Source organism: Oncorhynchus mykiss, chromosome 9 (genome assembly GCF_057628025.1).
Source record: "Oncorhynchus mykiss isolate SJ-2025 chromosome 9, ASM5762802v1, whole genome shotgun sequence".
NCBI lineage: Eukaryota > Metazoa > Chordata > Actinopteri > Salmoniformes > Salmonidae > Oncorhynchus > Oncorhynchus mykiss.
The window spans coordinates 73775670-73919848 of NC_143030.1; the positions used below are offsets into that span (position 1 = coordinate 73775670).

Here is a 144179-nt window from a genome sequence, read left to right on the forward strand (position 1 = left end):
CAACTAGACATTACAGGCAACAAACATCTAAAAACACTCTACAAAATGTTTTCAGTGAAGTGCATAAAGTGTAAATGTCCGACTGTCTTAGGCAACTTGAAAAAGAGTTTGCATAGGAGAAAATGTGCTCTAGAGTCACAGTGCGCGACAAGGTGTTGAATGGACATCTTCGGTAGTTTGTGTTTTTGTGGTTGAGGTGGAGGACAGCTAGCTGGGAAGATGAGTGGGTTTCTCAGGCCTGTTGACAGTGTTCGGAGCCTTCAGGGTTCCCAGGCAGTAGTTAAAGATAATGTTATTGTTTGACGTTGCCCTTCAGCCAAGGGACATAGACAGAATTTTAAGTTGAGGAACAATCTTTTTAGCTCCACACAGAGTTGTTCAGTTGTTTGAGAGTTCATCATATCATCTTGTTGCATTCTGTTACTAAGGGTGGATTTTCTTTAGGCTAAATATTATTGTTCTACTGTAAATACAATGAACCTCTGATGCAGTCTTTATAAAGACCAGCTACCACAGTTTTGGCCTTCATTTATGGCCATCAGTGGCCCGTATGAGTGAGTTACGGGTTAATCTTGGCACAGAATACAGCTGTTAAGCCTCAGTCAGTCATTAGCTGACTGCTGTTCCAATGTGTGGTAACACGAGGAGCAGCCCCACAGGACTCAGCTGCCTATGTTGACTGAGACCCGAGCGTGATGCGGAGTGTTTGAAAACTGGGTCAGAAGCATATCAAATATAGGTTGGATGTCATGGTATCACATAAATCTCTTTACTAGCCATGTTAAAAGATACAAATAAACAGAGATAAATGTGAACCCTGCAAACAATAATGAATCATTAAGACGTTCCCTGGGACATCCCGAAATGTTTGCCTCCTAGTAGATACCCCTAGTATTCTAGTAGATACCCATGGACTTCCAGTCATTGCGCTAGCGCTAGTTAGCATTGGCTGGCAAAATGACCTCTAACTTCCTTCATACTGCCAAAATCCCAAAGTATCGCTTTAAAACCCTTTACCATTTCATTGCTTTACCTATAATGGTATGGGACACCTGGATCCATCACGTGACAAACTTCCAGGGGACCATGATGCAATCTCCCAAGAACATTCAGGGTCCTTCAGGGGACCATGACACAACATTCCAAAAATGTCCTAAAAACTTCCTCGGGACAAACTGGGATCTAGACAAAACCTCCATGGGACCATGACACAACATCTGAAGAAAAGTCCTAAACATTTCCTTGGGATGTCCCCGGAACTCATCGGGAACTAGACAAAACCTCCTTGTCAAAGAATGTCCTAAAAACATCCTAGGGGACGACCATGGGACATCTGAGGGACCTTTGTCCCCCAGAGAACGTTCCCTTGGGACCACGTCCTAGGGGCTAGTAAAATGAAAGTGCTGAGAACATCCTAAAAAGGTCCTGACATGGTCCTCAGTGACATCCTGGGAACATACAGGGAACAAGACAATGTTCCGACAGAGGACGATCCCTTGGGACCATCAAGCAACGTTCTTAGAGCATTCTCAGAACGCCAATGGGATAACCTGGAGTCGAAAACCTTAAGGTACTTAATGGGAACATCACCGAATGTCCTCAAGACATCCCCTGTTTGCTGGGAATCTCCCATGAAGATAGGAGAGGGATCCTCAATACTTAGCAGGAACCAAAATGTTCCCTGTAGACATTTAGATAGGCAGGCTACATACTGTAACTACAACTTAAAACTTACTTAAGGTGCATATCTGGTAAAAACGTTTCATATTTCAACTAATTTCTGCCTTTCTGCCTTTCTGTATGCCAATTGCAAAAGCAAAAACGAACACAGCTACTGTACTGTAACTGCATTATAAATGCTAACTGTACTAAATCCAAAAACGAACACAGTTACTGTACTGTAACTGCATTATAAATGCTAACTGAACTAAATCCAAAAACGCTACGGCAACCATAAAGAAAACAGAACGTCAAGGTTACTTGTCATACACCTCAGCAGGGAGTTGAACACTCAGCAACAACAGGACAGGACCCCTTGACTTTTACTTATCCGACCCAGACCCACCAACCTTCCCCTCTATAACCCAGAATCTTCATTAGCACAACCTCACTTACTTGCATTCATTTGATGTGACCTTTCCACTTTTGAACACATTGAACCTGCTGGCCCTTGTTAGAGGGGAGTGAAGCACATGCCACTGAGGACATGCTGCCAAGGCTATCTGGTTTTCATGAGCTCCGCTTAGACCACCTCATTACAGCAGTCAGCAGACAGGCATACTGAAAGGCCATCTGGTATGGAATATGTCACAATACCTTGGCTTCAACAGCTGATTGATTGGCTGGAAGTACAGCATGACAAATAGAGCAATCAGAAAACAGAGAGCTATTGAAAAAACACATGAAGCCACAAACTTCACATTTTGAGAGAACGGCAGAAGGAGTGTGCTGCCATTCCCTGTGGTTCCCTTCATCAAATATATCCACTCCGGGAAACAACTTTCCAAAACTTAGGTTAAGCCAGTTCCTGGACTAATTAGCAGGCCCAATGGAAAATCTGTCAGAGAAATTGGCCCTTAATGATGTGATGATGCTTCTTATGAACATTAGAGCCACTCTCATGACCGATTGAGTGAGTGACAGGTGGCCTTTGAAAATGGCGGAGGAGATGGCCCCTGTTTTACGGTCTCCTAACCAATTGTGCTATTATGTGTTTTTTTCGTGATAGTTGTAAATGATTTTGTACATAATGTTTCTGTAACCGAATCTTACGGCAGAAAAGAGCTTCTAGATATCAGGACAGTGATCACTCACCTCGGACTAGACAAAGAGATTCTGGATATCAGGACAGCGATCACTCACCTCGGACTAGACAAAGAGATTCTGGATATCAGGACAGCGATCACTCACCTCGGACTAGACAAAGAGATTCTGGATATCAGGACAGCGATCACTCACCTTGGACTAGACAAAGAGATTCTGGATATCAGGACAGCGATCACTCCCCTCGGACTAGACAAAGAGATTCTGGATATCAGGACAGTGATCACTCACCTCGGACTAGACAAAGAGATTCTGGATATCAGGACAGCGATCACTCACCTCGGACTAGACAAAGAGATTCTGGATATCAGGACAGCGATCACTCACCTCGGACTAGACAAAGAGATTCTGGATATCAGGACTGCGATCACTCACCTCGGAGTAGACAAAGAGATTCTGGATATCAGGACAGCGATCACTCACCTCGGACTAGACAAAGAGCTTCTAGATATCAGGACAGCGATCACTCACCTCGGATTAGACAAATATTTTTTCAACAACAACAACAGCAGCAAGCAGGACTCACACGATATTCTCCAAACAACCCACAGGGCAGACATCCCAATTATTCGCAAAAGGAAGCGACACAGAGGAAGAAGAGCCGGATGCCTCGGAAAGCTGTCAACTAGGAAAGCTGCCGTTACCGTCAATAGTACTCGACGAGGTACAGTCATTGGACAATAAACTAGGCGAGGTACGATCCCGAATATCCTACCAGCGGCACATCAAAAACTGTAATATCCTATGTTTCACGGAATCGTGGCTGAATGACGACATGGATATTCAGCTAGCGGGATACACGCTGCACCTGCAGGATAGAACAGCACACTCCGTAAGACGAGGGGGGGCGGTCTGTGCATATTTGTAAACAACAGCTGGTGCACGAAATCTAAGGAAGTCTTGATTTTGCTAGCCTGAAGTAGAGTATATTATGATAAATTGCAGGCCACACTACTTGCCTAGAGAGTTTTCAGCTATACTTTTTGTGGCTGCTTATTTACCACCACAGACAGATGCCAGCACTAAGACCGAACTCAGCCAGCTGTATAAGGAAATAAGCAAACAGGAAACCACTCACCCAGAGGTGGCGCTCCTAGTGGCCGAAGACTTTAATGCAGGGAAACTTAAATCAGTTCTACCAAATCTCTATCAACATGTTAAATGTGCAACCACAGGGAAAACAATTCTAGATCACCTGTACTCGACACACAGAGATGCGTACAGAACTCTCCCTCGCCCTCCATTTGGTAAATCCGACCACAACTCGATCCTCCTGATTCCTGCTTACATGCAAAAATTAAAGCAGGAAGCACCAGTGACTCGGGTCTATAAAAAAATGGTCAGATGAAGCAGATGCTAAACTACAGGACTGTTTTGCTATCACAGACTGGAACATGTTCCAGGATTCTTCCGATGACATTGAGGAATACACCACATCCGTCACTGGCTTTATCAATAAGTGCATTGAGGACGTCGTCCCCACAGTGACTGTACGTATATACCCCAACCAGAAGCCATGGATTACAGGTAAAGTGTCAATACAGGGCTAAGATTGAATCATACTACACCGGCTCCGACGCTCGTTGGATGTGGCAGGGCTTGCAAACTGTTACAGACTACAAAGGGAAGCACAGCCGCGAGCTGCCCAGTGACACGAGCCTACCAGACGAGCTAAATCACTTCTATGCTCGCTTCGAGGCAAGCAACACTGAGGCATGCATGTTCCGGACATGTTCAGCTGTTCCGGACGACTGTGGGATCACGCTCTCCGTAGCCGACGTGAGTAAAACCTTTAAACAGGTCAACATTCACAAGGCTGCGGGGCCAGGTGGATTACCAGGACATCATTAAGTTTGCTGACGACATAACAGTGGTAGGCCTGATCACCGACAACGACGAGACAGCCTATAGGAGGAGGTCAGAGACCTGGCCGGGTGGTGCCAGAATAACAACCTATCCCTCAACATGATCAAGGCTAAGGAGATGATTGTGGACTACAGGAAAAGGAGCACCGAGCACGTCCCCATTCTCATCGACGGGGCTGTAGTGGAGCAGGTTGAGAGCTTCAAATTCCTTGGTGTCCACATCTACCAAGAATGGTCCAAGCACACCAAGACAGTCGTGAAGAGGGCACGACAAAGCCTATTCCCCCTCAGGAAACAAAAGATTTGGCATGGGTCCTGAGATCCTCAAAAGGTTCTACAGCTGCAACATCGAGAGCATCCTGACCGGTTGCATCACTGCCTGGTACGGCAATTGCTCGGCCTACGACCGCAAGGCACTTCAGAGGGTAGTGCGAACGACCCAATACATCACTGGGGCAAAGCTGCATGCCATCCAGGACCTCTACACCAGGCGGTGTCAGAGGAAGGCCCTGAAAATTGTCAAAGACCCCAGCCACCCCAGTCATAAACTGTTCTCTCTACAACAGCATGGCAAGCGGTACTGGAGTGCCAAGTCTAGGACAAAAAGGCTTCTCAACAGTTTTTACCCCCAAGCCATAAGACTCCTGAACAGGTAACTAAATGGTTACCCGGACTATTTGCATTGTGTGCCCCCCCAACCCCTCTTTTACGCTGCTGCTACTCTCTGTTTATCTTATATGCATAGTCAATTTAACTATACATTCATGTACATAGTACCTCAATTGGCCCGACCAACCAGTGCTCCCGCACATTGGCTAACCAGGCTGTCTGCATTGTGTCCCACCACCCGCCAACACCTATTTTACGCTACTGCTACTCTCTATTCATCATATATGCATAGTCACTTTAACCATACCCACATGTACATACTACCTCAATAAGCCTGACTAACCGGTGTCTGTATATAGCCTTGCTACTCTTATTTTCAAATGTGACAGCTAGTATCAGTGGGGTCTGACAAATAACGAAAAGACATTACAGACAAAAGACTTGATAATTGACATACATTTAAAAACATTAACATGTCTTGTGTGTGTGCATCTATCAGTTACACATACATGTCAGTACATACACACAAGTAGGTCACACGGGGGAGAGACGTTGTGGCGTGAGGTTTGCACACTCTTGTCATTCGCTCAACCAGCTTCATGAGGAACGCTTTTCCAACAGTCTTGAAGGAGTTCCCACATATGCTGAGCACTTGTTGCCTGCTTTTCCTTCACTATGCGGTCCTACTCATCTCAAACCATCTCAACTGGGTTGAGGCTGGGTGATTGTGTAGGCCAGGTCATCTGATGCAGTACTCCATCACTCTCCTTCTTGATCAAATAGCCCTTAAACAGCCTGGAGGTTTTGGGACATTGTCCTGTTGAAAAACAAATGATAGTCCCACTAAGTGCAAACCAGATGGGAGGACGTATCGCTGCTGTGGTAGCCATGCTGGTTAAGTGGGCCGTGAATTCTAAATAAATCACTGACACTGTCACCAGCAAAGCAGCCCCACACCATCACACCTCCTCTTCAATGCTTCACGGTGGGAACCACACATGCGGAGATCATTGGTTCACCTACTCTGCGTCTCACAAAGACACGGCGGTTGGAACCAAATATCTCAAATTTGGACCCATCAGATCAAAGAACAGATATTCACCAGTCTAATGTCCATTGCTCATGTTTCTTGGCCCAAGCAAGTATTTTCTTATTATTGTTGTCCTTTAGTAGTGGTTTCTTTGCAGCAATTTGAGTTGGTGCCCCCCCCTTGGGTTGTGCCGTGGCGGAGATCTTTGTGGGCTATACTCTGCCTTGTCTCAGGATGGTAAGTTGGTGGTTGAAGATATCCCTCCAGTGGTGTGGGGGCTGTGCTTAGGCAAAGTGTGAGGGGTTATATCCTTCCTGTTTGGCCCTGTCCGGGGGTGTCATCGGATGGGGCCACAGTGTCTCCTGACCCCTCCTGTCTCAGCCTCCAGTATTTATGCTGCAATAGTTTATGTGTCGGGGGGCTATGGTCAGTTTGTTATATCTGGAGTACTTCTCCTGTCTTATCCGGTGTCCTGTGTGAATTTAAGTATGCTCTCTCTAATTTTCTCTTTCTCTCTTTCTTTCTCTCTCTCGGAGGACCTGAGCCCTCTGCAAGGTTTTGGTTCCTCTCTAGGTTCCTTCCTAGGTTTTGGCCTTTCTCTGGAGTTTTTCCTTAGCCACCGTGCTTCTACACCTGCATTGCTTGCTGTTTGGGGTTTTAGGCTGGGTTTCTGTACAGCACTTTGAGATATCAGCTGATATACAAATGTCTATATAAATACATTTGATTTGAGGACGGCCTGATTCACGCAGTCTCCCCTGAACAGTTTATGTTGAGATGTGTCTGTTACTTGAAATCTGTGAAGCATTTATTTGGCTGCAATCTGAGGTGCAGTCAAACGTTAATTAACTTATCCTCTGCAGCAGATGTAACTCTGGATCTTCCTTTCCTGTGCCGGTTCTCATGAGAGCCAGTTTCATCCTAGCGCTAGGTGGTTTTTGTGACTGCACTTGAAGAAACTTTCAAAGTTCTTGAAATGTTCCGCATTGACTGACCTTCATGTCTTAAAGAAAGGATGGACTGTCATTTCTCTTTGCTAATTTGAGATGTTCTTGACATAATATGGACTCGGTCTTTTACCAAATAGGGCTATCTTCTGTATACCACCACTACCTTGTTACAACACAACTGACTGACTCAAACGCATTAAGAATGATAGAAATTCCACAATTTAACTTTTAACAAGGCACATCTGTTTATTTAAATGTTTACCAGGTGACTACCTCATGAAGCTGGTTGAGAGAATGCCAAGAGTGTACAAAGCTGTTATCAAGGCAAAGGGTGGCTCCTTTGAAGAATCTCAAATATAAAATACATTTTAATTTGTTTAATACGTTTTGGTTACTACATTATTCCATATGTGTTATTTCATAGTTTTGACGTCTTTTCTATTATTCTACAATGTCGAAAATAGTAAAAATAAACATCAACCCTTGAATGAGTATGTGTGTCCAAACTTTTGACTGGTACTGTAACTATTTACACATGCTTTGTAGAAGCACCGTTGGAAGTGATTACAGCTGTGAGTATGTTTGGGTAAGTCTCTAAGAGCTTTATACACCGGGAAACTTCTTCAAGTTCTGGCAAACTGTATGTAGATCATTGCTAGATAAGCATTTTCAGGTCTTTCAAGCAGATAAGTCAAAACTGTAACTCACACACTCAGGAACATTCACTGTCTTCAGTGTAGATTTGGACTTGTGTTTTAGGTTATTTTCCTGCTGAACGATGAATTAATCTCCCAGTGTCTGGTGGAAAGCAGACCGAACCAGGTTTTCCTCTAGGACTGTGTCTGTGCTTAGCTCCATTCTGTTTCTTTTTTATCCTGAAAAACTCCCAAGTCGTTAACCATTACACGCATACCCATAATATGATGCAGCCACCACCATGCTTTAAAATACAGAGAGTGGTACTCAGGAATGTATTGTTTTGGATTTGCCTCAAACATACCACTTTGTATTAAGGACAAAAAGTTCATTGCTTTGCCACATTCTTTACAGTATTACTTTAGTACCTTGTTGAATATTTTTATTCTGTACAGGCTTCCATCTTTTCACTCTGTCAATTAGGTTAGTATTGTGGAGTAACTAAAATGTTGTTGAACCATCCTCAGTTTTCTCCAATCATAGCCATTATTTCAACTCTGTAACTATTTGCCTCATCGTAAAACCCTTGAGCAGTTTCCTTCCTCTCTGGCAACTGAGTAAGGAAGGACACTTGTATCTTTGTAGTGACTGGATGTATTGAAAGAACATCCAAAGTGTAATTAATAACTTCACCATGCTCAAAGGGATATTCAATGTCTATTTTTTTTACCCATCTACCAATAGGGGCCCTTCTTTGTGAAAACCTCCCTGGTCTTTGTGGTTGAATCGGTGTTTGAAATTCACTGCTTGATTGAGGGACCTTACAGATAATTGTATGTGTGGGGTACAGAGATGAGATAGTCATACAAAAAAACACTATAGTTGCACACAGAGTGACTTTTATAAGTAAATGTTTACTTCTGAACTTTCTTCTGAAAATGTAGGCTTGCCATAACAAAGGGGTTCAATAATTATCGACTCAAGACATTTCAGCTTTCGAAAAACTTAATTCCACTTTGACATTATGGGGTATTGTGTGTAGGCCAGTGACAAAAAGATTCAGGGTGTAACACAACAAAATGTGGAAAAAGTAACAACAAAACCTGGAAAAAAATTAAGGGTTGTAAATACTTTCATAAAGTACTGTATGAGAAAAGATACTTGAACAAGGAGAGGATGCAGGGCGGTAGCTCCACCCCACTCACTCTGCAAGTTTCGCGTCAAATCTATGGGCCAAATGTCCCCTGCCTTTTCAAATTTCAAAAGATGCTTACACCCTGCTAAATCGTGATTTGTTCCAAATAACCAGTGAGGAAAAACCTGCGAGCCGGAACAACTACAGATAGCTGAATAATCAAAATGTCAGAATGAACTAAATCTAAACTTTTGCATGATAACCAGGCATTTTCTGAACTCCACCACATTTAGTTCTATGAATGGTTGTGTTTGATTACCACCTCCTGCTACTCACGAAATCTGTGAGAGCACCTTCTGGTCTGCCATTGAAAGATAATGTGTAGTGTGGTCTGGCACAGTGCTGGGGATAAAACATTAAGCAGCTGAGATGTGTCTCTGGAGGTTTTGGATAGAGATGTCTATCATAATCTAAGCATTAGGTCAGACACAATCAGTTTGGCTACTGTAGTTATAGGGAAACATAGAACTGCCTTTAGAAATGCACAACAATTGCTTGTAGCCTAGATTATACATGATATTGGCAAGGAACATTCAAATCATACAGAATTTCAATGCTGGGTGACAGGTAGGGACAAAGTTACTACATGAAGCAGAAACACTTACATTTGTGTATAGCCAAAAAACACTGATGGGAGTGAAGACAATACTATCTCTCATTGAGCTTGTCAGAAACATCACACAATGTCTGTAAATGTTAGCTATTTAATAAAAAGTAAGACTTAGAAAATGTGATTCAAAGAATCAGGAGGCATTCGATGACAATAGCGTCAATGCACTAACTGCTATTCAGTTCTCTCCAGTGCTGTAAGCTTCATAAATCAATTTCCTCCCAGTAAGACTGACTTCCTGTTGCAGAGACTCTGCAGCCATGCAGAGAGTTCAACAGCACTTTGCTTACTTACTCAGAATAATGTCTATGTATCTACACACTGAGCATTAGCGGGAAAATGTAGTCAGGTTGCCATGGAAATGTCCTGTGCAGCTCATCAGGAGAATCTATGATCAGGAACTCCACAAGGACGTGGCTACTGAGTGCCCCTCAACCATCTTCCTTCTTTCAGTCTGCCAAAAGGAGAGGAAAGTCTCACCCTGTATGAAATCACACCCTGTATGTTCATTTCACTGTGTCTTCCTCCTTTTCACACATTTCTTTCATTTGGGACTACTCATCTCAGCTGTTGTCTTCTTCTAAGTGTTGTAGCCTGTCCCCTGTCTCAGGGCCACTCTGTCATCTCAGTGTTGTGGCCTGTCCTCTGTCTCATGGCCACTCTGTCATCTCAGTGTCACGGCCTGTCCCCTGTCTCAGGGCCACTCTGTCATCATAGGTCAGTGACTTTATTCTCCACGGCAGCCGAGATCTGCTGGAGCCTGTATCCCAGCTGCATCTTCTGAGCTGTAGAGTCCTCCTCTAGAGCAGTGATGATCTGGGAGGAGGGAGTACCAATAACAGGTTCAAGTAACTGTCCAGTGAAAATCTCACTTTTTTAAATGTTTTATTTTTCCCCTTCATTTTTTTACACTCCAAAAACAAACTCATACGAACGACAACTTACAGACACATACAAACAATGACTACATCTCATCTGTCCAGACCAGCCTGCTCACACCCCCATCTCTTGTGCATTATTGTTTGCGACTTTTTGTCTCAGTCGTCCATGCTATTACAATATTTAAATAATACATAAGTAGATGTTTCCATTGTGTCAATGATTGGGATTGATTGACTTCCACGTTTTTAGTATACATTTTTTTCAAAATGAGTGATGAGAAGAGAATCGTCCAGATCATTGTGTATCTCACTACACCCTATATGTCATGTCTTGAAATATGCAGACTGATGGATTAAAAGTAAGTTTATATTGTAATACTTCCAACAGCAAACGTTCTAGCTTCTGGCATTCCCAGAAAGAATGGATTATTCAGTCATTATTAGTCTTAGACTTTTCCAGCCTTTGTGCTGTATAATTTGTGAATTTTGTCTTATGCATAATTCATTCTGTACATTCGTTCATACTGGAGCGTACATTGCGTTAACTGTAATTTCATTAGTTATGCTCCAACTTTCCCTCCATTTTATGCCAACATCAGTTCTTTTTAAATCTTGTTTCCAACAGTTTATATATATTTTTTCTAATAGATGGTCAGGTGGATATGGTCTCTGCAAGGTTTTGTAGATCTTTCATATGAACATCCTTTTCTGACTCAAATAAGCTTCCCTCAAGGTTGCTCTGATGTCCAAAAGATTTCAAATCGAAATTTCGTGATATGTAACTTTTACGTTGCATGTATTTGAAACTATCTACATTGGTCAGTCAAAAATGACTTTTAATCCTGTCATGGAAAAAAATGTATTTTCGGTTACCAAGTAAATTCCGGTTTCTATGCCTTTTGATTTCCATGTGGGCCTATTTCTGGATTCATTCTGTAAAGCTATCCAAGGATTATTCCGTAAGGTTGTGTTTCTAGGGATTGATATTGGTTCTCGTATTTTTCATTTTCTTCCATATCGTTATAGTGTTCTTAACTATGAAGTTGTTAATGTTCTTAGCTCTGTCCTCCGAAAATAGACACGTAAAAAGATTCTGAGGATGAGCATGCACATCTTAAACATGTACCCGTTGTTCCTCTTTAGTGCATTTAACTATATGTCACATGTCAAAGCCTTGGGTAGCGAGTTGATACAATTCCAAGTTTGGAAGGTTAAAACCACCCTCAGATTTAAGAAGATGTAAAACTTGTATTTTTATTCTAAGAATTTTATGTGCCCATATAAAGTCTATAATGATCGAGTATACTTTTTTACAGAATGTCTTCGGTGGGATAATTGCTATTACCAAAAAGAATACAGAAAATGTATACAAAAACTTTGGCAGCCATTCTAAAGAGGTTTATTCTACCTATAAGATTTTGGGGAATATTATTCAATTGAATTAAATCTCAACTTTATTCCATTACTCAACAATATGAATTATCTTTATATATGTGTTGTTTATGGCCATTTATTAAGCATCCTAAATATTCCATATTTTTTGTGGTCCATTTAAAGGCTTTAATTCATTAGTTATTCTTTTCCTTTTTTCCTATTGCCATTATTTTGATTATTCCACGTTAATTGTATAACTTGAGATTTTTGAGTATTCTGAAAAAATCCAATAATGTATTTTTTTGTGTATATTTTTGCTTTAGGATATTTATACAATATTATTTATTAAATGTATTATTTCCGCTGGAAAGTTAAAAGCTTCCAAAGTTTTGAATAGAAAAGGCCATTCAAGACGATCAAAAGCCATTATTGATTAGAAGTTAATATTCTGTTAACTCATACCCAAATAATGTTGCTGACTCATCCTATACTCTTATTTGTGGCCAATGCATAAATTGAAAAACATGTATATCTGAAACAGACCGATTTAAAAAATGCTTGCTATTTCCTCATAGAACATGATGTCATTCTCAACGGTCTACTCGCTTCTTTTTTAACATACTTAATCAAAACTATTTGGAAGAAAAACTATTTCACTCATATTGTAATTAATTATAGGTCATATTAGAGAAATATGGAAACACTGGACAGTTACATTAAGACAGACAATTGCTTTTGTTTATCTCAGTTAGCTTAACATCTAATGGAAATTACAAGGAAGGGGCTGAAAAGCCTCGATGGATAGAAATGGAGGACTCACCTGATCATAGTACTTGTTGATGTACTTATACAGTTCATGCAGGGCCACAAGGTAGTTCACCTCGCCAGCATAATTCTGTAAAGAAAGAAGGTGGAAATACTCAGTAAAACTTTGTTGGTACAGAACTTCTACGTGATCTATAGAAAAACAACCTAAGACCTACAGCACAATATTAACCTCAAAACATGCACCAAGTAAATGTAACATACTCGAGACAGTTCTGCAAGTGCAGAATTCATTTCCTGGTCACTGGCAGAAATGGTCTGCCTGATGTCAGCATAGTATCTGAAAGGAGGGGGGGGGGGGTAGTGAAGGAATGGGAATCTGAGATTATTGCACCCTCCATAATATCCATATGCTATCCATGTCTCATACAACACTAATTCATCAATTTCATGCAAATGAATACATTACAATTCTTCTGACATGAGTTCCCTATATAGCTACGGCAGTGGTGTGTGCTGCCAAGCCGACAGACTCTCCCCAGAAGAATCCCTGCATGCTCAGTGAGCCCGCTCCATGGCACTGACAGATTGGCTGTGCCCTCTCTGCCTTGCCCAGGGTCATATTCTCACCTCTCTACCATCTGCTTGTACCGTGGGATATCTCTGGCATACAGCAACTTGTTGATAGGAGAGTCCTAGAAGGAAAAAATAAAATGTTCTACTCAAAACACAGTACGGTTCCATGAGTGTTTAGAACCTGCATGCTCTCGTATTCTCTCTTTATTCTTCTTTATTTCATTCAATCCCCCCTGGCATCTCTACTCTCCCTTCATTTCTGCTAGACCTTCCATTCCCCCAGGCCCTTAACCTTCTCAGTAATGTCTCCTCTCCGTGTTTGTCTCACCCTGCCCAGCTTGTGCTCTGCAATGGTACAGGAATCCATGAAGGTCTGTGCTATGACAGACAACACAGCGTCCACGTGGTCTGATGCCTGAACGTCAAAGATGAACTGAGGGTTCTTCAGGATGTTAATCCAGAACCTCAGGGGTAAACTGGTGGGAAAACAAACAAGTAGCTCAATCAATTTAGGAGTCTACAATCTCACCATGTTCAACCCGTAGACCAATGTGCCTCACAGAGTGTAGTCTAACATTCGCAATCGCAGATGTACTTTCGAGAAGATGGGTAATGTTGCCCATGCTACGTCAATGGGCCACCCGGTGCATTCTGGGCTATTGTGGGAGTGAATGGGATTCTATTGAGTGCAAGCTTAAAAATCTAACATTAGCACAAATTTCCTCAACAAGAACTTCAACATTACAAATCTTTTCTGAGATGTGAGATAATTGTAATAATAATGTAAGTAAGATGGAGCAGAAGGCAGACGTTTTATGTGCCCAAACCGATTGTGTTATTTTGGTAGGTTATTTGCGTTGTTTGTAACATATTTTTTTACTTGTTTTGTACATAATGTTGCCGCTACCGTCTCTTATGACCGAAAATAACTTCTGGACATCAGGACTGCGATTATTCACCACGGACTGGCAGAATCATTTTCTTTAACGAGTCTGGCGAGGCTGACGCGAACGATATACTGCTTTCTCGGGAACAGACCCAGATCCACATGATTTGTGTGAAGAGGAGGCGGAGAAAAAGGGTCCGGAGGGCGGGCTGCCTTCTGAGAATTCGTAGGCAATCGAATAAACCCCCACTTCCTTTCATTCTACTAGCAAACGTGCAATCTTTGGACAACAAAACAGATGATCTACGCGGAAGATTAAACTACCAACAGGATATTAAAAACTGTGATATCTTATGCTTCACGGAGTCGTGGCTGAATGATGACACTATCAACATACAGCTGGCTGGCTATGTGCTGCACCGACAGGATAGAACAGCGGCATATGGTAAGACAAGGGGCGGCGGACTATGTATTTTGTAAATAACAGCTGGTGCACGATATCTAAGGAAGTCTCGAGCTATTGCTCGCCTGAGGTAGAGTATCTCATGATAAGCTGTAGACCACACTATCTACCTAGAGAGTTTTCATCTGTATTTTTCGTAGCTGTTTACATACCACCACAGTCAGAGGCTGGCACTAAGACAGCATTGAATGAGCTGTATTCCGCCATAAGCAAACAAGAAAATGCTCACCCAGAGGCGGCACTCCTAGTAGCCGGGGACTTTAATGCAGGGAAACTTAAATCTGTTTAACCAAATTTCTATCAGTATGTTAAATGTGCAACCAGAGGAAAAAAAACTATGGACCACCTTTACTCCACACACAGAGAAACATACAAAGCTCTCCGTTGCCCTTCATTTGGCAAATCTGACCATAATTATATCCTCCTGATTCCATAAAAAATTAAAGCAGGGAGCACCAGTGACTAGATCAATGAAAAAGTCTGATTAAGCAGATGCTAAGCATGACTGTTTGGGATTCCTCCAATGGCATTGACAAGTACACCACATCAGTCATTGGCTTCATCAATAAGTGCATCGATGACGTCGTCCCCTATGTGACCGTACGTACATACCCCAACCAGAAGCCATGGATTACAGGCAACATCTGCACTGAGCTAAAGGCTAGAGCTGCCACTTTCAAGGAGCGGGACTCTAACCCAGAAGCTTATAAGAAATCCCGCTACGCCCATCGACGAACCATCCAACAGACAAAGTGTCAATACAGGACTAAGATTGTATCGTACTACACCGGCTCTGATGCTCGTCGGATGTGGCAGGGCTTGCAAACCATTACATTCTACAAAGGGAAGCACAGCCGAGAGCTGCCCAGTGACACGAACCTACCATGCTCGCTTCAAGGCAAATAACACAGAAACATGCATGAGAACACCAGCTGTTCTGGAAGACTGTAATCACACTCTTCGCAGTCGATGTGAGTAAGACCTTTAAACAGGTCAACATTCACAAGGCCACAGGGCCAGACGGATTACCAGGACGTGTACTGTCCGGGTCTGTAATACCAATATGCTTTAAGCAGACCACCATAGCGTCTGTTCCCAAAAACACTAAGATAACCTTCCTGAATGACTACCGACCCGTAGCACTCACGCCTGTAGCCATGAAGTGCTTTGAAAGGCTGGTCATGGCTCACATCAACACCATTATCCCAGAAACCCTAGACCCACTCCAATGTGCATACTGCCCAAACAGATCCACAGAAGATCCTTTCCCACCTTGAAAAAAGAAACACCTGTGAGAATGCTATTCAATGACTCAGCATTCAACACCATAGTGCCCTCAAAGTTCATCAATAAGCTAAGGACCCTGGGACTAAACACCTCCCTCTGCAACTGGATCCTGGACTTCCTGACGGGCCATTCCCAGGTGGAATGGGTAAGTAAAAACACATCCGTCACGCTGATCCTCAACACAGGGGCCCCTCAGGGGTGCGTGCTCAGTCCCCTCCTGTACTCCATGTTCACTCATGACTGCACAGCCAGGCACGACTTCAACACCATCATTAAGTTTTCCGACGACACAACAGTGGTAGGCCTGATCACGGACAACGATGAGACAGCCTATAGGGAGGAGGTCAGAGACCTGGCCGTGTGGTGCCAGTACAACCACCTCTCCCTCAACGTGATCAGGACAAAGAAGATGATTGTGGACTACAGGAAAAGAGGACTGAGCACGTCCCCATTCTCATCGACGGGGCTGCAGTGGAGCAGGTTGAGAGCGTCAAGATCCTTGGTGTCCACATCACCAACGAACTAACATGGTCCAAGCACACCAAGACAGTCGTGAAGAGGGCCCGACAAAACCTATTCCCCCTTAGGAGACTAAAATGATTTGGCATGGGCCTTCAGATCCTCAAAAGTTCCTACAGCTGCACCATCGAGAGCATCCTGACTAGTTGCATCACTGCCTGGTATGGCAACTGCTCGGCCTTCGACCGCATGGCACTACAGAGGGTTGTGCGAACGGCCCAGTACATCACTGGGGCCAAGCTTCCTGCCATCCAGGACCTCTATACCAGGCGGTGTCAGAGGAAGGCCCTAAAAATTGTCAAAGACTCCAGCCACCCTAGTCATACCGGAGCGCCAAGTCTAGGTCCAAGAGGCTTCTAAACAGCTTCTCCCCCAAGCACTAAGACTCATGAACACCTAATCAAATGCCTACCCAGACTATTTGCATCCCCCTTCTTTTACACCACTGCTACTCTCTGTTGTTATCATCTATGCATAGTCACTTTAATAACTCTACCTACATGTTTTGGCCTTTCTAGGGAGTTTTTCCTAGCCACCGTGCTTCTACACCTGCATTGCTTGCTGTTTGGGGTTTTAGGCTGGGTTTCTGTACAGCACTTTGAGATATCAGCTGATGTACGAAGGGCTTTATAAATAAATTTAATTTGATTTGATGTGCATATTACCTCAATTAACCTGTTCCCCTGCACATTGACTCTGTACCGGTAACCCCTTGTATATAGTCTCGCTATTGTTATTTTACTGCTGCTCTTTAATTACTTGTTACTTTTGATTTCTTATTCTTATCCATATTTTTTAAAACTGCATTGTTGGTTTGGGGCTCGTAAGTAAGCATTTTACTGTAAGTTTAACACCTGTTTTTTTCGGCGCATGTGACTCATAACATTTGATTTGATTTGAATTAACTTGCTATCTGTAGTATCGTATAGCTTTGGAATCGTAACATTACGTACTTTAGAGAAAAATAGAAGTTTCTCCACATATACACTGACTTTGAGAACATTGGGCAGTCTTGAAATCTGACATGTATGATAGATGTTTTCACTATCTAAAAGTCATATTCCTATTAACTTCCAGTGTAGTGAGAGAGACTTTATCTCGGTGCTTCGTGGTACCGGCCGGATTTATGCCTGCTTGAACGTCAATAACTCAGATACACATGAAAACGTGAAATGACCCAGAGAATAGATAGAACATCACTCGGAGATGCACAAAAACAATATAACATTCAAAATGGGTGAACCTTTCCTTCAATGACGAGGCCCTGATCTGTATTGGTTGCTGTTATTATAAAATATATGAAACACTTCAGTGTTTGCAAGCAAATGAACCAGTAGTAGTGCTGAGTTGTTACCTGTTAGTCTTCCAGATGTGGATGGTCTCAGAGTCTGTGATGTTGTGTTGCAGAGCCTGCTCATCCAGTAGGTCAAAGAAGTACTTGACAGCCATGGGAACTGGCTGGTTAGTGCTCAGGATCACTGTGAACAAGTCATCCACAAACTTCTGCAGTGTGCCCTGGGAGGGTGAGCAGGAAGTTATGGGAATAAATATGTGCAAATGTTGAGTGTAAATTGTTACAAATACTGTTTGTGGGTGAGCCTGTGTGTGTGGGATTGTGTTGCATGTGCATTATGGCACCTTCATGGAGAGTAGGCGAGTGAGGTAGATCTCAGGGATGGCTTTGGCCCTCTCTCTCTCCCTCAGGCTGCCACGCCTGTGTTTGGGAAGGTCTGGCTCCTCGTTGGCTTTCACCAGGTGCCAGAGCTTCACGCCTCCCTCGTCCCCATCGTCCAACATAGGTGTCTCTGTAAGACAGAGGAACACGCATGGTCATGGTCAGAGGAACACGCATGGCCTGCAGGCCATCTCTGACCTAGTCTTGGTAGATAAGGTAAGGTCCCCCATAATACAGTTGAAGGGCTGTTTCTTCAGAAAAACACCATTGCTAGTTATACAGTATCACACCCTAACAAAATAATCTTGTGTGAATTGTCTGAATGTGGTTGTTGTGTTCTATTGATGCTAAACACTATCCTATGACCATGCTGCCCTAGATTATAGATTAGTTGAGACTGAATCTCTCCAGGAGTGTAATCATGGCTGTCATTGTGCAGACTCACTCTCTCCAGGAATGTAATCATGGCTGTCATTGTGGATGTGTTTGGTGTTCCGGGGTACCAGTGCAACAGTGGCTCCATCCGGAACCTGCAGACCATTTGTGAAATCATGAAATCAAGTTAACCTCTTATGGCTGGGGGCAGTATTGAGTAGCTTGGATGAATAAGGTGCCCAGAGTAAACTGCCTGCTATTCAGGCCCAGAAGCTAAGATATGCATATTATTAGTACATTTGGATAGAAAACACTCTGAAGTTTCTAAAACTGTTTGAGTGATGTCTGTGAGTATAACAGAACTCATATGCCAGGCAAAAACCTGAGAAAAAAATACAACCAGGAAGTGGAAAATCTGAGGTTTGTAGGTTTTCAAGTCTTTGCCTATCCAAGATACAGTGTAAATTTGGTCAGATTGCGGCCGTGAGAGCGACCTGCGTTCCTTTTCATTTCTAAAGACAAATAAATTGTCCGGTTGAAACATTATTGAAGATTTATGTTAAAAACATCCTAAAGATTGATTCTATACATCGTTTGACATGTTTCTACGAACTGTAATATAACTTTTTTGACTTTTCGTCTGGACTAAGTGACTGCGCCTCGTGAATTTGAATTTGTGAACTAAACACGTGAATAAAAAGGAGGTATTTGGACATGAATTATGGACTTTATTGAACAAAACAAACATTTATTGTGGAACTGAGATTCCTGGGAGTGCATTCTGATGAAGATCATCAAAGGTAAGTGAATATTTATAATGCTATTTCTGACTTCTGTTGACTCCACAACATGGTGGGTATCTGTATGGCTTGTTTTGGTGCCTGAGAGCATGGTGTGCTTTTTCCATAAAGCTTTTTTGAAATCTGACACAGCGTTTGCATTATGGAGAAGTATATCTTTAACAAAGTAACAAAAAGGAGACTTTACAGTGATGTAGTTAGTCATTCTGTTTAAAGGGATTGTTACACATTTTATCTACTTCCCCAGAGTCAGATAAATTCATGGATACCATTTGTATGTCTCTGTGTGCAATTTCAAGGTAGTTTCTGGAGGCATTGCTAACTGATGTTTGCGCAATGACAAAGTCTGCAGGAGCAGCTAGCATGTTAGTAGAAAAAATGGCTTTATAGCCAAAATATTGAACTTTCCCTTTAAGGGGGATAGGGAGGGATATAATGTGATGGGATGTTTGATCTGCTGTGTCTGACCTTGTAATGCTGCAGGGTGTTGAGGCGTTTCCAGGAGCCCTGCACCACCGACGTCAGGTCCTCGTCAGACAGAATCAGGTGACCTGCTGTGCCCGCACGCCACTCTGATCAAGGACACAATACAGAAAATGAAACAGTTCATTATAAATGACACGACCAAGGAGGGATTCTGAGTATGTCCATTAACTTGGATACATGTTATTTGGCGTGACGTCAACCTGGCATGCCAGGGTGGACGAGGATGTCACCTTTTCATATTGAACAGTGAATGATAGAGAGCTGTAGCGGAGGCTCACCCAGGTGGAGAGAGTCTGTGTGGGGCCTCTGGGAGAAGGACATGCTCTTCCATGCTTGCTCCAGGAGCTTCTCCTTCACCTGGGTTATGGTGTCACAGTCCAGCACCTTGGCAGGAGCCGTCTGGGGCATGCCACCGTTGCCTGTCGCTGGCATGAGGACATTCAGTGTCTGAAAGGTTATTGGTGGATCATTATACCACTATCCTGAAACTAGGACTACTTCACCATGCTGCACAACTCCTTCCTTTCCAGCCTCTGCTTTGTAATGCAACAGAAAGCCTTGCATGTAGATGTGTATTAATGGTAAAGGGACATCAGGGATTGTGTGTGCTGTGCTCTCACCAGGGTTTTGTAATCTACATCCTCGCGGAGCAGCCTGTTGTCGTTGAGTGTATACTTGGCCTTTCCTGTCACAACGTCCACCGGTCCCTTGTCCACCTGGTGTTTAATGGCTCTGAACAGCATGTAGAAGGATTCCCCTGCAGTGTCCTAATAACACAACACAGAGACATGGTTCTCTGTCTCTTTAGTAAGGAGACAAGGGGTGAATGGGGACATGGTTGTCTGTCTCTTTAGTAAGGAGACACAGGGGGTGAATGGGGACATGGTTCTCTGTCTCTTTAGTAAGGAGACAGGGGGTAAATGGGGACATGGTTCTCTGTCTCTTTAGTAAGGAGACAGGGGGTGAATGGGGACATGGTTCTCTGTCTCTTTAGTAAGGAGACAGGGGGTAAATGGGGACATGGTTCTCTGTCTCTTTAGTAAGGAGACAGGGGGTGAATGGGGACATGGTTCTCTGTCTCTTTAGTGAGGAGACACAGGAGGTGAATGGGGACATGGTTCTCTGTCTCTTTAGTGAGGAGACACAGGAGGTGAATGGGGACATGGTTCTCTGTCTCTTTAGTAAGGAGACAGGGGGTGAATGGGGACATGGTTCTCTGTCTCTTTAGTAAGGAGACAGGGGGTGAATGGGGACATGGTTCTCTGTCTCTTTAGTGAGGAGACACAGGAGGTGAATGGGGACATGGTTCTCTGTCTCTTTAGTGAGGAGACACAGGGGGTGAATGCGGACATGGTCCTCTGTCTCTTTAGTGAGGAGACACAGGGGGTGAATGGGGACATGGTCCTCTGTCTCTTTAATAAGGAGACGGGGGTGAATGGGGACATGGTTCTCTGTCTCTTTAGTGAGGAGACACAGGGGGTGAATGGGGACATGGTTCTCTGTCTCTTTAGTGAGGAGACACAGGAAGTGAATGGGGACATGGTTCTCTGTCTCTTTAGTGAGGAGACACAGGAGGTGAATGGGGACATGGTTCTCTGTCTCTTTAGTGAGGAGACACGAGAGGTGAATGGGGACATGGCAGGCTGAGAGACTCACCCTCAGGAAGGTAAACAGACACATTGACATCCAGTTGGTCAGCAGCTTCTCCACCACTGACTCAGTTCTGAAACAGGACATCATATTCGATATGAATGTGTCTGCTATTGATAAGAACACCCATCCACAACAGACTTTAGAAGACCTCGCAAGAAGCCTGTCATTACCAAGACTGAGGAGAACATCCTACAGATCATCCACCTCACCTTCGGAGCATCAGTCTGGGGTTCTTGGCCATGTACTGCACCACCAGGTCATTGAGCAGAGTCTTCAGGATGTCAGTGAAGTACTCCAGCTTCCCATGCAGGGCCACGGTGAGCAGGGAGGCCACGTAGGCCCGGTCCCGAGGGGAGAAGGTCCGCTGCACCTCCAGGGTGTGGATGAACTGGGGTCAAAACAGTGACACAGTGAAAGAGAAGCATTAAATATATGCATTATGATATTACTATGATATTACTATAGATGTTTTAGAGTCTGAATGCCATTGAGGTAGTTTGAGTTCAGTCAACAACAAAAGAGACTGGACATCATACTTATTCAGAGTCAGTTGAGGTTACCGTGGTGAGGAATAGTTTGCTGTTGAGGAGGTTGGACAACTGAACCAGCCCCTGCTCCACCGTCTGTCTACGGCACTCCGGCACGTCCAAATCCCGCCTCAGTGGCGACTCCCGGTGGCCAGGGAAGAAAATGCGCTCTGCATATGCCCTGTAGTCCAGGAAGGGGATACCAGAACCCACCAGGTCACTGGAACAGTCCATCATTTCAGTCATCAGGTCTGCACAAAGGAAGAGGGAGGGAAACAAATCACATTGAGATAGAATGAGAATCTTTTTAGCAACAACATATGCAACCCACACCCGAAAAAAACACCTTATTAATGTCCACTTTAGGTTTTTGAGATATAAGATGCTGTTATGTCCAGGTCTCGCTTGAAAAATATATGTTTATCTCAACAAGAAAAACCTGGTTAAATATAAATTAAATAAAGAAATAAAACATTTATATGTGAATTCATTGCTTATGGTGCTTTCTCATACCTGTGAACTCCTTCTTGCAGCGGTCCCTCACACTGGTCTCCAGATTCTCCAGCTGAATCTGGACCTTCTTGTAGTCCCTCACGGCCTGTTTGCTCTTCCTCCTGACAGAGAGACATATGGACAGACAGAAGAGCTCACATCCAGTATACCGAGCATTACTTTGAACAGATGAAATGGTTTATACTTGGTAGACTAGTGACTGTGTCGGCACCCACCTGTATATGAGCACTATGACGAGGATGATGAGGGCTACGATGGAGGCCCCACACCTACCTGTATATGAGCACTATGATGAGGACAATGAGGAGGCCCCACCCCCACCTGTATATGAGCATTATGACGAGGACGATGAGGGCTACGATGGAGGCCCCACACCTACCTGTATATGAGCACTATGACGAGGATGATGAGGGCTACGATGGAGGCCCCACACCTACCTGTATATGAGCACTATGACGAGGATGATGAGGGCTATGATGGAGGCCCCACACCCACCTGTATATGAGCATTATGACGAGGACGATGAAGGCTATGATGGAGGCCCCACACCCACCTGTATATGAGCACTATGACGAGGACGATGAGGGCTATGATGGAGGCCCCACACCCACCTGTATATGAGCATTATGACGAGGACGATGAGGGCTATGATGGAGGCCCCACACCCACCTGTATATGAGCACTATGACGAGGATGATGAGGGCTACGATGGAGGCCCCACACCTACCTGTATATGAGCACTATGATGAGGACAATGAGGAGGCCCCACCCCCACCTGTATGTGAGCATTATGACGAGGACGATGAAGGCTATGATGGAGGCCCCACACCCACCTGTATATGAGCACTATGACGAGGACGATGAAGGCTATGATGGAGGCCCCACCCCCACCTGTATGTGAGCATTATGACGAGGACGATGAAGGCTATGATGGAGGCCCCACACCCACACCCACCTGTATATGAGCACTATGATGAGGACAATGAGGAGGCCCCACCCCCACCTGTATGTGAGCATTATGACGAGGACGATGAGGGCTATGATGGAGGCCCCACACCCACCTGTATATGAGCACTATGACGAGGATGATGAGGGCTACGATGGAGGCCCCACACCTACCTGTATATGAGCACTATGATGAGGACAATGAGGAGGCCCCACCCCCACCTGTATGTGAGCATTATGACGAGGACGATGAGGGCTATGATGGAGGCCCCACACCCACCTGTATATGAGCATTATGACGAGGACGATGAGGGCTATGATGGAGGCCCCACCCCCACACCCACCTGTATCTGAGCATTATGATGAGGACAATGAGGAGGCCCCACACCCACCTGTATATCAGCATTATGACGAGGACGATGAGGGCTATGATGGAGGCCCCACCCCCACACCCACCTGTATATGAGCATTATGATGAGGACAATGAGGAGGCCCCACCCCCACACCCACCTGTATATGAGCATTATGACGAGGACGATGAGGGCTACGATGCAGGCCCCACACCCACCTGTATAGGACCATAATGATGAGGACAATGATGAGGCCCCACTCCCACACCCACCTGTATATGAGCACTATGATGAGGACGATGAGGGCTACGATGGAGGCCCCCACCCCCAAGCCCACCTGGGCCTCCAGTGGGAAGGTGGACTGGACCTGGGTGTCATACTGCACTCTGCCCAGGGAGAAGTTCAGGTTGCCCATCTGGACCTGGGACAAGACAGCGATGGATTTTAGAGTGGGAGGATTGATGTGTTTTATACTGTACATCTCAACCGCACATCTCAACCCTACTATCACCACAACTATAGTCACTAGATCATCCATCAACAGCATTACTCATCACATTCAGAGTTACAGGTGTGACTATCCTCCAGAATGTAAGACGTGCCCTCTCTGATTTCCAATTTCAACAGTGGTCACCCAAGGAGTGAGGACGTACAGTGAACTCGGGGAGAGAATCCATGCCCTCCTGCTTCTTGCTGGCCATCACTGAGGGCTGCTTGGATGGAGGCTCACAGTAGAGGTGGTTATGGGTCAAGGTCTTCACCGAGCACACCCCATCCCCGATCAGAGCCACCACCTCCTCCTTAAAGATGGCCAGGTCCAGGTTCTCCCCCTGATTCAGAACCATACTGATATTAGACAAAAACAGACAACACTCATAGGCTCTGAAAAACTGTTGCAGAAGCTGTTATGGTAGTTGAGATGGGATGTAGCAGACACCTCCACAGAGATGATGCTGCCAGGTTTGTGCTGGTAGGGTTTGCTGGGGTCATTCTGGTTCAGTGGGATTAGGATGGGGTTGAGCTCGTAACTGAAAGCACCACTGCCCACAGCGCTGAAGTCAAAGTGCAGGTTATCCAGTAGGAAGTCCACCTTGACCTGGGCACTGTGGGCCTCCGTCCCCACGGCAGGCGTAGGGCACAGCATCAGAGAGGAGCTGCTCACGGCACAGCGCGTCTCAAACTGGAGAGGGGGAGATGAGACAGAGGAGTTGATTTATAAACTGGAGAGGGAGATGAGACAGAGGAGTTTATTTATAAACTGGAGAGGGAGATGAGACAGAGGAGTTGATTTATAAACTGGAGAGGGAGAGATGAGACAGAGGAGTTTATTTATAAACTGGAGAGGGAGATGAGACAGAGGAGTTTATTTATAAACTGGAGAGGGAGATGAGACAGAGGAGTTGATTTATAAACTGGAGAGGGAGAGATGAGACAGAGGAGTTTATTTATAAACTGGAGAGGGAGATGAGACAGAGGAGTTGATTTATAAACTGGAGAGGGAGAGATGAGACAGAGGAGTTTATTTATAAACTGGAGAGGGAGATGAGACAGAGGAGTTGATTTATAAACTGGAGAGGGAGATGAGACAGAGGAGTTGATTTATAAACTGGAGAGGGAGATGAGACAGAGGAGTTGATTTATAAACTGGAGAGGGAGAGATGAGACAGAGGAGTTGATTTATAAACTGGAGAGGGAGATGAGACAGAGGAGTTGATTTATAAACTGGAGAGGGAGATGAGACAGAGGAGTTGATTTATAAACTGGAGAGGGAGATGAGACAGAGGAGTTGATTTATAAACTGGAGAGGGAGATGAGACAGAGGAGTTGATTTATAAACTGGAGAGGGAGATGAGACAGAGGAGTTGATTTATAAACTGGAGAGGGAGAGATGAGACAGAGGAGTTGATTTATAAACTGGAGAGGGAGATGAGACAGAGGAGTTGATTTATAAACTGGAGAGGGAGAGATGAGACAGAGGAGTTTATTTATAGATCAAGCACATAGAAACGTGATATTTTTTGCAGCAAAAAGAGTAAGGATGTTTTGCCATTTGCTATTTAGGGAAAGCAGTGAATAATTCTCAACTTTACGGTGATACATCACAGGACATTATCAAAGAAAAGAGTGTCTATACCTAAATGGAAGCAAGGAGACAACTGAACATCATATTAGAGGACTCAACACGCATTTCCAGTTGACCTGTTTGACAACACAGAGCATGTCTTCAGGACAGTCTGGCTCAGGAACTATCCGTCTTTGCCTCTTGAGTGGGATTTCTCTACGTCTCACTCTACTCTCTCCATCTCTGCTGCTCCTCCTCGTCCTCCTGTTCTTCCTCGGAGAGAGGGACTCCAGAGGACTAACTGTCACCCGGATTCTGGGCTCCTGGACTACATCTCTGCTGCTCCTCCTCGTCCTCCTGTTCTTCCTCGGAGAGAGGGACTCCAGAGGACTAACTGTCACCCGGATTCTGGGCTCCTGGACTACATCCAGGTTTTGTCCGGACACACGTATCAGTCTTCCACCACTGGACACAGAGAGAGAAGACTTTAATAACAAAATGGTATATATTTCTGACACAATGTGTTGTGAGTGACAGTGTTCCACCCACCTGAGAAAGCTTTTGGAGGGTGTAGCCATGGTTACGTTAGGGTCTGAGGTGTAATAGTAAATGTCTCCCTCTAGATGGCGCTCTGCTCTACCAAATCGGAGAGTGATTCCATGTGCTCCAGTTCTGTTGCTGCCTCCAGTCATACATGTAATCTGGTCATCCTTGACCTCCGAGGAGCTAAAGAATGAGTTGAACCAGATATCACAACTACCGCTACAGAATGTTACAGGGCTATTATTGAGGAAACTGAACAAATGAATTATGAATTCTCTCACATAACGCAGACACCACTGTAAACCACTGTTTGATCTGGTGACGGAATGTTACAGATACGTGAGAGGCTCACATGAGGCATGGGACTCCTCCAATCAGCACGCTGACCTCACTGAGGTGTCCAGTCTTCAGGCTCTGGCCCATTACGGTCAACGCAGAGCCCCCAGCCTTGGGCCCCTTACGAGGGGCTATCTCCAACAGAACTGGGTCCTGAGAAGAAGAGAAAGGGCATTAGAAAAGAAAACTTTATCAGACTTCATTTGAGGGCCAGTATTGTCCACTCGGCTAGATCAGCATTTTAATAGAAGATAACAAAGTCTGTTATATATACCTGGAAGCTGAACCTTTGACTGGAGAGTCCAAGCCCTCCTCCTCTCACCTCGACTGAGGCCTGGCCACTCTTCTGTCCCCCACTGGCTGTGGTCTCACACACAATCCTACAGAACAATGGAGGATTAAAGCAGGTTACTACTCTGAATGCAGATACAACTAGAGATGCAGAATATAGAAAAAAAAAACGTATTTGCATGAGAAGAACATTACCTAGAGGAGATCTCATATCTGCTGTTGATGACCGTGCAGGGGACACCAGCTAAAGTGACAGAGTTCTGGATGTCTTCAGCTTTCTGTCCCAGATTGGAGCCTGAGATGGTCACCACAGTACCACCATCTACTGGTCCAGAGATGGGCTCCATCTGCAACACAGTCGTGGAGAAGTCAACAAACGAGTCTATTTCACTGTCTGAAGACGAAAACACATGAAAGGACAATGATCCAAATCAAGCCTCACAAAGTGGATGACGGGTGCTGGGCAGGACTGCTTGATCTCGCCAGCGCAGGAATCCCGGTAACTGCATCTGGAAAGAGCTCCCCCGCACCACACACAGCCGTACTTCTGATCAGCCATACGACACCGGCTGCAGTCTGACCGGCCCACAGAGCAGTTAAACAACGTCACTGGAACAGAGAGGATACCACAAGTCAACGACCCAACAACAGCACAGATCTACATCAATAGGTCTTCTCCTTTGTAACCTACCATGAAGGTCGTCAGCACTATCAATCTGAAAGGTGTCTCTCCTCCTCACATTGATCACGGCATCGTACTCCTCCACAAAGGCAGTATAGGCATACTGCAACAACATGACAAAATCAGTCTTAGCCGTGAACGTAATCATAGCTTTCCTGCATAGCTCGGGGCGGCAGGGTAGCCTAGTGGTTAGAGCGTTGGAATAGTAACCAAAAGGTTGCAAGTTCTTATCCCCGAGCTGACAAGGTACAAAATCTGTCATTCTGCCCCTGAACAGGCAGTTAACCCACTAGGCTGTCATTGAAAATAAGAATTTGTTCTTAACTGACTTGCCTAGTTAAATAAAGGTAAAAATAAAATAGTTGAAATATCACCCTTCAAAAAACATGAAACAACCTACAGACAAACACTGTTCAAATTAACAGCATTTTTGCAATACCACATCATCTGATATTGAATAGAGAGTGACCTGGTGTAGCTGGCAGGTGATGAAGTAGAGAGAGGGCTGGGTGTCCTCTGTCTCCACGTACGCGTCCACCACCACTGACCGCCCCTCGATGGTCAGGACACACTCATAGTCCAGACCCTCGTCCTGATCACACACAGGCACACACCAGTAGATGACATACAGACCGCATTTCACCCACCACGCACCTGAAGACAAGTAAACCCTCAGTCAGCATTCCTCACCCACCTGGAAGAGGTGAAGGTGGCGTCCCACCAGAGTGATCTTCCGCTCCACATTAACAGGAAGTAGAGAGGAGCCCTGGACCTTCTCCACACACGGGCAGTCCTACTCACATTATAGAACATATGTTAAAGGACACACACACAGGGGACATCAAACTTATCAGCATCCTACATCCCCAGGTGATATCTCGTCAGTTTCAGTCATTAAAAGGGCTGTTCTGCAGTTGCTACATACATTTCGTTGACTTATAAATTAATGATATGTACCCTTTTATTCTTGAAAAATATAACTTATAAATAAATGCCTCATGAACTTAATTCAACTGTCGTATCCCATCAGAACCCAAACATAAGCTTGTTTTACCCCAATGTTTTTAAACGAAGTAAATAAATAAAAAAACACTCTATAACATCAAAACATGGCTAAAACTATATTTTTTTACGTCACGGATGGTCAGTCCATGCATTCATAGCTGTCTATGAATTTGAGAGTGGCTACATTTCTCTCAGCCCCATCCCTCATCTGTTGACCAAACCAGGGACACTTTGTTATTGTTTAAAACTAGAATTGCTGCTTTAAACCAGATTTACTGTTAGAACAATTAATCCCACTCCAAAATGTTGCTCTATAGTCTAAAGGTCTATGACATGAGATCGAGGAAAATAACAAAGAAACACTGACAAACATGGTGTTAAACAAAAAACAGCAGGTTTAGTGTGAACTGAAGACAGCCATGTTTTGATGGCTTGAGCTCCAAAGCAAAGCAACTTCAATGACACTCAAAACACACAACATAATGGTGATGCTGTTTACAAACATCACCCATATCATGACATAAATAAGAGGGTAGGAATTTGGGATCAATCTATTTAACACAATGCAAATGCACTTATCTGATTAAACGCATGTCTTGTACTGGGTGCATCAGCTAGACAGCCACTGGCAGTGGAAGCCCTGGCCCACTCACCAGCAGAGCAAAGGAGTCAGACTGGTAGTCTGGTGAAGACTCAGACTCAGGGTCAGGTGTGAGGGTAAATGATTGAGAGGAATGGTTTGGTTCATCAACTCCAGAGGGCACTGTGGCAGAGGATGTTGCAGGGTCCATCTTTGTCTTGGTCTCTCCCTCCCCCTTGTCCCATTCCCCGGTCCAGGGGGGTGAGGCTGTACTTTGGAAGGGGGCAAGGGGGATCTCATCCCTGTCAGAGCCAGTGGGCAGGTCTACTAACAGGGGGACAACACTGGAGATGGTTGAGGTGGTGTCAGGGGACGAGGGCTCCATCCCAGTGAGGCCAGTCAGTCCAGCAGTACTACTAGGAAACATCTCTAGAGCCTCGGGCCAGTCTAGCAGCTCAACCCTGGTGACTGTTGTCTGCTCTGTTCCACCAGTAGTCCTGGGGAGACTCCTGTCTCCATCTCCCTCCACTTTGGTCTCTTCTGCGATGGCCCCTGCCTGCAGACTGGTTGTCACTTCCAGTGCAGTTGTAGCCTGGGTGGCCAGTGTGGTTGAAAATGTGGTGGTGGCGATGGTTTGTGAGAGGGTGGTGGGGACTGCAGTGGGCTCGGCGGTGGTGGGGGGAGTGGCTAAGGGCACATTCGTGCTGGCTGGGACTGGGGGAGTGGTCCTAACAGATACCTCTGTGTATGGGAGTGTTGGAGTAGCCAGAACAGTTGGAGTTACAGTATCAGATTGTTTGGTTGCTGGGGGAGTGGCTGTTGGTGGTTTCAACTTGAGATGGTAACAACATGACCAGAGAGAAGGAGAGAGGAGGGAACGACAGTAAAACGACAGGATAGGCAAGAAATATATGCAAATAAGACTGACATCACAAAAAAAAAAAAATAAACGTTTACAAAAAAAAAACTAAAAACAGAGACAATGGAATACAACAAGACATGAATGAACTAACAGTTACCCTAGGGCAGTTACCAGTTTCTCTACAAAGCAAACCTGAATAGGCTGGTTAGTAGATATAGTACGTTCCAGCTAGCAGTCCTGTAACTGCACTGACTGATAACCGTAGGTGAACTTACGTGTTTGTTGTAAATTGTGACTCCATCATCGCAGGAAGTGTTGGGGGTGCAGAAGTGCTGGTGAATACACCAGTTACAGCCCCAGCGACTGCTCACACACCCTCTGCACCTGAAAACAGAGAGAAGACGGAGACAGTGAGAGGTTAACAGGGAGAGAAATACAATTGTATTGAGGTAAAATGTCAGCATTTTAACTTACGGCATGCCTCCAGAGAGCTGTTGGACCACGCCACAGTCAAAGAAGGTGAACTCCCATGCAGCCACTGTCACATTGAGGAAGCGAAGGGACAGAGGGACGGTGACGGAGTCTGAGTAGGAGACGACATTAGTAGGATAGTTAACTATGGTGATAATTGAGAATGAGAGTGGAATCATTTCGCATTGTGTATTGGTCTCCCACCAATGTCACTCACCTTCTCCTTGGCCAATAAGAGGCAGCCTTCTGGAGTCGGGGGTAGAGCAGGTCATACCAGTGTCTGTTACGTTGGCAGGACTTTCCACATCCTGGTAGAAACATTTGTATTCTTCGCCTTCCACTAGACTGGGCAACCCCTTCACTGAAACAGCAATCTGAGAGATCGACAGACCGAGACAGAGACAGAGACAGAGACAGAGACAGAGACAGAGAGAGAGAGAGAGAGAGAGAGAGAGAGAGAGAGAGAGAGAGAGAGAGAGAGAGAGAGAGAGACAGAGAGAGAGAGAGACAGAGAGAGAGAGAGAGAGAGAGAGAGAGAGAGAGAGAGACAGAGAGAGAGAGAGAGAGAGAGAGAGAGAGAGACAGAGAGAGAGAGAGAGAGAGAGAGAGAGAGAGACAGAGAGAGACAGAGAGAGAGAGAGAGAGAGAGAGAGAGAGGTCAAAGGGTATTCATCTTTTTTTTTTAAAGCTCAAAACAATCACTGTATCTTGCTCTTCTCATGTCTTACGTCTGTCTTCACTCCAAGGCTGATGTTATACAGGCTCAGGGATTGGATACTGAGACACTGCTGCTGCTGGTCAAAGCTCCAGAGCCACTGGCCCTGCAGAGCCCCCCGACTGCACTGGGAACGCTGGCCACACCTGACATCACAGGGGGATGTGGGGGTGAGGGGTGGAACACAGGTCCAAAGAGAGGAACAAGTGAGAAGTTAACTTCTATTAACTTGACTCTCTGTGGTATAGAATTAGAATAGTCAGTTGGTGCTTCATCACCTGCCCTCCAGAACACACCAGCCACAGTACGGCTCTCGGGCTGAGAGACAGGACTGACAGTCCAGGTGATCTCCACACTCTGCCACCGGCCGCTTCTCCACCTGAAATGTTACCCACACATCCCTTTCTTAAGAACATCTGTACTGTATGTACTGTATATACATGGACAGCCATAGAGGTGCTATAATTGTGTTTCCTAGCCAGGTTTTCTAATCTAAAAGGGAGAGTGCCAACAGACAAAAGGCAACAACACACCTGTACCTGCCCTTGATCTACTTCACTGCATTCCGCCCACCCAATCAAGGAAAAAAACAACACGTGGCTAAATCTAGTTGATGATTCCTTTTATTTATCTTTATCTAACCAGGCAAGTCAGTTAAGAACAAGTTCCTATTTTCAATGACGGCCTAGTGGGTTAACTGCCTGTTCAGGGGCAGAACGACAGATTTGTACCTTGTCAGCTCGGGGGTTTGAACTTGCAACCTTCCGGTTACTAGTCCAACACTCTAACCACTAGGCTACCCTCCTGCCTGATATTAGGAGAGTCAATTAGCTAGAGATGATGTGTTTGAGCTGTGTCTTGCTGCGTGGCGTCCACTCAGACTAACCATTGTGCTGGTCATGATGTAGATGTGCGTCTCCATCTGGTCCAGGAGGAGGTCACTGCTGATGGGTGAGTTGGGCTGAATGAGTATGGAGGAGTACTTCTCCACCCTACCTCCAGAGCCTAGAAACACCTGGAAGGAAGCAAATGGTTATTGTCATAAACTAACAATAATTGCCAAGTAGGGCTGTGGCCGTCACAAAATTTCGTCACACGGTGATTGTCAAGCAAATAACTGTTGGTCTCAGGGTAATTGGCCGTTAATTAACGTAAACACATCTAGCATCTCCTGGCTTCCACACATAGCCTACAAGCCACTGATGCAGACCTTTGGAACATCTACATTTTAAAAAGTCTATAAAATCCATGTAATATAGCCTACACCTTAACAATAAATCCATTATTTATTTTAGACAGTACTAAAGAAGCATGATTCATATTTCAGAAGAACAGCATACTCGGAGTTGTCCTTATGTTAGGTCCTGATCTGGCTATGCCAAATGGCTGTGGGCTACACTAGTTCATTTAGCAGACAAGATTTGCTTAGAAGTCTGTGGCATTATTTTATAGTATGAAGAATACAATTGAACAAAGCTGAATAAAATAGAAAGGATATGTTCTCCAAACGATTTGAGGGAGTGCGCACATGCGGCTATTTTGTGGCATTATAACCAGAGAGGCCCGGCTTCCGAGGACGAGCTCGGCATCAATTGGCCCGTTGAGCGTAATTTCAGTTTGCTTCAGGTGAATAGGATTGGTTGTTGGACTCCCAATAGTATGTTATACCTCATCCCCTCCTTCAGGGAACAGTAGTTATATTCATAACTGTACGTTTTATATGTTCTGTATGTGCTGAGTGTGTACTGTACTGTACTGTAGGTTTTATATGTTCTGTATGTGCTCATTGTGTACTGTACTGTACGTTTTATATGTACTGTATGTGCTGAGTGTGTACTGTACTGTACTGTACGTTTTATATGTTCTGTATGTGCTGAGTGTGTACTGTACTGTACTGTACGTTTTATATGTACTGTATGTGCTGAGTGTGTACTGTACTGTACGTTTTATATGTTCTGTATGTGCTGAGTGTGTACTGTACTGTACGTTTTATATGTTCTGTATGTGCTGAGTGTGTACTGTACTGTACGTTTTATATGTTCTGTATGTGCTGAGTGTGTACTGTACTGTACGTTTTATATGTTCTGTATGTGCTGAGTGTGTACTGTACTGTACTGTACGTTTTATATGTTCTGTATGTGCTGAGTGTGTACTGTACTGTACGTTTTATATGTTCTGTATGTGCTGAGTGTGTACTGTACTGTACGTTTTATATGTTCTGTATGTGCTGAGTGTGTACTGTACTGTACGTTTTATATGTTCTGTATGTGCTGAGTGTGTACTGTACTGTACTGTACGTTTTATATGTTCTGTATGTGCTGAGTGTGTACTGTACTGTACGTTTTATATGTTCTGTATGTGCTGAGTGTGTACTGTACTGTACGTTTTATATGTACTGTATGTGCTGAGTGTGTACTGTACTGTACGTTTTATATGTACTGTATGTGCTGAGTGTGTACTGTACTGTACGTTTTATATGTTCTGTATGTGCTCATTGTGTACTGTACTGTACGTTTTATATGTACTGTATGTGCTGAGTGTGTACTGTACTGTACGTTTTATATGTTCTGTATGTGCTGAGTGTGTACTGTACTGTACTGTACGTTTTATATGTTCTGTATGTGCTGAGTGTGTACTGTACTGTACTGTACGTTTTATATGTTCTGTATGTGCTGAGTGTGTACTGTACTGTACGTTTTATATGTACTGTATGTGCTGAGTGTGTACTGTACTGTACTGTACGTTTTATATGTACTGTATGTGCTGAGTGTGTACTGTACTGTACTGTACGTTTTATATGTTCTGTATGTGCTGAGTGTGTACTGTACTGTACGTTTTATATGTACTGTATGTGCTGAGTGTGTACTGTACTGTAGGTTTTATATGTACTGTATGTGCTGAGTGTGTACTGTACTGTACTGTACGTTTTATATGTTCTGTATGTGCTGAGTGTGTACTGTACTGTACGTTTTATATGTTCTGTATGTGCTCATTGTGTACTGTACTGTACGTTTTATATGTACTGTATGTGCTGAGTGTGTACTGTACTGTACTGTACGTTTTATATGTACTGTATGTGCTGAGTGTGTACTGTACTGTACTGTACGTTTTATATGTACTGTATGTGCTGAGTGTGTACTGTACTGTACGTTTTATATGTACTGTATGTGCTGAGTGTGTACTGTACTGTACGTTTTATATGTACTGTATGTGCTCATTGTGTACTGTACTGTAGGTTTTATATGTTCTGTATGTGCTGAGTGTGTACTGTACTGTACGTTTTATATGTTCTGTATGTGCTCATTGTGTACTGTACTGTACGTTTTATATGTACTGTATGTGCTGAGTGTGTACTGTACTGTACTGTACGTTTTATATGTTCTGTATGTGCTCATTGTGTACTGTACTGTACGTTTTATATGTACTGTATGTGCTGAGTGTGTACTGTACTGTACTGTACGTTTTATATGTACTGTATGTGCTGAGTGTGTACTGTACTGTACTGTACGTTTTATATGTACTGTATGTGCTGAGTGTGTACTGTACTGTACTGTACGTTTTATATGTACTGTATGTGCTGAGTGTGTACTGTACTGTACTGTACGTTTTATATGTACTGTATGTGCTGAGTGTGTACTGTACTGTACTGTACGTTTTATATGTACTGTATGTGCTGAGTGTGTACTGTACTGTACTGTACGTTTTATATGTACTGTATGTGCTGAGTGTGTACTGTACTGTACTGTACGTTTTATATGTACTGTATGTGCTGAGTGTGTACTGTACTGTACTGTACGTTTTATATGTACTGTATGTGCTGAGTGTGTACTGTACTGTACTGTACGTTTTATATGTACTGTATGTGCTGAGTGTGTACTGTACTGTACGTTTTATATGTTCTGTGTGTGCTGAGTGTGTACTGTACTGTACTGTACGTTTTATATGTACTGTATGTGCTCATTGTGTACTGTACTGTACGTTTTATATGTTCTGTATGTGCTGAGTGTGTACTGTACTGTACTGTACGTTTTATATGTTCTGTATGTGCTGAGTGTGTACTGTACTGTACGTTTTATATGTACTGTATGTGCTCATTGTGTACTGTACTGTAGGTTTTATATGTTCTGTATGTGCTCATTGTGTACTGTACTGTACGTTTTATATGTACTGTATGTGCTGAGTGTGTACTGTACTGTACTGTACGTTTTATATGTACTGTATGTGCTGAGTGTGTACTGTACTGTACTGTACGTTTTATATGTACTGTATGTGCTGAGTGTGTACTGTACTGTACTGTACGTTTTATATGTACTGTATGTGCTGAGTGTGTACTGTACTGTACTGTACGTTTTATATGTACTGTATGTGCTGAGTGTGTACTGTACTGTACGTTTTATATGTTCTGTGTGTGCTGAGTGTGTACTGTACTGTACTGTACGTTTTATATGTTCTGTATGTGCTGAGTGTGTACTGTACTGTACGTTTTATATGTTCTGTATGTGCTGAGTGTGTACTGTACTGTACGTTTTATATGTACTGTATGTGCTGAGTGTGTACTGTACTGTACTGTACGTTTTATATGTTCTGTATGTGCTCATTGTGTACTGTACTGTATGTTTTATATGTTCTGTATGTGCTGAGTGTGTACTGTACTGTATTTTATATATGTTCTGTATGTGCTGAGTGTGTACTGTACTGTACGCTTTATATGTACTGTATGTACTGCAAACTCAAAACAGGAAGGGTGTTTTGAGTGTGGAAATTCCAAATGCGATTGACCGACGCCAAGACCATGAGCAGGGCAGTCTTGTAGGAAGAACCTTCAGGTCCACAGAGGTTCATTCATTGTGGAACCGCACCACCAGAGGATGAGACCATGAGGTAGAGCCATCAATCCCTACATGACATACCGAGATGGCTGCCATATAAACCTTCAATGTGGAAAAAGGCACTGCTCAAAAATCTCTTGCAAGAATTTCAAAATGTCCACCAAAAGATCTCTGAAAAAGGATAAACTCCTTTACCCTGACACCAACTCTCAAACGCAGTCATAATCACATTTAAGGGTAAACCCCAAGCTGACAAATTCAACCATTCAGGGTCCAAACCCACAGACCCGTGCGCCTGGGACAATAGATCCAATAATGCAGCCCAACAGGCGGATTATCTCTGGGAACCAGGGTTGTCTGGGGCAACGGGGAGTCACCAAAATCGACAACAGATCCTCCTGATGGACCCTATCTTCAATGGCCTGAATCAGGTTCACTGGAGAAACACATAGAACCTTATCCGAGGCCAGTGATGTGCCAAAGCGTCCGTTCCCAATGGAGTGCCTGGATCCCTTATTGAGAAGAACAGACGACAATGTGTGTTCTCGCGATGCATGAGATCTAGGTCGACTCGGACGAACCGGTCTCATATCTGGGCCACCACTAAGTGGTGCACTCTCCACTCCGTAGAGGTAGGACCACCCCCCTGGAATGTAGATCCTCACCCACGTTGAGAAATCTGTGAAGATACGTCACCCGGAGCAACAGGAAATGCACACTGGTCCATATGAGCAGATAACAGGCCAGAGAGAGTGACCGCGTCCCTCCCGGCATGTTGATGTAGCCACCACCATCCTGTTATCACCCAGCGCTGAAACAGACACATCAACACATCAAGTCCCAGAGCCACCATATAGAGGCCATCAGATCCAATAACCGCAGGCACAGAGAAAAGGCACTGAGTGCCCAAGCTGAAACCGTGTCAGACAGATCCAGAATGTGACCCTCCTCTGTTGGGACAAAAAAACGGTTCAGAACCGAGTCCGGAGCGAGACTCAGAAACAATGCGCTGAGCCAGAGTCTTTTGATTCACTATGAACCCCAGAGACTGAATATGGGAAACCAGCGTGGCAGTGTAGAGCTCCACAAGTTCCCTCAACTCCGCTACGACCAGCCAATTGTCCAGATAAGCCAATACCCTGATCCCCTGGCACCACACCAGTGCCAAAGACGCCTCCACCACTATAGAAATGATGGCGGAGATGGAGAGGACAGGAAATATAGTACAGCACATGAAAATATCCATCCTTTATATCTATGGACATGAACCAATTGCTACAATAGCCGGAGAAGTGTGAGCATTTTAAACTTGCAACCTTGAGGTGCTTGTTTAAAACACGGACCATTGACACCAAGAAAAGGAGGAGGAAACACAGCAAACTGTTGAACTGGAAGAACTCCACTGGGGGGGGAGAAAACACCATCAAAGCCACATTCAACACCAACACTCTCCCCTGTCAAATCCAAAGCCAGGGCTTCAGGCTGGCCCGGACTGATGTCATCCGATTCACACTCTGAAAACACTCCAGAGCCATTCAGGGATAGTATATCATCCCAGGAATCCTAACTCGGAACACTGCCAGAGAAACCAGAATGAGCCTCACTTGGCTGGGCTCTACTCTATCCACCAATCTTCTACACAAAGTCAGCCAGACTCCCAATGGAAGTTGACCCCAGCTGGAGACAATGGTCACACAACTGGTCTGAGCCAAGGCCTCTTGAGTGTGTTTCCACCCAAGGAAATAGGACAGCACTCGTGAGTATCTTTTCATTTTCATTGTGAAAACCACATGAGATTTTAGTTAATTTTTTTAGAGTTTCTCTCGCGATGTCAGATGTGTACGTACTGGTAGCGAAATCAGGTGCAAGAGAGCAGAGATTTGTGAACAGGCGCACACTTTATTTAGGCAAAAGTGCAAAACGCGCAAAACAGTCACACGCGACCCCAGGAGGGGCTTTCGAGGGCGGGCTCAGCATCCATTGGCCCATTGGCCATGATTTCCGTTTGCTTCAGGTGAATAGGATTGGTCGTTGACTCCCCATAGTATGTTATACAGAGTGACCGACTGAAAGGCAACTGAAAAAGAGAAGTGACATTTGTGGCTAGCATATGTGGCTAAAAGCAAATTAAAGGTGCATTTGCACTATCTACAGGATTGTATTGGGAAGAGAACAGTTAATTTGATTGTCAGTCAGTAAATCTAATCTGGAGGATACCAAGACACCTTTTCCTAAGTGAATCATAAGCCCTCAAACTCTCAAGTTACCTGAGTTTAATGAGATTAGCATAGATTTGATGTTGGCCTCTATAAGCCTCCAGTGAATGCAGTGCTGCAGGAATCTCTTTGGTTTGTCAAGTGGACTCTCAGAACATCTTAGCGAGCCGACACAATGGTTTAGAAACCTGCAGGTGGTACCCACATTGTGTGTGTGTGTGTGTGTTCACGCATGCATTTGCACGTGTGTGTGTCTGAATGCTGTTTGTGGAATTTGGTGTACACAGATGAGATAATCCTTTTAAAACGGGTAACTTCAGTGGGCTGCATGCTGAGGGACTCAAATCCCTCTCTTCTGTTCTGTCTGGGGCTGAGGAGAGAAGGGCTGAACGAGGAGGGCTGAGGGTGGAGAGATGAGGAAGGCCGAAGGGTGGAGGGCTGAGGAAGGAGGGCTGAGGAGAGGAGGGCTCCCCCACCTCCCCTGGCAACGGCTTTAACACTACTACTAAACGATGTCTAGCTCCATTTGAGTAGAAGTATGTCTGAAACAATGCTATCTTGATCTAAATCTCATGTATTAACTCAAACATGCTTCATAACCTACTGTAACTTGGCATACCTTGTGCAAATTTCCTTTAGAGTCTCCTAAAAAGGCAATTGTGTGCCCCGCCCTCACACTGACAGCCACAGCAGTGAGACGGGCGGACGGGCTATCCAATACTGCCTCAGCTTCTATGGGCACCCTGCTGGCCATTGGACTGGGGGTGTGGTCAGAGCCACAGGGATAAGCCTTCAGGGTGTTCTGGAACACAGAGAACAAACAATAGATTTCTCTCAAGAGAATGTTCCGTTCACATTATCACCGGAACCTGGTTAGTCATTTCAACAGTATTACTTCCATTCAGTAATAATTATTCACATCATTGACTCACAGTCTAACCAATCCTCTTAGTTCTAATAAGAGGATTAATATTAGATTAGAAGCATACCAAAACTGCAATCTTGCTCCTTTGATTTTGCTTAACACCCTTAAATCCATACCAATAAGTCTTCAGCAAACTCCAGTAAATTGGGATGTCTTTTGTTCCAGGACTTGTTTACTTTAAGATGCATTGTTTACCAAACTAACTTTCTGTTACAATCCATCTGTCCGTCTCGTTGGACTTCAAAGGGCTCCTCCCCATCCTTGTCAGCCTTCATTTAACAGTCCGATAACTGAGTTGGGACAGTTTGTTTTATTAAAATGCTCCAGGCAAGCAGGCCTGATGAGCTCTGGGCTCCGCGCCCAGACTGGAGGTCATCCCCGGGTCGTAAGCCTGCATGGCTACTTCACTCACAGGCCTCAGGGATCTCTTGGCTGTTTGACACAGGGTTCGTTAAGGCCCTTTATGTTCCATTTGCCTTCCTCTCTCTATGGCTGTTCTGCTTTAAGCATGGATCTAGTCCACTTCCTGACTGCGGAAGCCAATAAGCATTACAGCGGCGAAGGTAGAGAACAAGTAGGATTTCACTAGATTATAAGGCATTCCATTGCTAGTACCCTGACGTTAGGAAAAGAAGGTACATGCTTGACATTGAGCAGTGGAAACCTACACTTTCATTCTGATGAACCAGAGGAATCATGTGAACGGTTACATCTGCTTCTCTGAATAACTTACCGTGGGTAAATTGGCACAGCTGGACTTGACCTCGTACTCGATGTAGGCCACCTCCCCTCCTCCCTCCACCCGGCCATCCTGCGTGTAGCACAGGTCTCGTGTGGAGTCGATGTGTCTGTCCAGCTCGTCCAGGGCGTACACACACAGAGCCGAGTCGTCTGAGGGCCCGTTGGAGGAGCTGGCCCTGGTGGAGAAGAGCCCAAGCAGTTTCTCCCCCTCTCTGCCGCCCCCCTGACCCACCTGGGCTGCCTGCAGAAGGTTGTAGTTCCTCTCTGGGGAGGAGGTAGAGGAGTGACACACCAGGGGTACCTCTACATAGGAGTAGTAGGAGGAGTCATCCAGACACACGCGGGCAGCATAAGTACGGTATTCCCGCGTCACAGCCTTAATGTCACGGCGATAGAACAAGAAGTACACATGCCCACGCCGAGCGAAGGCAGCTACAAAATGGTGGTCGTACTCCGAAAGCCTTCCCGCCACGGCCAGCTTGGCGGTTTCGTCGTATGAGAACACAGGCTCGTGGGCCAGATGGCGTGTGGAGATGGGCGGATGGCTGCTTGTGTAACCACGGCCCACATAGAGCACAGCCCGCTCCCCGCCTCGGGGCCCCACCACCAGCCCCACGGTGGACACCCCCGGGTCGTTGGCCGCCACGTACTGGGTATCCACCGGCCTCTCTGTGGAGAACAGCACCTCCTTCACAGAGGTTAGGCTGCGCTTCTGGCAGGTGCCTTGATGGACGTTACCACAGGTGATGAGCTCCATGGCTGAGGGGTCCACCAGGAGCAGTTTGTTGTGGTTGGAGGTGTGCCGGGCCTGGGGGCAGTTGGCCTCTGTGACAGGGGGAAGACACTCCTTACTATCAGTCACTGGGCCGGTCCTCTCCTCCTGCTCCAGACGCAGGCCGTCCAACCCGTCCAGTTGGAAGAGATGGTCCCTGGCCCCCACGTAGACTGTGCCTACAGAGGGGTCTGGGTGCAGGACCAGGTGCTCAAATGAAGTATCATTTCTGGAGAAGCGGGGATAAGTGCAGACAGCGAGGGAGCATGTGGTGGTGACCAGGAGGAAGATGAGCGGGGCTGAGATCAGAGACATCCCAAGTGGCATGGCAAATATTCTGCAAAGACAAATACAGTTAAAGGATGCTCAACATCAAGTTTGCTACACAAATATATTTCTATACAGTTATACAATGTCTAACCATTTGTGTCCGACGTTAAGCTCAAGTCTCCTCCTCATCCACAAACATAAACCATTCTTGTTCACTCCACCTGTAGAGAAAAGAAAATTACATTACAATTGAATATCACCCAATAATCCATCAGGAGTTACATTGGTTGGATCATGTTCAAGGACCTGCCATGTAGACACTTTAATGAAGTGATGCAGCCCGTGCTCCATTTAGACACTTGTCACTCGTCACCTCACTACTCCAGTGAATCAATGGGCCAGTGGGACACCGGGAACCCTCTAGTACAGCTGAAACCCTTCAATAATTAAACATCTCTCCCCAGTCCTCCCCCTAACAAAGAACTTAGTGCCACAGGGGGTGGTCACGTCTTGGACAGTAACCTCCACACACACTGTCACAGGGGGTGGTCACGCGTTGGACAGTATCCGCTAAGCCCACTGCCACAGGGGGTGGTCACTTCTTGGACAGTATCCGCCAGGCCCACTGACACAGGGGGTGGTCACGTCTTGGACGGTAACTCCACACCCACAGGGGGTGGTAACATCGTGGACAGTATCCGCCTAGCCCACTGCCACAGGGGGTGGTAACATCGTGGACAGTATCCGCCAGGCCCACTGACACAGGGGGTGGTCACGTCTTGGACGGTAACTCCACACCCACAGGGGGTGGTAACATCGTGGACAGTATCCGCCTAGCCCACTGCCACAGGGGGTGGTAACATCGTGGACAGTATCCGCCAGGCCCACTGACACAGGGGGTGGTCACGTCTTGGACGGTAACTCCACACCCACAGGGGGTGGTAACATCGTGGACAGTATCCGCCTAGCCCACTGCCACAGGGGGTGGTAACATCGTGGACAGTATCCGCCAGGCCCACTGACACAGGGGGTGGTCACGTCTTGGACGGTAACTCCACACCCACAGGGGGTGGTAACATCGTGGACAGTATCCGCCTAGCCCACTGCCACAGGGGGTGGTAACATCGTGGACAGTATCCGCCAGGCCCACTGACACAGGGGGGGGTCACGTCTTGGACGGTAACTCCACACCCACAGGGGGTGGTAACATCGTGGACAGTATCCGCCTAGCCCACTGCCACAGGGGGTGGTAACATCGTGGACAGTATCCGCCAGGCCCACTGACACAGGGGGGGGTCACGTCTTGGACGGTAACTCCACACCCACAGGGGGTGGTAACATCGTGGACAGTATCCGCCTAGCCCACTGCCACAGGGGGTGGTAACATCGTGGACAGTATCCGCCAGGCCCACTGCCACAGGGGGGGGTCACGTCTTAGACAGTATTCGCCAAGCCCACGGCCACAGGGGGTGGTCAAGTCTTGGACAGTATCCGCCAGGCCCACTGCCACAGGGGGTGGTCACGTCTTGGACAGTATCCGCCACACACACTGCCACAGGAGTGGAACGAAACATACAATTCCATGTGCATCACATTTTATTGAGAAAAACTTACAGGTTACTGCCAAAATAAAGGAAAGACCAACATAACGTTCCTTAATAGGGTGTTGGGCCACCATGAGTCAGAACAGATTCAATGCACCGTGCCATGTCTGGAACTGGAGAAAGCTCTGTCCCAGGGGCCGCTCCAGAATCTCCCATAAGTAATCAATTGGGTTGAGATCTGGTGACTGAGACGACCATGACACATGATTTACATCATTTTCATGCTCATCAAACCATTCAGTGATGGGGACATTGTCATCCCATGGAGGCATAGCCATGGTAGCCAAAATAATGGCCTGCCCAGTATTTTATACATGACCCTGAGCATGATGGGATGTTAACTGCTTAATTCACTTAGGAACCACACCTGTGCGGAAGCACCTGATTTCAATATACTGTATCCCTCATTTATTCAAGTGTTCCCATTATTTTGGCAGTTACCTGTATGTCCAGAATAGTATGGGGGGGTGTCACTTTATAATTGCTTTATAGAGCCGTTATCCCTATCAAGATTACTCTTTCCACATCTATATGTGGGCCTCTAAATCCCTGCCACTGTTGTCCTTGATGCTCAGTTTCTGTCTATACCAGCGGTTCCCAAACTAGGGGTCGAGAACCCATGTGGGGTCGCCTGATATGAAAAGGGGGTCGCAGGAGAATTTCCAAAATCCTTAAATATATATATATATATATTCTACAAAATATATTATAATATCGTCTTTGTACTGTATCGTATTGTAATATATTTAACCTTAAAAATCTAAATTATTCAAATCTAAAAGATAAAATTCAACGAGATAGAGCCCTTAGATCATGAGAAAGGCAGCACTTGATCATCACACTTGAATAATTCTCAGGGTGAATGGCTAGGCCTGCTACGCTATGAAACCACACTATTACAGAGACTGATATTACTGGCAGCAATTGATATGAGGAAAACAATGTGTGGGGGGACAGAGGCACAGATTCTCACATCAATAACATTGTCAGATAACACTGTTAAACAAATCATTTATGCTCGGACTGAAAGACTCACAAACTTCCCAGCTAGCACAGTGGATCTGGGCCGATTCCAGTGAGAGTTATCTGGCCCAAATGTATTACATGGGGCTCGGACCGATTGGGGCTACTCTCTGGCAGATGATCACATAGGCTGCTTTATATATTTAACATTTGTTTATTTTTCCAGATTTTCCTCATTGTTTCTGTGATCAAAAAATACAATTAACATTTAAATGAAATTCTTTAAGAGTCCTGTGTAGTATTTTAGTATTTTGCTACTTTGTGGAAGGCAATTGATAAGCATTAAAAACATTGTGGATGGAACTTCCCGAGTGGCGCAGCGGTCTAAGACACTGCATCTCAGTACAAACTGCGTTTCAACAGAAGCTGGTTTGAGACCCGTGCCGGCCGTGACCGGGAGACCCATGAGGAGACGCACAATTGGCCCAGCGTCGTCCGAGTTAGGGGAGGGTTTGGCCGGCTGGGATGTCCTTGTCCCATCGAGACAATTTTTTGAATGTATAATAGTAATATAGTAATATTTAAAATGACTCAAATCTGGTAATTTTGTATACATTTATTTAAATTTGCATCGGGCCGCTTCTGGGGGGATTCTGGTAAGATGCCGGCAAAGTTGGCTGGATTCTGGTAGACGGAAACAGGCCAATGTACTTGGGTTGATTCTGGGCAGTCATTCATTTTGATTCCGGGCCGAGTCCGACACCCGATTCCGGGGAGATTCAATTAGTTCCGGGCCAAGATTCCGTGCCAAGAGGGTCACTTCTGGGCTAATTCCTCATTGCTAGCTGGGTCCCCAACTTATGCTCTCCAAATGGACGTTAGCTGTGAGGGCAGAGATGCATTGGCTTGAGCATGAAAAAGCATAGGCGATGTTCAGTGTGCTGTGTGACTATGTTGACGATAAACAAATTCCATGGGATCGAATGCTGGGCTTTTGCAAAGATGGGGCTCCGTCTATGGCGGAACTGCGGGCAGGCCTCTGCACTGTACTTATGAAAGTGTCTCCCTCTGCAATATGAACGTATTGTATGATACACAAAGAGCAACTGGCGGAAAAAAAGAGCAGAGCACAGAACCCGTGAGATATAATGCAGCAGGTAACTTCGATTGTAAACTACATCAAACCACACCCACTGTGCACATGTCTGTTCACAAAACTATGTGGAGTTATGGGATCAGAGCATGACAATGTTCTATTTCATAGTGAGGCTTGGTGGTTATCGAGGGAGAGTGCTGCAAAGATTTCTAGCATTGCGAGAGGAACTGTTGTCATTTGCAATGGATGTAAAAAAAAGAGACTTGCTTAACCTTCTGTGTAAATAAATAAAATAAATTAACAGATAACAGCATCAGTAAATGACCCACACGAATGATGACTGCTCACCTCTAACGCTTGGAAGAGCACTTTGGGACTTACTTCCCAATCCGTTTGACTGTGATCCTGGCTCAGTTGACATGCCGGTAAGTCAAATCGAAACAGCTGATCAAGATGTCATGTGACCGAATGCTGCAGACAAGGCACTCACGGGTCACTACAGAGGAGTTTTGGTTCCTGACTCAAAGGGAATACCCTGCCATCTCCCTCTGAGCATTAATGCCGCATTCAAAACAACTGGGAACTCAGAAATCTCCAACTTCCGAGCGTTCAAGACAACTGGGAACCCTGAAAGAAACGAGCTCCGACTGCGAAAAGTCATCCAACTTGGAATTCTAACTCGGGATCTCTGGCCTCTTTCTAGAACGCCAACTTTCAGATCTAAAGATCATTGAAGCCATGATTTGACATTGCATTTTTTCGAGTTCCCAGTTGTCTTGAAAGGACCATAAAACTCAGGGTAGGCTACCCTTCCACAGCTTCTGTTTGAAGCTGGATTCATTGCTCTTGTCTGGATTAAAACCAAATATCGATCCAGGTTGGATGTGACAGCAGAGATGAGGTGCGCACTGTCGACCACGCCCCCTGACTTTTAGACATACATCAAGCCACACCAATCGCATTAGTGGTTGTGAGATAAGATAAATTATATCAGACTAATTTGCAGTTGACTGTCACACCATCACATACTTCTAATGTGGGGCTGAGTTGAGAAAACAATCATAAATAATGTTAGAATGTTTTTCAATTGACTGCCATAGCCCATAATAAAGAAGTAAACATTGGTTGTTAATTACATAATTGTTTTCACATGGTTGGGGTCATGAGAATCTTCAAATATCAATATGGGGTCGTGGGCCAAAGAAGACCTAGTGGCCCGTGGTACACAAATCAAATTTCAAATAACATTTATTTATATAGCCCTTCTTACATCAGCTGATATCTCAAAGTGCTGTACAGAAATCCAGCCTAAAACCCCAAACAGCAAGCAATGCAGGTGTAGAAGCACGGTGTCTAGGAAAAACTCCCTAGGAAGGCCAAAACCTAGGAAGAAACCTAGAGAGGAACCAGGCTATGAGGGGTGGCCAGTCCTCTTCTGGCTGTGCCGGGTGGAGATTATAACAGAACATGGCCAAGATGTTAAAATGTTCATAAATGACCAGCATGGTCATATAATAATAATCACAGTAGTTGTCGAGGGTGCAACAAGTCAGCACCTCAGGAGTAAATGTCAGTTGGCTTTTCATAGCCGATCATTAAGAGTATCTCTACCGCTCCTGCTGTCTCTAGAGAGTTGAAAACAGCAGGTCTGGGACAGGTAGCACATCCGGTGAACAGGTCAGGGTTCCATAGCTGCAGGCAGAACAGTTGAAACTGGAGCAGCAGCACAGCCAGTTGGACTGGGGACAGCAAGGAGTCATCATGCCAGGTAGTCCTGAGGCATGGTCCAAGGGCTCAGGTCCTCCGAGAGAGAGAAAGAAAGAAATAGAGAATTAGAGAGCATACTTAAATTCACACAGGACACCGGATTAGACAGGAGAAGTACTCCAGATATAACAGACTGACCCTAGCCCCCCGACACATAAACTACCACAGCATAAATACTGGAGGCTGAGACAGAAGGGGTCAGGAGACACTGTGGCCCCGTCCGATGACACCCCCGGACAGGACCAAAGCTGCACTGTGAGGCCTGGGAAGAATAGAGAACACAGCCATGCTACTGGTCTGGTGTCCTCACTTGCTCTTTGACTGGTTGATGTCCCACTGTAGATATTTTTAGTGAAACAGGAACAATAGTCATGGGAACTTCCTCTTAGTAACAGGAGTAGCAGTATAGGACAGGACTGGGAAAACAATCATTCCTTTTTACCAACATAAAAAGGAGCCTAATTTCCAATGTTTTCTTTACATCCTATGTCTACTAGATCATAACTGGAGAAGATTATTCAGCTGAATAGCCACTATAGTACTTCTACTAATACCATCAATCAGAATCTAAGTACTTCTGGAAACGTGGAGTGTCTGCCAAATGCCCAAATTGTAATAAGAATGTAACACTTAACTGTTACTACTACTACTGCTACTGTACAGTTTGTAATGATTAAACACAATGGGAGGAGAGGGGCTCTGGGACAGGGCACGCAGAGCCAACAACCTCCAGAGTTCATGGGCCATGTCTGGAATGCATGGCTCTGCCCTGGTGCAGTCCAAGAAACCTATAAATAACTACTGCTAGACTATTAGGCTGCCAACAGCACTGGTGGTCTGACCAGGGTTTTACAATCCCACTACACGACAGCCAGGTCCACAGAGCTCCACTGCTCTACGCATAGAGACACCTCAGAAACAGAGAGATCGGGAGACTCTCCTCTATGTTGATCAATCATTGAAAGTGGCTGCAGTGCACGTTTGAACCTTCAACTCCTAATGACTTGTAACAGGGTTCTAAAGGCTAAGACCCCATAAAAATGAGAGGTCAGCAGCGAATGCCTCCAAAAAGACAGCGGTGCGATTATTTTCAGGCGCCGTCTGAATGAGATGGGCCTCAGGCTCGGAGACCTGACATTCTTCTGTTGCTCCTGGCATCTCCTCCTTTGGTACACGGCCAAACGGTGCTGTACCGTCTGCTTGATTTATGACAGGCTCCGATGAGCACACACAGCCATCATAGTTCATAGTTTCATGACTACGAGGGAAAGGTAGTATCCAACTACAGTACAGTTAATCTAACACAGATTTTCTGTTTTACAGAAAGCATAAATGTCACAGCATAGGGTGTAGTTGTCAGACTTTGAGGGTAGGGAATAACACTGACCAGTCACAGCCACAGATGTCTTCTATTGTAGTATATAATACAAAATGTTGGTATAGACAAAGATCAATGTAAACGAGATGATATCAAAGGCGGACGTACACACACTTGGCCCTCTGCCATTTCCGTCCACTTCTATAGGTCTATAGCAAGCAGCCCTCACATAAACACACAGAGGGTCTTTCTCTATGTCCCCAGTGTTGAAAGGGGGTCTGTGAAGCCCTTTGGTGGGAATAGTGTCCCTTTCAGTCCTCTCTGGCCAAGTGGCTTCTCTGACCGGTTGGAGAATAAAGCAACTTCCTTGTGAAGAGCTTCACACAGTCGGTCTTATAACGGGACCCTTCATGTAGGCCTAGACATTTCTGATGGTGGTTTGTCATAGGGAATCAACGCAGACTTATTCCAGTTGGCTCTAGAGTCTGAGATCAAGCCAAACACTACACTGGTCTGCCTTATGCACAGTAAAGAGAGAGAGGAGAAAGAGAGAGCAGGGGAGAGAGAGAGCAGGAGAGGGCAGGGGATAGAGCAGTTCGGCCACAAGTGTTCTGCAGAGCAGAAGTAGCTACAATGGAAGTGAGATTAAAGAAGAGTGTATGTTGTGTGATTGTGTCAATATGTTTTATTCAGATAATATGGCATTATTAGCATCCTGTGAATAGGATATTGATAATGTATGTCTTTGTGTTGCCATCACAGGAGGCTGAAGAGGGGGAGAAACAGGCGTATTCATGCATTTGTGCCCTGGCTGCATACCTTACCACCTACTGCATGTGTTATTACGTCTCTGTAAGTGGAGGCTGATGAGGTGAGGACGGCTCATAATAATGGCTGGAATGGAGTCAATGGAATGTTATCAAACACACGGAAACCACATGTTTGATACCATTCCATTGACTCCATTCCAGCCATTATTATGAGCCGTCCTCCCCTCAGCAGCCTCCACTGATCTCCGTCACACAAAACAGCCTCTCTTTCATATCGCTGAATAGACTGAGAAAGCCCTTTGTCATTTGTGGTTGTCTTGACGACGTCCCGTGGTTGGATGAAAAGAAAGCCTAGCGTCAACTCATAGGCAATTAAATTAGTAGCAACTGTACAACCATTCCCTGACAAAATAATTCATGGTTAGGTTGATGGGATTATAATTTAAGAATAGAGGTCATGGTAAGAAACGCTCTATGTGCTGCATTGAATTATTCCCCTCACTTCACAAGACATTAGTATATTTAAACAAAAAGTACACCAATAAAAATGATTTTCGACGCACCATGCAAGCAAAAGCTATTTGTTTCCGTAATCTGGGAATCTACAGAGATGGACTGAAAATAACAAGACACATTTTTCATAGAGGAGTGAGGAAACTAAATAAACAAGTGGTCAGCAATTCATAAGTAAACAAAGGCAACAGCAGAGGGGCCCCATAAGCCTATAAGAACAGAGACCCATTGCACTCCTCCCTCTCCTCTTCCTCAGTGACTGGTGTCACAGGCTCCTATCAGAATGCCAACTATTTGTTTAAGGCTTGGCAGTGAGGACTTCTCCCAAGCTCTGGCCTAGAGCAGTGTGGATGAATGTATATTCTAACAAAACACTCCACTACTGGGGAATGTAAAATGGGGAAGCGTTAGTTTACTGGCAATAGAGGCCTCAACGACTAGGATGGCAGGTAGCCATCTGCTAAATTACTCAAATGTAAAATGGAAGCACTTACACTAAGTGCACAAAACATTAGAGACACCTTCCTAATATTTAGTTCCACTACCTTTCGCCCTCAGAACAGCCTCAATTCGTCGGGGCATGGACTCTGTGCTGCTCCAATGCTTTCCAGAGTTGTGTCAAGTTGCCTGGAAGTCCTTTGGGTAGTTTACCATTCCTGATACACATGGGAAACTGTTGAGCGTGAAAAACCTGCAGCGTCGCAGTTCTTGACCCAGTCAAACCGGTGCACCTGGCATCTACTACCATACCCTGTTCAAAGGCACTTAAATATTTTGTCTTGCTCATTCACCCTCTGAATAACACACATACACAATCCATGTCTCAATTGTCTCAAGGCTTAAAAATCCTTCTTTAACCTGACTCCTCCCCTTCATCTACACTGATTGAAGTGGATAAAGGATCATAACTTTCACCTGGATTCACCTGGTCAGTCTGTCATGTAAAGACCAGATGTCCCCAATATCTTGTACACTCAGTGTATACTTGGCCCTTAAGTACTCCGAGTAAACACAGGCCAGTCAGCCAAAAAGCCTATTCAGTTTAGCATATGTTTTATTTTCAAGAAGAAACAAGCACATCTCTGCTTAGTATCATGGTACTCCCTGTATATAGCCATGTTATTTTCTACTCCCTATAAATGGAGATAGCCATGTTAGTTTCTACTCACTATATACAGTTGAAGTCGGAAGTTTACATACACTTAGGTTGGAGTCATTAAAACTAGTTTTTCAACCACTCCACAAATTTCTTGTTAACAAACTATAGTTTTGGCAAGTCGGTTAGGACATCTACTTTGTGCATGACACAAGTCATTTTTCCAACAATTGTTTGCAGACAGATTATTTCACTTATAATTCACTGTATCACAATTCCAGTGGGTCAGAAGTTTACATACACTAAGTTGACTGCCTTTAAACAGCTTGGAAAATTCCACAAAATGACGTCATGGCTTTAGAAGCTTCTGATAGGCTAATTGACATAATTTGAGTCAATTGGGGGTGTACCTGTGGATGTATTTCAAGGCCTACCTTCAAACTCAGTGCCTCTTTGCTTGACATCATGGGTAAATCAAAATAAATCAGCCAAGACCTCAGAAAACAAATTGTAGACCCCCACAAGTCTGGTTCATCCTTGGGAGCAATTTCAAAACGCCTGAAGATACCACGTTCATCTGTACAAACAATTGTACGCAAGTATAAACACCATGAGACCAAGCAGCCGTCATACCGCTCAGGAAGGAGACGAGTTCTGTCTCCTAGAGAGGAATGTACTTTGGTGCGAAAAGTGCAAATCAATCCCAGTACAAGAGCAAAGGACCTTGTGAAGATGAATTGTGAATTGTGAAAAACTGACAAAACTCACATGTATTTGGCTAAGGTGTATGTATGTAAACTTCCGACTTCAACTGTATGTATATAGCCATGTTATTTTCTACTCCCTATATATGTCACACCCTGATGTTTCTCCTGTCCTTGTTATGGTCTCCACCCCATCCAGGTGTCGCTTGTTTTCCCCAGTGTATTTATCCCTGTGTTTCCTGTCTCTCTGTGCCAGTTCGTCTTGTATGTCCAAGTCAACCAGCATTTTTTTTCGCGTTCTCCTGCTTTGATATCCCTGAAAGACCCCAACCTCCCGGTGCATTTTATCCTTTTAGTGGCGAGTTGGTACAGCCTACCCCGGTTCCATGAGAACCCCGCTTACCTCCTCCAGAGCGAAATTCTGGAGATCCTGGTACCTGTCGGGGCTTTCTTTCTCAGTGCTCGCTTATTTTTGCGCTACAGCCATCTTCGTTCCCTTCGGACCGATCGAAGATAGCGTATATTATTACGCTATTGTCGGGAAGGGTGCTCTCTTGGGCCACGGCTGTTTGGGAGCAATAATCCACCCTTTGTTGTCATCTGGAGGAATTCATGGTGGAGGTGAGGAAGGTATTCGAGTCTCCGGTGTCCGGGAGAGAGGCGGACAGTAAACTTCTTGATTTACATCAAAACTCCGGTAGTCAGACTATGCGGTTGATTTTCACACGTTGTCCGCCGAGAGTGCCTGGAATCCAGAGTCTCTCTTCGATACCTTTCTTCACGGATTATCTGAGGTGGTAAAAGATGAGCTTGCTGCTCGGGAATTGCCGGTGGATCTCGACTCCCTTATCGCCCTAACCATTACATTTGAGGGAACGCAAGAGTGAGAGGAGATCTTAACTTCTTCGGGCTTGGGGGCAGTATTCGGAGGCTTGGATGAATGAGGTGCCGAAAGTAAACTGCCTGTTACTCAGGCCCAGAAGCTAGGAAATGCATATAATTGGTAGTATTGGATATAAAACACTCTAAAATTGTTCAAATAATGTCTGTGTGTATAACAGAACTGAAATGGCAGGCGAAACAAATTCTGGATGGATTGTCCTCGGGTTTATTTTCAGCACATCTCTGATTACAATCCCTGGGAATGGGAATATAAAAGGAAGTTCTCCCAGATTGCAGTTTAGGGCTTCCACTAGATGTCACCAGTCTTTAGAAAGAGTTTCAGGCTTCTTTTTTGAAAAATGAGCTAGAATTCGTAGTTTTTCTAAGTGGCTCCCATTTTGGCTGTAGTGTTTGTGTCGCATTCCTGTGAGTGCACGTACTTCGTTATTTATCTCCGGTAATGGTCTCCGGTATTCTCCGTCTTAAATTGTATAATTTATTTACATAATAGGGTACCTGAGGATTGATTAGGAACGTTGTTTGACTTGTTTCGAAGAAGTTTATTGATAACTTACGGGATTCATTTTGTATGCATTTTGAAAGAGGGAAACCGGTGGATTACTGAGTCAAGCGTGCCACTGAAACATACTTTTTTGGGATATAAACAAGGACTTTATTGAACAAAAGGACCATTTGTTATGTAGCTGGGACCCTTGTGATTGCAACCAGATGAAGATCTTCAAAGGTAAGTGATTTATTTTATCGCTATTTCTGACTTTCGTGACGCATCTGCTTAGTTGGAAAATGTATGTAATGCTTTTGTGTGCGGGGCGCTGTAAAGCCTTTTTGAAATCTCACAAAGCGGCTGGATTAACAAGAAGTTAAGCTTTTAAATGATGTATGACACTTGTATTTTCATGAATGTTTAATATTACGATTTCTGTAACTTGAATTTGGAGCTTTGCAATTTCACCGGATGTTGGCCACGTGGGAAGGTAACATCCCAATGATCCGCAAGAAGTTAAGGGAACGCAGGAGTGAGAGGAGGTCTGGCCTCGGGCACATTTGTTCACCCGCTATGGCTCGCTCATCTTCGAAGGAATCCGGAAGTTCCCGAAGGCCGTTTTCCCGAAAGGATCCGAAGCCACCCGAGCTCCCTCGTGAAGTATCAACAACAGGTGAGTTGGATTCTCCTGAGCCTATGCAATTGGGAAGAGCTAGGTTATCGGTTGGGGAAAGCTCACGTAGGCTGAATTACAACTGTCTGTACTGTGGAGGGGCAGGACATTACATAGCTGCCCTGTTAGGAAACCCTTGTCTCTGGTGGGTACAAGTACTTTGGTGAGTCAGACTGGGAGTTCCCTAATTCCCATCACCCGCACACTTCTTTTTGTGGTTTTGCTGTGGGGAGACCAATCTAAGTCTCTACGAGTGCTTATTGACGGAGGGGCGGATGAAAGTTTTATGGGTGCCACTGTTGTTACTGAGCTCGGTATTCCCATTCAACATTTCTCGGTTCCCATGGATGCTCAATAGATGGAGTCACCCATGGTACTGTGCCCATTCAAATACGGATTTCCGGTAACCACAGTGAGACCATACAGTTCCTCTTCATTGCATCTCCCCATGTTCCTGTTGTCTTGGGGTTTTCCTGGCTCCAACCCTGGTATTGACTGGACCATAAGCTCATGGGTTTGCCATTCCCACTGTCTTCAAGCAGCACAGCCTTCCCCCAGACGTCTTCCTCAGGACGTCAGCAAGGCTTTGGATATTTCTGTCATTCCCACTGAATACCATGATCTTCTTGAAGTTTTCAGCAAGGCACGTGCTACTTCCCCACCCCCGCACCGTCCTTATGATTGTGCCATTGATCTTCTCCCAGGCACCACACCACCTCGGGGTCGGCTATATTCTCTATCTGGGCCGGAGACCAAGGCAATGGAGGAGTGCATAGAGGAGTCTCTGGCTACTGGGGCCATCCATCCGTCTGCATCTTCTGCCGGCACAGGGTTTTTCTTTGTGGAGAAGAAGGACAAGACCCTGCGTCTGTTCATTGACTACCGGGGACTAAATGACATTACTGTCAAAAGTGTTTGCCCCCTAACACTCCTCTCCTCGGCTTTTGAACTTCTCCAGGGGGCCACCATTTGTCCCAAGTTGGACCTTCGGAATGCCTACCACCTGGTTCGGATACGCGAAGGGGATGAGTGGAAGACAGCCTTCAACACAGTCAGCGGACATTATGAGTATCAGGTCATGCCGTTTTGACTCACCAACGCCCCCGCTGTCTTTCAGGCTTTGGTAAACAATGTGCTCCGGGACACGTTCAACCATTTTGTGTTTGTCTACCTTGACGACATCCTGTTTTTTTCTCGGTCTGTCCAAGAACATGTTCTTTACGTCAGGCAGGTCCTTCAGCGCCTCCTGGAGAACCAACTGTTTGTGAAAGCCGAGAAGTGTGAGTTCCACCGCTCTACAATCACTTTTCTGGGATAGGTCATTGCTGAGGGTAATGTCCAGATGGATCCTGGAAAGGTGAAAGTAGTGGTGGTTTGGCCTCAACCTACGTCCAGGGTGCAGTTGCAACGTTTCCTGTGATTTGCAAACTTCTACCGCAGGTTCATTCGGGGTTACAGCACCCTGGCGGTCCCCCTCTCGGCCCTCACTTCTCCCAAAGTACCGTTCAAATGGTCTCTGCTGTCATCAAAGCCTTTGTGGACCTGAAGTATTGGTTCACAACAGCACCCATCCGGACCCGTCGTGTCAATTTGTGGTTGAGGTGGATGCTTCTGATGTTGGAGTGGGGGCCATCCTGTCCCAGCGATCTGCCCAGTACCAAAAGCTTCATCCCTGTGCCTTCCTGTCCCATCGTCTCAATTCAGAGAGGAACTACGACATAGGCAACCGAGAACTCCTGGTGGTCAAGATGGCGTTAGAAGAGTGGCGGCACTAGCTGGAAGGAGCAGAACAGCCATTCTTGGTCTGGACCGACCATAAAAATCTGGAATATCTCCGTACAGCCAAGCGCCTTAACCCCAGGCAGGCCAGGTGGGCTCTGTTGTTTACCAGATTCAACTTTAACATCTCCTACCGCCCAGGGTCCAAAAATGTGAAGCCTGACGCTCTCTTTCGCCTATACAGATCCTCTGCCACACCCTCGGTCACCGAAACCATTCTCCCTTCCTCATGCCTAGAAGCCACAGTGGATTGGGGTATTGCGACCCTGGACATGAAGGGGACCCGGATAACCGGCTGTTTGTCCCCAACTCAGTCCGGTCCCAGTAACCTGGAATGGGCTCAATCCTCCAGGCTAACCTGTCGTCCTGGTTCCCGCCATACCATAGGCCTTCCTTCGACAATGTTTCTGGTGGCCCACAATGGTTCCCGACGTCTCTGCCTTCCTGCCCGCATACACAGTTTGCGCCCAGAACAAGACTTCACGGCAAGCTCCTTCTGGCATTCTTCAGTTACTACCGGTCCCTCATCGTCCCTGGTCCCATATCTCTCCGTACTTTGTCATGGGGCTTTCCCCGTCTGATGGCAACACCGTCATTCTGACAGTGATGGATCGGTTTTCTAAGGCCGCTCATTTCATCCCTCTCCCTACACTACTCTCTGCCAAGGAAACAGCCCAGCTCATGGTGCAGCACATCTTCCGGATCCATGGATATGGTTGCCGACCGGGGTCCTCAATTTTCATCTCAATTTTGGAAGGCGTTCTGCACCCTTATTGGGGTATCGGCCAGTCTATCCTCCGGATTCCATCCCCAATAGAAGGCCAGTCAGAGCGAGCTAATCAGGACCTGGAGAACACCTTAAGATACCTGGTCTCAACCAACCCGTCTACCTGGAGCAGTCAACTGGTCTGGGTGGAGTATGCCCGGGAACACCCTTCCCTGTTTTGCCACGGTACTCTCCCTTTTCGAGTGCTCCATGGGGTATCGGCATACCCTCGGCCCAGATGTTTGTCCACCGCTGTCGACGTACCTGGAGAAGAGCCAGGGTGGCTATTCTTAAGACCAACTCTAGGTATTGTTGACAAGCGGGCCGTCGCCGGGCCCCAGCTCCCCGCTACCGCACTGGCCAGAGGGTATGGCTTTCCACTCAGGATCTGCACCTTCGGGTGGAGTCCTGCAAGCTGTCTCCCCGTTTCATTCGTCCTTTTCCCATCTCCAGAGTCCTGAGTTCCACTGCTGTCCGTCTTCTGTTCCACTGCTGTCCGTGTTCTGTTTCCAGGCCCATCCCTCCCCCCGGGTCATCGATGGCCAAGTTATTTTGTACTCCCTGTATATAGCCATGTAATTTTCTACTCCCTATATATAGCCATGTTATTACTCCCTATATATGGTTATAGTCATGTTATTTTCTACTCATTATATCAAATCAAATTTTATATACAACAAGTATATAAGTGAAATGCTTACTTACAAGCTCTTAACTCTTCTTCAACTGCACTGTTGGTTAAGAAAATATTTACCAAATAAACTAAAGTATAAAATAAAAATAAAAAGTTACAAAATAACAACCATAATGGGGATATATACAGGGGGTACCGGTACCGAGTCAGTGTGTGGGGGTAGAGGTTAGTTGAGATAATTCGTACATGTAAGTAGGGGTGAAGTGACAATGCATAGATAATAAAGAGCGAGTAGCAGCAGTGTACAAAACAAATGGAGGTGGGGGTCAATGTAATAGTCCGGTGGCCATTTGATTAATTGTTCAGCAGTCTTATGGCTTGGGGGTAGAAACTGTTAATAAGCCCTTTGGTCCTAGACTTGGCGCTCCGGTACTGCATGTCATGAGGTAGCAGACAAAACAGTCTATGACTTGGGTGACTGGAGTCTCTGACAATTTTATGGGCTTTCCGCTGACACCACCTGACACCACCACCTTATAAAGGTTCAGGATGGCAGGAAGCTCGGCCCCAGTGATGTACTGGGCCGTTCGCACTACCCTGTGCAGCGTCTTACAGTCAAATGCCCGAGAAGTTGCCATACCAGGCGGTGATGCAACCGGTCAGGATGCTCTCGATGGGGCAGCTGTAGAACTTTTTGAGGATCTGCCAAATCTTTTCAGTCTCGTGAGGGGGAAAAGGTTTTGTCGTGCCCTCTTCACAACTGTCTTGGTGTGTTTGGACCATGATAGTTTGTTGGTGGACACCAAGGAACTTGAAACTCTTGACCCGCTCCAATACAGCCCTGTTGATGTTAATGGGGCCCTGTTCAGCCCGCCTTTTCCTGTAGTCCACATTCATCTCCTTTGTCTTGCTCACATTAAGGGAGATGTTGTTGTCCTGGTACCACACTGCCAGTTCACTGACCTCCTCCCTATAGGCTGTCTCATCGTTGTCGGTGGTCAGGCCTACCGCTGTTATGTTGTCAGCAAACTTAATGATGACGTTAGAGTTGTTTTTGGTCATGCAGTCGTGGGTGAACAGGGAGTAATGGAGGGGACTCAGTACACACCCCTGAGGGGCCCCAGTGTTGAGGATCAGCGTGGCAGACATGTTTTTTGCCTACCCTTACTTTGTGAATGTTGACCGGTTTAAAGGTCTTTCTCACATCAGCTACCGAGAGCGTTATCACACAGTCGTCCAGAACAGCTGGTGCTCTCGTGCATGCTTCAGAGTTCCTTGTCTCAAAGCAAGCATAAAAGGCATTTAGCTCGTCTGGTAGGCTCTCGGCACTGGGCAGCTTGCGTCTGGGTTTCCCTTTGTAGTCCATAAAAGTTTTCTAGCCCTGCCACATCCAACGATGCGTCAGAGCCGGTGTAGAAGGATTCAATCTTAATCCTATATTGACACTTTGCTTGTTTGATGGTTAGTCTGAGGGCATAGCAGGATTTCTTATAAGCGTCCGGATTAGTGTCCCGCTCCTTGAAAGTGGCATCTGTAGCCTTTAACTCGATGCGGATGTTGCCTGTAATCCATGGCCAATTGGAAGAAGAGGTATTGAAGCCCAGGAGTTATCTGATGGATTACTTTGGCTAGCAGGGAGCAGGGCCTAGCTCCAGGCTAGCTCCAGGCTAACTGGTGCTTGCTTCGGGACAGAAACCCCCTCGGACGGTTACGTCGGTAGACCAGTCGTGTGGGGCTCCGTGTCGGCAGCAAAGGGTCCATGCCAATTGGCAAAAGAGTTAATTGAAGCCCAGGAATTGCTTGATGGACCTCTTCGGGCCTAGTTCGATCCTAGCTCCAGGCTAACTGGTGCTTGCTCCGGGACAGAGACGTTAGACAAGAGTAGCCACTCGGATAGCAGCTAGCTAGCTGCGATGATCCGGAGTAAAGGTTCAGAGCTTGCGGTAGGAATCTGGAGATGTGGTAGAGAAAAGCAGTATGATATGCTCTGGGTAGATATCGCGCTGTGCAGGCTGGCAGGAGTTGCCTAGGCTGAGGGTGGCAGATATCCGAGTTAACGGTGATGACCGCTAGCAGTGGCTAATTGACTACTAGCTAGTAGCTAGTTAGCTGGCTAGCTCCTGAAGGGGTTCAAAAGTGTAAAAATAGCACATCCATACTACATTGGGTGAGGCGGGTTGCAGGAGAGTATGTTCAGTCCATAGATGGACAATGAGATTAAAAAGAATAAAAATATATACGAAGAAAAACAATATATTCAAGGGACGGGACAAGACAATCAAAACAGACATCCCACTGCTAAGCCATCTTGAATCTAAGTTTGAGGAGTTCGGATCACAAAGAATAACATTCGTGAGACGCAGAAAAAATAAAAAGATACTGCAGGCGAACCGGAGACACCGAGCGCAAGGCTGGTGCCATGTAAGCCGGCCCAAGGAGACGCACTGGGGACCTGTCAAGGATGGTCTGGGGTGCTTTGGTGGTGGTGAAGTGAGAGATTTGTACAGGGTAAAAGGGATCTTGAAGAAGGAAGGCTATCACTCCATTTTGCAACGCCATGCCATACCCTGTGGACGGGACTTAATTGGAGCTAATTTCCTCCTACAACAGGATAATGACCCAAAGCACAGCTCCAAACTATGAAATAACTATTTAGGGAAGAAGCAGCCAGCTGGTATTCTGTCTATAATGGAGTAGCCAGCACAGTCACTGGATCTCAACCCTATTGACTGTTGTGGGAGCAGCTTGGCCGTATGGTACGTAAGAAGTGCCCATCAAGCCAATCAAACTTGTGGGAGGTGCTTCAGGAAGCATGGGGTGAAATCTCTTCAGATTATCTCAACAAATTGACAACTAGAATGCCAAAAGGTCTGCAAGGCTCTAATTGCTGCAAATGAAGGATTCTTTGACAAAATAAAAGTTTGAAGGAAACAATTATTATTTCAATTAAAAATCATTATTTATAACCTTGTCACCGTCTTGACTATATTTCCTATTAATTTTGCAACTAATTTCATGTAGGTTTTCATGGAAAACAAGGATATTTCTAAGTGACCCCAAACTTTTGAACGTTAGTGTATGTGCAGTGCATGTGTCTGCACTAATTTCAGATGTTCACATCAGTCATCTCTGTCAAACCTCACTGTTTATACATTTCAATTAATGATTTAATAATTCATTCTCTTAAATCAGCCACAGTTACCTTCAGTATGCGTTTCAATACTTGATTTTCTGGTCTGATATTTCAACCTGAAAGACATTCTACTTCGCCAAGGATAACCAGCCAGTGTAATTAAAGATACACTATGCAGAAATCACTCCACCATTTCCTGGATGCTAAAATTCTAATATACCAAACACAAATATAAATGCAACACGCAACAATTTCAAAGATTTTACTGAGTTACAGTTCATGTAAGGAAATCAGTCAATTGATATAAATTCATTAGGCCGTAATATATGGATTTTAAGAAACCTTAAAAAAAAGGTAGGGGCGTGGATCAGTAAAAACAATCAGTATCTGGTGTGACAACCATTTGCCTCATGCATATCTCCTTCGCATAGAGTTGATCAGGCTGTTGATTGTGGCCTGTGGAATGTTGTCCCACTCCTCTTCAATGGCTCTGCGAAGTTGGTGGATATTGGCTCGGAACTGGAACACACTGTCGTACACATTGACCCAGAGCATCCCAAACTTGCTCAATGGGTGACATGTCTGGTGAGTATGTAGGCCATGGAAGAACTGGGACATTCACAGATCCTTGCGGCATGGTGCATTATCATGCTGAAACATGAGGTGATGGTGGCAGATGAATGGCATGACAATGGGACTCTATCTCATCACGGTTTCTCTTTGTATTCAAATTGCCATCGATAAGATGCAATTGTGTTTGACGTCCGTAGCTTATGCCTGCCCATGCCATAACCCTACCGCCACCACAGGGCACTCTGTTTACAACATTGACATCAGCAAACTGCTCGCCCACACAATGCCATACACGTGGTCTTCGATTGTGAGGCCGGTTGGATGTACTGCCAAATTCTCTAAAACTACGTTGGAGGCGACATGGTAGAGAAATTAACATTAAATTATCTGGTAACAGCTCTGGTGGACATTCCTGCAGTCAGCATGCTAAATGCACATTCCCTCAAAACTTTTGAGGCATTGTGGCATTGTGTTGTGTAGCCTTCTATTGCCCACAGCACAAGGTGCAACTGTGTACTGATCTTACTGTTTAATCAGATTCCTGATATGCCACACTTTGACAAAGGAGAAATGCTCACTAACAGGGATGTAAACAAATTTGTGCACAAAAATTGAGAGAAATACACTTTTTTTTCAGCTCATGAAACATGGGACCAACACTTTACATGTTGTGTTTATAATTTTAGTAGTTCACCTAATTTCAGTTGGTGACAAAACAAGCAATTATCGTGTATCGAATCATTGTACCATCTAAACTGCTGTGAAATATGTTTTCCATAACCACAAATATTATATTTTCAGGTGTTTGAAGCTGGTGTACAAAACCGAAACTTAAGAAAGGGAAGCATAGAAATAGCGCACATAGAACAGATCTACTGCTTCTTAGACTTGCTCTCTATGAGAATGACAGATCTATAACACACATTTCTTTGTGAATTCGGTTGGGTCACCTAAAAGTTACATATTGCAGCTTTAAACCTGTTTGAATCCGAAACGGTACAGAAGCAAGACCAACTACAGTGATCTTGCTTTAAGCCCCATAGCAACTGACGCTTCTGGATCTACAGTCCAATCTCTTTAGTGGTCTGTAGCTAAACTAAAAGAGAAAAAAAAAACTTGGCCAGATTACCTCATTGGCATGATTGTGTATGCAAAGACTTACTTTCATCACACGTGTTTCATCGGTTGCCAGAGTCATCATGCAGAAATAATCTCTAATGGTTAAAGATCCCTTGAGAAGCGTTCCAAATTCACTTTTCACTTTGGACTAGAGAACCGCAAAATAGGACTACTCATGGAGGATTGCTTTCCTTTCCCACAGTGGCAATCAAATGTACCAAGTACATTGGTCAAACTATAAAAACATGTTTCTAAACTGATGATCATGTAGCTATGCAATTGTAATTGTGTTGTAATCCTTTTTTCCCCAGGAGAAAATACACTAAGCTACATACTCTCATTACACACATGATGGAACTTTGACACCTCCACAACGTGGCAATAATTCAGTAACACTGTTGACAAACATACCACACTGAGGAGTGACTGAAGGTGGAGGGGTTGTTTCAATATGGAAAAGATGCCATAGAAGGTCAGCTTTTATGAATGAAATACATATTTTGACGTTGTTTTCATTGTCTATGATCTCATACAAATCATAGCATAAAAGGATCCCCTTCCAATTTGTTTTATTTTAGGCAGAGACAGGCAGGTGAGAGCTGTCGTGGCCTTCTGTTCGTGTGCGAGGTGACTGACAGCTTCAATTAAAAGATAACGGCCGCCCTCAAGACACCCCTTCCTTTTCCCTGGCACATTGTAATTGGGTGAGAATCAGAGCAGGCCTCTATGAGTGGGAGGTCTTCAACTGTCAAATGGTTAATAGAGTGCACTCTCTCTCTCTTAAGTAGAAGCCACAGACACACAGAGGCAACACACACACAACCCCTTTCTCTTATTCCTGACAGAAAATCATTAATGATTAATGTGCAGAGCCTGCTGTGTTTAACGCAAACGTGCTTGATTGTGACCCAAGGACAATTAGGTGATGAAATCTAGGATCAAACCTGCAGAAGACAGTGAAAAGATCTTCACTGAAATCCATGACATACACATCTTTCAATAAAAAAAAATCAACTGCTTTCTGTAGATGTATGATACAAAGTCTTATGATCAGTCTTGAAAAACATAGCATGGAGATGGGAGTGGTCAGACCAAGCTGGGCGCTCACCCCCCTGAGGTGCTGAGACAGTCTGCTAACAGGACTGACACCTGGGGACTGCATTAATCATTAATCAGACTAGTGTGAGGGAGTGGATGGGCTTTAATGGGATTTGCAGAGGGTTTAACTCCGCGTTGGTGTATTAATCATAAAGGCAGTGAGTCAAGTCTACGCACACAAAAAGGCCAAGCAAAACTCACATGGTCCGAGAAAAAAAATCCCTGCATACTGTAGATACTAACATCAAAGCGTAGCCCTAAATACCGGTATGCTGCCAACGCCAGATCAGTGAAAGATAAACAGTGCACCACGGGGACTGAAATGCCATGGTTAGTTAGGTACACTCCTCTTCCCCGCCACTCCTCCCTCTTCACTCCCCCCCCCCCTCTCCAAAACAACACCCAGGGTAAGCAAACTTTAGCTCAGCAAGATATAGTACTACTCTTTCTTTACGCCTTCACTGCTATAGCGTACTGTATGACATACTGTAAAAATATTGTAGAGGAAGACCAAAATAAAATGTCAGCCTGCTTTATTCTTCTAGGGCGGCTAGTCATGGGAAAGCCCAGGCGCCATACCAGTGTCTGGACTTTAGCAGAGCTGACGAAGAGTTTTATAACAAAACAACAGAGGGAGGTCACTTCTAGGGCTGTGGCGGTCATTACATTTTGTCAGCCGGTTCTTGTCATGGAAATAACTGCTGGTCTCACGGTAATTGACCGTTAATCATAGTTTTTTTTTCTGAATGCTTAAACACTAACAGTGATTCTCGAAGCACTATCTCTGAAACCATTAACACTTGTAGCCAATGCAATTACCAAGTGTGCCAAACTGAATGCATGTTCTCTGCTTTACACTCAGTTTGTAATTTTATAACAGACTTTTTGCAAAACTGTAAAACATAACTCACTGCTGTACACTCAGTTTGCAATTTAATAACACACTTCTAGCAAAACTGTAAACATTGGTCTCTACATTGCTACATTATTTCGCCAATTGCCTTTCCACATTGACACATGAAAACACTTTTAGATAACGAGTTAACTTACAAATCAGAGCTTAAGCACTATAAATAGGCCACAGGTAAACATTTGGATTGGACAACGATGGAGGCCAATATTGGACGGAGAGTAAGAGGGGTGAGAACTAGAGGAGGACGAGGAGGAGGAAGAAGAGGACGAGGAGGTGAAGAAGTAAGAGGAGGAGGAGGAGAGGGAAGAGGTGAAGTAAGACAGGGAGAAGAAGAGGAGGGGAAGAGGAAGGGGAGTCAGGTACGCAATAACTGATGAAATAGAGCGACTGTGGTTGACCATGTTGTCAACCATGGGATGAGCATGAGGGAGGCTGGGCAACAGGTTCAACCAAATCTGAGCCGCTATACTGTTGCAGGTATCATCCGGATATTTCGAAATGAGAACCGGTAAGTAACTGTAAGTGCTGTAGTCTTATGTGTTCATAATAATATGTGTTTATAATGTGTTCATATGTTCATAATGTGAAGGATCTATCACTAAAACCATTCAAATGTTTTTACAGAACTGCAAGAAAACCAGTATCTGGTGGAAGAGGTCAACTGTTCACCCCAGAGCAGGAGACCCACATTGTAAATATAGCCACTGCAAATAACTGCATCAGAATCAGAGAACTGCAGGACCACAATGGTAGATAACACCATAATCCTAAACATCAACAGAGTGAGTCTCTGCACCGTCTCGTCTACTGAAACGCAATATAATTAGGATGAAGCAGTTGTACAGAGTCCCTTTCGAAAGAAACTCAGACCGTGTAAAACAACTGAGATATGAACATGTGCAGGTAAGCTATACTATCCTATCATTGGTACTGGATCTGGAAGTGTATGGTACTACATCATATTGACTGTTCCCTGTCTTTTCGTACTGTGCTACATTGTTTTGTCTTGTCTCTTTCAGAGAGTCATGGAGCTAGAAGCAGATGCTACCGTCTCTTACGACCGTTAAGACCTTCTGGACATCAGAACTGGGATTATTCACCTCAAATTGAACGAGGAGTTCTTCTTCAATGAGTCGGACGTGAGGGAAATACTACAGACACCCGACCAGGCCCAGATCCCCGTGATTCGCTGGAGAAGGAAACTGAGATTTTGAGGCAAAAGATCAGGGTGCCTTGCGAGGATCAGGCGACGAGTTGCTAATCTACCCTTGCCTTCCGTTCTGCTAGCTAACGTTCAATCGCTGGAAAATAAATGTGAGGAACTGAAAGAATATACAGTTTTTCTGTTCTTTTTTTTCTAGAACAAATGTTTTTGTTTTCTTCTACTGCGCTTTTGTTGTTTGAGTGTTAGAACATTTTGAGATTTTTTTTGTATTGATAGTGTGTTATGTTGGGAATACACATCCATACTTTACACATTTGGATACCTGTGTGTATGTGTGTTTACTACATGTATGACAACATTTTATTGCAAACTGCTATGCTCTGCACACAGAAAAAGCTAAAGCCACAAGTGTTTTTCCTTTATACTATCAGTGCATAGTTGGTGCTTCGTGTGCTTATTCAAATGATGGTTTGTGTGTAGTGTATTGACGCAAAAACATTTTTTTTTAAAGAGTTTTGCAAGAATTGTTTTCTTTTGCAAGAGATGTATAATGTTTTGCTGGTTTGGTGTAAGGTTTTGTGATTAGTGTGTAGAGTTTTAAAGATAATGCCCAAGCAATCAGAAAAAACTGTAGCATAAACATATTTAGCATCTCCTGGCTTCCATGCATAGCATAAAAGCCACTGATGCAGACCTTTGGAACATCTACATTTAAAAAAAAAAAATCTAATAAATCCATGTAATATAGCCGACACCAGCACAATAAATCCATTATTTATTTTAGACAGGTCTAACGAAACATGATATGAAAAATGTATATATTTCAGAAGAACAGAATAGCATACTGAGTTGTCCTTATGTTAGGTCCGGATCTGGCTATGCCACATGGCTGTGTGCTACACTAGTTCATTCAGCACAACATATTTTCTTAGAATTCTGTGAAATTATTTTATACAAATACAATTGAACACAGCTGAATAAAATAGAAAGGATATTTTCTTCAAAAAGATGATGGGAGCTGCACATGCAGCTATTCTGTGTTGAGCGGTTAACAAAGAAATAGGTCCTCCTATATACATAATTTAGAGTTATTTATGCTACTTTAGTTGTGATACAAATGTTGGGCTATAGGTTTTGATTGTTAATACAACAGTTGCATGAAAGGCATGAGATCTGCAGTGTTTTTTGCACAGGCTGTACACACTTCATCAGTCTCTCATTCACAATTTGACAATTTATCCATTATTTTACCACATAAGTTGACTGAGAACACATTCTCATTTTACAGCAATGACCTGGGGAATAGTTACAGGGGAGAGGGGGATGAATGAGCCAATTGTAAACTGTGGATTATTAGGTGACCATGATGGTTTGAGGGACAGATTGGGAAATTAGCCAGGACACTGGGGTTAACACCACTACTCTTACGATAAGTGCCATGGAACCTTTAATGACCTCAGAGACAGGACACCCGTTTAACATCCCATCTGAAAGGCAGCACCCTATACAGATCACTGCCATGGGGCATTGGGATTTTTTTTTTTGACCTAAGGAAAGAGTGCCTCCTACTGGCCCTCCACCACCACTTCCAGCAGCATATGGTCTCCCATCCAGGGACTGACCAGGACCAACCCTGCTTAGCTTCAGAAGCAAGCCAGCAGTGGTATGCAGGGTGGTATGCTGCTGGCCTTTCCCAGCAGCATCCTCCATAATGCCCCCTAAAAAAATCCATGCCTTTTGTGGCCAGTGGCCGTTGTTCCCTTGAGCTGAATATAATATTCATAATAACTTCTCCCGTCTGCGTGCTCCTAAGCACCTCTTACTCACATGGCTCTCTCGGATATTTCAATTCTTATTAGCTAATGCCTGTTACGTGATCGGGCCCTTCTCACATCTCAGCTTTGAAGTATGCTACAAGAGAGGACAGACACATCGGGGAACCAATTGTGTGCATCCTTGTTATCGAATTCCAAGGTGCATATTGAAGGTGTTGGAAGAACTGTCCACATTTACTTTTCAGTCAGCCAACAAGATAAAAGGCCTAATGGACAGCAAAAGCACTAGCCTATGTCAATCTACTATCCTCTAAGTACTAAAGTTAACCTATCATTATCTAAACATATTCTAAACATAGTCTGGGACAGTTGTGGGATGCAATAGATCCACAAATTAATACATCTCCCAAAAATTTAAAGCAATCAGGCTGATGCAACAGATCAGAACATTTAGCTTAAAATGATGATAAACCATTAGGCTATTTCTTCACATTATAAGCGCAGCAATGCACACATTGCTATAGGCTATAGGCTATAAGCGCGAATGCAGTGGTGGAAAAAGTACCCAACTGTCATACTTACTTACTTTTACTTTACGTAAAAGTAAAAGTAAAGATACCTTAATTGAAAATGACTCAAGTAAAAGTCACCCAGTAAAATTTTACTTGAGTTAAAAGTCTAAAAGTATTTGGTTTAAAATATACTTAAGTATTAAAAGTAAAAGTATAAATCATGTCAAATTCCTTATATTATGCAGATGCCACCATTATTATTATTTTTTTAATTTACGGAAAGCCAGGTGCACACTCCAACACTCAGACATCATTTACAAACAAAGCATTTGTGTTTAGTGAATCCACCAGATCAAATGCATTAGGGATGACCAGGGATGTTCTCTGTTTAGTGAGTCCACCAGATCAAATGCATTAGGGATGACCAGGGATGTTCTCTGTTTAGTGAGTCCACCAGATCAAATGCATTAGGGATGACCAGGGATGTTCTCTGTTTAGTGAGTCCACCAGATCAGATGCATTAGGGATGACCAGGGATGTTCTCTGTTTAGTGAGTCCTCCAGATCAGAGGCATTAGGGATGACCAGGGATGTTCTCTGTTTAGTGAGTCCACCAGATCAGAGGCATTAGGGATGACCAGGGATGTTCTCTGTTTAGTGAGTCCTCCAGATCAGAGGCATTAGCGATGACCAGGGATGTTCTCTGTTTAGTGAGTCCACCAGATCAGAGGCATTAGGGATGACCAGGGATGTTCTCTGTTTAGTGAGTTCACCAGATCAGAGGCATTTGGGATGACCAGGGATGTTCTCTGTTTAGTGAGTCCTCCAGTTCAGAGGCATTAGGGATGACCAGGGATGTTCTCTGTTTAGTGAGTCCACCAGATCAGAGGCATTAGGGATGACCAGGGATGTTCTCTGTTTAGTGAGTCCACCAGATCAGAGGCAGTAGGGACGACCAGGGATGTTCTCTGTTTAGTGAGTCCACCAGATCAGAGGCATTTGGGATGACCAGGGATGTTCTCTATTTAGTGAGTCCTCCAGATCAGAGGCATTAGGGATGACCAGGGATGTTCTCTGTTTAGTGAGTCCACCAGATCAGAGGCAGTAGGGATGACCAGGGATGTTCTCTATTTAGTGAGTCCTCCAGATCAGAGGCATTAGGGACGACCAGGGATGTTCTCTGTTTAGTGAGTCCTCCAGATCAGAGACAGTAGGGACGACCAGGGATGTTCTCTGTTTAGTGAGTCCCCCAGATCAGAGGCATTAGGGATGACCAGGGATGTTCGGTTGAATTTGACTATTTTCCTGTCCTGCTAAGCATTCAAAATGTAACAAGTACTTTTGGGTGTCAAGGAAAATGTAAGGAGTAAAAAGTACAATCTTTTCTTAAGGAATGTAGCGAAGTAAAAGTAGTCAAAAATATAAATAGTAAAGTAATGTTCAGATGCCCCCAAAAATGACTTAAGTAGTACTTTAAAGTATTTTTTACTTAAGTACTTTACACCACTGCGCTATTGTTCCAAGATGCAATCAATTAACAGGAAAACACCATTCTCAAAAGTAAACACAAATGTGATTGTGCATGTAATGCTTTATTATAAAGGTGCATTTATATGGTGAAAATTATTTTTCCCAAACTTGACACTCACGCGCTGCCTATGTATGCCAGTTAGGCTCTACACCGGTTGTAAAGCGGATTTATGTCCTTCATTTTACGAAATTATTTGGCCACTTAAGTTGTGATACAAACCTTAGTCAGAATCAAAACATATATGCCTATGGGCTAGGCTACATGGAGGTGTGTGACTATGATTTGAAAAAGTCACCAAAAAAAGTTTCTTGCCTTACTGCACACAAGCTGGGCATCATTCACAAGTGATAGTATATCATTCACAAGTGACAGGCTAATATTGTCACCCATCAGACTATTCTTGATTTAATCTTTTCTTTACATATACAAAATAATATATAAGTGAAATTAGTTTTGATTTAGAATGGACCATTATCATGCACCTGTCTCGGAACAGACAAGGCGGCAGGGTAGCCTAGTGGTTAGAGCATTGGACTAGTAACCAAAAGGTTGCAAGTTCATATCCCCGAGCTGACAAGGTAAATAGCAAATGGAGGACTCTCTTCACAAGGTTAATTTTCATGCAAGTCAGGTAGGCTATACTCTTGTTGTAAAGAGAAGCAATGTGCTTAATATTAAGAAAGTTGCGAAATATAATACAGTAGGCCTAGCCTATAGAAAGCTGATGGGATCCTTCTCTTTTTAATAGAAACCATCAAAACTCACGCATTTTCTCACGCAATTGCATAGAAATTCTGCGCAGCATGAGCTCATGTGCTCTCATGAAGTGTTTGATTTGATTTTCAGCTACATTTGCATTGATGTCAGAGTGATTAGAATGGCAATACAGTGCTGAGTACCGGGCAGTTAGCAAGTTTGGTAGGTTACTATTGACCATCAGCAGCATCAGGGCTTGGAGAAGCCTAGGTACTGTGACTAAACGGTCATGACTCAACGGTCATGACTGCCGGTGTGGTGGTAATACGGTCACCGTATCAGCCCTAGCCACCGCTGAATCTCTGAATAACGATCCAAATCCCCAAACCGTGTCGTGACCCAGTCCGAATGCTTAATTAATGAGGATGCTCAGACTGCTGACTGAGATTAATTAGTTTAGTTAGCAGACTCTTTCTGAGCCACAATCCCTCCTCGCCAGGACTCTCAGAGCTAATTCACACAGATCTTTACTGGCAATTCATAAGCATTTTTCCTGAATAGAACAGCCTTCTGGGATTGCTTTTCCCTTGATGTACTCAAATAACGTTTTGATGAGGGACCATTTGGTTAACATAATGAGTATTTACAGAAAAAGTGCATACAGAACTTAACAGGAATACAATATCTGTGCAGGTTGGAAAGGTAGTAAATGTTTCAATTTGGATGAAAATATAACTATATTAGCTATGAGCTATATATATATATATTTAAAAAACTGAATACATTCAATGAATGACAGAATAACTTAGATCTTCTGAACCTCCAAATTCCCAGTTGTTACTGTACATTCTTCAAAGTGTAGCTGACTACTGTAATGCCATACAATAGCTATGAATGATAGGGCCAACATGTAATTCCTCTTGGTGAGGGGATAGCCTCTTGAGCCCAGGGATCTCTGCTGGGGCCTTTGAGGCAGAAGACAGGCTGAGTGCTCCGACTAGTTCTCACAGTTATTAAGCCAGCTAGCTACCCTTCACCCCCCCCCCCCCTACCCTTCACCCTCATACCACCAACCCCCTACCTCCTACCCACCAATTCCTCAGTCCTATGAGAAGCAGGGTTGATTCTGTTCTGGGCTTGGGCTCTCTGAGTTCTCCTCTCTGAATTTAAATTAACATATTCCCTCTGTTCACAGGGTAGCAAGATTCAGGATCCAAAACAAATTATTCGATCCACTTTTCATGATAAAGTTGGAGAAATTCTACTAATAGAAATTCTTCTAATGTCCCAAATCAAAACAACAATGCTGCATATTTGCGTAATGTGCCTATAGCCTCTCCATTCATGCATAAGCTGAGTTGTTGGATTCAATTAGTGAGCTGAGACATCTGACATTGGACCCCGAGAGCCATATTGATTGGTTCAGGGTAACCAGGGTCAAACTGTGCACCCTGGAAAAGAAAAAGACACAAGGAGAGAGGAGGAGAGAAGAGGGGCCGAGGGAGACGTGGCCTTTGGACATGCCACTCTAAGTGAAGGTGAAAAACAGAACCTATTTTTGTTGTGACAAAGGAATATTGGAAAACTCTCAGTGAGTGTGTGAGTTGTGTGGGTTGTTAACTGGATTCCTCCTGACATTCATGATTTCTTGTAAATGATTTGTTATTCTTATTTGTTCTTATTTGTTCTTATTTGTGTACTTGTTGGACATTTTTACTGCACTGTTAGGAGCTAGTAACAAAAGCATTTCGCTGCTCCCGCTATATCATCTGCTAAACTGTGTAGGCAACCATAAACTTTGATTTGATCTTGAGTGAGTGTGTGCACGTGAATGCGTGTGTGTGATTGCATGTGAATTCAAAAGGACTGAGAGGGAAGAGAGAAATGTGGAGGGGGTGAGAAGGGCGTGGGGGGTAAACCAGCAGCTGGACAAACAGACCTGAGGCACGTCTCAGAACAGGAGAGAGAGGCCACTGAATGCCCTGGAGCGACCAATTAAAACACAGCCACCGTGGGGGCTGCGCTCCTTCTGAAATTGCCATTACACACGCAGAGCTGAAAGCGAGATATTAAAACAATATGCTGCTTGTAGGGAGCGCAACACGGGGAGGCTCATCTGTATAAACACTGAGAGAACACTCCTCCTGGTTAGCAGACTGTTGCCACAATGGATGGATTGTATGGCGCTACTGTGTGGTCACAATGCATGATGGGGCTACAGCATCGGCATGTACAGTACATGTACTACAGCAAATCAGATTTTATCTTGGCTTCTGGCAACATATCCTCTTGCTTGAGGTGGGATTCCATGTCACCAGCTAATGCTCATCCAAGACTCCACTTTTGCCATATTTGCAAATGTCTGACATCTCTGAAATGTCCTCCAATGTCTAGAAAGGCAACAAGCTGTGTGAAAGTTCAAAGTTACATTTATGACAATGTGTGAAATTAATGCTGTATCAAAAGTGATATGGAAACATTTACAAGCTTAAATTGGCTCTTATTTGGTCAGCAACAATGGCCACCCAACCAACCCTCCCTCCCCAGGTAATCTCTAGCATGTCACGTCCTTCTGTGTAATGTTTAACAAGGACATCTGCTGCTTGGTACAGTGTGTTCCTCTTTTTCCACATCAGTCTCCTCCACTGTGGCAGAATGAAACAGAGCCATGTGCTGAGCTACTTTCTGATTAGCCAAGTATAAAGCTGCTGCTTTCAAGGAGCGGGACACAAATCCGGACGCTTATATAATAAATCCCGCTACGCCCTCTGACGAACCAACAAACAGGCAAAGTGTCAATACGGGACTAAGATAGAATCCTACTACACTGGCTCTGACGCTCGTCAGATGTGGTAGGGCTTGTAAACTATCACGGATTACAAAGGGAAACCCAGACACAAGCAGCCCAGTGATGCAAACCTACCAGATGAGCTACAGTGGGGCAAAAAAGTATTTAGTCAGCCACCAATTGTGCAAGTTCTCCCACTTAAAAAGATGAGAGGCCTGTAATTTTCATCATAGGTACACTTCAAACTCTCCGTAGCCAATGTGAGTAGAACCTTTAAACAGTTCAACATTCACAGGGCCGTAGTGCCATTACCAGGATGTGTACTCAGAGCATGCCCATACCAGCTGGCAAGTGTCTTCACTGACATTTTCAACCTCCCCTGACCCAGTTTGTAATACCCATATGTTTCAAGAAGACCACCATTGTCCCCATGCCCAAGAACACCAAGGTAACCTGTCTAAATGACTATCACTCACAGCTGTAGCCATGAAATGCTTTGAAAGGCTGGTCATGGCTCACATCAACACCATCATCCAAGACACCCTGGACCCACTCCAATTCGCATATCGCCCCAACAGATCCACAGATGACGTAATCTCTAGTGCAGTGCCAGGACAACAACCTCTCCCGCAACGTGAGCAAGACAAAGGAGATGATCGTGGACTACAGGAAAAGGAGGGCCGAAAACACGCCCATTCACATCGACGGGGCTGCAGTGGAGCGGGTCGAAACTTTCAAGTTCCTTGGTGTCCACATCATCAACAAACTATCATGGTCCAAACACACCAAGAAAGTTGTGAAGAGGGCACGACAACGCCATTTCCCCCTCAGGAGACTTGGTATTGGTCCCCTGATCCTCAAAAAGTTCTCCAGCTGCACCATCGAGAGCATCCTGACCGGTTGCATCACCGCCTAGTATGGCAACTGCTCGGCATCGGTAAGGCGCTACAGAGGGTAGTGCTTATAATGGGCTATTATAATACTGAACACGGTGTCCAGGTCAGGATAACCAAAACATGTCTTTATTAAAGACTATAAGAAAATGTTGGTACTGATTTATTTTTGATCCAAAGCCATGAATGACTGAGTCACACAGCTTTATGTAGGTGCCGGCTATATGACTGAGTCACACAGCTTTATGTAGGTGCCGGCTATATGACTGAGTCACACAGCTTTATGTAGGTGCCGGCTATATGACTGAGTCACACAGCTTTATGTAGGTGCCGGCTATATGACTGAGTCACACAGCTTTATGTAGGTGCCGGCTATATGACTGAGTCACACAGCTTTATGTAGGTGCCGGCTATATGACTGAGTCACACAGCTTTATGTAGGTGCCGGCTATATGACTGAGTCACACAGCTTTATGTAGGTGCCGGCTATATGACTGAGTCACACAGCTTTATGTAGGTGCCGGCTATATGACTGTGTCACACAGCTTTATGTAGGTGCCGGCTATATGACTGTGTCACACAGCTTTATGTAGGTGCCGGCTATATGACTGAGTCACACAGCTTTATGTAGGTGCCGGCTATATGACTGTGTCACACAGCTTTATGTAGGTGCCGGCTATATGACTGTGCCATCAACTTGATAATATAGAACGATATTTTGGAGGTTATTTCGTAAAAATAAAATAAAAACTAAAGTGAGCAATTGTAATCTGAATGAAGGCCAAAATAATATTTCTAAAGGCTAAAACATTTATTTCTGTTTTTAGAGGGAGAAAAACGCTGGGCCAAATGTGCGCCGCCCTATGAGACTCCCATAATAGTAATAATACTTTGTGTTGTATTATTTGTTTAGTCATTTCTGGTGGATTAAACTGAAATTAAAACCAATCACGGCCGTTTGTGATACAGCCAACCTAAGAAAAACATTTGACGATAGAATTCTCCCCCTACCCTCCTTCTTGGCAAGTCTATTGTCCAGCTAACTGCTAATAGCCATAAGTGTACAACGTGACCGTGTGTGTTTGAAAGAGTATTTTCCAGTAAGCAACATTTTTTTTCCTTTCATTAGACAACTTTGTTCCAATATTTCTGTAATTCAGTGATATTTATTCCCATTGTAATTCGTTATGGATCCATAACTAAATAAACATCGGCATTTTGAAAGAGTATTTTGTCATTATTTTATTAACGAAAACAAAGATGCTGATGAATAAATACCGTACTGTACAGTATATGCTTTTACATTTGGATAATAAAGCATTGAAAGCATTTTGAAGATACAAGCCACCTGCATTTGTTTATTAGCCTATAGTAGAACAACATAGCGATCCGGACGGCCCTTGCTGTGCCCGGTGAGCAGTTGGTCAAGTTCTGTTGTCAGAAGAGGAATGGAAATGTCAGGGTGAACCGACAACCTGATGAACCCGTCAGTTATGTTGACTCTGCCTGTCGGAGGTGAAGTTCCAGAGCTCACAGGTGTGCCTGGCATGGATTGTGACTCCATCTCGTTCTTCGCCCTCTTCAACGTGTCATTCTCCGCCTGACTCTCCGCCAATGCGGCCTGGCTCTGGACCAATGCATCAGCTGTCGCCCGTATCTCTGCCCTCAGATAATGTTTATCTTTCTGCTGGTCTGCCTTCAATGACTCGATCTCAGTCTTCAAAGTTTGAATCTGATCTATGTGCTCCTTCATCAGATGAGCAGAATGGTACCACCCTGAGCCCCCATCGATTACATTATCGCCTATGATAGAAACGGTAGATCAATGAATTAAAAGTCACTCCAGCACACAAATGCTGTGTACAGATTTTAAGAATCTAGAAAAACTATCCGCTTTCTTGGCAACCATGCGTTTTTTCATTGCGGCCTGTTGACCAGCCCTTTGTCCACTGATCTCCTCCTTTAATTATCAATTTATTACAAAGTATGCCTAAACATTGATAGGATATATACATTTGTTTTTAAAGAAAATGCACTGAAACCAAAATACCTTTAGTTTTGGTGATCCTCTCAGCTCTGGCTCATTTTCAAGTCCTCTCATGGTTATGGTCCTAACCCTGGAACGGGTAGCAGCATAGAAAGAAGCTGGCTTCATGAAAACAATGTCCATTTCGTCTGTTCTCTTTGGTCACAATGTCATTTTCTTTAGATAATTAGCTAGTTTTTGATTGGTAATTGTGTTGAGGGTGGAGTTTGGGGCGGGGGTGAGGAGTACTGGAAAGGTGTGAATTTTTACTATGATTAAATGTCAGGAATTGTGAAAAACTGAGTTTAAATGTATTTGTAAACTTCTGACTTCAACTGTATATATGAACGTAATATGTTTTTCAAGAAAAGCCTGTGTTTATTTTTTTTACCTGTAGCCTAATCTGTCTGTCTGTTATCGTCAATCTATTGCTTTCTAACATCTGATCGGCAATTCCAATAGAGCTTTGATAACTTCCAATTTAAATGTCTAAACATGGCCATTAATAATCGCACAATAACACAAGGCTACAACAACAACACAGGCTATTTATTCAATCTGTTTGCCAGCTCCAGGTAGGCTACACATTGATTTACAATGACTCCAATGATATAGTTCTTTCAACATATTTATTGTATCAAATGGTAGCCTACTGTAGCCTACAATGACATATAAATTAACAGGCTACTTGATGTTCAACAGATGCAAATGTATCCTATCATTCTCCACATTTAATGTCAGATTAATTTCCCCCATAACAGAGAGGGAGAACCATAAATTCCATTTCAAATTTCTACTCGCGCAGCCCCCAAGAACACTTAGCTTGATACCGTTTTCCATAAGCAAAGTCGACATTAGAGTAGAATGGAGTTTAAAACACCACCGAGCAAATGTATCTAATGCTCTCTTGTGCGCCTAGTCTTTTCCCTGTGTTTTTTCGCCATTATTTCCTGATGCGCATCAGTTTTAGCATGTTAATGTTTTATGGAAAAAGGGTTTGAAAAAACTGGTGTCACCATAATGACAATCTAAATAGCCTACCTAAATAGCCTACCTACAACTCTCACTCACGTGACTCAGCCAATAGTGGACAAAGCTGCCTGCTGCAGTGTTCTCAACACACACTCCCCTCCGACCCATCTTCCGGCCCACCCTCCGGCCCACCCTCCGGCCCACCCTCCGGCCCATCCCCCGGCCCACCCTCCGGCCCATCCCCCAGCCCACCCTCCGACCCATCCTCCGGCCCACCCCCCGGCCCATCCCACCACTCACTCAGCAACAGCCTCCCTGCCTGAGAGTCAGCAGCAACAGGTCACAGTGCATTCAGAAAGTTTTCAGACCAATTGACTTTTTCCACGTGTTTTTACGTTACAGCCTTAATCTAAAATTGATGAAATTGTTTTTTTTGTCATCTACACACAATAGCCCATAATGACAAAGCAAAAACTGTTTAGTCAAGCACCTTCGGCAACGATTACAGCATCGAGTCTTCTTGTGCATGAAGTTACAAGCTTGGGAAACCTTTATTTGGGGAGTCTCTCCCATTCTTCGTTGCAGATCCTCTCAAGCTCTGTCAGGTTGGATGGGGAGCGTCAAGTCTGGGCTCTGGCTGGGCTCTGGCTGGGCCACTCAATGATATTCAGAGATTTGTCCTGAAGCCACCCCTGCGTTGTCTTGGCTGTGTGCTTAGGGCTGTTGTCCTGTTGGAAGGTGAACCTTCGCTGAGTGCTCTGGAGCAGGTTTTCATCAAGGATCTCTCCGTTCACCTTTACCTCGATCCTAACTAGTCTCCCAGTCTCTGCCGCTGAAAAACATCCCCACAGCATGGTGCTGCCCCCACCATCCTTCACCAGGTTTCCTCCAGACGTGACGCATGGCATTCAGGCCAAAGAGTTTAATCTTGGTTTCATCATGTGCCTTTTACTGAGGAGTGGCTTCCGTCTGGATACTCTCCCCTAAAGGCCTGATTGGTGGAATGCTGCAGAGATAGTTGTCCTTCTGGAAGTTTCTCCCATCTCCACAGAGGAACTCTGGAGCTCTGTCAGAGTGACCATCGGGTTCTTGGTCACCTCCCTGACCAAGGCCCTTCTCCCCCGATTGCTCGATTTGGCAGGGAAGCTCGAAGAAGACTCTTGGTGGTTCCAAACCTCTTCCATTTAAGAATGATGGAGGCCACTGTGTTCTTGGGGACCTTCAATGTTGCAGACATTTTTTGGTTTGTGGCTAGTCTCTTTCTAAACAGTAGCAATTAGAAAGGTCAATTAAACACAATTGCCTAGGTTAACATTCAAGTCTAAAAAAGCACTGTCTTTCCATGGGAGTTTTCCAACTATTCACTTAAGTTGTGGAAAATAACTCAAATCTTAACCCATAACACATCCTCATGGACAACACAACGTTGCAGATAGTGAGAGCTGACAGAGCTATGGCTCCCTGGAGCATGTAGCTGGATCACCAGAGAGTTGTATCTTTGCCAAGCTTTACAGGGAGAAGCAAGTGGCAGAGCTGTGACTGAACAGAGAGAGGAGAGGTTTAAAGTATTAGACTGAGCTGGAGGATCTGTTAGCTTTGTGTGGCTCACTTCCCTATGACAAAGACTGTGTGGTCTAATGTAATACTGTACCTTCCCCCTTGACAAAGACTGTGTGGTCTAATGTAATACTGTACCTTCCCCCTATGACAAAGACTGTGTGGTCTAATGTAATACTGTACCTTCCCCCTTGACAAAGACTGTGTGGTCTAATGTAATACTGTACCTTCCCCCTTGACAAAGACTGTGTGGTCTAATGTTATACTGTACCTTCCCCCTTGATAAAGACTATGTGGTCTAATGTAATACTGTGCCTTCCCCGTTGATAAAGACTATGTGGTCTAATGTAATACTGTACTGTTTTATGAAAAACACATTTTATTCTATACCTAGCTACCTAATTAGAAACACATAATAATCTCCTTCCTGTTTCCATACCCCCCTGCTGTCCCTCTCCCTCAACTTTGACTTCCGCTCAAGGGTCCCCAAGAAGTATTTTCAATAGACGGTAGACTGATGAAGGAAGGTGCTGTGACTGCGAGTTAGGTCTTAGATTTATAAAGGTGTTAACTGTTCATTTAAGTACAAGCCGCTTGTGAGATCCCCTACTCTGCTCCTACCATAATGGCTCTAGTTTTGGTCTCTGAATGTGGGTTCTGAATAAACACCATTATTGCACATCCATGTGCATTATAAGGATAAACAAACCAGGGGACTATAATGCTGATATCTACGTGGACATTTCAGAACAACCATGTCATTTCCTGTGAGATCAAAAGGGAATGTTTGTGAAGTCAATTACTTGCCTTTGACTCTGAGCCCTAAGGTCAAAATCGTTCAAAAACATGCAAAGACAAAAACATATAAATATTTTTGGTTATCTTGCTTTCCTTGTTGCTGAGTTTTCCCCCTCTAAATATCTAAACAAACTGGTCAATCAGTTATTGGGTGACCCAAATGTTGTAGAGACATAGCCAGTTTGGGCCAAATTGGGCTGAGCATCAAGACTGGGTGCCTGTGGCATTATAATCTCATCTTTAAACCAAGCCAGAGTTCAATTTAAAATGAATTACTCTTGAACTTTTTCCTTAATCAAGGGACAAGGGATATAACTAATATCTAAACATGAAACTCTCTGTGGAGCATCTCAAAGCAATTCCTATGACGATACTGAAGCAACCCTCCAAAACAAGGCAGGGAGTTAATTTAAATATTAGCACTCTATTCCAATATCACGCCACAGAGTAGCTAGTTACATCATTAATGAGGAGTTATAACAACCTGTCAATGTGCTTCAGGCAGTTAGATATGGGGAGTAGAGAGGATGAGTAAAGCAGCTTGACAATGGTACAAGACTCAGCCTTTGTTTCCAGTGCAGAGTTCCTCTTCTTCAATCTCATTGTCTGAGGTAAAGGGGATGAAAGCGATCTCCTATCTACCCACACTCTCTCCAAATCTCATTCCCTACTAATTAAGATGAGAAACAAAAAAATGGTGAGAAGCCAAGCTGACTTTGCAATACACCACTCTGTACAAGTGCAGTAATCCCATATCCATTAACTTGATTGACAGATGGATAAGATGAAGACGCTTGGAGGTTTATGTTTGATCAATCAATTCCCCCCCCCAAAAAACACACCTGACAAATATTCAGAAGGTATTGATCATAGACTGGTTTTAGTCATTACTTGTGTGAATATAACTTGATGCCTTATTGCATAAACACCAATTGTCAGTGATGTCATTTAAAGTCGAGACCACAAGATTCTACTACAGGGATGTCTTTTAGCAAGGGAACGCTAACAACTGGGATTGACAACATGCATAGCTCAGCTGGGCTCACAGGCAAGTGTCCAGAGGGAGGGAGGCTGCTCCACTAGGGCACAATAACCACCCCTACATTTCTGGGGCTTCCCATGTGACTGAAGAGAGGCGTGATAGAGGGGGCATTTTCAGCTGACTACAACACGCATTAAAGCTTAAATTACCGTTTTGAATAAATGTCAACAGTGTCAACGTGGATCATAGGGACATTATTAATTGACATTCACTGTAGAACTTTAACTGCCTTCATATAAAGCCTTGACGGAATACAGCACAGAATGTGATGACACCAGAATACAGTGTAAAAACAGCGAATAAGAATATTCTATTCCATAATAATTATTTCTTAACCTATCATACCACCTGAAAGCTCTTGGTGTTTTCCAGGGGAGCAACTTTGGTTTTAGAAGGGGGGAAGGGGGGAGGGGCATAACTTTTTTAATAATAAAAAAGAAAATGTATCCAGTCGGATAAACACTCCAAACAGCCTAACAGCCTAGTTTCATATCACATTCCAATGATACAACTGTGGGAAGGACAACAATGCAATTTCAGAATATGGGGGGAAGTGTGGGGGGGACAACAATGCAATTTCAGAATATGGGGGGAAGTGTGGGGGGGTCAACAATGCAATTTCAGAATATGGGGGGAAGTGTGGGGGGGACAACAATGCAATTTCAATTTCAGTTTCCTCATTCTCTAAAATCACCTGTTTCCAAAGGCCAGAGGAAGAACAACAAAAAGCCAGTAACTTCCCACTGAGGACACACTGGTTGAATCAATGTGGTTTCCAAGTCATTTCAATGAAATGATGCTGAACGAATGTGGAATAGACGTTGAATTGACGTCTGTGCTTAAAAGGTTGGTCTCCAGACAGTGCTCCTCATCAACCTGCTCACTACCAGACCAGACCCCAGGGAGGGTTCTCTTCAACCTGTATATCACCAGACCAGACCCCAGGGAGGGTTCTCTTCAACCCGTCCATCACCAGACCAGACCCCAGGGAGGGTTCTCTTCAACCCGTCCATCACCAGACCAGACCCCAGGGAGGGTTCTCTTCAACCCGTCCATCACCAGACCAGACGCCAGGGAGGTTATAGAACGTAAGCACTGTCCCTAGATTAACCAGGAGACGATAAAGCTCATCATGGTTAAGCAAAACACAGAAGATGCTTACAACTATTTATTAGGAAGCCAAATCAAATGGGCACAGCCTCAGAGGAGGATCAGCAGCCGGCGTGTGTTCCAACTTCCACACAGTGACTTGCAAGAAGGAAATGGGAGCCATGAAGGAGAGGGGAGCCATGAAGGAGAGGGGAGCCATGAAGGAGAGGGGAGCCATGAAGAAAAGGGGAGCCATGAAGGAGAGGGGAGCCATGAAGGAGAGGGGAGCCATGAAGGAGAGGGGAGCCATGAAGGAGAGGGGAGCCATGAAGAAAAGGGGAGCCATGAAGGAGAAGGGAGACATGAAGGAGAGGGGAGCCATGAAGGAGAGGGGAGCCATGAAGGAGAGGGGAGCCATGAAGGAGAGGGGAGCCATGAAGGAGAGGGGAGCCATGAAGGAGAGGGGAGCCATGAAGGAGAGGGAAGCCATGAAGGAGAGGGGAGCCATGAAGGAGAGGGGAGCCATGAAGAAGAGGGGAGCCATGAAGGAGAGGGGAGCCATGAAGGAGAGGGGAACCATGAAGGAGAGGGGAACCATGAAGGAGAGGGGAGCCATGAAGGAGAGGGGAGCCATGAAGGAGAGGGGAGCCATGAAGGAGAGGGGAGCCATGAAGGAGAGGGGAGCCATGAAGGAGAGGGGAGCCATGAAGGAGAGGGGAGCCATGAAGGAGAGGGGAGCCATGAAGGAGAGGGGAGCCATGAAGGAGAAGGGAACCATGAAGGAGAGGGGAACCATGAAGGAGAGGGGAGCCATGAAGGAGAGGGGAACCATGAAGGAGAGGGGAGCCATGAAGGAGAGGGGAGCCATGAAGGAGAGGGGAGCCATGAAGGAGAGGGGAGCCATGAAGGAGAGGGGAGCCATGAAGGAGAGGGGAGCCATGAAGGAGAGGGGAGCCATGAAGGAGAGGGGAGCCATGAAGGAGAGGGGAGGCATGAAGGAGAGGGGAGCCATGAAGGAGAGGGGAGCCATGAAGGAGAGGGGAGGCATAAAGGAGAGGGGAGCCATGAAAGAGAGGGGAACCATGAAGGAGAGGGGAGCTATGAAAGCAGAGGGGCGCCATGAAAGAGAGGGGAACCATGAAAGCAGAGGGGTGCCATGAAAGAGAGTGGAGACATGAAAGCAGAGGGCATGAAGAGACCCTTTTGCCTAACAAGAAGGAAACTATGCAGGGCTTTCACATGTGCTAGCGTTAGATAATGAATACCCCATCCTGGGTGGGCTTAGTGATGCGATGAAGAGCAGACAGGGAGTCGGCTGCTTCTGAGATCTACATAGTAACCGTAATGTACACTCCCCTGTGCAGTGCAAGTAGCAACAGGTCTGACTGACAGATGTAATTACCAAAACAGCAGGATGTATGTTCGTCATAATCAGTGACATCACATTGTGGTGGACATAATATTATGTCACTGTATCAAATCAGATCAAAACCTTTTGACTGTTAAAACACCACAAGTGCTACAAACAATAAGCAGACATTGTATTTCAATACTTATAATATTCCTTAAATATTTCTCACAGTGATGTTCTGAGCAGTATGTCCAAAGTAGTGCTCCCTGGTTAGAGCTCCCTGGTTAGATACCCCTGGCTAGAGCTCCCTGGTTAGTGCTCCCTGGTTAGAGCCCCCTGGTTAGAGCCCCCTGGTTAGAGCCCCCTGGTTAATGCTCCCTGGTTAGATACCCCTGGTTAGATACCCCTGGTTAGAGCCCCCGGGTTAGAGCCCCCGGGTTAGAGCCCCCCGGTAAGAGCCCCCTGGTTAGAGCCCCCTGGTTAGAGCCCACTGGTTAATGTCCCCTGGTTAGTGCCCCCTGGTCAACCTTCCATACCATCAAAAAGCACACCCTCAGTGCAAGAATGCACCATGAGACCAGAGCAGCTGCTGCTGCTAGAGTGACTGATGGGGTGGAAGCCCCAAATACCTCCTTCCAATCACCAACCTCTCAGATCTGCCATCCATCCCCCAAATATCAAGTTGCCCATCTTCTCCCCAACTAATCTTTCTTGAAGTAGAAGATGTGCTATTCTGTCTAGATATGCTTGGAGTTCTTTGACCCTCTCTCTTTCTATTGCCACGTCTCCGTCATCTAGGGCTGCGCTAGTGTTTGTTCCACTGTGAGAATAATTACTTTAGATACATCTACTGCTGATACAGAGGAAGACAAGTGTCAATCCCCTGTGCAATGCTACACTTGTACTGTGGCTTGGATCTCCACCAATCCAAGATGTCAATCCCCTGTGTCTCTGGGGCCTAGCATACAAGTCTACACAACGAGTCTGAAGAGGATGAGGAGGAATGGCTAGACCAGTTGGGCAGGGCCAAAAAAAAATGTCAAAAGCACCATTAATGGTCATGTTACATGTGAACAGCTACTTTTTATGATCTCAGGACATACTTGTTTGCAACAGTCACTCTGGGTAACCCCCTACTCCTATTTCAAAAGGGCCGACAAAAATCTCTCCTCTGTCTGCTTGTTCTCATGTTGATAAAATCAAAGGGGTTAGCCTACATCCGTAACATGTGACTGTTATCAATCAAAACACCCTCTCTGTGTAGCCTGTAGATCACAGCCACCCTTCTATTGCTTGTAAAAATAGCTTTTTACAGAAGCATCAGTCACAAAGCAAGAATGATATAGGAACTGTTGTTGAAGTGTTTAATTTCATCTGCCTGAAAGGTCCCAGTGCATGCAGTGTGCCTGAAAGGTCCCAGTGCATGCAGTGTGCCTGAAAGGTCCCAGAGCATGCAGTGTGCCTGAAAGGTCCCAGAGCCTGCAGTCTGCCTGAAAGGTCCCAGAGCCTGCAGTCTGTTTGAGAGGTCCCAGAGCCTGCAGTCTGTTTGAGAGGTCCCAGTGCCTGCAGTCTGCTTGGGAGGTCCAAGTGCATACAGCATTAGATGTTTTCATCCCTGTTACCTGCAAACTTGACGTAGGCCTATGGACTAAATAGGCAGACAGTTTCGAAGACATGATCAAAAGCACACAGCAATCCAAATCGGAGACTTATCCCAGGTGGTGCCCATTGCCAGCCAAGGAAAGTGAGCCCGCAATTCTCAACCAATCAGATGGCAGGGTTTTTAGAGGAAGCAAAGATGGCCTGAGTGGAAGCCACCCACACAAATGATAAAGCCTTTTACCAGGGCCTCCTGAGTGGTGTAGTGGACTAAGGCACTGCATCGCAGTGCTAGCTGCGTTACTACAGATCCTGGTTCGATACTGGGTTGTGTCGCAGCCAGCCGTGACTGGGAGAACCATGAGGCGACACACAATTGGCCCAGCATTGTCTGAGTTATTGAGGGTTTGGCCGGCCGGAATGTCCTTGTCCCATCGCACTCTAGCGGCGGCTGGGCGCATACAAGCTACCACGGTTGCCTGGTGTACAGTGTTTCCTCTGACACATTGGTGCGACTGGCTTCTGAGTTAAGCGTGCATTGTGTCAAGAAGCAGTCGGTTGGGTTGTGTTTCGGAGGACGCACGGCACTCGACCTTCACCTCTCCCAAGTCCGTATGGGAGTTGCAGCGATGGGACAAGACTGTAACCATCACTTGGATATGATGAAAAAGGGGGTAAAAAAAACAGAGGCAAATGAGACTCTGTTCCCCCTTGCCAACCAATCACATCAATCCACACTTTTACACAGTGATCTGAGGGTAATGAGATATCGTGCACTTGGACTAGCAGATGGCCTGCTATTCAAGAATGTCTGTCTGGGTTTTGAACAGTAAAACAAGTGAAAGAGTGTGTAAGAGGTCGAAGGTCATGCTCATGGCCATTTTACTATAGTCTTCTGCTAGTGATGTCACTGGGCTAGGTTAAAAAATGATGGTTAATTATATATATATATATATATATATATATATACACATACATACATACATACATACATACATATACATATATATATATATACACACACACATCTTTTTTAAACACTTTATTTGGATGGTCCCATATAGATGATCGACAGATGGCCATACTATCAGCAAACTATCTGTTGATAAAAAACTGCCTGTTAAGGTTAGGGTTGGGTTCATAATATGGGTTAGGATAGGAGTTAAGTATGGGTTAGGGCTAGGTTTAATTTAACACCGCTTGTGTCAAATAAGCTTTTAGTTTGAATGTCGTGTGCTCTGAAATTGTATGAGTAAGCCAAGCGCCACCACTAAGGTCAGTAGCAAAAAAATCTGTAAACAAGCACACACCGGCCACGATGTGTTTACAGTACCGCGTTGGTAATAAACCATTATTTGTTCGACCGAATGACAAAACGTCTGTGTGAGCATTTGAAATAAGATCAGGATCAAACGAGCAAAATCAAAAATGTTAGCTTGGTAGTCCAACATTCTCCATGACATACAACCAGACTACAGGCTGGGGAGAAAGGATGGTGATCCTGTTTCTTCTGCCAGCCAGCCATATCCCAAGCAGTTGCACCTGATTAATCCTAGCTAGTCAAAGTACAGAATAGTAGTCAAGCATTTTGTCAACATTGATAACAGTTTTGAAACAGGAGGTTGGTTTTCTCCTTACTAAGTTGACTTCGGTTTGCAGTATGACAAAGTCACTCACAAATGTTTTTAGCAACTTCTGGGGTAGCTAGATAGCTAGCTTTAGCTTGGTACCTAACTAGTACAAATTCAACCAGCCTGAGAACAATGACCAGAAACTGCAATAATTGTAAATATTCTTAGCAATAATTTAGGAATATGACAAGGCACCAACTTGTTGTTCTCCTATTGAAATAGAACTTCAGTTCATGAAAATAACTAGATAGCTAGCTACATTCAACAAAAATATGAACGCAACATGTTTGTCCCATGTTTCATGAGCTGAAATAAATGACCCCAGATATATTCCATATGAACAAAAAGCTTATTTCTCTAAAATTTTGTGCAATGAACCATCCATCTGACAGGTGTGGCATATCAAAAAGCTGATTAAACAGCATGAACATTACACAGGGGCACCTTGTGCTGGGGGCAATAAAAGGCCACTAAAATCTGAAGTTTTGTAACATAGATTACAGTCTAATGAATTTATTTAAATTGACTGATGTCCCCATATGAACTGTAACTCAGTAAAATCTTTGAAATTGTTGCATGTTGCATTTCTATTTTTGTTCAGTATAGATAACTAAAAAAGCTAGCCAGCTACCTAGCCCTGTTGTCACTAGTGTGGGTTGACTGGCCCGGGTCCAACCATCATCACCCAAATACAAAAACTGTCTTATAAATTAGGGTTATTTTAGATTATGACACCTAGCTAGATACTGTGCCTTCAGAAATGATTCAGACCCCTTGACTTTCTCCAGATTTTGTTGTGTTACAAAGTGGAATTCAAATTGATTTAATTGTAATTTGTTCTTACCCATCTACACCATAATGACGAAGTGAAAACATGTTTTTAGACATTTTAGCAAATGTACTGAAAATGAAATACGGACTCATTTACATACACTGCCGGGGTAACTAAGAAATGTTTTGTCCATTAAAATAACATTAAATTGATCAGAAATACAGTGTAGACATTGTTAATGTTGTAAATGACTATAATAGTTGGAAACCGCATATTTGATGGAATATCAACATAGGCGTACAGAGGCCCATTATCAGCAACCATCACTCCTGTTTTCCAATGGCATGTTGTGTTAGCTAATTTGGGGTCACTTAGAATTCACACCCCTCAGTCAATACTTTGTAGAATCACCTTTGGCAGTGATTACATGTCTCTAAGAGCTTTCCTGTCACGATTTCCGCCGGAGTCGGTCCCTCGGCGGTCGACGTCACCGGCCTTCTAGCCATCACCGACCTTCTAGCCATCACCGATCCACTTTTCATTTTCCATTTGTTTTGTCTTTGATTTTTACACTCCTGGTTTCAATTCCCCCATTACATGTTCATGATGGTTTCCCCCATGTTTGTTTTATTGTAAGGCTGTATCTGACGGCTGGTATATTTTGTTACCGGGTTTTGTTATTAAACCCGTTTATTTCATGCTACGGGTATTTTTCCAGCACCATAGTATTGTGTTTATACTGGTGTTTTTCTTGTATTAAATACCTTGTCCACGCAACTCAGCTCTCCTGCGCCTGACTCCTTTCATCAGTTACCCACGGGCTTGACATTTCCACAACTGGATTGTGCAACAAATGCTCATTGTTCTTTGCTAAATTCTTCAAGCTTTGTCAAATTGGTTGTTGATCATTGCTAAGCAACTATTTTCAGGTCTTACCAAAGATTATCAAGCAGATTTAAGTAAAAACTGTTTTAGATTATTGTCCTGCTGAAAAGTGAAATAATCTCCCAGTGTCTGTTGAAAAGCAGACTGAACCAAGTTTTAACCTAGGTTTCTTTTTTATCCTGAAAAACTCCTCAGTAACAATTACAAGCATACCCATAACATACTGCAGCCACCACTATTCTTGAGAATATGGAGAGTGGTACTCAGTAATGTGTTGTATTGGATTTACACCAAACATAACATTTGGTACTCAGGCCAAAAAGTTAATTGTTTTGTCACATTTTCTGCAGTATTATTTTAGTGTCTTGTTGCAAACAGGATGCATGTTTTGGAATATTTGTATTCTGTACAGGCTTCCTTCTTTTCACTCTGTCTAGTAGGTTAGTATTGTGGAGTAATTCCAATGTTGTTGATCCATTCTCAGTTTTCTCCTATCACAGCCATTAAACCCGGTAACTGTTTTAAAGTCACAATTGGCTTCATGGTGAAATCCCTGAGTGGTTTCCTTCCTCTCCGGCAACTGAGTTAGGAAGGACGCCTGTCTCTTTGTAGTGACTGGGGGAATTGATACACCATCCGAAGTGTAATTAATCACTTCACCATGCTGAACGGGATATTCAATGTCTGCTTTTTTTAACCCATTTACCAACAGGTGCCCTTCTTTGTGAGGCATTGGAAAACATCCCTGGTCTTTGTGGTTGAATCTGTGTTTGAAATTCACTGCTCGACTAAGGGACCTTACAGATAATTGTATGTGTGGGTACAGAGATGAGGAAGTCCTTCAAAAATCATATTAAACATTATTATTGCTCACAGAGTGAGTTCATGCAACTTATTATGTGATTTGTTAAGCAAATTATCACTCCTGAACTTATATACACTTGCCACAACAAAGGGTTTGAATACTTTACAGTTTTCATATTTTATTAATTTGTAAAAATTTCGAAAAACATTATTCCACTTTGACATTATGGGGTATTGGGTAGGGATGCACGACATACCGGTGAACAAATCGGGATGTCTAGTTTAACGCCAATGTCAAAGCTGACGTGCATACTTATATAACGTAGGTACTATACATGCAACACATCATTCCTAAACTAGCCCACAATGTCTGCTGTGTGGATCAAGCAGTCAACACGTCGAGCAGTCATTTGAAAGAGTAACAACATTTCAGTAAGACAACTCAAAGTTGAAACCATTAAAGCCAAGATAATGATATTCATTGCCCATAACAATCAGCCATTCTCTGTCGTGGGTGGTGTTGGCTTTCGCCGACTGGTTGAGCACCAGTACACACTACCAAGTGTGCTATTTATCAGATGTTGCCCTACAGGAGTTACAAAGTAATGTGTCAATGCTATTAGCTTCACGACATTTGGAAATATGGAATGCCGTTTGGGTCTTTGCGTGTCAAAAAGAATACAGTAGCACTGTCAAAGCTGTACAAAAAAGTCTGCAAACAAGCAAACACCGGCCACGAACGATGTGTTTACAATACCACCATTACCATTGGTAATAAAGCATCATTTGTTCGATTGCAACTTCTGGGGTAGCTAGCTTTAGCTTGGTACCTAGCTAGCACCAATACAACCAGACTGAAAACAATGACCAGTAGAAACTGCAGTCCTTTTCATTATTCTTAGCAATGATTTAGGAATCCTTGTGAGTAAGTATTAGCTAGGTTGCCACTTCTTTTTGTTTGCCTATTGAAATTGAACTTCAGTTCATGAAAATAAATAGCTAGCCACCTACTTAACCAAGGCTAATGTTGACCAAGGCTAATGCTATAAGTAGCCAGCCTTCAAAATAAAACTGTCATTGACAGTGATGCAAATTAATACAAATAGTAGAATTATGCCACACTTTTATTTTGAAGGCTAACCACAAAGTCCATTATTGTGGCTAATCCTTATTGTGGCTAGCTTCACATAGATGGGTCTGACCATTAATAAAATAAGAACTGTCTTATAAATTAGGGTAATTTTAGATAACTATAGCTACTGAAACAGATAAAGTTGTTTTGCTCTGTTTTTAGGGAAGAACATTTGTTTGCATCCGTGAGCTAGCTAGCTTTTTTTTATGACCAGCACTGTAGGTGCGCGAGACAACTTTACCAGCATCATAGCATACTTATCGATTAATCGTTGTGACGTGAAAAACGAGTGATAGTGTGTGTAACCGTTATTTAACTAGGCAAGTCACTTAATAACAAATTCTGATTTACAATGACGGCCTACCCAGGCCAAACCCGGACGACCCTGGGCCAATTGTGCACCGCCCTATGGGACTCCAAATCACAGCCGGATGTGATAGAGCCTGGATTTGAAACAGGGACTGTACTGACGCCTCTTGCACTGAAATGCAGTGCCTTAGACCACTGCGTCCATGTGTGTGTGTGTTTACTATTTAACTGTATAGAATGCTTAAAAGGCTGCTAAAATTTTAAATATCGGTTTTCGGTATCAGGTTTTTTTGGGAAACGAAAATATCGGATATCGGTATCGGCCAAAAATGTAATATCGGTGCATCACTACTATTGGGTGTAGGCAAGTCACAAAAAAAAACATATCGCCATTTAATCAATTTTAAATTCAGGCTGTAACACAACAAAATGTGGAAAAAGTTAAGAGGTGTGAATACTTTCTGAAGGCACTGTAGTTAGCAAAATCAGTGGTGTAAAGTACTTAAGTAAAAATACTTTAAAGTACTACTGAAATCATTTTTGGGGTATCTGTTCTTTACTTTAATATTCATATTTTTTTACAACTTTTACTACACTACATTCCTAAAGAAAATGATGTACTTTGTACTCCATACATTTACCCTGACACCCTAAAGTACTCGTTACATTTTGAATGCCTAGCAGGGCAGGACAATTGTCCAATTTATGCACTTACCAAGAGAAGATCCCTGGCCATCCAGTCTGATCTGGCGAGCTCACTAAACACACATTTTTCATTTTTAAATTATGTCTGAGTGTTGGAGTACACCCTTGGCTATCTGTAAATAAAAATAAAATTGTGCCGTCTTGTCACGCCCTGGCAATAGAGAGGCTTTTATTCTCTATTTTGGTTAGGCCAGGGTGTGACTAGGGTGGACATTCTATGTTCTTTTTTCTATGTTTTTGTATTTCTTTGTTTTTGGCCAGGTATGGTTCTCAGTCAGGGGCAACTGTCTATTGTTGTCTCTGATTGGGAACCATACTTAGGTAGCAGCGGGCCCCGGACAGGAGGGCGACTCTGGCAGCTCCGGACAGGAGGGCGACTCTGGCAGCTCCGGACAGGAGGCGACTCCGGCAGCTCCGGACAGGAGGGCGACTCCGGCAGCTCCGGACAGGAGGGTGACTCTTTCCCACATGGGTTTTTTGGGTAGTTGTTTTCTGTATTGTTAGTTTCCTTACATAACTGTTTGTTTTCCTCTTTGTTGTTTTTTGTTCTAGTGTTCTGATTTAAATAAATATCATGAACACGTCTCACGCTGCGCCTTGGTCCAGTCATTCACAGGAAGAGGATCGTTACATGTCTGGTTTGCTTAATATAAAACATTTGAAATGATTTATACTTTTACTTTGATACTTAAGGATATTTTAGCAATTACATATACTTTTTTAAAACCAAATACTTCTGGACTTTTACTCAAGTAGTGTTTTACTGGGTGACTTTCACTTTTACTTGAGTAATTTTCTATGAAGGTATCTTTACCTTAGTATGACAATTGTGTACTTTTTCCACCTCTGAAACAGACGATGTCGTTTTGCTATGTTTAGGGGGATTTTTTTTTGCATCCATCAGCTAGCTAGCTTTTTTCTGACCAGCACTGTCCACTGCTTGCCTTATGCAGCAGCGGCAGGTACACAAGGCAACTTTTCCAGCATCATAGCATATGTATCAGTGAATCTCTGTGACATAAGAAATATGAGTGATAGTGTAATCAATGTGTATTTACTATGTATTTGTATATATTATGGATTTCCATTATTGGGAACTGACTTCCTGGGGTCCAGCAAAATTAAGGCAGTTTATACAATTTAAAAAAACATTACAATACATTCACAGACCGTGTGTCCTCGTACAAAATGTATGAACATGTTAAATTATTCTGAGACGTGCAGTCATATGCAGATCCTGATCGGTCAACAAGCTTATTTGACGTGTCAAATAGTGTTATTTGACTTGTATCTTTTTTAACAAGCAAAGACCCAAATGGTGTTCCACATGGTTTAGGGTAAGGGCTAAGTTTAGCATTAGGATAAGGCTTAAGTGTAAGGGTTTGGGCTAGAGTATACACTATATGCAAAAGTATGTGGACACCCCGTCAAATTAGTGGATTCGGTTATTTCAGCCACACCCTTTGCTGACAGGTGTATAAAATCGAGCACAAGGCCATGAAATCTCCATAGACAAACATTGGCAGTAGAATGGCCTTACTGAAGAACTCAGTGACTTTCAATGTGGCACCGTCTTAGGATGCCACCTTTCCAACAAGTCAGGAACAACAACAGCTCAAATGTGAAGTGGTAGGCCACACAAGCTCACAGAACGGCATCGCGGATTGCTGAATGGCATAAAAATCATCTGTCCTAGGTTGCAATACTCACCACTGATTTCCAAACTGACAGCTTTAGACAGTAGGAAAAGGTTGACTGTTTGTCCCCAAGAGATTGTGACAGCAGGTGAAAATGGCATTTGAAACACACAACACATCCGGTACTGTATAACAGGTGACAGTGGAGCCCAAATGTGTGGGTTTCGATCAATCCCTGCATCAAGAAAGTTCATAGCAAGCAGTGAATTGGAATGGCATTGATTCTCATGGGAAGGGTGGCCAAAATAACTAAGAAAGTCACACCCCCAATAAGCCACCAATATGACCACATTGAGGCATATGTCACTGTGCTTCTATTGCTGTATACACCATGGCACTGCCTACTTCAGATGTTCATTTAGCAAACAAGACAGCTCATGATCCAGTGTCTTTATCACAGTCAACACACCTATATTGTAGCTTAAATTCATCATTTCTCTAAGCCTCATGGCAAAATGTGTAGAATAGTATGAGATAAACTATTGAACTGCACATTTTTCTCTTTGCACCATGGCAAAATCATGTTTCTTTACCCAAATTTCTGCAGTCCCACCCACCAACGAATTTCTGGCAACGCTACTGCTATAACAAATCATGCTACCTTCCTATCTGAATGTGGAAATCGGTTAGATATGTAACCACCAGCTAGCTGCACAACCATTCTAGTGCAGTTTCATTCAAATGTGTTAAGTAGTCTGAATTGTCAAGTTTGTTTCTTCACTATTAAATTTATTAGGCACTTCAGACAACTTTTCTAGGAATGTTTTTTTTTTAAATACACTCTTATCAAACTGTATTCTTACCTTAAATAGCGAAAAAAACGTGTCTGTTCGGTCCAAAAGGAGGACCGCTACCTCCACTTAATCCAAGAGCGTGCGTTTGTTTTACTCAGGTGCCCCTTCCTATTCTTTACCTGGCAGTACTTTGTCCGTTGTTATGTGGGTACATTCGTTGTGTCTTTAAGCATCCCCACAGCTGACCATCTGCCGGGCTGTGCGCACGAGGAGTTCAGAGGAACAGTTACCACAACGAACAAGCTCTAGCTGAGTGGCAGAATTATTTTTAGGCATAACAAGTGGGCATCTTCTGTTTTTATGGTTTGATAACGCAGTAAATGTATGACATAGGCCTACGTTTTGTCAATTTTTTTACAAATAGCTTCCATGCTAAATCATAATAAATAAATAAAAATGATTCATATTTTTTTCCATACTTTTAATTATTTAGTGGTTATCAGATTCCCAATAGGCTATATACCCTGCCCAGAATATTAGTAATTGTCACCACCACAGACATATTTAATTATCAACAACAAAGAACGGTATGAATTCACAGTTCCAGGTGGTAACACGAGGCAATTAATGGATGACATCACATCATTCTCTCTCAGCATTTCTGTGATGTTGGCCTATGTTAGATGAGCCTCCTCTGGTGGTTGCCAATGGGACTGTAAGCACATTTATACAAACAACAGATTGGATTACCACTAATAATTGTATAGCATGACTTTCATTCTGTATTGTGTATGAGCCATTTTCGTCTACCTATGTGTCTACCTTTGGGGTGCAGGTAGCCTAGTGGTTATGGCGTTGGGCCAGTAACCACAAGGTTGCTGGATTTAATCCTCAAGCTGACAAAGTAAAACATCTGTCATTCTGCCGCTGTTCCCCGGTAGGCTGTCATTGTAAATATGAAATTGTTCTTAACTAACTTACCTAGTTAAATTAAATGTGGATTGTGTTCTGTTGTTGTTGTATGTCCAAATATGGATGTTTGGAAAGGGATTATTTTGCCCGTATGAACACGTTGCAATCCCACCTTTGCTAGAACGGCTACCAGGAACTTTTTGAATAGGTTAGCTTCTGCAACTTGTTAAACTACTTTTCAGATAATCATATTACAGGGACTAATAATGCAACGGTCTCAGAAATGCCGGCACTTGTAGTCCGTCCATCTACAGTAGGCTTTACGCTAATAAGGTCTATTTAACAGTGTCCAGCAGTATGCTTTATGACCAATAAGGTCTATTTAACTGTGTCCAGCACTATTCTTTATGACCAATAAGGTCTATTTGACAGTTTTCAGCAGTATTCTTTATGACCAATAAGGTCTATTTGACAGTGTCCAGCAGTATTCTTTATGACCAATAAGGTCTATTTGACAGTGTCCAGCAGTATTCTTTATGACCAATAAGGTCTATTTGACAGTACCAGCAGTATTCTTTATGACCAGTAAGTGTCTCCCTCACTCCGGCTGCTGGTCAATTCAGTCTGAACATTCAGATGAGAAAATCTGGGCTGGCTTTGAATAAATAACTTGTTATATTTGTTTTGCTGCCAGGAGTGTCCATGGGATGCCCATATTCCACAAATGTTCATGTTAGAAGTCCCATAGTAAATCATTTAATGAGCTCAGACAAATGTCTTACAATAGCAATAAAGGCCTGAAGGGGTGTGGTATATGGCCAATATACCACGGCTAAGGGCTGTTATTTAAGCACGACACACCACAGCGTGCCTGAACACAGCCCTTAGTCGTGGTATATTGGTGATATACCACAAATCCTGTGAAGCCTTATTGCTATTATAAACTGGTTACCAACATAATTAGAGCAGTAAAAATAACTGTTTTGCCATACCCATGGTATACTGTCTGATATGGAGCAGCAGGTAGCCTAGTGGTTAGGGCGTTTGACTAGTAACTGAAAGGTTACAAGATCAAATCCCCGAGCTGACAAGGTAAGAATCTGTTGTTCTGAACAAGGCAGTTAACCCACTGTTCCTAAGCTGTCAATGAAAATAAGAATTTGTTCTTAACTGACTTGCCTATTTAAAGAAAGGAAGAAAAAAAGATGGCTTTCGGCCAATCAGTATTCAGGGCTTGAACTGTACAGTATGGATTTTACAGTAGCCTTTGAGTTGCATTACTCAATACATACTTGTAATGTCATTAGCTTTCTGTACAACCAACCACGGACCAATCAAAAAGCTGTAACTGTCATCTGTGTGACCTTAATAAGTGTGCAATCTGTGCATGACAGAGCTTTTACCAGATACAAGAAGCCTTCATACCTGATCTCACACACAAACACAAACCTTTTTCTTACACATCTGATTGAACAGAAGAGCAAGAGGAATTTGGCAGCCTTTGGTAGCATTTAGACTGGTGCTACAAAAAGAGAGGAACATGAATAACTTCTTATGGCTGGGGGCAGTATTGAGTAGCTTGGCTGAATAAGGTGCCCAGAGGTGCCCAGAGTAAACTGCCTGCTACTCAGTCCCAGTTGCTAATATATGCATATTATTACATTATATTTGGATATTATATTATATTTGGATAGAAAACACTCAGAAGTTTCTAAAACTGTTTGAATGATGTCTGTGAGTATAACAGAACTCATATGGCAGGCAAAAACCTGAGAAAAAATCCACCAGGAAGTGGAAAATTTGAGGTTGGTCATTTTTCAACTCATTCCCTATTGACGATACAGTGGGATACTGGTCATGTTGCACTTCCTAAGGCTTCCACTAGATGTCAACAGTCTTTAGAACCTTGTTTGATGCTTCTACTGTAAAGGAGGGGCTCATAAGGGCTCTTTGAGTCAGTGGTCTGGCAGATTGCCACAAGCTCGTGACGCTCGTTCGCGTGAGAGGTAACTCGAGTTCCATTGCATTTCTGAAGACAAAGGAATTCTCCGGTTGGAACATTACTGAAGATTTATGTTAAAAACATCCTAAAGATTGATTCTATACATCGTTTTTACAGACTGTAACGGAACTTTTTGACATTTCGTCTGCTCCTAGTGAACGTGCTTCGTGAGTTTGGATTTGTTTACAAAACGCGCTAACAAAAGTATCTATTTGGACATAAATGATGGACATTATTGAACAAAACAAACATTTATTGTAGAACGGGGATTCCTGGGAGTGCATTCTGATGAAGATCATCAAAGGTAAGTTAATATTTATAATGTTATTTCTGACTGCACAATATGGTGGATATCTTTTTGGCTTGTTTGGTCTTGTTTGGTCTCTGAGCGCCGTACTCAGATTATTGCATGGTGTGCTTTTTCCGTAAAGCTTTTTTGAAATCTGACACAGCGGTTGCATTAATTGGAAGTGTATCTAAATTCCATGCATAACACTTGTATTTTCATCAACATTTATCATGAGTATTTCTGTAAATTGATGTGGCTCTCTGCAAAATCACCGGATGTTTTTGGAACTACTGAACATAACGCTCCAATGTATACTGAGATTTTTTTATATAAATATGAACTTTATCGAACAAATCATACATGTATTGTGTAACATGAAGTCCTATCAGTGTCATCTGATGACGATCATCAAAGGTTAGTGATTAATTTTATCTCTATTTCTGACTCCTCTCTTTGGCTATTAAAATGTGTTTTTCTGTGACTTGGCTCTGACCGAACATAATCGTTTGTGGTGCTTTCGCTGTAAAGCCTATTTGAAATCGGACACTGTGTTGGGATTAACAAGAAGTATATCTTTAAAATGGTGTGAAATACTTCTATGTTTGAGGAATCTTAATTATGAGATTTCTGTTGTTTTGAATTTGGCGCCCTGCACTTTCACTGGCTGCTGTCATATCGATCCCAGCCATAAGAAGTTTTAAAGCCTATAGATGTGATGTTTGTGAGTATCACGAATGAGCACTGTTGAAATGCTTAAAAGAGATTCCTCCATTGTTTTACCCCCCCAAATTGTTTTACTTAGTGTTGCTTTAAAAGTATGGGTAATCAGAGATTAGTTAATGTTGATGATTCAAGGCAGATTACTGCACCTGTACATAGCCCACCTATAATTTAGCCCTATCAACTACCTCTTTCCCAACTGTATTTAATTTATTTATTTATTTTGCTCCTTTGCACCCCATTATTTTTATTTCTACTTTGCACATTCTTCCATTGCAAAACTACCATTCCAGTGTTTTACTTGCTATATTGTATTTACCTTGCCACCAAGGCCTTTTTTGCCTTTACCTCCCTTCTCACCTCATTTGCTCACATTGTATATAGACTTGTTTATACTTTATTATTGACTGTATGTTTGTTTTACTCCATGTGTAACTCTGTGTTGTTGTATCTGTCGAACTGCTTTGCTTTATCTTGGCCAGGTCGCAATTGTAAATGAGAACTTGTTCTCAACTTGCCTACCTGGTTAAATAAAGGTAAAATAAAAATAAAATAAATAAATAAAAAGGCAGGAGGAGGTATACAGAGCCTCTGACAGGTGACTGTTTACACAAGGACAAGATGTGGTGTGTTTATAAATTCAATCTGGAGTGCCAGAGTGTGCTCAGATTGCGCTCTGGGCATTCATAAATTCAGAGCATTGTCAGATTGTCTGTTCCTAAATTCAGAGCATTGCGTTCTCGAAGTGTTCAGAGCGCACATTGGACGCTCTGGCCTAGAGTAGGGTTGATCAGAGCGTTCTGACCTTACAACGGCAGTCAAGCAACCAAGCTAAAAGGCTAACTTGGCTAGCATGCTAACTACTTCCAGACACAAATAAGAAAACACCTCACTCTGACCATTTTACTCCCCCTAGCAGAGATGATTAGGCTGTTTTCATGTTATCCGGCCTGTTGGTGACTGTAACTGTGCTGCTGGCAATAATTGAATTACGCTTTTTTTGCCTACATTTACTGACACCGGCCATATTCATAAACTCAGAAGTTATTCTGCACTCTGGCACACTCAAACTAGAGCTCTGAAATCGTAGTAGATAACCAGAGTGAAATTACGAACGCACCCTCAGGGTGGGCGTCTCCCAGCTACCTTTGCTTACCTGTCATTTCCAAATCTTAAAGCGATTACAGATTTCCAATAGGTACCGCACTGGTTTGAACTAAAGGGACATTTTGTATTGACAAAATGGAATCGCCCGTGAAGAAAGGTTTCCTTAGACTGGAAATACAGAAAACAACATGGGAGGTTCCGGAGCAATATACCACACTGAAAGCTGTTGGCTCAGGTGCTTACGGGACAGTATGGTGAGTTGACTTTGTGAACGGTCAGTGCATTCTGGGATTCTTGGGACATCACTACCCTAAACCCTAAACCCTAACCGTAACCTTTACCCTTACCCTAACCTTTACCCCTACCCTAACCTTAACCATATCCCTTACCAAACCATATTCTTAACCCTTACCTTCTCCATGTAAAATGTAAACTTCAATGGGGGTAGGGATATCCCAAGGATAGCACAAACCCTTTGGGTGAACGGGTAATTATTGGGAGGCCTTGCAGGAATAACTTCACGCCAAACCAGCATGTGTTTGTATTCTTTAGAATATACCTCTGTATAAATACAGTTGTTCTCAATCTCAGTCATTGCAAAATATGTAGAAAATAAAAAATAATGGAAGGAACAACTTTCCCTTAGCCTATAATTGTTTATTTAATTGAAATAAAATCCAAAACTCTACATTATTGTATTTTGACAGTTTTTTTGTTGCATTTGTTCAATACTGAATAGACTGGTCATTGCTAACAGAGGCACTATTGTATTTCCTCAAGCAAATAAGCAAGTTGAAGCAGGTTTCGAGATAAGACAAGAATTTTGCTCTCCCAACCTGGAGCAAGCCCCGTAATCTTGAAACCCAGTTTTACCTCTGCCAGATATAGGTCATATGGAATGTCTGAAATCAAATGTTATTTGTAGGACTTCAGATAGTAATTTGTCAAACTCTGACATAAAAGTCAATCCAAGATTTTGCAGTCTTTGATGACCTGGTATTGAAAGTAAACCACAGGAGGTTGGTGACACCTCAATTGGGGAGGATGGGCTCGTGGTAAAGGCTGGAGCGGAATTAGTGGCATGGTATCAAATACATCAAACACATGCCATTCCATTTTCTCCGTTCCAGCCATTATTATTAGCCGTCCTCCCCTCAGCAGCCTTCACTGGAGTGAACCATTCTATCTATATCCCCCACAGTCTGTTGCTATTGAGAGTGAACCATTCTATCTATATCCCCCACAGTCTGTTGCTATTGAGAGTAAACCATTCTATCTCTATCCCCCACAGTCTGTTGCTATTGAGAGTAAACCATTCTATCTATATCCCCCACAGTCTGTTGTTATTGAGAGTAAACCATTCTATCTATATCCCCCACAGTCTGTTGCTATTGAGAGTGAACCATTCTATCTATATCCCCCACAGTCTGTTGCTATTGAGAGTAAACCATTCTATCTCTATCCCCCACAGTCTGTTGCTATTGAGAGTAAACCATTCTATCTATATCCCCCACAGTCTGTTGCTATTGAGAGTGAACCATTCTACCTATATCCCCCACTGTCTGTTGCTATTGAGAGTGAACCATTCTATCTATATCCCCCACAGTCTGTTGCTATTGAGAGTAAACCATTCTATCTCTATCCCCCACAGTATGTTGCTATTGAGAGTAAACCATTCTATCTCTATCCCCCACAGTCTGTTGTTATTGAGAGTGAACTATTCTATCTATATCCCCCACAGTCTGTTGCTATTGAGAGTAAACCATTCTATCTATATCCCCCACAGTCTGTTGCTATTGAGAGTAAACCATTCTATCTATATCCCCCACAGTCTGTTGCTATTGAGAGTGAACCATTCTATCTATATCCCCCACAGTCTGTTGCTATTGAGAGTAAACCATTCTATCTCTATCCCCCACAGTATGTTGCTATTGAGAGTAAACCATTCTATCTATATCCCCCACAGTCTGTTGTTATTGAGAGTAAAACATTCTATCTATATCCCCCACAGTCTGTTGCTATTGAGAGTAAACCATTCTATCTATATCCCCCACAGTCTGTTGTTATTGAGAGTAAACCATTCTATCTATATCCCCCACAGTCTGTTGCTATTGAGAGTGAACCATTCTATCTATATCCCCCACAGTCTGTTGCTATTGAGAGTAAACCATTCTATCTATATCCCCCACAGTCTGTTGCTATTGAGAGTAAACCATTCTATCTATATCCCCCACAGTCTGTTGCTATTGAGAGTAAACCATTCTATCTATATCCCCCACAGTCTGTTGCTATTGAGAGTGAACCATTCTATCTATATCCCCCACAGTCTGTTCGCTATTGAGAGTAAACCATTCTATCTCTATCCACCCCTGGTCTGTTGCTATTGAGAGTAAACCATTCTATCTCTATCCCCCACAGTCTGTTGCTATTGAGAGTAAACCATTCTATCTATATCCCCCACAGTCTGTTCGCTATTGAGAGTAAACCATTCTATCTCTATCCCCCACAGTCTGTTGTTATTGAGAGTAAACCATTCTATCTATATCCCCCACAGTCTGTTCGCTATTGAGAGTATACCATTCTATCTCTATCCCCCACAGTCTGTTGCTATTGAGAGTAAACCATTCTATCTATATCCCCCACAGTCTGTTGCTATTGAGAGTAAACCATTCTATCTCTATCCCCCACAGTCTGTTGCTATTGAGAGTAAACCATTCTATCTATATCCCCCACAGTCTGTTCGCTATTGAGAGTAAACCATTCTATCTCTATCCCCCACAGTCTGTTGCTATTGAGAGTAAACCATTCTATCTATATCCCCCACAGTCTGTTCGCTATTGAGAGTAAACCATTCTATCTCTATCCACCCCTGGTCTGTTGCTATTGAGAGTATACCATTCTATCTCTATCCCCACAGTCTGTTGCTATTGAGAGTAAACCATTCTATCTATATCCCCCACAGTCTGTTGCTATTGAGAGTAAACCATTCTATCTATATCCCCCACAGTCTGTTGCTATTGAGAGTAAACCATTCTATCTATATCCCCCACAGTCTGTTGCTATTGAGAGTGAACCATTCTATCTCTATCCCCCACAGTCTGTTGCTATTGAGAGTAAACCATTCTATCTATATCCCCCACAGTCTGTTCGCTATTGAGAGTAAACCATTCTATCTCTATCCCCCACTGTCTGTTGCTATTGAGAGTAAACCATTCTATCTCTATCCCCCACAGTCTGTTGCTATTGAGAGTGAACCATTCTATCTATATCCCCCACAGTCTGTTCGCTATTGAGAGTAAACCATTCTATCTATATCCCCCACAGTCTGTTGTTATTGAGAGTAAACCAGTCTATCTAGTCTGAGACATAATTGTTATATCCAGCACTAATGTACTTTGACTTCTGACCTTGTCTCATTTATTAGTTCTGCTATTGACCAGCAGACCAAGGAGAAGGTGGCCATTAAGAAGCTCTATCGTCCATTTCAGTCGTTGATCCATGCTAAACGGGCCTACCGGGAACTACGACTGTTGCGGCACATCCAGCATGACAATGTAAGTACTTGTTAGCTTCTATTATAGTGGGATATCTGAGATGCGCTCCCCTAGACAGAGATTCCAGTCACTCAAAAATGTAGAGGCTTTTCATTACAATGCAGCAATTGTCATTCTACAGTACTTCACATCTGAATAATTTACAGTCCAATGGACACTATTCAGCATCCAGTTGTATTGCTTTGCCTCTTTCCTATGTGTTTATTTATGTTTAGGGGAAAGGAGTAGCGGCCGTTATGGGCCCGTGTTTTCACTCAACACTTCACAGTGCACATATTCCTAGAGAACTGTTCATCGGGCCCACTTGTTCTGTTACGGGCGATGAATAAGTCTCACTGCAACGTATAATGTGCGTGTGCTCACTTGTCGTGGGAATAAAACCTTCCATTCCTCTCCTACTCCCTGTTGTTTCCTAAAGGTGATCTGCCTCCTTAATGTCTTCACACCTGATTTCTCCCTGGAGAAATTCCAGACATTGTGAGTAGTGAGCTGTGAATAGCATTCCTCTGCCAGTTGTCTCAGCTTGTTGAGACAGGCTGCTCAGAGTGTATCTTGGACTTTTAGTTTCATAGTGTGTGTTTTCTGTTTCTGTTTGTGTGTGTCTGTATCTGTGTGTATGTGTGTGTGTGTGCTTGCAGGCGTGCAGGTTTGTTCATGTTTGTTTGTGCTTGGGTATGTGATATCTTCTCATATCTGAGAAAAAACATAGATTTGATGTCTGGTTTAGGATTCTTACCACGAGACACAGTATATGATGTACCCTGCATTATTTTGTCATGTTATTATACACCTGCAGCACTTTTAGTTGTAGGTGGTAGAATTAGTACGTTGTGTTTTATATCATTCCATTTCCCTGCTTGTATTCTCTGCCAGAGTTACATGATGATACTGTTTGTATCTGGCTACTGCCCCCCCCCCCCCCCTCTCTCTCTCTCCTTCATGTCACAGTTACATGGTGATATTGTTTGTATCTGGCTACTGCCCCCCCCCCCCCCCCCCCTCTCTCTCTCTCCTTCATGACACAGTTACATGGTGATACTGTTTGTATCTGGCTACTGCCCCCTCTCTCCTTCATGTCACAGTTACATGGTGATACTGTTTGTATCTGGCTACTGCCCCCCCCCGCCCCTCTCTCCTTCATGTCACAGTTACATGGTGATATTGTTTGTATCTGGCTACTGCCCCCCCCCCCCCTCTCTCCTTCATGTCACAGTTACATGGTGATACTGTTTGTATCTGGCTACTGCCCCCCCCCCCCCCCTCTCTCTCCTTCATGTCACAGTTACATGGTGATACTGTTTGTATCTGGCTACTGCCCCCCCCCCCCCCCTCTCTCTCTCTCTCCTTCATGTCACAGTTACATGGTGATATTGTTTGTATCTGGCTACTGCCCCCCCCCCCCCCCCTCTCCTTCATGTCACAGTTACATGGTGATACTGTTTGTATCTGGCTACTGCCCCCCCCCCCCCCCTCTCTCTCCTTCATGTCACAGTTACATGGTGATACTGTTTGTATCTGGCTACTGCCCCCCCCCCCCCCCCCTCCCTCCCTCTCTCCTTCATGTCAAAGTTACATGGTGATACTGTTTGTATCTGGCTACTGCCCCCCCCCCCCCCCCCCCCCCTCTCTCTCTCTCTCCTTCATGTCACAGTTACATGGTGATACTGTTTGTATCCGGCTACTGCCCCCCCCCCCCTCCCTCTCTCCTTCATGTCAAAGTTACATGGTGATACTGTTTGTATCTGGCTACTGCCCCCCCCCCCCCCTCTCTCTCTCTCCTTCATGTCACAGTTACATGGTGATACTGTTTGTATCTGGCTACTGCCCCCCCCCCTCCCTCTCTCCTTCATGTCAAAGTTACATGGTGATACTGTTTGTATCTGGCTACTGCCCCCCCCCCCCCCCCCTCTCTCTCTCTCCTTCATGTCACAGTTACATGGTGATATTGTTTGTATCTGGCTACTGCCCCCCCCCCCCCCCCCCTCCCTCTCTCCTTCATGTCAAAGTTACATGGTGATAATGTTTGTATCTGGCTACTGCCCCCCGCCCCTCTCTCCTTCATGTCACAGTTACATGGTGATACTGTTTGTATCTGGCTACTGCCCCCCCCCCCCCCTCTCTCCTTCATGTCAAAGTTACATGGTGATACTGTTTGTATCTGGCTACTGCCCCCCCCCCCCCCCCCCCTCTCTCTCTCTCTCCTTCATGTCACAGTTACATGGTGATATTGTTTGTATCTGGCTACTGCCCCCCCCCCCCCCCCCTCCCTCTCTCCTTCATGTCAAAGTTACATGGTGATACTGTTTGTATCTGGCTACTATCCCCCCCCCCCTCTCTCTCTCTCTCCTTCATGTCACAGTTACATGGTGATATTGTTTGTATCTGGCTACTGCCCCCCCCCCCCCCCCCCCTCACTCTCTCCTTCATGTCAAAGTTACATGGTGATACTGTTTGTATCTGGCTACTATCCCCCCCCCCCCCCCTCTCTCTCTCTCTCCTTCATGTCACAGTTACATGGTGATACTGTTTGTATCTGGCTACTGCCCCCCCCCCCCCCCCCCCCCCCTCTCTCCTTCATGTCAAAGTTACATGGTGATACTGTTTGTATCTGGCTACTGCCCCCCCCCCCCCCCCTCTCTCTCTCTCCTTCATGTCACAGTTACATGGTGATACTGTTTGTATCTGGCTACTGCCCCCCCCCTCTCTCCTTCATGTCACAGTTACATGGTGATATTGTTTGTATCTGGCTCCTGCCCCCCCCCCCCCCCTCTCTCTCTCTCCTTCATGTCACAGTTACATGGTGATATTGTTTGTATCTGGCTACTGCCCCCCCCCCCCCCTCTCTCCTTCATGTCACAGTTACATGGTGATATTGTTTGTATCTGGCTCCTGCCCCCCCCCCCCCCTCTCTCTCTCTCTCCTTCATGTCAAAGTTACATGGTGATACTGTTTGTATCTGGCTACTGCCCCCCCCCCCCCCCTCTCTCTCCTTCATGTCAAAGTTACATGGTGATACTGTTTGTATCTGGCTACTGCCCCCCCCCCCCCCCCCCCTCTCTCTCTCTCTCTCCTTCATGTCACAGTTACATGGTGATATTGTTTGTATCTGGCTACTGCCCCCCCCCCCCCCCCCCTCTCTCTCTCTCTCTCCTTCATGTCACAGTTACATGGTGATATTGTTTGTATCTGGCTACTGCCCCCCCCCCCCCCCTCTCTCTCTCTCTCCTTCATGTCACAGTTACATGGTGATACTGTTTGTATCTGGCTACTGCCCCCCCCCCCCCCCCCCCCTCTCTCTCTCCTTCATGACACAGTTACATGGTGATACTGTTTGTATCTGGCTACTGCCCCCCCCCCCCCCCCCCCCCTCTCTCTCTCCTTCATGACACAGTTACATGGTGATACTGTTTGTATCTGGCTACTGCCCCCCCCCCCCCCCCCCCCTCTCTCTCTCTCTCCTTCATGTCACAGTTACATGGTGATATTGTTTGTATCTGGCTACTGCCCCCCCCCCCCCCCCCTCTCTCTCTCTCTCTCCTTCATGTCACAGTTACATGGTGATATTGTTTGTATCTGGCTACTGCCCCCCCCCCCCCCCTCTCTCTCTCTCTCCTTCATGTCACAGTTACATGGTGATACTGTTTGTATCTGGCTACTGCCCCCCCCCCCCCCCCCCCTCTCTCTCTCTCCTTCATGTCACAGTTACATGGTGATATTGTTTGTATCTGGCTACTGCCCCCCCCCCCCCCTCTCTCTCTCTCTCCTTCATGTCAAAGTTACATGGTGATACTGTTTGTATCTGGCTACTGCCCCCCCCCCCCCCTCCCTCTCTCCTTCATGTCAAAGTTACATGGTGATACTGTTTGTATCTGGCTACTGCCCCCCCCCCCCCCCTCTCTCTCTCTCCTTCATGTCACAGTTACATGGTGATACTGTTTGTATCTGGCTACTGCCCCCCCCCCCCCCTCTCTCCTTCATGTCACAGTTACATGGTGATATTGTTTGTATCTGGCTACTGCCCCCCCCCCCCCTCCCTCTCTCCTTCATGTCAAAGTTACATGGTGATACTGTTTGTATCTGGCTACTGCCCCCCCCTCTCTCTCTCTCTCCTTCATGTCACAGTTACATGGTGATACTGTTTGTACCTGGCTACTGCCCCCCCCCCCTCCCTCTCTCCTTCATGTCAAAGTTACATGGTGATACTGTTTGTATCTGGCTACTGCCCCCCCCCCCCCCCTCTCTCCTTCATGTCACAGTTACATGGTGATATTGTTTGTATCTGGCTACTGCCCCCCCCCCCCCCCCTCTCTCCTTCATGTCAAAGTTACATGGTGATACTGTTTGTATCTGGCTACTGCCCCCCCCCCCCCCCTCTCTCTCTCTCCTTCATGTCACAGTTACATGGTGATACTGTTTGTATCTGGCTACTGCCCCCCCCCTCTCTCTCCTTCATGTCACAGTTACATGGTGATGCCCTTCGTTGCTGAGGATCTCGGTAACATCATGAAGAGGAGGAGATTGACTGATCGCGTCATCGTTTACCTCTTCTACCAGCTTCTATGTGGCCTCAAGGTGTTTACTACCACTCATCTGATGTACCACTCATTAAGTGTATACACAGGCCTTTAAATAATGCTATTACCAATGTGAAAATGATTCATCAAAAAAATTATATTTTTTTATTTTTCTACCCTTAGTATATCCATTCTGCAGGGATCATCCATCGGGTTTGTATTAGGCTCTTATCGATATACATGAAACACATTTCTAAGTATATTTGAGTGACCAGATCGTATAACATCCTACAATACTTTGCTTTATTCTTTAGGACCTAAAACCTGGCAACCTCGCCGTGAACGATAACTGTGAATTGAAGGTAAATAAGAATTGGGAAACAACCTGCATGTCCATGTATTTATAGTACTGCACTTTTCATTTTATAACCTTCAGACAGTGAGAGAAATGTCATTTACTTGATTTAGAAAGATGCCACACGGGTGTTTAAAGACTACACTATATTGTTTGATTGTTGTGATTAAATATAAGCCTCTCTTTTAATAACCTTTACCTCACTTTTCCTTCACATTCCCTCGCTTTCTTTTTCTATCTCAGATCCTGGACTTTGGTCTAGCGAGACATGCAGAGAGTGAGATGACGGGCTATGTGGTGACACGCTGGTACAGGTCACCAGAGGTCATCTTCAACTGGATGCACTATAGCCAGTCAGGTGACCTATCGCCAACACACAATGAAAACCATTTCATATATTTTGGGCTTCACTTTCCTTGCATTGCAAACACTTCTAGGGTTATCTTACTCTTGTACTATTGGCTCATTGGTATCTCATGTGTTATATATTCTGTGTGTCTGTCTCCCTCTCAGTGGACTTGTGGTCAGCAGGCTGCATCTTAGCTGAGATGATCACAGGCCAGGTTCTGTTCCCAGGCAAAGACAGTATCCTCTAATGTTCCCTCTGACACTTCCACTGTATAACTCACTCATTATACATCAACACAAACACATAGATTCCTTACCCCATCCAGTGTATATTAATGATGTACCTATCATCTAGTTATCTGATGTACTTATCATTTAGTTATCTGATGTACTTATCATTCAGTTGTCTGATGTATCTTATCTGGTGTTGTTAGCATGTAGTTATAATAAAGTTATCTGGTGTAGATATCATGACGTTATCTGGTGTAGTTATCATGAAGTTATATGGTGTAGTTATCATGCAGTTATCTGGTGTAGTTATCTGGTGTAGTTATCATGCAGTTATCTGGTGTAGTTATCATGAAGTTATCTGGTGTAGTTATCATGAAGTTATCTGGTGTAGTTATCAGAAAGTTATCAGAAAGTTATCTGGTGTAGTTATCAGAAAGTTATCAGAAAGTTATCTGGTGTAGTTATCAGAAAGTTATCTGGTGTAGTTATCAGAAAGTTATCTGGTGTAGCTATCATGCAGTTATCTGGTGTAGTTATTATGTAGTTATCTGATGTAGTTATCAAGAAGTTATCTGGTGTAGTTATCATGAAGTTATCTGATGTAGTTATCTGATGTAGTTATCTGGTGTAGTTATCTGGTGTAGTTATCTGGTGTAGTTATCAGGAAGTTATCTGGTGTAGTTATATTGTGGTTATCTGATGTAGTTAGCGTGTAGTTATCTGATGTAGTTATCAGGTGGAGTTAGCTGATGGAGTTATTGTGTAGTTATCATTGTGCAGTTGCACAAAGTACAACACCAATCATGCAATCAGACTGTTCACTGATCATTGCTGTAACTATTTTGCTTGAAACTGTTTCCACTGTCTGCCTTTGTGTGTCTCTACCCCCTCCTTGACCGTCCTGTTCAGGCATTGACCAGTTGAAGAAGATCCTCCACGTGACAGGAACACCACCGTCCTCCCTGCTGCAGAAGATGCAGAGCAAAGATGTAGGCCTACTGTCATCTCAGTCTAATGGCAACTATTCAGCTTGCAATGATTCAATGTAGCTTGGTGTTGAAGTCACAAGTTATGGTCAGTATGGGATTGACAGTTGAACATTGTTGGTATTGTCTTGCAGGCTCGTTCATATGTGCAGGGTCTCCCTATCCAAAAGAAGAAAAACTTTAAGGAAGTCTTTCCCTCCTTGGATGTAAATGGTGAGTATCTATCATTATTTTGCTAATGGAACATTCTGCATGGTGGTTATGAATATCCAGTTCTTCAGTGATGTTTTTCTGCTGTGTATAGAGAACAGTTGAGGGCTGTGATGACTCTACTCCATGCTCTATTTCCTAATATAAACTGGGTCGTTTGAGCCCTGAATGCTGATTGGTTGACAGCCGTGGTATATCAGACCGTATACCACGGGTATGACTAAACATTTATTTTTACTGCTCTAATTACATTGGTAACCAGTTTAAAATAGCAAGAAGGCACATTGGGGGTTTGTGGTATATGGCCAACAGGCTAAGGCCTGTATCCAGACACTCCGTGTTGCGTCGTATGTTAGAACAGCCCTTAGCCGTGGTATATTGGTCATATACCACACCCCCTTGGGCCTTACTGCTTAAATGCCTACCTCTCTCTCTCTTCATGTCCTGTGTGTACCTCTGTCCAGCGGTGGATCTGCTGGACAGCATACTGCTGCTGGACCCAGACACCAGGATGACAGCTAAAGAGGGCCTCTCACACCCCTACCTCTCTGAGTTCCATGATCCAGAATCTGAACCCGACTCCCCACCGTATGACGACTCCTTTGAAAGCATGGAGCTTGACGTGGGAGAGTGGAGTAGTGAGTGATATCTTACCTATGACTGATTACCTTGTTGTACATGTTGATGGGGTTTATCCTGAATTATTCACTGCTTTTAGAGCCCTACACTTACACTTCTGCAAAGTTTCCCTTTTAGGAAATTTAATTCTAAAATACTGTATGTGTGGTTCATGTGGTAAAATGTAAAAAATATTGACTCTTTTCCTGTTAGGTCTGATCCACATGGAGATTATGACTTTTGACCCCAGAAACCCCAGTGCCACTGCAATGTAGCGGACAGACACAACAGAACACGGGCTCCCCCATGGCTCCCCCATTGCTCCATCTTATAAAAAGCATCACATTTCACAACATGGTTTCATGACTTCATGAAACATGATACTGGAAAGAATGGCGCCAAAGGAGATGGCTGTCTTTTTACGATCCCATAACTAATTGTGCGATTGTTTAAAAGCATTGTTGGTTAAGGGCTTGTAAGTAAGCATTTCACAGTGTTGTATTCGGCGCATGTGACAAATACAATTTGATTTGATTTGCTATGTCATCATTTTTATGGATCCCTCGTGTTTTAAGGGTAGGTCATGGTTTTAACTTGTTTTAAGGTATACATTTTCAGAATGCTTCGTAAAAAATGAACATGAATGATGTACAACCTTTTAATATATCAGTAGTATTATCATATTAAATATAGTAACGTGGTAATCAACCACACCATTTGCATGTTTATCCAATTGGCTACAATCTATGTGTGAACAATGTTTTTATCATGACTGAGTAAAACCTCATACCTCAAATCAATCTCATCTATGAACACATTTTCATCTCTGACTCAATTAGCATTTTCCAAAATTAAGCACGTTTTGGTATCTTAACTGAAAAATTATGTTTGATGCCAGAAAACTAAATCTCAATCAATAGATCCACATAGTGTACAGTAGACGGCACATGTTCAGTGTAATGTATAATGTTCTTATGCTGCCCTTTTTTTTTTGTGAACGGGTCAGATAGGTCATCATTTCAGTTCTGTTACAGCAATGGTAATAAGTAAAAAATACTTTAAGGTACTACTTAAGTCATTTTTTGGGAGGTATCTGTAGTTTGCTATTTATATTTTTGACAGCTTTTACCTTCACTACACTACATTCCTAAAGAAAATAACGTACCTTTTATTCCATACATTTTTCCTGACACCCAAAAGTACTTTTCAGAATTTTCAGGCAGGACAGCAATATGGTCCAATTCACGCGTCTATCAATATAACGCATTGTCATCCCTAATGCCTCTGATCTTACAGACTCACTGCAAATACTGCATTTGTAAATTATGTCTGAGTGTTGGAGTGCATCCCCTGGCTGTCCGTCAATAAAAAAAACAAGACAATTGTGCCATCTGGTCTGCTTAATGCAAGTATGATAATTGAGTACTTTTTTCATCATTGTGTTACAGTAGATATATGCGTGTGTTACATTAATTAAAGTTGTCTGCCTGTATCCCACCTGCTGAAATTGAAGTAGATTAAATACATTTAAATTGAATCAGATTTAATTACATTTGAATTAATACAGTACTACTGCTTTTGTCTAACGATTCACTAGCATTCCAAAAAGAGGGCAATATGAATGTTTGATTGTATTGTTTTGGGTGCAATGAATGCTATCCCAATTTCCTCAGAAAACATCCATACATGGTTGATATTTTTTTTATATAGTAAAGAGAAGTAACACATGTTAACACTATCTAATACTGTCAGATTCATTGTAAATCCCATTTAAAGGGACAGTTCATCCAAATTACAAAATTATATTGTTTTCCTTACCCTGTCAGCAGTTAATGGACAAGGTATGACAGCAATCATGCTTTGTTAATTTCTTTACCTGGTCACTGTTTCAAATGCTAAGTTTTTTTGCATTTTTGGCTCAAATCCAATGCAAGTCATTGGTACCTATATTATAATTGTTGCTCTTTATTAACACATCATCTATAAGAAACTTCAATGAGTTGTGATACATGTTTACATGATTCGGACATGAAGAGTAAAAATGCTAATATAGGTACCATTAACTTGCATTTCATTTGTGCTCCAAATGCTAAAAAGATATATTTTGAAACAGTGGCCAGGTAAACAAAACCAATGCATGGAGTGTGGTCATACCTTGTCCATAGACTGCTTACACAGGGTAAGAAAACAGTGCCATTTTGTAATTTGGATGAACTATCCCTTTAATAACTTAGTGGTTAACTAGATTATAGTGAGGATAAATTCCTCAATGTTGTGTTACAGGCCTTGACGATGTGTCATTACATTTGGCTATTTTGTGGTTTGAAATCGAATTCTTCACGAGTCAGCTCACACTTTGACACTGCAAAGAGCCGTTCACGTCTGATTGCATCTTGTTTTCCTGGTGGCAAAAAATTCTAATAGTTCCTTCATTTCAGTTTATGTGGCAAAACAAGAAAGAACCGTGTGGAGAATCATTGTACCATATAAACCAATGAAATATATTTTCCATAAACAAATATGTTGTATTTTCAGCTGGTGTACAAAACTGAATGTAAAAGACACAAAAACAAAACTTAGATCTATCGCTTTTTAGACTTGCTTTCAATGAGAATGACAGATCTGTAGCATGTACGCTGGGAGTCAGAAAGCAAGTGCAGGTGATGAGTTTAATAATAAACAGACCGTTTGCCACAATAACAGCCACGAGCCACGTATAGACATGACACACATAGTCAAATACTGCCTGGGGACTGGAACTAAGGGAGTGACAGATATAGGGGAGGTAATCAGTGAAGTGATGGAGTCCAGGTGTGCCTAATGATGAAGCGCAGGTGCGCGTGATGATGAATGCCAGGTGTGCATAATGATGAATGCCAGGTGCGCGTAATGATGAATGCCAGGTGTGCGTAATGATGAATGCCAGGTGCGCGTAATGATGAATGCCAGGTGTGCGTAATGATGAATGCCAGAGGTTGTAATCTGAATATAGGGGAAAAGGCCATTTCTAAACACGGCATGAGCCATTCTTACTAATCCGTTAGAAAACCAGTTAGGATTTAAGTACAATTTTTGTATTACTGAATCCTTAAGTGAGAGGGTCAATCATTTCTTATTTAATAATTGCAGCCCTCCGAAATCATATTCATTATTTAAATTGTCCCGTTTAATTTTTGGTCTGTCTTGCTGTTCCAAATCAAATGTAATATTTTTTGTTCATATATTTTAAAAACAAGTTGTTTGGTATAGTCCGGGCCATAAGTACATAGGTAAACTGCGATATGACTAAAGAATTAATCAGGATGATTTTTCAACAAATAGACAGGTGTTTACCTTTCCATGGTAGCAAGATCCTATCTATTTTTGATAACTTTCTGTAAAAATGTATTGGAGTTTGATCGTTTCTTTCTTTCGGATATGTCACGCCATGACCTTAGTATTCTTTGTTTTCTTTATTATTTTGGTTAGGTCAGGATGTGACATGGGTGATATGTGTGTTTTTGTCTCATCTAGGGTGTTTGTACTGTCTAGGGGTTTTGTAGATTTATGGGGTTGTTTCCATCTAGGTGTTTATGTAGGTCTATGGTTGCCTAGATTGGTTCTCAATTAGAGGCTGGTGTTTATCGTTGTCTCTGATTGGGAACCATATTTAGGCAGCCATCTTCTTTGGGTATTTCGTGGGTTATTTTCTATGTGTAGTTGCCTGTTTCAGCACTCTTTAGCGTAGCATCACGGTCGTGTTGTTGTTTTTGTTTAAGTGTTATTTGTGTTTTTCGTCATTCAATAAAATAATGGATTCACACCACGCTGCGCTTTGGTCCACTTCTTACGACGATCGTGACAGGATATAAATAGCGAGTCCACTTCACCGTCTGACCTTTTTATTGGTAAACTACACGGTAATGAAAAATATTTTAAAAAATGCGATCCAATATGTAATATGGTACAGTTATCATACAGTTGAAGTCGTAAGTTTACATACACTTAGGTTGGAGTCAATAAAACTTGTTTTTCAACCACTTCACAAATTTGTTAACAAACTATAGTTTTGGCAAGTCGGTTAGGACATCTACTTTGTGCATGACACGTAATTTTTCCAACATTTGTTTACAGACAGATTATTTCACTTATAATTCACTGTATCACAATTCCAGTGGGTCAGAAGTTTCCATACTTTAAATTGACTGCCTTTAAACAGCTTGTGAAATTCCACAAAATGATGTCCAGGATTTAGATGCTTCTGATAGGTTAGTTGACATCATTTGAGTCAATTGGAGGTGTACCTGTGGATGTATTTCAAGGCCTACCTTCAAACTCAGTGCCTCTTTGCTTGTCATCATGTGAAAATCAAAATTAATCAGGCAAGACCTCAGAAACAAAATTCTAGACCTCAACATGTTTGGTTCATTCTTGGGCGCAATTTCTAAACGCGTGAAGGAAAAGAAAACCGCACACTGCTCTTTCCTTCACCTTCAACTGTTGTCATCCACCTGCAAAAAAGATTGCTCAGATGTGCAAATGACTTTTTCAAACACCTGAAGGTACCATCGTTATGTTTGGAGGAAAAAGGGAGAAGCTTGCAAGCCGATGAACACCATCCCAACCGTGAAGCACGGGGGTGGCAGCATCATGTTGTGGGGGTGCTTTGCTGCAAGAGGGACTGGTGCACTTCACAAAATAGATGGCATCATGAGGTGGGAAAGTTATGTGGATATATTGAAGGAACAATCTCAAGACATCAGTCAGGAAGTTAAAGCTTGGTCACAAATGGGTCTTCCAAATGGATAATGACCCCAAGCATAACTGAAAAATTGTGTGCGAGGAAGGAGGCCTACAAACCTGAATCAGTTACACCAGCGCTGTCAGGAGGAATGGGCCAAAATTCACCCAACTTATTGTGGGAAGCTTGAGGAAGGCTACCCGAAACATTTGACCCAAGTTAAACAATATAAAGGAAATGCTACCAAGTACTAATTGAGAGTATGTAAACTTCTGACCCACTGGGAATGTCCTGAAAGAAATAAAAGCTGAAATAAATGATTCTCTGCACTATTATTCTGACATTTCACATTGTTAAAATAAAGTGGGGATCCTAACTGACCTAAAACAGGGATTTTTTTACTTGGATTAAATGTCAGGAATTGTTAAAAACTGAGTTTAAATGTATTTGGATAAGGTTGTATCCAGAGAGGTGAGAGAGATTATCTAGATCCTCTTTGAGGCTGTGGAGCGTTCCAAATTGCAGATTTAAAAGAAAACATGACCACTTTGATTTAAGCCTGTGGCAGCAGGTAGCCTAGTGGTTAGCGTCTTGGGCCAGTAAAATAAAGCTTGATAGATCGAATCCCTGAGCTGACAAGGTAAAAGTCTGTTGTTCTAACCCTGAATACGGCAGTTAGTTACCCACTGTTCCTGGACCGTCATTGAAAATAAGAATTTGTTTTTAACTGACTTGCAAAGTAAAATAAAAAAAGCCCTGAATCTCTAGCCCATTGATATTACTGTTGGATCTAATTTTAATAGCTAGAATTTCGATGGTCATAATAAACACATATGCCGATAATGGACAACCTTGTTTCACTCCTCTTGACCTTTTAATACTTTCTGAGAAGTAGCCATTATTTACTATTTTACACCTAGGGTTACTATACATAACTTTAACCCATTTTATAAGATATTCTCCAAAATTGCAATAGTCCAGGCATATATATATCAATTCTAGTCGTGCTCAATGGCCTTTTCAAAATCAGCTGTGAATACCAATGCAAATACAAAGAGGTCATTTACAAGTAAGTTAACTCTTTGTGAACTTTAAAAGTGTGGTTGCTTTTAGTAACCCTATCAGCCCTCTCAGTAATGTCATTGTGTCTATGTAGAACAGATATAGTAAGAAGAGAAAGAGTGAACACAAGTATTTTATAGAACTCCGATTTATTCACAATGTTTTGGTTGTACATGATCAATAACATTCAATAAATCTGGGTGTACCAGTCAGAATGACAAGAAAAACACTGTTTGCAAACAGCAGTGGAGAACCCATTGTCCCTGTGATAGGGAGAGTTAAGAGTTAATGCTAGATTATTTACCTCAGAGCAAAGGGCGACACTTTAGTGTGGCTGCTTATGTTGATCTCCTGGCAGTCCCCACAATGCATAGCAATATGGGGGCAGCGAAGCAGTGGGGACGGGGGGTTGGGAGGGGGGGGGGGGGTGTACTCTGTACTTGTCAGCTGTCTCAACATTGAGTGAACAGCATGGCACGTCTCTGCCAGGCCCATTTGGAGGCTATGTGTGCAAAGGGAACCTACTGTTACCTTATGAAATGCACTGTCACAGCACTGTCAACCAATATTGTGTCTCCATGACAGGCACCATCCAGCAACTAAAGACAGCCAGGCTGAATGTAGAGTGAGCAGACTCACTTCTCTGCTGCAGGTTCTTACTATCTCTCTGCCTCCATCTTTGTTGGTGTATGTTCTGAATCTGTGAGGGACAGGATACTCAGTGCAGGAATAAATCACATGAAATATTGGGCTGGAAAAGATCTGTCAGTTGCATTCAAAGTGCATCCAGTAATTCCTATCAGCCAGTAACTATGGGGCATATGCAGCTAAGGAGGTCAAACCACCCTGGGTTATAATGTAGATCAATAGATGCTCTGTGCCTGCATGTGACAGGAGGAGTTTGTAACTTGCTTTGGTTGTCGAGGAAGAGAGGGAGAGGAGGAGGTGAGGGGGAGGTGGGGACAGCCAGACAGACTTCTGTGTTTAGAAGCGTCTGGATGTGGAGGTCATGGAGGAACGGGACATGGAGACACCACCACCGCCGCCGCTCATGCCGAATCCACTGCCGCCGCCACCACCGCTCATGCCGAATCCACCGCCGCCACCGCCGCTCATGCCGAATCCACCGCCGCCACCGCCACCGCTGCTCATGCCGAAGCCGCCACTGCTTTTCATGGACATGCTACTGCCACCTCCATATCCGAAGCCACCTCCACCGCCTCCACCACCACCCATGCCGAATCCACCGCCGGAGCCTGGGAGAGGAAGATGGAAGGGGCGAAGTCAGTACTTGGACTAATCAGACCGATTGTCTTCACTGTTATCATTTTCTTGTCTAACTGAATTTGAATGCATATGTATGAGGTTCTTACCGCCGCCGCCACCACCACCACTGCTGGAGGTCTGTACGTGGATGGTTGCAATTCCACCTCCAGTTCCACCTCCGGTAATCCTTTGAAGAGATTCATAGATTAGTTGACATGATCACTAAGCATATACTACAGTGAAAGAGCTGACTTAATTTAAAATATTTTCAATTACTTGTGTTGAGCCTTTACCTTTCCTATCCATGCATTTGGTACGTTTTGTTTCACTATCTATTTATTTGATTGTGTAATTACCTGCTCTCCTCTCCTTCCAGTAGTTTCCTGTAGGTAGCGATCTCAATGTCCAGGGCAAGTTTGACGTTCATCAGCTCCTGGTACTCGCGCACCTGCCGGGCCATGTCCTGCTTGGCTCTCTGGAGGGCTTCCTCCAGGTCCTTGATGCGGAGCTTGGCGTCCTTCACCGCCATCTCCCCGCGCTCCTCAGCCTCTGCGATCTGGTTCTCCAGGTTGGCACGCTACAAGGTAAAAGAAAGACAAGATCAGAAATCAGATTGATGTTTTCACTTAACGGAATATTAGTGTCGTGCCAGACCTGATACTATTTTGAATTGGCCGTCTTTTGACAAACTACTGTACCTGTCCTTTGACGTTCTCGATCTCGTTTTGGAGACGGCTGATCATGCGGTTCAGCTCGGCCATCTCTGCCTTGGTGTTGCGCAGATCATCCCCATGTTGTCCTGCAGAGGACTGCATCTCTTCAAACTGGAGGAATAGAGGCCCAGGCATGAGTCAGTGTGAAGCCTATATGTTATTATGTACTGTACCTAATTAAAGGATATCCATAAAAATCAGTGGAGGCTGCTGAGGGGAACGGAGCGAATGGAATGGCATCTAACCATGTGTTTGATGTATTTTATACCATTCCACTCATTCCGCTCCTGCTATTTCTACAAACCCATCCTCCCCAATAAATGTTGCCACCAACCCCCTGTAATAGAAATATACTGAAGTCTCCTCATACCTTCTGCTTGTACCAGGACTCGGCCTCGGCTCTGCTGCGGTTGGCGATGTCCTCATACTGGGCGCGCACTTCAGCCACGATGGAGTCCATGTCCAGGTTACGGCTGTTGTCCATCTCCACCACCACTGAGGTGTCCTTGATCTGGCCCTGCAACTCACTCAGCTCCTGGAGAGAGAGAAGGAGATAGGAGGAAGTCAGGAAAGCCGTAATGTGGATAAAAAATAAAAATGTTTTTAAAGCTTATTGTATTTTGACATGGTCCTCACTGCTTCATAGATGGCCCTGAGGAAGTTGATCTCATCCTGAAGGGAGTCGACCCTGGCCTCCAGCTCAACCTTGTTCATGTAGGCGCCATCAACATCCTTCTTGAGGAGGACAAACTCATTCTCCACTGAGGCACGCTTGTTGATTTCATCTTCATATCTACAAAAACACATGGCACATGGTTATATGGGGCCAGCATTTAGGACAGTTAGAGCATCCATGCAATGTCTGGTGTCGAACTCACTTGTTCTTGAAGTCCTCCACCAGACCCTGCATGTTCATCAGCTCTCCTTCCAGCTTGACCTTCTCTCCTCCCAGGCCATCCAGCTGTCTGCGCAGGTTGGCGATATAGGCCTCGAACATTGCATCGATGTTGGAGCGTGTGGTGGTCTGGTCCTGCAGGAGGCTCCACTTGGTCTCCAGCATCTTGTTCTGCTGTTCCAGGAAGCGTACCTGTGTGTTGTGATGCAAATGGAACAGTTACTATCAGGTGTCATAATTACAACTACAACCAGGGTTGCACACATCTTCCACTACAGAATACCAATCCGGGTTACGTAATATTTTATCACCTTGTATCATGTGATGTAGAAGCCACCGTGCTTCTACATCTGCATTGCTTGCTGTTTGGGGTTTTAGGCTGGGTTTCTGTATAGCACTTTGTGACATCAGGTGATATAAAAAGGGCTTTATAAATACATTTAATTGATTGATTTGATTTACATGCAATGCCATATGACTTGCCTTGGTAACATCTCCTTGGCAACGTTAACTTGTGTATTTATTTAGTGTCTCAAGACTTGCATTCACTAAGTTAATGAAGACGGTATGGTATGCCTGTAGTTGTTTATTGGGTCTCAGACAAAGCTGCTGTTACACCTCTGTATAAAAGGACTGACTTGCACACGCAGCCCTCTGTGGGCCCTTGTTAACAGGTACTGAGCTGAGCTCTTCCCTCAGGGCTGGGGCGGACAGGAAGACATCCATCCACTTTATATCTCTCTGTACTATGTGTGTTCTGTTCTAGTGAGGTGATGTTGCCTTGACTTGCCATAACCTGAACAAGTTTCAACAGTTTCCTGCTTACAGAAGATTCCTTCCATGTGAGGTACATGGGCGAGGCTGCACATCCCTGAGGAGGGAGGGAGTCTTAGCCTGCCACACCCGAGCCAATCCTCCCTTATTATCACCAATGGCAAGCCCCAGCAGATATGGCTGGGTTGCCCCGCCTTAGCCTGAGGTGGAATGGCCTAGTGAATGAACTTGCCTGCTGCCACACCCTGTAATTATAAGACATTATTCTACAGAATCTGAGAAATACCTGCCTGAGGGCATTTACTGTCCTGTTTTGGTAAAACAAGTCTTCATTGATTTACATTTGGTTGAGTTAGGGAATTAAGGGTTTATTAAATACAAATGTTTTGCAGAAGAAAGACAAATGAGATGACTGAATTTGATCTGTTCGACCGTCCAGAAAAAAAGCAGGTCCGAGTCTGTGAAAAGATGAAAATATGTATTTTCAATAACAGGGTGAGGCTAGGTGATTTCTATCTCTAACTTGAGAAGATGTCTGATCTTCACTATTGTCCATACCATCGTAGTCTGAAATAATTAAAGTATTTAGGAACAACCTCGATCACAACTTGCTGTTTCAGACAGATTGATAAAGTATAATTTTAGCCATATTAACTTCAAACTCTTGCAGGTGGGTCTCTGCCAGTTGTGAGGGAGAGATGGGAGAGAGGAGAAACTCTCAGGTGCACCATCAGAGACAGAGCATTCTATTGAAAGCCAGCGAGTCCCTTGCTGCTGCCATGGGAATGGGGCTATAACCTGATCCCGTCCCTCACTCCACTCAGAGTGGGCCCGTGGTTATAGGATCTGCCTGGGCTAGGGTTTCCAAACTCACCCCCCTCTAACTCACAGAGCCAGGGCAATTACAGTCTAACAAAACTACTCAAGCAGTGATGCACTTTCAGTTTCAATGCAACAGTCTGCACATTGGAACAAGGTGATATGCCCCTGTTTATACATTAAGGTAAAGGATACACCCTTGTTTTTACTTTAAGGCAAAGGATGCAGCCACTACATCATTCAGTGTATTTGTTTTCACAGCCAGTCCTAACTGGTTCCTATATGGTTAGGATTTCCGGGTGTTGCATAATGAGTGGCTGTGAAATATTTAGTGCAGCTAGTCAAGCGTGCAGCTAGTCAAGCGTGCTATTTGCAACCTGTACCATAAAACAGTATCCCAGCCATCAATTGCTATTGCAGATACTTTGCAGTATCTCTTTGCAGTGTCTGATTTGTAGTATACTGTATCTGCATCCTGTCTATGCTGGCATATGGTAGATGATGATCAATGCAATATATTTTGTTTACTTGGACAGGCCCATAGTCATGGCATACTTAATACTTTCAACATCCTGTTAGACGGAAGGGCTTTCAGAGAATAGAACACTACTGACCTTATCAATGAAGGAGGCGAAGCGGTTGTTGAGGCCTTTGATCTGTTCTTTCTCTTGGGTACGGACGGTCTGAATGTTGGGGTCAATGGCCAGGTTGAGGGGGGCTAGCAGACTTGTGTTGACTGTGACAGCTGTGATTGGGGCGAAGCCACCGCCGCCGCCGCCACCCATGCCGAAGCCTCCACCGCCGCCACCCATGCCGAAGCCTCCACCACCGCCACCCAGGCCGAAGCCTCCACCACCACCGCCCAGGCCGAAGCCTCCACCGCCGCCGCCCAGGCCGAAGCCTCCACCGCCGCCGCCCATGCCGAAGCCTCCACCTCCCATGCCTCCGCCACCGCCACCGCCCATGCCTCCACCACCGCTCATGTAGCTGTAGCTGGAGATTCCTCCACCACCACCACCACCACCCAGGCCGAAGCCTCCTCCACCACTGCCGCCTACAGAGCGTCTAACCGACGAGCTGCTCATACGGCTGGAGCCCATGGGAACTGCTGAAGAGGAGAAGCTGGAGAAGCTCTTCCTCACACTACCGCCGCCGCCGCCACCACCACCGCCGGAGCTGAATCCTCTGCTGGAGCCGAAGCCTCCGCTCATGCTGCCACTGCTCTTGTAACTGATGCTCATGGCTGCAGCTGTTCTGGTCCTCTGAGGGGGGTAGTAGAAATGGAGTGAGACAGAGAGGATTGGTGGTGCAGGTGATCTCACTAAGAGGAAAGTCAAGTCCCTCTGAGTGACTGCTCTCTGGAGGCGGCTGGCTTATATTTCCCTCTCAAGGGGTGGGTCTGCATGGCACAGGGCTCCTCCCCAGCATCTGCCTGCCTCCTAGTTCTCTCACCTGCAGGCTGAGGGGTTGGAGCGACCCAGCTCGTCAGACGGGTAGCCGCTGTAAACTAATCAGGCTTCCGGCACACCCAGGTGCACACTCAGAGGAATGGCAAACCCATTCAGTTATTTCTCAGAGACATTACTTTCTCAGGTGTATTGAAGACTAAATGTTCATCACATAATTTAATCTGGGGTTTTGTGCATGGTGATATCCAAAACGTCAGCTACTCTTTGCATGATTGAGCAAAGACTAATATCTGCATGGACTGTATAGGATAGGATAATATATCCTGCAGGTTGTGTTGGAATTGTTGAATGTGTAACATTTGCTGAAGAGACTGTACCACGCTTCCTAATCTCTCATCAGAAGAGGCTATCATCTCACTCATCCCCACAGAAACAGAGACTACAACTGTCTGGAAAACACAAACACTGCTCTGTTCCCTCTACTCAATGCCTCACTCACGGATACACAGACTGGATTGGTCGTCCGGGAGACTGGTCGTATCAAAATACCTGAGAATAGTTCAATGTTTTGTTCACATTCATCAGTGTTTGTTAGGATCTGTGACATTTTTATTTAGAGGTTGATAAATCCCTAACTACAATGTAGGTTTCATCTCTGCAGCACGACCCTAAGGGTTATTCGTACACCGTAGTGGGGTGACAGAAATGTATGGCACTACATTCTGTAGGTGGTGTTGCTGTGCTGGGAGGAATGTAACTGCCTGACTCTGTCTCAGCCTGTCTCTTGTATGTTTACTGTCTTGGTTACAGGGAGTTGTTCTGGAGTTACTCTTGATCTTGGTCGAGGGAATGACAAAAGTTTGAAAAAGAGCTGAACTGTGGGAGGGCAATGGAGATAAGGAGGGGATGCAGAAAAGGCGTAGAAGAAGACTAACTTTATTGTAGGCTTAGACAATATAAGAGTTATATATTTATAATTGTAGTCTGTGTGTTGCTATAGTTACCTTGTGAAGTCAAAACACTGTAAGCTCAGTGCTGTGGGGACACACATAGGTGTAGGATCTTAATTTGATCACTCATTTTGTTCCTGATAATTTTTCTGCACCGCAGGAAATGCAAACTTGTAGTGTATTCAAGGTTAAAAAGGTTTCTAAAGTAAAAAAAAATAAAAAAAATTAAAAAATGTCATTGAAATTTCCACTTTAAAATGCCAGACTTGATTTGCCCTAAAGAAAAATGCATTAACCCCTACAAAAATTGTCCATTAATTATAATCCACATAATGATATACATTTCCTGTTGCTGCAGGATTATTTTCCTGCTGTAGCAAACATGCTCAAATTAAGATTCTACATCATTATGTGGATTATAATTAATGGACAATAAGTAATTTGATCCGCTGAGAGAACCAGAGAAATAAAGCACAGAGAAAAATATTTACTCTGAGGGAGTGATTGAGTTGTCGGTGTTCTGAAGACATTTTTATGAAGTAAGGAGGGTGCTTTTGGCACAGTTTACTGGAACTTTGACAGTATTATGATAAAGAAAATAACTACAAGGCTATGATTCGTTTTTTATTCTGACAATTACCTTACTATTAGACATCTGATTTATTTATTGGCTCATTTTCTCCTGGTGAAGGGATAGGAGAGAAGCTAGCATGATAAGGTGAGCTGGTAGCATGCCCCAAGCCTTCCAGTCATCATCTATGCAGCAGTGGTCAACTCTTACCCTACTAGGTCCGGAACCTTCTGGTTTTCTGTTCTACCTGATAATTCATTGAACACACCTGGTGTCCCAGTTCTAAGTCAGTCCCTGATTAGAGGGGAACAAAAAAAAATGTTGTGGAACTGGCTTTGAGGTACAGAGTTGAGTTTGAAGGGATCTATGGCATTGGCATTGGCTGTCTTCTGTGTCTAGCCCTGCTACTGTATGGGCTGCAATGGGAAAGCATACCACCTACCGCTTTGTTGCCAAAAGACGCTAACATCTTGAAAAGTTTTTTAGGGGAGTCACACTATATGCAACATTTAGCGGTTTGTTATTTTATTGTAAATGGTTCTATACCGTAAACTGGCTATTTCTGGGTTACTAAATGCACTTTAAGTTGGTTTATTGTGCAAAAAATGGGAAGCTTAAACATGGCAGAGTGTCGCATTGACAGTTTAGAAGAAAGGACAGCGGTAGTGAAAATGAGAAGGAAATACTTGTTCAGACTTATTAAGCCATAGGTGGAGACATCCCTTTCTCCGTAGTACACCTAGAATGTCCGCAGGGTGCAAGTGAACTATGGGCGGGACACACCCTTCATGCCGTCACGCACACAGGGCTTACACAGACGTTTTTCTCCCAAGCATGGTACTGTCAGAAAAGTGCAACATGATATCAGAGACACTGTCAATGTCATATCAGTGCCAATGCCATGTCATTTTAAAAGGTCTGCATGGTCTTTACAGTATGCTTGCATCCAAATGTACCTGTTTATTATTTGATTTGATTTGAATGCTTGTATACCCTCCCATTGTCTAATGACTGTAGAATCGTAATCTGTAGTGGAGGCACTAGCTTTGGCACCATGGTCGTCACAATCAGGCCACACCATTTTATTTTCTTTGTATTCATAATCTCTGTGCACCTATTGTTGTTAACCTTCTTCAAAGATAGTAGATGGGAATCAGCCAGTCACAGGATCTTAGAAGATCTTCTCAGCTATGACATGTGACAAGTTAGGTTGCCTTTTGGTATGGTATGTTGCTCTTGTTTCATTGAGAGCACAGCTCAAATTCAGTTTATCTCAAGATACTTGGCAGGTTTTACTGAGAAAAGCTAGTGATTACTTGAGCAAAATGAGCCTCTGGCGTAATATGAACTATTAAAATGGAGGAACTGTTTTGTTGCGGTCTGAATGAATCATTGCATCTCACACCTCCGCCAGCATTTTGGAGTTCTACCGTTAACTGAACATTCTAAAGCATAGGCCCTACTGTACACACATGGTGTTCAGGTCTGATAAGTAACACTGCTTGTCACTTTCGATAGAAGCGTTCACTAAATGATATTTATTTGTGTATAATTTATACTCAAATAGTCAAGGGTATACTTCCACTACAAGACCATGGTACTTGCCTACTGAGGAACTGCCCCTCCCTACCTTCAGGCTATGCTCAAACCCTACACCCCAACCGTAGCACTCCTTTCTGACACCTCTGGTGTCTTGGCCCTCCCACCCCTAAGGGAGGACAGCGCCCACTCAGCCCAGTCCAAGCTATTCTCTGACCTGGCACCGCAATGGTGGAACCCAGCTTCCCCCTGAAGTCCCTGTCCATCTTCCTAAAACATCTGAAACTTAAATAATCTCCCAGCAACCCCCCTTTTGTGAACTAATATTTGCACTTAACTTTTTTCCCCCTTGCTAGCTCTGACTTTGCTGATTGCTACTATGGAGGAAAAATATATTTACTATGACTGTGATATGTGGTTGTACCAGCTAGCTATCTTAAGATGGGTTTACTAACTGTAAGTTGCTCTGGATAAGAGCATATGCTAAATGACTAAAATGTACATGTAAATGACTGTAGTATCTTAATGTCCCTGTTTACCCTCTCAATGTCTAATGACTGTAGTATCTTAATGTCCCTGTTTACCCTCTCAATGTCTAATGACTGTAGTATCTTAATGTCCCTGTTTACCCTCTCAATGTCTAATGACTGTAGTATCTTAATGTCCCTGTTTACCCTCTCAATGTCTAATGACCGTAGTATCTTAATGTCCCTGTTTACCCTCTCAATGTCTAATGACTGTAGTATCTTAATGTCCCTGTTTACCCTCTCAATGTCTAATGACTGTAGTATCTTAATGTCCCTGTTTACCCTCTCAATGTCTAATGACTGTAGTATCTTAATGTCCCTGTTTACCCTCTCAATGTCTAATGACTGTAGTATCTTAATGTCCCTGTTTACCCTCTCAATGTCTAATGACCGTAGTATCTTAATGTCCCTGTTTACCCTCTCAATGTCTAATGACTGTAGTATCTTAATGTCCCTGTTTACCCTCTCAATGTCTAATGACTGTAGTATCTTAATGTCCCTGTTTACCCTCTCAATGTCTAATGACTGTAGCATCTTAATGTCCCTGTTTACCCTCTCAATGTCTAATGACTGTAGTATCTTAATGTCCCTGTTTATCTTCTCAATGTCTAATGACTGTAGTATCTTAATGTCCCTGTTTACCCTCTCAATGTCTAATGACTGTAGTATCTTAATGTCCCTGTTTACCCTCTCAATGTTTAATGACTGTAGTATCTTAATGTCCCTGTTTACCCTCTCAATGTCTAATGACTGTAGTATCTTAATGTCCCTGTTTACCCTCTCAATGTCTAATGACTGTAGTATCTTAATGTCCCTGTTTACCCTCTCAATGTCTAATGACTGTATTATCTTAATGTCCCTGTTTACCTTCTCAATGTCCAATGCCTGTAGTAAATACCTTGCAATAGGCCTAAATGTACCTACACTCTCATGAACAAGAGTAATCCCAGATCAGCTCTACATTGCATCTGGGTTCAGAACCACAATTACAACTCTAGTGAAGGAGACATTCTGATCAGATTGACTTCATTTCACCACCCTGTCTCCAAATTATGGGAGACTTCCGTTGGACAAAGCACATCAAAATGCTGTAAAGGGATTTGTATGGTCTCAGACCTTGGACACCTGTGGTACTACATCTCTGCAGAGCATTGTGCCATTATGTTCACGTGAAAGTAAGTCCACTACTTTATGTCAACAAAGGTCAGGGTCAGGATTAAGTATAAGGTTAGATACAAAAACCCTCCCCTGCATGTTTCTTCCTATCAGCCTCTGTAAGGGCTAAAATACCCCACTCAGTCAGGCAGCTATAACTCTTGTAACTGTGGATGGGCGTTGTCTTTCCAGAGTCGTTAAAGTGACTTACTGCTGAGATAGAAGTGTCTTGTCAATCTCACCACAGAGACGAAAACAAGTATGTTATCATTGTTAATAGATCTTTCAGGCAATCAAACACAGGTGAAGCCACTCCCTATAGAAGTGATAAAAAAAAAACATTTTAAATGGTTGGTTTTTATTGTCATACTATGGCATGTGCTTTCCCCCTAGGAGTTAGGCCTATAAATATGAAATATTAAAATGATAGTGGATGTAAGAACGGTACAGCTAAAGGAGAAGCAGCCCTCGTTAAATGTGGGAAGTGAGACATACTGTTTTGACATCAGAGAGAGCAGTACGGGAAAGGTTCAGAATACCTTCCTCGTGCTGCTAAGGTTCAGAATACCTTCCTTGTGCTGCTAAGGTTCAGAATACCTTCCTCGTGCTGCTAAGATTCAAAATGACTTCCTCATGCTAAAAAGGTTCCGAATACCTTCCTGATGCTGAAAAGGTTCAGAATACCTTCCTCATGCTGCTACGGCTCAGAATACCTTCCTCTTGCTGGTAGAGTTCAGAATACCTTCCTCTTGCTGCTAGAGTTCAGAATACCTTCCTCGTGCTGCTAAGGTTCAGAATACCTTCCTCTTGCTGCTAGAGTTCAGAATACCTTCCTCGTGCTGCTAAGGTTCAGAATACCTTCCTCTTGCTGCTAGAGTTCAGAATACCTTCCTCTTGCTGCTAGAGTTCAGAATACCTTCCTCTTGCTGCTAGAGTTCAGAATACCTTCCTCTTGCTGCTAGAGTTCAGAATACCTTCCTCTTGCTGCTAGAGTTCAGAATACCTTCCTCTTGCTGCTAGAGTTCAGAATACCTTCCTCTTGCTGCTAGAGTTCAGAAAACCTTCCTCTTGCTGCTAAGGTTCAGAATACCTTCCTCATGCTGCTAAGGTTCAGAATACCTTCCTCTTGCTGCTAGAGTTCAGAATACCTTCCTCCTGCTGCTAACGTCTCATTTATGACGCTGCATTGTTTCTGCCCTAACAGTGGACATTTGGGTGCAGAGACCCCAGTAGATGTAAAGACTAGGTACTTCAGATGAAATGTAACCGCTTCAAGACAACACCCTTCTGAGCAGTTCACTTTCTCATTGAAATGAGCTTTGAGATACATTTCATTATAGAATGATTAAGGAGTGGGGTGGTTGGAGGTATCCTCCCTATGGGAACTCTAGACTGTAAAGGATTGAACAAAAGAGAACATACATTCAGTATTCATACTGTAACGTGTAGAGAGATGAATGGGGCAAGATTTACTCTTATTTGTCATAAGGGGAGAGGTTGACTGGTCATACAACAATTTATTTGGTATTACAATGAGTCTGTGTAAAAAAAAATCACCTTGATGATGTCCCATTACCTGTGCCAAGGGACCACACCCACTCATACCCACCCAGCAGTTGGCATGGAGCAGACAAAGCTGTGCCTGGGACTGGCACAGGATCAGTGTCCCACAAATTAATGATGAAAGCCGGCAGTGCCCTGCCACACCCTGGCGGTGTTCTCTACAATTATGTGCATTAATACTGGCAGGTGTGTGTGTGTGTGTGTGTGTGTGTGTGTGTGTGTGTGTGTGTGTGTGTGTGTGTGTGTGTGTGTGTGTGTGTGTGTGTGTGTGTGTGTGTGCAATTCACACTGTATAACAACCACACTTCTGAAAGCGCTATCCTGAAATTCAGAATCTGCAATTGATTGAATACCGGCCTTTTAGTATTCTGAGATTCACCAATAAAACATCTGTGAAAGCTGTCTCCTTTGTGTATTTGCATTGCCTATGAGGGTCAAATGGCAGGTCCTTAGTTCAGTAGCTAGTTAATATAATTATATAACACGTTTTCCCATCAGCACCCGCTTCACATTTTTTATGGGTAGAATGTAAGACCATGTCGTGACGTATTATCGTTAACGTGATGACATGCTATTTTTTGAATAATTAACTATGTTTACAATTACGTGATTAAATGAATCCGGTAACCACTAACTCAGTAACCTGGGGCACCACGGGAAAGGTTTGTTTAATGAGTAACCAGTCATGACAACCATCAGCCTGAGGGTGGCCTTGCGGTCAAGTCGCCTTTGGCACATTAAGCCAGAGAGTCCATTCACCTGGGTGTATCTCAAGCTTTGTCTATTGTAAGTTTACCACAACAAAAACTGCATTCCAAAAGCAAATGCTGACAGATCACCTGGGGATTCCAAATGTAGGCAAATTAGCATAACCTAACTTGCTCCAGGCTGTTGGTTGTTTGTGTGTGTCTGGTTCAATCAAATGAAAGTGTAATAGTCATGTACACAGTTTAGCAGGTGTTATATCGGTGCAGGAAAGGCTTATGGACTCGGGGGTAGAGGTAAGATAGTAAACATAAATCCAGGACACTCCAGTTTGTATGATATGTTACAAATTGTATGGTATGTATTCATTTGTGGATGTCATCCATTTCGTATGATATGTTATGAATTTCAATCCGTACAATGTTACACATTTTCAAAGCATATGATAGGTTAGGAATTCCAATTGTTGTGGCTAAAGTTAGCTAGGTGTCTAACTTGAGCTAGGCTAGGGGTTAAGGTTAGGGTTCAGGTTAGGGTTAAGGTTAGGAGTTAGGTTAAATGGTTAAGGTTCAGGTTAGGGGAAGGGTTAGCTAACCTGCTAAGTACACTGAACAAAAATATAAACGCAACATGCAACAATTTTTAAGATTTGACTGAGTCATAGTTACAGTTGTGTAGATACAAGAAATAAATAAATAAAAAAATCGGTCGATTTTAATCCCACTTTGTAACACAACAAAATGTGGAAAAAGTCAAGGGGTATGAATACTTTAGAGAAGGCAGTGTATTATTAAAAGTATCTTGTGGGAGCTGATTTGTTAGACTTCAGTGCAGATTTATATGTCATTGATCATAAGCTATTGCTGAAAAAAAGTATTTGCATTTCTGCATTATTATGGATTGTGGGTTACCTATCTAATAGAACACAGAGTTACTTATCTAATAGAACACAGAGTAACCTATCTAATAGAACACAGAGTTACTTATCTAATAAAACACAGAGTTACCTATCTAATAGAACACAGAGTTACCTATCTAATAGAACACAGTTACCTATCTAATAGAACACAGTTACCTATCTAATAGAACACAGAGTTACCTATCTAATAAAACACAGTTACCTATCTAATAGAACACAGTTACCTATCTAATAGAACACAGTTACCTATCTAATAAAACACAGAGTTACCTATCTAATAACACACAGAGTTACCTATCTAATAAAACACACAGTTACCTATCTAATAAAACACAGAGTTACTTATCTAATAGAACACAGAGTTACTTATCTAATAGAACACAGTTACCTATCTAATAACACACAGGCTTACCTATCTAATAGAACACAGAGTTACCTATCTAATAAAACACAGAGTTACCTATCTAATAACACACAGAGTTACCTATCTAATAAAACACACAGTTACCTATCTAATAACAAACAGGCTTACCTATCTAATAGAACACAGAGTTACCTATCTAATAAAACACACAGTTACCTATCTAATAAAACACAGAGTTACTTATCTAATAGAACACAGAGTTACTTATCTAATAGAACACAGAGTTACCTATCTAATAGAACACAGAGTTACCTATCTAATAGAACACAGAGTTACCTATCTAATAGAACACAGAGTTACCTATCTAATAACACACAGAGTTACCTATCTAATAAAACACAGAGTTACTTATCTAATAGAACACAGAGTTACCTATCTAATTACCTATCGAAAACTTCAATAAGCATTTCTCAACGGCTGGCCATGCCTTCCGCCTGGCTACTTCAACCTCAGCCAACAGCCCCCCCCCCCCCCCCCCGCTGCTCCTCGCCCAAGCCTCTCCAGGTTCTCCTTTACCCAAATCCAGATAGCAGATGTTCTGAAAGAGCTGCAAAACCTGGACCCGTACAAATCAGCTGGGCTTGACAATCTGGACCCTCTATTTCTGAAACTATCCGCCACCATTGTCGCAACCCCTATTACCAGCCTGTTCAACCTCCCTTTCATATCGTCTGAGATCCCCAAGGATTGGAAAGCTGCCGCAGTCATCCCCCTCTTCAAAGGGGGAGACACCCTGGACCCAAACTGTTACAGACCTATATCCATCCTGCCCTGCCTATCTAAGGTCTTCGAAAGCCAAGTCAACAAACAGGTCACTGACCATCTCGAATCCCACTGTACCTTCTCCGCTGTGCAATCTGGTTTCCGAGCCGGTCACGGGTGCACCTCAGCCACACTCAAGGTACTAAATGATATCATAACCGCCATCGATAAAAGACAGTACTGTGCAGCCGTCTTCATCGACCTTGCCAAGGCTTTCGACTCTGTCAATCACCATATTCTTATCGGCAGACTCAGTAGCCTCGGTTTTTCGGATGACTGCCTTGCCTGGTTCACCAATTACTTTGCAGACAGAGTTCAGTGTGTCAAATCGGAGGGCATGCTGTCCGGTCCTCTGGCAGTCTCTATGGGGGTGCCACAGGGTTCAATTCTCGGGCCGACTCTTTTCTCTGTATACATCAATGATGTTGCTCTTGCTGCGGGCGATTCCCTGATCCACCTCTACGCAGACGACACCATTCTATATACTTTCGGCCCGTCATTGGACACTGTGCTATCTAACCTCCAAACAAGCTTCAATGCCATACAACACTCCTTCCGTGGCCTCCGACTGCTCTTAAACGCTAGCAAAACCAAATGCATGCTTTTCAACCGATCGCTGCCTGCACCCGCATGCCCGCCTAGCATCACCACCCTGGATGGTTCCGACCTAGAATATGTGGACATCTATAAGTACCTAGGTGTCTGGCTAGACTGCAAACTCTCCTTCCAGACTCATATCAATCATCTCCAATCGAAAATCAAATCAAGAGTCGGCTTTCTATTCCGCCGCCAAGCTTACCCTAGTAAAACTGACTATCCTACCGATCCTCGACTTCGGCGATGTCATCTACAAAATGGCTTCCAACACTCTACTCAGCAAACTGGATGCAGTCTATCACAGTGCCATCCGTTTTGTCACTAAAGCACCTTATACCACCCACCACTGCGACTTGTATGCTCTAGTCGGCTGACCCTCGCTACATAATCGTCGCCAGACCCACTGGCTCCAGGTCATCTACAAGTCCATGCTAGGTAAAGCTCCGCCTTATCTCAGCTCACTGGTCACGATGGCAACACCCATCCGTAGCACGCGCTCCAGCAGGTGTATCTCACTGATCATCCCTAAAGCCAACACCTCATTTGGCCGCCTTTCGTTCCAGTACTCTGCTGCCTGTGACTGGAACGAATTGCAAAAATCGCTGAAGTTGGAGACTTTTATCTCCCTCACCAACTTCAAACATCAGCTATCTGAGCAGCTAACCGATCGCTGCAGCTGTACATAGTCTATTGGTAAATAGCCCACCCATTTTCACCTACCTCATCCCCATACTGTTTTTATTTATTTACTTTTCTGCTCTTTTGCACACCAATATCTCTACCTGTACATGACCATCTGATAATTTATCACTCCAGTGTTAATCTGCAAAATTGTAATTATTCGCCTACCTCCTCATGCCTTTTGCACACATTGTATATAGACTCCCCCTTTGTTTTCTACTGTGTTATTGACTTGTTAATTGTTTACTCCATGTGTAACTCTGTGTTGTCTGCTCATACTGCTATGCTTTATCTTGGCCAGGTTGCAGTTGCAAATGAGAACTTGTTCTCAACTAGCCTACCTGGTTAAATAAAGGTGAAATAAAAAAATAAAAATAAAATAGAACACAGAGTTACCTATTTAATAGAACACAGAGTTACCTATTTAATAGAACACAGAGTTACCTATCTAATAACACACAGAGTTACCTATCTAATACAACACAGGGTTACCTATCTAATACAACACAGAGGGTTTTCATTAATGGAAGCCTCTCTCATGCAAATTCAGTTGAATGTAGTGTACTGCAGGGCAGCCTGCCAGAGACATTTTTTTCTTCTGATTTTACAAATGACCTTCCACTGATCTTGAATAAGAGTCTGTGTGTCTATGTATGCTGAAGACTCAACAGTATACACGTCGGCTGCAACAGTAAAACAAACAACCCTTAACATAGAGCTCCAGTCAGTTTTAGAATGGGTCATTAGCAATAGGCTGGTGTTTAATATGTCAAAAACTAAAAGCATAATTTTTGGGACAAATCACTCGCTCAATGTTAAACCTCGTTTAGATCTATTATTGAAAAATGTGGCTATTGAGCAAGTTGAAGAGACTAAACTCCATGGGGTAACCCTAGATATCAAGCTTTCATGGTCAAAACATATAGACTCAATGGCTGCTAAAATGCAAAGAGATCTGTCCATGGTAGGATGTTGCTCTGCCTTCTTGACATCTCAGTTGACTAGGCAGGTCCTACAGACCCTAGTTTTGCTGCACCTGAACTACTGGCCAACTGTGTGGTCATGTGTGGCAAAGAAGGACATAGGTAAATTGTAGTTGGTCCGGAACAGTAGCACATATCACACTTAAATGTGAACAGAGGGAAAGTGTCAGTAACATGCATGTAAGTCTCTCCTGGCTCAAAGTTGAAGAGAGATTGACGGCATCACTATTGGTCTTTGTGCGAGGTGTTGAAGGTACTGCACTGTCTGTTCAAGCAGTTGGCACACAGTTCGGACACTCATCTGTACAACACACGACATGCAATCAGAGGTCTCTTCACAGTCTCCAGGTTCAGAACAGACGCTGGGAAACACACAGTATTAAATAGAGCCATAACTAGGAATCTTCCATCCCAAGTAACTCAATCTAGCAATAAAACAGTTTCAAAAAACAGATAAAATAACACCTTACTGCACAAAGGGGACTGTGAAGAGACAGACATTTTATATATATTGTGGAGTGATTTTTACAGTAATATGTACAGTACCAGTCAAACGTTTGGACACACCTACTCATTCAAGGGTTTTCTTTATTTGTACTTTTTTCTACATTGAAGAATAAATGTGAAGACATCTATGAAATACTGTAACGGCCGTCATCGGTGGAAGAAGGTGAGGACCAAGGTGCCACGTGGTAAGTGTTCATGATTTTTAATATAATCAAACTGAACACTAAACAAAACAACAACTAGGAAGAACAAACAAACGAAACAGTCCTGTCTAGTGATGACACACAAAACAGAAAATAAACACCCACAAAACACAGGTGGAAAAAGGCTACCTAAGTATGATTCTCAATCAGAGACAACTAACAACACCTGCCTCTGATTGAGAACCATACCAGGCCAAACTCAAAAACCAACATAGAAAAACAAACATAGACTGCCCACCCCAACGTTGAGACTGGTGTTTTGCTGGTACTATTTAATGAAGCTTCCAGTTGAGGACTTGTGAGGCGACTCCGGGGCCTCCCACTCCTCTTTCTATTCTGGTTAGATCCAGTTTGCGCTTTTCTGTGATGGGAGTAGTACACAGCATTGTACGAGATCTTCCGTTTCTTGGCAATCTCTTGTATGAAATAGCCTTCATTTCTCAGAACAAGAATAGACTGACGAGTTTCAGAAGAAAGTGCTTTGTTTATGGTCATTTTGAACCTGTAATCGAAGCCACAAATGCTGATGCTCCAAAATACTCAAATAATATAAAGAATGCCAGTTTTATTGTTTCTTTAATCAGGAAAACAGTTTTCAGCTGTGCTAACATAATTGCAAAAGGGTTTTCTAACGATCAAATAGCCTTTTAAAATGATAAGCTTGGATTAGCTAACACAACATGCCATTGGAACACAGGAGTAATTGTTGCTGATAATGGGCCTCTGTACGCCTATGTAGATATTCCATTAAAAAATCTGCCTTTTCCTGCTACATTAGTGATTTACAGTCTACACTGTATTTCTGATCAATTGAATGTTATTTAATAGACAAAAATGTGATTTTCTTTAAAAAACAAGGACATTTCTAAGTGACCCCAAACTTTTAAACAGTGGTGTATTTGTTATGGCTTTTCAATCTTTGCCATATAGTGGATTCAGAGCTACATATAATTAATTGAACTTGGAGGGTTTTGTTAGCTTCTCTAATGTCAAACATGTTCTCTAGGCCCTCTACTCTTTTCTATTTTTACCAATGACCTGCCACTGGCATGTGTGTCCATGTACACTGATTATTCAGCCATATATGCACTGAAACCCTTAACAAAGAGTGGCAGTCTTTTTTGGAATGGCTGGCCATTAATAAACTAGCCCTGGACATCTCTAAAACTTCAAGCAATGTATTTGGTACAAATCCTTCCCTAAGTTCTAGACCTCAGCTGAATCTGCCACAATGGTGTGGTTGTTGAAAAAGTTGAGGAAACTAAATCACTTGGTGTTACCTTAGAATGTAAACTGTCATGCTCAAAACATATACAGCACCAGTCAATAGTTTGGACACGTCTACTCATGCACAAGTTTTTCTTTATTTTTACTATTTTCTACATTGAGAATAATAGTGAAGACATCAAAACTATGAAATAACACATATGCAATCATGTAGCAACCAAAAAAGTGTTAAACAAATCAAAATATATTTGAGATTCTTCAAAGTAGCCACCCTTGATGACAGCTTTGCACATTCTTGGCATTCTCTACAGTACTAGATCTGTTATTTCATGGAACTCCCTTCCATTTCGTATCGCTCAAATAAGTATCAAAAGTCAGATAAAGCAATGCCTCATGGCACAAACCCTCTCCCCTATTTGACCTAGATAGTTTTTGTGTATCTATTGATATCTAGGCTACGTGTGCCTTTTTTAAATGGATTTAGTTCTATTGTTGTGTATTGAGGTTCTGTGTTATGTCGTGTTTCATGTTTTTTTGTGTGCGACAGGAAAGTAGCCGCTACTTTTGCAACAGCTAATAGATCTTAATAATACACCAAATACCCTCTGCGCGCTGCTTCTATTCTGCAGCTTTCTGGCAGTGACAACATGCAGGGAGGTATTTTGCCAACATCTATTTAGACATATTAAAACACATTTACGAATACGTATATGATTGCAAAATATGAGTATGGCCATGTCGGCACACCCCTAATGTGTCCAGTAGTTGCAAAATAGCTAATTAACTAAAATGCTAAAGTTGTCTGTGATGAGATCCCAACACACAGCCTTTGGGTTGCTAGATGTTCAACCACCCATCCACCGTGACCAATCACCCTACTTCTTTAGTTTATTTTGCCTTAAGTAGTCTTCTGTCTTAAGTAACCATGCCAGATGTAACATGCCATACTAATTTGAATGTCATGTATTTACATTTACTATGTTACGTTTAGTCAATGAGACTAGGCTGTTATGTTACTAGCGCCTAACAGTTCAGTCAAATGTCAAACAAGAAACAAATTGTTTTTTAAAGACAAGAAATCAAGAACAATGGGACGAATCCAAGTAGAGAAGATAATTTACCTTGTACATTCTCAAAGTGGTTCTCACACTTCTCTCTGCATAGTTCAACCGTCACTGAAACGGTATGTGTCTTTATGACCTCTTTGTGTCATATATATCAGTGTGGTTTGAAAATGTGGATTGTCTTTTAACTCAAAGAGCTCAAGATACAAACATACTTCCCCTAAAAAGGACAATATAGTGAACTGAACTAAAATTGATTTGATATGTATTATCACTCAGGGTTGGGTATGTTTCTTTCTTTCTGTCCAAAATTGTAATCAGTAACGTACCTTTTGGATCACCCAAACTCTAATCTAATTTCTCTCCCTTAAGAAGAATAAGACAAATGTAACAAAATAGGATTGCTTTCAGTGACTTTTGGATACCCATCCCCTTAAGAGAAACTACAAGAAAACAAAAAGGATCCATCCAAGGCATTTGGTTTTTCATCATAGTGGTCTCTGACTTGAGGTCAGACCGCTCAGGTGGGAAAAAAACATACATTTGAGCCCTTTTTTCAAAGCTGAACTGAATGTCATTGAGAAAACAGAAAGGTGTCTTAATGTATTCTTTTCTGAATGTAAAAGTAATCGTAGAAGTAATCATCTAGTTTTTCACAAGTATCTGTCATCTGATTATACTATTTAACATATAATATGGTAACATAACTGATTACAGTTATCATTTTGTTTGTAATCCTATTACATGTAACTGATTATATCACTCCATTTTTACATGTTTTATTGGTTTCAAGGAGCTGGCATAGCCTACCTAGTGACTGAAAAACTACAACTGTGTTTATAGTTTCTAATTATTGGAAGCTCTAACTTGTTTTATTATTAGAAGCTCTACCTCATTTTATTATTGGAAGCTCTACCTTATTTGTATTTTACACAGAACAATCCTCAGCCACTCTCACCTTCTGCTCCACACCCCTTCACTGACAGGCTCCCCTGGGGTCATACTCTGTGATGTAACTCCCCTGGGGTCATACTCTGTGCAGTAACTCTCCTGGGGTAATACTCTGTGATGTAACTCCCCTGGGGTCATACTCTGTGCAGTAACTCTCCTGGGGTAATACTCTGTGATGTAACTCCCTTGGGGTAATACTCCGTGCAGTAACTCCCCTGGGGTAATACTCTGTGCAATAACTCCCATGGGGTCATACTCTGTGCAGTGACTACCCTGTGGTAATAATCTGTGCAGTAACTCCCCTGGGGTCATACTCTGTTCAGTAACTCCCTTGGGGTAATACTCTGTGATGTAACTCGCCTGGGGTCATATTATGTGCTGTAACTCCCCTGGGGTCATATTATGTGCTGTAACTCCCCTTGGGGTCATATTATGTGCTGTAACTCCCCTAGGGTCATATTATGTGCTGTAACTCCCCTGGGGTCTTACTCGTTTCAGTAAGTAACTGCTGAAGCCTGCACTTTAAACCATGAGAGATTTACCTGCATTTTACTTGTGTTAGTGTCCAAAAGGTTGCTGGATCGAATCCCCAAGCTGACAAGGTAAAAATCTGTCGTTCTGCCCCTGAACAAGGTAGTTAACCCACTGTTTTCCGGTAGGCTCCCATTGTAAATAAGAACTGACTTGCCTAGTTAAATAAAGGTTACATTTAAAAAAAACAGTAATTGCAAACAGGATGCATGTTTTGGAATATTTGTATTCTGTACAGGCTTCCTTCTTTTCACTTTGTCATTTAGGTTAATATTGTGGAGTAACTACAATGTTGTTGAGCCATCCTCAGTTTTTCTTAAACTCTGTAACTGTTTTTAAGTCACCGTTGGCCTCGTGTTTGAAATCCATGAGCTGTTTCCTTCTTTTCCGGCAACTAAGTTAAGAAGGACGCCAGTATCTTTGTATTGACTGGGTGTATTGATACACCCATCTACCAATAGGTGCCCTTCTTTGCGAAGCATTGGTCGACTTAGGGACCTCATAGGTAATTGTACTGTATATGTTAGGTACAGAGATGAGGTAGTCATTCAGAAATAATGTTAGACAGTGTTATTGTACACAGAGTGAGTCCAGGTAACTTATTATGTGACTTGTTAAGCACATTTTTACACCTGATCTTATTTCGGCTTGCCATAACAAAGGGATTGAATACTTGATTACTCAAGACATTTCAGCTTTACATTTTTTTTAATTAATTTGTAAAAAAAAACGTCTAAACATCCTTCCACTTTGATATTATCGGGTATTGTGTCAGTGAAACAAAATCTGAATGTAATGCATTTTAAATTCAGGCTGTAACACAACAAAATGTGGAAAATGTCAAGGGGTGTGAATACATTCTGAAGGTATTGTAAGTCAAAAACACAAATGCCTGTCGGCTAGAGCCACACCTCCAGTGTGGAGTCCTTCCAGAGGCGTTATGTGACAGGTATTCACCACATATTCTCAACCTGCTTCAGTCTCTCCTCTGTACAGTTGGAGTCCTGCATTGCCAGGCTCATTGAGAAGCTGTTGGTACAAGCCCAGTAGACAGTGTCATCCCATTGGTTGGCTTTAGTGTGGTAGAGATGCCGGCGCCTGGTAAAATGGGTGTGGACTAGATGAGTCGCTCTCGATCACACCACTGTCGCATGACTCACACAGCTAAGCCATGAGTAAGATGATCTAGTTGGCTGCAGCCTGGCATCCCAGTGGCCAGTGTTGCTGATTTCCCAGGCCTCGTTGGCTGGATGACAATGTGGATGACAAAGATGTCATGTGGATGACAAAGTCCATCAATATGTCTGTGGACCGATCAGAACTCGCGCTGTAGTTTTGACTGTAAAGGACAGCTCTTATGTAAAATCATTATACACTGAAGTCTATTGAGAGTAAGCAATCCATAAACCTCCTTTGTGCCACTGTGAGGAGTTGGTGGAGTCAATATTGGACAGAATCGATGACAATTAATACCATGATTACTGTAGTACAGAGTAGGATGGAAAGGAAGATGGAGATTTGTACATGAAGCTGACTGATATTGTTGCTCACTTTTTTTCTGCAATTGACCTCATTACACACCAGGTTGAGCTGTTACATAAAGTATATACTGTACTATTTAGAGTCTTCATTTTTTAAACTAAAAGCAGAAAAATGCCTTTGGCTTCTTCCACAACATACTGTATATCAACAAGGTTGTTAAAGGTTTTTACAGTGTGATGTGAGGGAGGTGGAATTAGGCTATCTCCCTGGTAGCAGACAGATTTATGACTTACTGTAAACTCTGTGTGTGGAGTAAATAGTATCTCATTGATTGGCCTACACCACCTCCAGCACCAAATCGAGTATTCTTCCTGGAAGGCAGGCCCCAACAGGTGGCAACGCCCATCCTAGAACCTTTTGTAGAAAAATGTGATATTTCCAAAGGTTGAAGGAGATTGGTGCACCTTGTCCCAGCCTGCATTGTGCTGGGGGTATCAACAAGCGGCCTGCCGTATGTTCTTTGTATGAAGTCCGGTCTATCTGCTCTTAGCTGACAACCAGAACAATCCAGTACAGCAGCAGTTCTAACACACATTTCTTAAAGACATGCTCCATACACTTCTTAAAGACATGCTCCATACATTTCTTAGAGACATGCTCCATACATTTCTTAAAGACATGCTCCATACATTTCTTAAAGACATGCTCCATACATTTCTTAAAGACATGCTCCATACATTTCTTAAAGACATGCTCCATACATTTCTTAAAGACATGCTCCATACATTTCTTAAAGACATGCTCCGGTACATTTCTTAAAAACATGCTCCATACATTTCTTATAGACATGCTCCGGTACATTTCTTAAAGACATGCTCCGGTACATTTCTTAAAGACATGCTCCATACATTTCTTAAAAACATGCTCCATGCATTTCTTAAAGACATGCTCCATGCATTTCAGACATGCGCCATACAATTCTTAGAGACATGCTCCGGTACATTTCTTAAAGACATGCTCCGGTACATTTCTTAAAGACATGCTCAGATACATTTCTTAAAGACATGCTCAGATACATTTCTTAAAGACATGCTCAGATACATTTCTTAAAGACATGCTCAGATACATTTCTTAAAGACATGCTCCATACATTTCTTAACGACATGCTCCATACATTTCTTAAAGACATGCTACATTACATTTCTTAAAGACATGCTCCATACATTTCTTAGAGACATGCTCCATACATTTCTTAAAGACATGCTCAGGTACATTTCTTAAAGACATGCTCCGGTACATTTCTTAAAGACATGCTCAGATACATTTCTTAAAGACATGCTCCATACATTTCTTAAAGACATGCTCAGATACATTTCTTAAAGACATGCTCAGATACATTTCTTAAAGACATGCTCAGATACATTTCTTAAAGACATGCTCAGATACATTTCTTAAAGACATGCTCAGATACATTTCTTAAAGACATGCTCTGGTACATTTCTTAAAGACATGCTCCATACATTTCTTAAACACATGCTCAGGTACATATCTTAAAGAACATTACATTATTATTTTAAATAAATTTTACCCCTTTTTCATGATGTCCATTTGGTAGTTACAGTCTTGTCCCATCACTGCAACTCCCCTACGGACTCGGGAGAGGTGAAGGTCAAGAGCCATGCATCCTCTGATACACGACCCTGCCAAACCGCGCTGCTTCTTGACACACTGCTCACTTAACCCAGAAGCCAACTGCACCAAATGTGTCGGAGGAAACACCGTCCAGCTGGTGACCAAGTCAGCTTGCAGGTGTCTGGCCCGCCACAAGGAGTCACTAGACCTCAAAGGGGAAAGGAAATCCCACCGGCAAAACACTCACGGCACTGGGCCAATTATTCACAGAATCATGGGTCTCCCAGTCACAGCAGACTGTGACACAGCCTGGGATTGAACCTGGGCTTGTAGTGATGCCTCAAGCACTATCATGCAGTGCCACTTGGGAGGCCGCCCTCTGGTACATTTCTTAAAGACATGCTCCAGTACATTTCTTAAAGACATGCTCCAGTACATTTCTTAAAGACATGCTCCAGTACATTTCTTAAACACATGCTCCATACATGTCTTAAGTCATGTGGTCTCACAATCTGATGATGTTTGCACTGACATTATCCTACAGTTATTTATAATAACAGACAGACTGAGTAAATTAAATCTATTTATTTCTCACCTATTGACTGTCCATTACCTAGACAGTATGTGGCAACTAGGGTGCCAGTCAGAGCACAGGAAAATATCAGGGCTGGTGAATGGTCAAAGCTTTTCCTACAACTGAGATAGCCATGATCTGGAGAATGTAGCACTAATTCTATTTTATATGTACAGTAAACGGGGATGGGCCGTGAGTAAAATGTATAACAGTAACAAAAATAATGGGATTTAATGCGCCTTTCAAGAGACCCAAGGACACTTAAACAACTGTTAAAAGGAAAAAAAGGTGCATGAATTGTCAAAGATATGTTACAAGCCACATATCCTTAGTCTCCTGAGGAAAAAGTTTATTATGGAGCATACTCAGTCGGGGTTGTGGGTTTGATTCCCATGGGTGATCAGTATGAAAATGAAGACACTTACTAATGTAAAGGCGATCTAGATAAGAGCCTATTGTAATAATGTAATGCATTTAAAGGGGTGATTGGTACATACAGTACATTTTGGGATTTATAATAGATTCTGTTCATACTCAAAAAACATAACTTAAAACAGCCTCATTCGTCTAGTTCAACTTGCGTACCCCATTAGAATCCAAAATATTAGCTTGTTTTGCGCTAATGTTTGTAAACAAACACTATTTTGCCTCAAAGCATGAATTGAATTGTACATTTGATCTTGAGGATGATCAGTCCTTGCATACATAGCTCTGTCTATGAATTTGAGAGTGGTTACAATTTTCCAGCCCATCCAACAGCTTTTTTTTTACCAAATCAGTGACAGGGTGTCCGCTATATTATTGTTTGAACTTCAGGGGGGGGGGGGGGGGGGCTAATCTCTTTATTCCTCCCCATATCAAAATATACAGTAAGTATACTGGTACTCCCCTACTATAATGAAACGTGTGAAGAGAGAGGGGATGTCTGTGACTCCTTCTCCTACAATCTGGCTCTAAGCTATGGCTCTGAAAGAGGAAATGTCCTGACCAAGATCCTTGCAGGATCGAAACACTGTCTGTTTGTGAGTAACGGTATGTGGTGGAGCTCATGAGTGTGTGGTCTCTATATCTAGTAATCAGTGAATAGGATGAACATACTCGTTAAGCCTACCAGTCCCAACTGGAAAATAAGGTGTGTGTGTGTCCGCGGAACACCCTGTTTCTGTGCCGATTAGTGCATGTACTCAGGTGGCGACGTCTTGGCTTGTTTTCCGGTTTCTCTGCTTGTATGCACATATATATATATATATATATATATATATACTTTCAAATGGTCTGTAAAGAGCAAGTTGTGTCAAGTCACAATGTGAGAGAGAGAGAGAGAGAGAGAGAGAGAGAGAGAGAGAGAGAGAAAAAAAATAAGGGGACTATTCATTTATAAAGGACATGTTTGGATTGACATTTTAAGGTCAACTGCACCTTAGAACCAACTTTCATGGTTTTAAACAACCTTTGAGGCTTCAATATGAGTCATATACAGTGAAATCTAGTGTCAACAATGACTACAAAGTGTAAATAGGATACATTTGTCAGTCAGTCTCGTCCAAAACTGAGTTTTATAAGTGAGTTTGTCACAACTTACTGGAGGGCTGGGTGTGGATTAAGGTCATGCCGATTTGCCCAGTGCCCACTAACCAGAAAGAAGCAGCTGTGCTGATTGCCCTTTATCAGCTGCTAATCATAGCAGCCAGAACCTCCAGACAGTTAGACAGATATTCCTATTACGCATCGCTTCAGACTTTTACATAAAACAACATGTTGTCAATGTTATGTTGAAATAACATTGGCCAGAAGCAAAGGGTTATTTATGGAGGTCCCGTTCTCACTTATCCCTTGGGTGGCAGGTAGCCTAGTTGTTAGCATTGGGCCAGTAACCAAAAGGTTGCTAGATTGAATCCCTGAGCTGACAAGGTAAAAATCTGTCATTCTGCCCCTGAACAAGGCAGTTCACCCACTGTTGCTAGGCTGTCATTGTAAATAAGAATTGGTTCTTAACTGACTTTCCTAGTTTAAAAAAAATATACAGTATATATATGCCTTCTGGGTAACAACACAAATGTAAATTTGAGGAGTAACTTCAACATCAAATTTACAGAAATTGCCACTGCAAGAAAATTTGTTGGAAATCAACATGGAAATCAGAGTCCCCTCTCCCAATTACAAGATGGCTCTCTGATGGAGAAGATTACCTACGCTTTAAGAAATAAATTCAACTACTTTGTGAAAATATGGCAACCCTTCCTGGACTATATGGAAACACTTCCATTGGGGGTTGGTGGATGTGAGCTTGTAGATTGATGTAGCAATTGTCTCTCTGTAATGTACTGTTTGCATTGCTTTGTGTATATGTTGGCCTCTCTTGTCATTTGTCTTATTTAGTCATTATTAGCATTATTACTATTCTAATTAAATGTATTTATTTTGTAATTTGTAATTTATTTGTTTATTTTGGGGAGTGGGGAGGGTTGAAATACCTTTTGTCGTAGTACTGTATTGTTGTTGAATAATTGAAGAAAAAAATATTCAAAAAATGTGTATGTGACCAATAACATTTGATTTGATTTGAGTTTCTTCCACATAATTTCAACCCAAAAAATACAATGTGATGACGTTAAACTCGACATGAAAAACTGATTGGATTTGCCAAAGTAATCAACAAGTGAATTTCATGTTTATTTTACCTAACTTTTAACCTAAATGACAGGGTGTAAATCAAAACTTGAGTGGGTAGCTTAGCTAGCAAGTGACTTTGAGAACTGATAAACAGTGTGTAGCTTGAGCTTTATTTACGATAGTTTGACAGCTTGCAGATGATAAAGTTGTAGACATGTTATTGTTCTCAAAAATCAGTCCTGGGCACGCAGCCAGACTTTCCCAACTCAGTAGACTGTATGCAGTGCATTGACTAGTTTTTCATGCAAATGTTTTCACTTTAGAATACTGCACCAAACATCTCAGCTAGATGTAAAATTGCATGACCAAGATCCTTGGCAAAAACCTGTAAATGAATGACACATTTATGGATGTATCTTTTTGACCATTTTGATGAAGTGGCTATGTTGTTGCTACGGTGACTCAGGAGGAACAAACAACAGTTCCTGCCAGGGTATGATATGCCAACATAACATACCCACATCAAACCACACCCCCAAGATGACTCTCGTTTGGCTTCAGTCATGGCCGCTAGCCTTTCTTAATGAGCAATCTTCACAAAAAAAAGGCAAAATCAGGAAGTGCAGCCACCCTTTAAGTTCTTAAAAATGATTGTGAAAGAGAAGGGTTTTGTGAGGTTAAGATGAAGGTTAACAGCATCATGCTCCTCAACGGTGTGCATATCCATATATTCTGTATACATTCAACAAGTAGGCGTGGTAGAGTAGCTATCTGGCTAGGCACACTGATTATGGTTCAACAAACTGTTGTTTCTTAGCTTCTAGCAGAATAAAATCACATGAGGTACTTTACATCTAACAATTCCTATGAGATATCTGTTGAAGAGTGGCATGGTTCTCATCTCTTCTATGTTTTATGCATAGTAAATAGATTATACATACTGATGAACTAGCCATGTAGCTCATTGGTATCAGGCCAGCCTACCTAAGGGAAAGATCACCTCATTGATCATGTCATATTTGAGTGATGCAAATGATGCACCTATCCAGGTATGTTTGTATGAGAAACAATGTTTGCATAAAGATCCCAACGAACGCTAGCCTGAGTGCCAGTATGTTTTGAGCTGTAATCATGTCAACTGCTTGTCACTCATTGTCATGTCAATGTTTGGCTTAACAATGACAGCAATGGAGTTGGCATGAGCGCAAACAGATCTGGGACCAGGTTAAAAGAACTCTAGAATTTACTAAGGTGATTTACCCTCATTGCATTATCAATCAATCAAACTTCATTTATACAGCACATTTCTTACAATAAATCAAATGAAATAAGAGAAGAATCACAGTTTAGAAACACAATTAATTTTGATACAAATCGTCACTGCTTGATGAAAACCTCTTATCTTCAAAACAGAGACTTTTCAGGAAATTGAAAATGTACCATATTTTTCTATTAACAAATTTACAATTGTAAAACTTAAGAAGCTATTTTGAAAACATTGTATTGTTCCTAGAGTCATGAAATGCTTAGAGTACATTGAGGTTAGTTACTGCTTTCAATAAATAAATACAAATAAATACAAATTTGTAAAAATGTAGTTATGAGATTTTCATCAGACAGCAACGAAATCTAAAATGAAGACAGGCAAGAATACAATTAAGAGACTAATTCAAATAGATGTAGTCAATAGTCATCATGGCTTCAACTAAATTATTGGCTGCTTCTGTGAATCAGTATCACAAAGTACATTTTTTGTGCTGGGCCATTATTTGTATTTTACATTCTGATAGGGTGAGCCCTCAACAGCCTATCAAGGAACATATTGTACTTGTTGTGTTGGGTGATGAGGTTGAGTGGGAGATATTGTCAGACAATGCTGCCCCCTGGTGAGCAAAAGCGAAATAAGTCACTCTGACTTCTAACACAGAGTACACCATATGTTATACTGCTCCCTCTACTGGCTGAGAGGACGTACTGAGAGAGCCCTCTCTGGTAGGCCGACATGTACGGTTTCTTTTAAGTGATTATTTCTTGACAGCTACTTAAAGTCCTTCTGTTGTGAGCACAAATAACATTCTTCCATATCTAGGCTACTTTTGGTGAAAAAACAAGCAAAGAAAGATTATTTTTTGTCTTGACCGGCCTTGATTTGGCCCAGACATAGATGTCCAAGATTGGTCCAGATTTGTTACATCCGGACCGGCCTTGAGGCAAGCCGTAATTTTGATTAAGATACTAATCAGACAGATGAGATGCCTATTTGTGTGGCACTTTGTAAATGGACAGTGACAGAACTCAGAACATGGGCCGTTCTTACAGTATTCTCCCTGTATACCAAGTCAGAAACTTAGGATACATAACAGGGGGATATAAGCAGACAATGAAAGCTTTTACAATATTCAATGATGATATTTCTCTAAAACAGGCTATAGGCTACATGTGCACCACCAAGTCAGAACAGTAGGCAAAGTTATGAGAGGAAAAGGACCAAATTTGGGTGAGACACATGGGCTACTAACAGCTTACTACAAAACATAAACTTAGTATTACTTTCTTAGCTACAGTATACATATATCCCTGGCATATTGCAGCAGCATACAAGACATAGGTTTATTAATTGTAGTATTTTTTTTACCATTATTGTGCTGTGCTCACTTAAACAGGAAGGTGGAACGGCAGTTGTTGTGGGAAAACTTTGTCATCAAACTTTGTCATCAAAGTCTGTCATTCTCTGCATTTATGATGCTTTCAAGACAACTGGGAACTCTGAAAAAAAACCAAGGTTGAATCACGACGTCAGTGATCTTCAGGTCAGAAAGTCAGAGCTCTCGAAAAATACTTGAGTTTCTTTTTTTTTCCAGTTCCCAGTTGTCTTGAATGCACCGAAGTCTTTTTTTTCCAGTTCCGAGTTCTGAGTTCCAAGTTGTTTTGAACCCGGCAGAAGTCATGCTGGACTGATGTTGTGTGGGAATGTTTATCCTTTTAAGAGACCATTTCAGACAGATGTTTTTAATCCTTAAACCCAGACTTGGACCACACACCCTCTCTACCGAA

At 43.3% G+C, this 144179-nt stretch overlaps 3 protein-coding genes and 1 long non-coding RNA gene across 6 annotated transcripts; 2 read left to right on the plus strand and 2 right to left on the minus strand.

The window, feature by feature from the left end:
• Positions 1 to 8807: 8807 nt before the first annotated feature.
• LOC110532751 (plexin-B1) lies at positions 8808 to 92094 on the minus strand. Of its 2 annotated transcripts, XM_036988824.2 has the most exons (38): positions 91531 to 92094; positions 41245 to 41314; positions 40044 to 41160; positions 39005 to 39187; positions 32227 to 32355; positions 31619 to 31719; positions 31354 to 31486; positions 30843 to 30999; positions 30629 to 30737; positions 30430 to 30538; positions 29366 to 30124; positions 28402 to 28500; positions 28177 to 28299; positions 27717 to 27810; positions 27468 to 27634; positions 27221 to 27372; positions 27009 to 27114; positions 26751 to 26887; positions 26405 to 26581; positions 25993 to 26320; positions 24731 to 24973; positions 24447 to 24623; positions 24066 to 24214; positions 22499 to 22599; positions 22019 to 22236; positions 21668 to 21846; positions 21462 to 21528; positions 20426 to 20572; positions 20084 to 20252; positions 19788 to 19891; positions 18590 to 18674; positions 18108 to 18274; positions 17824 to 17984; positions 13643 to 13790; positions 13369 to 13433; positions 13003 to 13078; positions 12794 to 12868; positions 8808 to 10534 (listed from the first exon to the last, which is right to left on the minus strand). In XM_036988824.2, the coding sequence occupies exons 3-38, from the start codon at positions 41148 to 41150 to the stop codon at positions 10430 to 10432; spliced, it is 6606 nt and encodes a 2201-aa protein (XP_036844719.2). In that variant the 5' UTR covers positions 41151 to 41160; positions 41245 to 41314; positions 91531 to 92094; the 3' UTR covers positions 8808 to 10429. The 2 variants fall into 2 exon arrangements, with proteins under 2 accessions (XP_036844719.2, XP_036844720.2); XM_036988825.2 differs by lacking the exon at positions 41245 to 41314 and having other exon boundaries at positions 91531 to 91857.
• On the plus strand, positions 62429 to 65331 carry LOC110532752 (uncharacterized). Its single transcript, XR_002474882.3, has 4 exons — positions 62429 to 62493; positions 62632 to 63507; positions 63624 to 63902; positions 64019 to 65331. It is a non-coding gene; the product is annotated as an uncharacterized LOC110532752 (long non-coding RNA).
• A 3954-nt stretch (positions 92095 to 96048) lies between the features above and the next one.
• On the plus strand, positions 96049 to 108691 carry LOC110532753 (mitogen-activated protein kinase 14A). Of its 2 annotated transcripts, XM_021616877.3 has the most exons (12): positions 96049 to 96745; positions 99916 to 100045; positions 100464 to 100522; positions 104506 to 104617; positions 104743 to 104772; positions 104874 to 104921; positions 105158 to 105272; positions 105428 to 105499; positions 106403 to 106482; positions 106614 to 106692; positions 107154 to 107327; positions 107521 to 108691. In XM_021616877.3, exons 1-12 carry the CDS (start codon positions 96627 to 96629, stop codon positions 107580 to 107582), a joined length of 1080 nt encoding a protein of 359 aa, XP_021472552.1. In that variant the 5' UTR covers positions 96049 to 96626; the 3' UTR covers positions 107583 to 108691. The 2 variants fall into 2 exon arrangements, with proteins under 2 accessions (XP_021472552.1, XP_090041447.1); XM_090185321.1 differs by lacking the exon at positions 105428 to 105499 and having other exon boundaries at positions 96457 to 96745.
• A 4530-nt stretch (positions 108692 to 113221) lies between these two features.
• On the minus strand, positions 113222 to 118889 carry e1 (type II keratin E1). Its single transcript, NM_001124743.1, has 8 exons — positions 118171 to 118889; positions 115947 to 116155; positions 115705 to 115861; positions 115439 to 115603; positions 115054 to 115179; positions 114712 to 114932; positions 114463 to 114542; positions 113222 to 114345 (listed from the first exon to the last, which is right to left on the minus strand). Exons 1-8 carry the CDS (start codon positions 118795 to 118797, stop codon positions 114074 to 114076), a joined length of 1857 nt encoding a protein of 618 aa, NP_001118215.1. The 5' UTR covers positions 118798 to 118889; the 3' UTR covers positions 113222 to 114073.
• Between the last annotated feature and the right edge of the window lie 25290 nt (positions 118890 to 144179).

What these genes read in the sequence shown, in the direction of transcription:
- LOC110532751 (XM_036988824.2), bottom strand. Translation starts at nt 41,150, where the DNA reads ATGCCACTTGGGATGTCTCTGATCTCAGCCCCGCTCATCTTCCTCCTG. An exon ending in TGGTGTGTTCTGGAGGGCAG is followed by an intron (nt 31,487 to 31,618) that starts GTGATGAAGCAC and finishes CTGTGATGTCAG; the next exon opens with GTGTGGCCAGCGTTCCCAGT. An exon ending in CTGACTCCTTTGCTCTGCTG is followed by an intron (nt 28,501 to 29,365) that starts GTGAGTGGGCCA and finishes TAATGTGAGTAG; the next exon opens with GACTGCCCGTGTGTGGAGAA.
- LOC110532753 (XM_021616877.3), top strand. Translation starts at nt 96,627, where the DNA reads ATGGAATCGCCCGTGAAGAAAGGTTTCCTTAGACTGGAAATACAGAAA. An exon ending in CTGCAGGGATCATCCATCGG is followed by an intron (nt 104,773 to 104,873) that starts GTTTGTATTAGG and finishes TTTATTCTTTAG; the next exon opens with GACCTAAAACCTGGCAACCT. An exon ending in TCTGTTCCCAGGCAAAGACA is followed by an intron (nt 105,500 to 106,402) that starts GTATCCTCTAAT and finishes CGTCCTGTTCAG; the next exon opens with GCATTGACCAGTTGAAGAAG.
- e1 (NM_001124743.1), bottom strand. Translation starts at nt 118,797, where the DNA reads ATGAGCATCAGTTACAAGAGCAGTGGCAGCATGAGCGGAGGCTTCGGC. An exon ending in TCAGGGCCATCTATGAAGCA is followed by an intron (nt 115,604 to 115,704) that starts GTGAGGACCATG and finishes CTCTCTCTCCAG; the next exon opens with GAGCTGAGTGAGTTGCAGGG. An exon ending in AGTCCTGGTACAAGCAGAAG is followed by an intron (nt 115,180 to 115,438) that starts GTATGAGGAGAC and finishes CTATTCCTCCAG; the next exon opens with TTTGAAGAGATGCAGTCCTC.